Source organism: Sorex araneus, chromosome X, assembly GCF_027595985.1.
Source record: "Sorex araneus isolate mSorAra2 chromosome X, mSorAra2.pri, whole genome shotgun sequence".
Taxonomy (NCBI): domain Eukaryota; kingdom Metazoa; phylum Chordata; class Mammalia; order Eulipotyphla; family Soricidae; genus Sorex; species Sorex araneus.
This window is the reverse complement of record NC_073313.1, coordinates 45,591,663-45,717,263: the sequence shown is the minus strand read 5'-3', so window position 1 is coordinate 45,717,263 and position 125,601 is coordinate 45,591,663. Positions and strand designations below refer to the sequence as shown.

Below are 125,601 nucleotides of genomic sequence, written 5' to 3'. Positions count from 1 at the left end.
CTCTAATACTAGCATTTTGTCAGGTCCATGTAAGGGCTCCAAATCTTTAACTCTCATGCTTGCTAGTTGACTCAGCTACAATAGACCACAGTACATATTCTTGGTAAGGCAATCTACCCTGCTCATTTTCTTAATTAAAAAAATATCCCTGCTAGATATAGTGTCTCCAGCCTGGGGAGCATAATAAACTAGCTTAGATGTTGATATTCTCAGGGAAAAGTTGCTGTGGTTATTGCTGCTGAGTCTCATAAACTGAGCCAAACTCTTAGACAGCATTCAAGATGCCAGCCACTATCAGCCAAATATATTCTTGGATGTCCCGAATAATATGCCTCAGGAGATTTTGAAGGTAGTCTCGGAATGATACTGTGTCTAAAAACAAAACAAAGCTTTAGTGTAATAATAATCACTCAATTATCACACAATTACACAATTACTCCAAAGGGTGTTGTGGATCTTTACTGAGCCAAACACCTTCTTGCCATAGTCCTTAAAAGAATATTTTTTTTAATTCTCTCTGCCTCCTTTGGCTGGCACAGTTTTGAAATTACTCCCTTTCCAGTGATACAGCATAGATTTAAGCTGACTTTTTGAACCTTCCTCTTTCTTCTCCCCATCTCTTCTCCAATTTTTGGATTGTTTCTACCTTATCTAATCAATTTCACCTCTCTCAGTCCCCACCAATGTTCTTTCTCCTCCATTACCCAAATGGATACAACAGAAGTTGAGAAAACAAGCAGCTCTAATCTAAAAACTTCCTGGAAGATTAAGTTTTTAATACTTTTTAATTTATCTTACGACTGAAAAGCAAGAACTGGCAAATATGTTGGAAGGAATTCTGGGTGGAGGTGGTACCTCTTAGCTTCCCTCCTGATGAAACATTTTTGTTTGGTTTTAATTCTTTGCCATTTCCTTTAGAAGGAAATGGCAGTATTTGGCCAGAAGATGGCACTCTTTTAAAACAAATCTAGGTGTCCCTTAATACAGAGAATTGGAATAGAGTTCTAGTTGATAAAGATCTAGAAACCGACAGAAAAGACTGATGGAGCGAACTGATGGGGTCAATGGATTTAAAACTCAGCACTTATTTATTGATGCTTGTGATTTCTTTGCTATTTATCTATGCTATCTGCTATGGTCTCAATGTTTTTGTTCCCATAACCTCAACTGAAATAGGAGATGTGGTCTTTAGGAAGTGATGAAACTATAGGGCATAGCCCTCATAAAAAGGATTATGGCTTTTATAAAAGAGACCTCGGGAATCTCTCTCACCCATTCCAACAGTGACAACTCAGGAAGACGATGGCTGTTTCTGAATGCGGAAGCAGGCCCTCACCATACATAGAATCTGCTAACACCTTGATTTTGGACTTCCCAGTGTCCAAAACTATGATCAGTTTGTTTGTAAGCCACTTGGTCTATGGTAGTTCGTTACAGCAGCCCCAAAAGACACTCAACTTTTTAACTTGCATCCTCTTCTCTATGCAGTACACTTACTGACATGCAAAAGATAAAACTTAGAGAAGCTTGAGGACAAACACTATTTCCTCTCTTAAATCTAATGTTCTCCTGGAAACTTCCCCTACATTCACCAGAGTCACAACAAATGTGCTGTTGCTTGGTATCTACAGTAAACAATCTACTCCATGGACTGGGCTCTATCTTGTCACTGTTGAATGGCAGCACATGTGCACGTTCAATACATATGTGTTGGAAGATTCCAAAAATTCAAGGTGATGGGACCAGAGCGATAGTAGAAGGTAGGATTGCTTGCCTTGCACATGGCCAACCCGGATTCAATTCCTGGCACCCCATATGGTTCCCTAAGCACTGCCATGAGTGATCCCTGAGCCTAGAGCCAGGAGTAAACCCTGAGCGCAGTCAGGCGTGGCCCAATCCCACAACCCCAAATTATTAACAGTAACTGCTCATTAATACTTTTTAAAGGCCTCCTTTTGGGGGTCAGAATGATAATGCAGCCAGTAAGGTGCTTGCCTTGCACATGAAGGACCCAGATTTGATCCCTGGAACCCCAGGAATGACCCCTGAGTGCAGACAGCATCACCAAGACCCCCAAACCAAAAACAACAAAAGAACAATGTGCCTCCTTTTATTCTGAATATTTGAGTAGTTGTTATTCTATGCACTCACTTGTGTCTCTTTTCCCAAGAACCCTATAGGCAAGTGTTCTGTTACAAAGTGATTGTCTAAAGACTGTCAATGACACAAAATTCTGGGGTGCACTGCCATTTTGGTAGTATCAACCAAACAAGATTCTCAGTCTTGCTCTTTATATACATTTCCTTCCCGTTCCTTTTCTTGCTCCTTTCCCGCCTCTAGCATTCACTCACACCACTATACTCCACTACAGTTCAATTTTATCCATTAATCTCAGTAGTTCCTAAAATATATCTGAGGCTAATTAGGTTCCCGGTGAGGTGTGACTGTAAAGGAATGTAAATGAATAACAGTCTTGTATGGGTCATATAAGCATTAAAGAGAACCTAGACTGAGTGGCCCATGATCTACCTTAAGGAAACTAGTTTTTCATCAAATCAATTTTTTCATGAGGTCAGAACACTGTTTAGAAATGTGGCCACAAGCTCAAACAACTAGTTCTCATTGTCATTTCAAAACCTACCTATGAACTCTGAAGAGAATAGTGTAAGCCAAGATATGAAACCAAACTTTGAGTTCTGATTGAGGAAAATGAATTGGTATTGTCATTTTTCTTTGTTGCTATCCTATTCCCTATTTCAGCCAGCCCACCAATTTACACTGTATAGTTCTGTTTATGCAACATGTTTACCAAGTACTGTAAAATTTTATAGTATTGATAACTTGGTTATTACTGTACGTTATCACCACCCAAATGCCCAAGATGGTGTCATTTCTAAAATTTAAACCATTCAGGCTAGGGAGCTAGCTCAAGTAGTAGAGTACATGCGTAGTATGTGCAAAAGCCCCAAGTTCAGACCTTAGCACCGTCCAATGTAGCCTGGTGAGTCCTGAGCAGAACACATGGGGCCCACATTCTTGGAGTGGCTACATTGGCTGTGGCCTTATAAATATTAATCCATTCAATGATATTATTTTCCCTGAAATTATACTGCAGTCAGCAGATTAAATGCTAGGCAGAAGAGCTGATTTCTTACTGTAAGAATGCTTTTTCCCCAATAAATTTTGGTAGTACTCTCATCAATCATGTCACTGACAAGGTAGGAGATAAGCACTCCCTTGGGATGGGATGGGAGAAATAATTATTTCTTAAGGGAGACATTTGTACAAGAGGGATTTCTGGGATCACTATCATCCTGGTTTTTTACTTTCCTAGAGGCCTTTTTCAACTGTTCCAGATAGTTTTACAAAAATGATTGCAGGGGCTGGAGTGATAGCATAGCAGGGAGGGCGTTTGCCTTGCACGCAGCTGACCCGGGTTCGATTCCCGGCATCCCATATGGTCCCCTGAGCACCGCCAGGGGTAATTCCTGAGTGCAGAGCCAGGAGTAACCCCTGTGCATCGCCGGGTGTGACCCAAAAAGCAAAAAAAAAAAAAAATGATTGCAGGTCTTGGTACTTTTTTTTCTCAGAAAAGCGAAGGTCTCCAAAAGTAATTTGTCATCTATATGATGTAAAGCTTAATCTTGCAGATACCAATATGTATATGCAATTTGTACTTCACATGCTTAGATTAGCAAGCTTTTATTGCAGGGGGCGCGATATGGGCACACCTGCCTGTGATCAGGGTTTACTCCTGTCTCAGCGTTCAGGGTTCCAGGGATCGTTTGTGATACCAAGAGGAGAACTAGTGACGGTCACATGGAAGGCAAACAAGAGCCTTACCCAAGCACTAGCTCTCTGGCTGTAGATTAATAATCTTTTAAAGCAGTTAGGATACAGATACTCTTAAAGGATTATCGGACACATTCTCCACTACTCTATGATCCCTTATACCTGCTGTTTATTTTTGGTTGTCTGATTCCTAAAAACACTGAACTTTGGACTCCTGATTGTAAATACGCATTTTTCCTTTCTAATTTTTCTCTTAGTAAACTGTAGAGGGTTTCAATGAAACAGATTGGTACATTTCCAGAATTCCTTCCAATTCTTTTCTTCCATATACTGGTTCAGAAATGTACTATTCACTATAGCCAAGGCATGGGAAACAACAACTATGTGTGCTCATAAACTGATGAATGTATATGTGTATGTACATACAGGGAAAAACTACACAGCTATACAAAAGATAAGATCTTGTTACCTGACACAACATGGATGAATCTTGAGGTGCTAAAGAAATAGAACAAGGACAAAAATTGTTAGATTTTACTCATGTGCAGAATATAAAGAAACTAAATGAACAAAAAAAAATTCTTACTCTTAGAACAAAATGGTCACTACCAGAGGAAAAGAATATAAAAATGAAAGATGAATAGAGGAAGCCAATTAGTGATAAATGACAACTAAACCTTTGATGGTTGGTATTATAAACTAAGGATGCCTAATTTTTTTAGAACAATATAGAAATATAATCCTCTAAATGCATTCCCCTTACCTAACAGAGATAGGTTCACAAAAAATAGCTCCACCCTACTTGTAAAACCAGTCTTAGTCCACATATTTTCCATGACAAAGGACTATTCCATGTTTTTGCAGATGGGAGTAATAAGGTGTATACTTTGGGTACCCTTCCATGAATTCCCAAAATGTTGATCTCATTGTTTACCTCTCAATAAGGTTCCTCACTAGGCACTGTACTTGAATCTATTTTATTCAAGGGATCATCCGAGTTTTCCTCCCAGAGATAACTGATGAAGAAAGAGGCCTGACGCCCCCCAACCCACTGCCTCAATGATGAACTCTGAAGGGCCTTCCCTAGTCCACCAGATAATTTTCTGAAGGCCCCTCAGTTGCTACCTCTTTGTAGATTAACTCTTTTTTTTTTTGCTTTTTGGGTCACACCTGGCAATGCACAGGTGTTACTCCTGGCTCTGTGCTGAAGAATTACTCCTGGCGGTGCTCGGGGTACCATATGGGAAGCTGGAAATCAAACCCAGGTCGGCCATGTGCAAGGCAAATGCCCTACCCGCTGTGCTATTGCTCCAGCCCCTGTAGATTAACTCCTAACCACTCCAGCTTTTACTTCATTTCACTTCCTAAGAGACATCCCAATAGATCTTTTTTGTTTGTTTCTGGACCACACCCAGCAGTGCTCACTATTGAACCGCTCAGATAAGGGATGCTGGGGATCAAACCCGAGTCAGTTGCTGCAAGGCAAGTGCCTTACCTTGCTGTACTATCTCTCTGCCCCCTCTAGCCTTGTTTCTTAGAGTCTGTTTCCAGTGAACTCAACCTAAGACAAAGAATGAACCAAGTATAGAAAGGCTGAGTAACTTTCTCACCATACTGACAGGCAAACAATGTACTGGCTTTAAATGCACAGATAATGCAATGCTTCCATGAAATGAATTCTTAGAATCTAGAATCCATCAAGTGCAACCAACCTACCCTTTTCCAGTTGAGTCTGAAGCAGAGAACCAAAGTAATTTTCTCAGGGTATAACAAAGTGAATCAGGCTAAAAAAAATTATCAGACTCCACATTTTCTGTGGCCCAGTCAGCCAGATAACAACATTCTAGTGTTTAATCAGTTCTCTTGAAATTTCAAATAAACAGTTAAATTTTAAAAAAAGATTTGAGAAACTGGAGGAAAAAATGAAGCGATCTTTTAAGCCCATCCCCCATACACAACACTGCACAGTGACCTTCAGCTTAAGAAGCCACTGAACTTTCAGATGATTAAACAAAGGACTCAGATCTGAATCATAAACAGTAGTGTACTTTATTAAACAAAACAGTACCATACAGGCAAAACCGTATTTCAGTGGCAAAACACACATGTATGCGTACTCCCACATGTAGTACTGGTGCACATTTCAGACAGGAACATTAGATTCCAAGTTCACGATCAAACTAAACAGAACTCACAATACAATACACAATCTAAATTTTCTTTAATGTTGTGTAAGACTTAACAGTTGTGACAATATAACTTTTAAAATCTAATTCTCAATCCTTACTATGGAGTGAAGCCAAATAGCCTTCTAATCTGTGAAGTGGATGCCTTAATGGGGTCATTTATCAGTTGCTGAAACTGATGTTATTTGGTCTGGGTTGGACCAAAGACCTTGGTACCACCTAATATATGGTGGGAATTCTGAACTCAAATTTCATTTCTAGGTGCACCTGGATTGGTATGCATTTTGAACATCTGTAGCTTAACAGGGCTAATTAAATTGATATCACTCATTATTTGGAGGATAGGCCAAATGTTAGAATACTTTAAATCTTCACACCAGTACCCAATGACTTAATTTTGAATTTATGATAAGGTTAATTTTGTAATAGCATTCCTTTGGTAATCTTTAACTCCCATTCAATAAAAAAATAGACAGGAGATTATGTTAAAAGGCATTGAGGAAATGAAGATAACAAGAATAAGATTAAAATTTTAAGAATAGAAAAAGATAGGAAAAGCAGTATACTAGCTATAAAATAATTGTGCAACATTTACTATAGGGGCAACACAATGATTTCTCTCTCATAAAAGTAGAAAATAACTGATGCACAATGTCATGCAATAAAAAGATGAATTTGAATCTAGCTTATATATGTGCTGCACTATGTTCATCAAAATATCTTTTTAAAAAATTTGGCACACAAGAGTAAGGTTCAGCTATCCAGAAACTTGAGTTGAAATGTCTCGTTTATTATGTGGTTTATCAGTTAATACTGCATACCTTCACTGCATGCACAAGCCCCTTGAATCTTCTCAACTGCTTTTTTTGCTCACATTTGTGATTTTCCATATGTTTATATTTTAAAAAGCATTTTATGGTTGAGATCTTTGGAAGGAGTTTTTAAAAATCTGTTTTGAAAATGGTAAGGCCAAAAGTGGGCAATGTTCTCAGCCCAATTATTTCTAAAAGAGAGAACTTAGTCTTCATATATAAAATCATTCAATTTGATGTCTTCTATAAAATTTGGTAACTAAAACAAGTATTCTTATACTATAATGCTCTCATTTCCTTTAATATTTGGCCATCTTAACAAATAGCTATCAGAAATAAACTGGTTTTTTTAAGTACATATTTGAGAGAAACTGGCATGTTGCTATTTGCCCAGAGGTTGCCCTGTTGAAGATATATTTATGCTAACAAAATTTACCTAATTCTACTATAGTTATAGGGAAAAGAATAAAAAACATAAGTGCCACAATGGGGATTTCAAACAGCTAGAGGGTCTAAAAAAAGGGAAAAAAGGCAAAAATGCCCTGAAGTTGGCAGAAATGCCATCATTGATGCAAAATGATGTCTTGTCACCTTCCAAGAAAACAAGAAGGTGCCCACTGCAATTGGTCTCATTGTGGAGCTAGTCAGGCATTCAGGGAGACAGTCTTGCCACTACTTTACTTTGCTCACCTGGGGAACTACACAAGTCAATTTTTAAAAGAACATGAGCATTATCCTCTTCAGGAAGAGAAAAACACGGCACAAATTTTAGGATTGTGTAGAAACATTATATGAATTAGAAATGGTGAAAAAATATTTGAGGCAGGAGCCTGAAAGATGCACCCCTGCTCATCTACTACTTCTCATTCTCTTATTCAGTGCACACCAGCTTACTCCAGGAAGCTGACTCTCTAAAGCTCTGGACCATGACCTCACCATTTCACCACTTGTGGTTAAAGTAAGGAAAAAATATGAGATATTTCTGAAGAATACTTCAAATGTAACACCTTGAAATTAAGCGATTGAGAACATGGTTGGTTTCATTCTACCATGTAATGCTAGCTAGCCACACAGACTGCACAATGAAAATTGATACCACTGAAGCTGACAAAGTGATTCTTTGTGTTGTTTTTACGATCAGCACTACCAAACTAAACTGAAGGGTTACACTCTGTGACTTCGAAATTAGCCAATGTGACAATCATCAACATTTTGATTTTGATATAAAGAAAGAACAAGTAGAGAGCTGGACACTGTGAGCTCAGGATCGTGTTAGCAGCTTGGATTTGCTTAACACAATAAACAGGACCGTTACTGATGCAGAAAAGCCCATGATCTTCAAAAGGCCTGGAACTGATGGTAGATTTCTTTCCCAGAAGGTTCGAGTGATTTCAACAGATGGAACATCCTAGAGGAATGAACACAGACCATTAGCAGAAAACTTCAGCACTGACAAAAGACAATTAAAACTTCTCTGGACAATCAATGCATAAATAGACCCCAGAGAGTGCATCTTCACACGGACACATCAAAGGGTAGATGGAATGACACAAAGAAGAAGTTATACTTTCAGTTACTGGTCAATGGGGATGATTTTCCAACTTTACCTTTGATTCAGGTTCTTTGGCCCATATGTCTTTCATTGCCACCTTTCCAAAAGCATGTAAGACCTGAAAGAAGTGGTTATAGTATTATATTAGCAAGGAAGCTTTGTAATTGTGAGATTCAAGCCCATCTCTACAGCAAAGATGAACCGCATGAGAAGATTAAGGGGATAAGTAAATGTACAGATTAGTTAGTATGAAGATCTGGTTCCAGAATTGCTGTCAAGACTAAGTGAGAACGTAGAACTTCCTCCCTTACTTCTCGAGCTGCCCGTTCTCCAGCCTGTACCGCTCCTTCCATATAACCACTCCAGTGAGTTGCAGTCTCAGTGCCAGCAAAATAAATCTTGCCGACAGGTTGGCGAATCACCCTTCAAGGAAACATGAAGAACACATACAGTTACCTAGGAAGGTATTGATGGTAAATGAACTGGTAATTGCCTTTATTTGGTCAACAAAAGGGAAACTTAAGTGGCTTCAAAAATATCTAGTCAAGGGGCCTCAAAGATAGTACAGGAGTTAAGGTGCTTGCCTTGCCCAGATCAACTTGGGTTCAATCCCTAGCTCTGTATATCGTCCCGAGTACCATCAAGGGGGATCTCTGAGCACGAGCCAAGAAAAAGCCCCAATGGCCCCAGGTGCTTGTCTTGCATGGGTTGGACCTGGGTTCTATCCTGGGCATCCCACATGGTCCCCTGAGCACTACCGAGGGTAAATTCTTGTAGATCCAGGTATAAGGCCTGTGTACCACTGGGTGAAGCCCAAAAACTAAAAAGGAAAGAAAAAGCCCTGAACACAGACAGGAAGTGTGGTCGAAACCTCATCCTCCCAAATACCCAGTCAATGGAGAAAATCCCCTCATTTTCCCCCCAGGTCTACACTCAAGAATCTGAACTTTCAAGATGAAGACAATTAAACGTCAGATCCTCACTAATGGTGAAGCTGACCTTTTCCAAGACAGCCAAAATTAGAATGCAAGAACATGCTTAAATCTATACTCAGGTTTATTTACTCATATATTTTGTTTTTTTTGGGTCACATCTGGTGATGCTCAGGGGTTACTCCTGGCTCTGCACTCAGGGTGGTGCTTGGGGGACCATATGGGATGCTGGGGATTGAACCAAGGTTGCCTGCATACAAAGCAAATGCCCTACCCACTGTACTATCGCTCCACCCCCATACTCAGATTTACCATGTATTTTCTATTCGTGGTTCACTCTGCTCCCTACACTGTCTTTCCCAATGAGAGCATTCTTAATGAGACTGCATATGACTGCAGACTCTAGACTTGCAAGCACTGTGAAAAATATCAAGAGAAATCATAGTGGTGAGTGGCAAGACAGAGAGATCTATTGATTTCTGGTATGGGAAAAGGCTGAGGATTTTATGTCTGTCTCCTTAAAAATAACTTCTATAGGAGCCAAAGAGATAATCCAGCAGGCAGGGGGCTTGCCTTGTACACCCAAGAATGATCCCTGAGCTTAGAGCCAGGAGTAAGCCCTGAATACCACTGGGTGTGTGCTCCCCATCCCAATAACCTCTATATAATGAACTTCTGTGTATTGACCAGGAGAGTGTCTGAGGGCACGTGACATGGTCCTCCCCTTACAAAGAGGTTTTAAAAAGAAACCTGCATGGCTTGGGCTATAGATGCCTGTCCTATCTGTCCTACCATGTTGGCTTTGACTTTTACCTAGACTTTCATGGCATCTCCTGAGCATCCATTCCAAAGGCTTTTTACCTCAACCCACATCACTTTTTTTACCCATTCAGGAATCTCTGACTTCATCTACTCCTGTTCCCATCACTATCCTTTGGGCTTCCACTTTTACTCCAGAATTACTCAAGCTAATCAATCCTGATATCACAGAGTGTATTTGATTCAATTAAAGAAAATCAAACAGGGGTGGAGGGATAATACAGTGGGTCAGAGTTCTGGAGAACCAGAGTTATGGAGTGAACCTTATATTCTGGTCAGTTCACTTCCTAAGAGATATCCCCAATAAATCTCCTACCCTAGCCTTGTGTCTTTTCTTTATTGAAACAACCCTGGTTATTGACCAGGGTTTAACCCCCTGTCACCCTACATGGTCCCGAGTCTACCAGATCTGATCCCTAAGTGCAGAGCCAGGTGTAGCTCAAATACAAAAAGAGAATCAAACGGATGAACATGAAGCTTATGTAAAGAAAGGGTTAACAAACTTTTATTTCTTCTCTATGACAACCATGACCTTTAATTTTCTCTTCTCTAGAAATCTGATGAAGGTACAATGTCACTGTTGCCATAAAGCAATGCTTATGCTAAAAATGCCTCTTATTATCCCACATTGGTAAACCGGGTAGGACTATTCATGAATTATAGTTACCTGGCCAGAGGCTGTAACTTTGGACTTTCTTAAGTATGGTGCTGGCCCATACTTTCCATACAGACTGGTGCCTAGGAGTTCAAAGTTGTCCTGTGAGACTAAATGTCTAGCTGAATTCAAAAAGGTCCCCTTGTGGAATTCTTACATGTATCTTGACACCTGAACATCAGTGTTTGCTACTGTTCAGCAGGATGGCAGCTATTGTTCTATATACTGATATATACGCACCTATATAATAGAGAACCAGAAATACACAATCTAGAACATTAGAAATAAGAATATTAACTACTGGTTCTAAAATTCTAATCTCTTTTTAAAGTCTGACACTCATGTGCTTTAATAGCTGGTATTGTTGGTGTTGTATCTGAATAGTACCTTCCATATTGAGTCATAATGCCAGGTGGAAAGTAGGCAGTGTAGCAGCCTCCAGAGTACTGCTCCTCACACCAATTCATTTCTTCATAGTGTATTGGCTGCAGTTCAGTGCGGAGAAAATTACAAAGGAAATACAAAGCTTAAATGTTACCAGTCAACAATGAAGACTTATGTTTTACTTTAACAATAAAATGTAAATTAAAAAATGGTGACCTGATTTTTCTAACGCATTGCAAGAGAAAAATGACAACTGCAAGTTACGGATCACCTTATATGAAGTACCAAATGACAAAATATGATGACTACTGTTAGTAAGCAGAAACATAATGCATCCCAGTATCTGGAAGAGAGGATATCTCTACCTAGATCATGAAATCTTTATATCTAAGCCTACCAAATAAACCCATCAATAATCTGGTTCTGGAAAGGTCTACTTAAGTCTCTGGATTCTCTTAATCAGTGGTCTTCAACCACCAGTTCATCAGTTGATGTTGGTCTCCAGGCATAGAAAGTCTGAAAAATGCATGCAGCCAACCCAAGCCTGACCCCTGTTACCTCATATGTTTTCCCCAGGCTGCCAGGAGTAATCCCTAAGCATAGAGCCAGGAGTAAGCTCTGAGCACTGCTGGGAGTAGCCCCAAAGCAAAAACAAGCAAAAAGAAAAACGAAAAAAAGAAAGCCTAAAAATCACAGGCTTGGTAATAATTTCCAGTCTGCATATGCTGGGTTATGTGGGACAGGTACCAGTCAGCAGGTGTAAAAAAGGCTTCTAAAGAACACTGCTCTAAATAACAGATGTTCTTCCCTATCTATGGAAGCATTACCAGGGAGAAAAGAAAGTAGAAGACAAACAAGGTGTATGAAAAAGTTCTTTTCCCCCACAGAACAATTTCTCCTAGCTCAAGAATTAAATGACAGAAATCCTGCTAAAAGGGGAACAATTAAGATGAAAATTTTCTTAGGCCCGAGTAATAGTACAATGGGAAGGGTGCTTGCCTCACACATGGCCAACCCTGGATCGATCCTGGGCCCCCATAGAGTCCCCAGAGCTCCCCCAAGAATGACCCCTGAGCGCAGAGTCATGAGTAAGTCCTGAATACCTCTGGGTGTTACTCCAAAATAAAAAGATGAAAATGTATTCCCAAAGGATATGACAGAGGCTTCACTGATTTGCCCTAAAGTTATGCAACCTTATTATTTGAATAGTCCAGAGATAAGTCCCCAGCTGGGATATTTTTCAAAAAGAACTTTCATTCTCATAATCACTTTCAATGACTAAGAGCACTGAAATTCCTGAACAGCTGTACTTACCCTACAGATGGAATAATAAATCTGTATGGCTTTGGCCTTAGCAGAGAGACTAGATTGATTCTATTTTATTATGTAGGTGCGTTCATCAATAAATAATAACATATTTAGGAGGTCAGAACTTCTGTTCGAGAAACTGAGCTCAACCATCCAGAATTAATGACAGCAGTTCCAGGCTCTAATTACAACTGGTTACCAGTTATTTAGTGAACACTTATAACAAGGAACACAGATTAGAAATTGCAATGACCTGATAGCAGCTTTTAATGGCTTTTTGTGACTGCAAAAGTTAATCCTTCAATAAGCATATCCCTTTATACTCTCTCATAAGACTATTAGGAAACTATAATCTGCTTTGCTTTATACTTAGAGCAAATGACAGAACTTGTTAGGGATTAAGAGCTGGGTGTTTCTTACGTGTAAAGCTTCCTCGGATCCCAGTACTTTGGCGTAGAGTTCACAGATTTTCCTCTTTCTATAAGGAAGTAATAACTAGTTAGTGCAGAATAAATCCAATGAGTTTCAGAGCTCTTGCCGATTAACAAGATTAAAGAAAAATTTAAATCAATGGCCAATGGCCTTCTGTAAATACACAAAACAGTTCCATAAATCTTTATACTACAATTCTCTATGCCATGATACAATAAACTGATTTGATGATTCCACAGAATTTTTCTTCATTTTTTATATTTTATTTTTATGATTGCACCTAATATTTGAGAGCAAAATCAGAAAAAAAGAAATTAAATTCAGTTTTAAGAACTGATTCTATCTAGGCAGTCACTTAACCAGAATATAAAAAATTCCAGGAAAATCCCTTTGATAATTCTACAGTACATATGATGGTATCTTTTAACTATTTGATATTTGTTTTTTAAATCTACAAACATAGGAAGTTTATTTAATCTTTTAAGCACAACATAAAATATACTGTATCGGGGAGGCTTATGGTCATCCTGTCACTTGACAGAATAATTTAGGAATACAATTTTCAAAGAGTATCTGGGCATGATATGCAATTTGATATTACCTAAAGCACAACCTTTAATTACCATCTTAATCTGATATGTAAATAAGTGGTTTTCAACCTTTCTCACCTGTGAGCCTGCAACAGTCTGGATCAGTGGCTGAAAACTACTAACATATACTACTAGTCCAGAACATGGAACACATTATATCTTAACAATAAATAGCTTGGAGTCGGGGAGATAGCATGCACTCAAACATGTGAAATTACATTCAAGCTGGTATTTAGTCTACTATTAATAAGTAGGGAAAGCAGAAAATTCAAGAGAATTTCAATCTTAGTGAGGCATAGTAAAAATGCATGTTACTCTTGGAATTTTCATAATTTTTTCCTGTAAGTTGTGGGACATTGGACTAATCATTCCTCAACAGCTGCACACCCAAAGTTGTCTTTACAGATTGCAAAGTCATCTTTACAAACTAAGTGGGTAGATATTAAAAGAATTCCCTTTCATAAATCAAGCTGCACAGTGATTCAAATACACAATTCTGTGTGCAAACATATGTCATTCTGTAGCTTTTCCCTGAAATCCAGTCATCAGTGCAACTCTCAAGTAAGGGTTTCTAGTGGATTTACTGCTTTATTTTAAAATTAAATTTGGAGAGAAATATTTGTGTGAATAATGGTCCTCTTTGAAAGCTAATAAAGAAAAGGAAACCTAGAACTTCTTAGCTCTGGAACAGACAGGTGATTATTTCTGGTATGATTTTACCAAACAAAAGATTCTAAGGTAAAACCAAACAAATACAACTAAGCAGAAAGATAAAAAGGAAGATAAAATAAGACTGTCCTAAAATAACTCATTTTATAATCGCAAGCCACTGGAAAAGGAGTATCAACTATAGAGGGAATACTTTTATGTATGTAAGATTTCCATACTTGTCAGAAAACCTTGTAAAAATGCTACCAACATTGTAAGGTGACCAGAACTCATTCTCTAAGTCTTTTTCTGATGATTTTTCATCATCTATCTTGTGTGGAAACTATTTTTTAACCATTGTAAAATGTACACAAACGTACCAAATTAAATTAGTATGCTACTGGCAACAACTGTGTCAAAGGATTGCAGCAAAAAGTTAAAGGTTAATTCACTAGGATTTAGGGTTTTCCTAAAGCTGCTAATGCTACCACAATATAAAGTTAACCTTTAATATGTTTTATATGTAAATCCCTACCTTATTTCCTTATGAAGTTTACCAAGCTGTCAGCATTGCGATACAGCACAACACAAAGTTAACCTTTTATATGTTTTAGATGTAAATTCCTACCTTATTTCCTTATGAAGTTTAGCAAGCTTATCAGCTTTGCGAGAAAGGATGAAGCTGGAAAAAGAGGATACATATGAACAATTAACTTCAGGGGTTAAGAACTGTTTCTTTTTGAAGTGTTCTTGGCTCTGCCTAGAGCATTTAAGGAGCTTTCCCACATCCTCTCATCATTTTCCACTACCAGAGCAAACCCCATGCTCTTTTTAATCTGCCTCTGCGTCCCATACCCCTACAACGCTGTTAACTCTTAAATAATACATTATCTCCTGTTCAGTATTTTACCCCACAAATTTAGCACAGTTTCTTGGCATATAGTAGGAAATCAATTACTAGATGAATTGATGTTGTATTAAGTTATTATACTGCTAATCATGGTTGCCTTGTACCAATACTTGATAAAAGCTGGAATAACAAATATAAATAAGTGCCTGTAGTGACTATCATAGTGAGTTATCGAGATCCTCCTTCAAGACTAAGCTGTGCCCTCTGTTCACAGCTAAGAACTTTCTTAGAAATTGCACATTACAGCAGAGAACTGCATGGTTCAAGTCTTCCCTACCTTCAGAATGACTGGTTCTGGGGTGCAGTGGAAATCTAGGAGAGTCCCCTCAGTTCAGTGTGGGATACTTCTGAAGCGTAGCTAGATCCAGACCTTCCTATGGAGTGACTAAGGCCAACATGGGACAACCTCTCTCTATGCCCGATCTTGATTTCTTTCCCTTCCCACAGGTAGTTATCTCCAGAGAACATCTGAAAAATCTCCTGTGCCCAAATTTCCATCTCTGAGGTGTCTTCATGGGAAACTGGTCTTATGGAATCCCAATATTTAGTAGCACTGTAGTCCCATTGTTCATCAATTTGCTCCAGTAACATCTCCATTGTGAGATTTGTTGCTACTGTTGTTGGCATATTGAATAAGCCAAGGGTAGCTTGCCAGGCTCTGCCGTGAGGGCAGGATACTCTCGGTAGCTTGGCCGGGCTCTCCGGGTCGGCTGCATGCAAGGCAAACACCCAACCCACTGTACAATCGCTCCAGCCCAGTATTCAGTAACTCAGTGAAACTTTACTGTAATCAAGCTGCTTCCTATTAATCAAGTGGATCCTATTTAGTGTGCCAATTACTAATCACATATATTTTAAAGAACAAAGTTGTGAAAAAATAAGATAGAAAGGAAGAAAAGTGTGATAAGGAGTCCTTAATCACACTATTTGAAAGACTTTTTAAAATCCAAATTAGTTAAATAACAATGGAAGTAATTTCTCTACTAAAAAGCATATTTTAAAAATCACTTCTTGGCTTCCATACCAGACAGACAGGTAGATCAGGACTGAAACTCGAGGGTTGAAATCAGACTTCATCCTCTCCCTCGTGCCCAAATTAAACTGTTTTATAGGCAATTCCTTTAGGGTTCTTATTGAAGATCATCTGGAGAAGCAACACTTTAGTGTTTATCCAGAGAATAGCAGCACTTCAAAAGAAGTTGTAGACTGCTAAAAGCAAGTAAAACTACTAAACTTTATGGATATGTTCATAATTTTGTTTGGTTTAATAATGAAGTTTTTGGTTTATGTTAAGAATTATTTGGAGCGGAGTGATAGCACAGTGGGTAGGGCATTTGCCTTGCATGCAGCGGACCTGGGTTCGATTCCCAGCATCCTATATGGTCCCCTGAGCACTGCCAGGGGTAATTAAAGCAGGAGTAACCCCTGTGCATCGCCAGGTGTGACCCAAAAACCAAAAAAAAGAACAAATTATTTTAAATATATGTCAGTGAAAATTATAAATTATAAAAAATATTTTAAACGAAAAGTAAAATAATTTAATTGGCAATCATTTTAGATTTGGGGGTACTTCCCACAATTCCACAACATTAATTTCAAAGGGATATTAGTGTTGGCTATTTCTATCCAATCTCAAGTTGTGAATGAAATAACCTCTTTGATCTAATTATCATTACAGGCAAATTATTCTTTAACTTTGCTTTCTTGAGGAAAAAACAAGCAAGCAAGCTTTGGGTCAATGACTTTACACTGCTCTATCTAAAGTACAATTCCTTTTGGTTCCAAAGGGCACTAGTTATGGCAGAGTGCTGAGATTACTACTCCTATCTTCAAGGATGCCCTTGCCCAGAACAAAGAGCAGGGTGGAGACAATCTATCTTGAAGGCAAGAACAGGGTGGGAACAATTATCCATATAAAACAGATCAAAATATCCATTTTAAGGAACTTTCTAAGTAACCCATTAACTTCTGGAAGGCACTTGCCATGTATGTTATAATAAATCTGCATAAAGTTCTGAAGAATGAGTAAATGCCACAGTACCTAACCCACGACATGGAGAACCAACTCTAGTCACCTGCCAAGTTATTTCTTCCATTCTCTCTTCAACATGTAAGTTTTATGGGAAAAATAAATAAATAATAATAAATTCAAATGATATCAATTTTGGGAAATAATTTCCCAGTAATTTTGTAGCACATACAAAACATTATAGAATCATTTTAATACAGGGAAACATGATTCATTTCCGTAATGTTATTTGTTACTGCGTGAACTCTGTTCTAAAACTACATGCTCAGGCAGCATCCACACAATTTAGTAAAAGCAGGGCTTACCCCATGATGGCAGGTATCGATCCATCTGGCTTTGTGTCATCAAGAGTTATTGCAATTGGAGCTTCTTCATCCTCAATAATCATGCACCCACAGAAATCTTAATAAGAATATCAATATAATAATAGACATTAGAAATTTAGGGAATGGGGAGAATTTGATGTATAATATTAAGAAGAAATCAAATCTTAAACTATCAGTCTTTGTGCCTCAACCTTAGAGGAATTAATTCATTTTAAATACAAACTGACTATTCAGGGATATCTGTTCACCCAGAGATACAAAAAAGGACCCATAATTGATGACCTTCATATAAAGGTCACATATGGCTAAAAGGGTAAAAAGGTCCTGGGGGTGAATGGGGGGCATTTTGGAGGCAGTTACTCCAATGGACACATGGAAGAAGTGACAGGAAAAAATTATTTGAGTGGAGAAGGCTGACCATCAGAAGTTACCATATTCATTTAGACCCTGACTAATTTAATCTGGATCAAACACTGATAATAGATCTTATATAAACATTTTACAGGGAGAAATTAATGTTGGCTAGTAAGCCTTATCTACTGAACAAGCCCAGAGACATGTGACTTCAAAGCAAGGTTCTTTTTATGGTGATAATGGTGGCCCCGCAACTAGTATAATTCTCTTCTTTCTCTCCCACTACCAGCACATGCTTTTGGTTAATTTTGTGTTCTTCAGGGGCTATTAAGGATAGAAAGATTGTGATTTTGATCCAGAACTCTTTTCAGTGCCTAGTATAAAGCTATAAAACAGTACAGCTTTTTCATTTTATGTAATTTAAACTGGAGTAACAGTACTCTACCTTTTCTTCTCCAAAAGGCATCCTTGTAGTACATCATGCACTTGATGATAGACCCCATTGGAAGACGCTGAATTAGCTGGTTTCTCTCTGGTGGAAGTGAGGGTTTGAAATGGATCTTGGCAGTCAAAGCTGGAGGGACTGCACTGATTACGTACTTGCACTAAAACACAAACATAAAAATAACAATTTAATTGTGAACTATAATCTTAAAGATGTGAAATATCTTTATTATTTTCAGTGATAGGAAAGTATAAGGTACAAAATGAGGCCTATATGAGGCAACACAATAGAACAAGGCAGATCAACCAAAGTGATAAGTTCAAAGGCTGGATAGGGAATAAATTCCAGTATTAACTATGCAATTGCTGGAGTAGATGATACAAAGCCAAATATTTACTATGTGCTTCATTTTGGGAGGGGAGAGCCTCTCAACTGGTGCTCAGTATCACTCTCTCTGATACTCAACTAAGCAGTCTACCAGTTAAAGAGAGGACCTGAAGATGCAGTGCTACTCAGGCCCTGTAGAAGCTGGGGTGTGTGAACCATGTGGCTCTGGGGATCAACCAGGTTTCGCCATATGCAAGTCATGTACCTTAACCCCCGCACTCTCTCTAGCACATGTGTGCTTCTTCTAACTGAATTGAATTACCTGGTACTGTTCATGATTCAGTGTCTCTACAACGATGATGTCACCCGACTGGTCAACATATGTGACAGGACTGTTCAATTTCACACTGTCCCCAAGCAGGGCCATTATTCGTTCACTCACTTGACCAGATCCTCCTACAAACTTCCGTTCCTATGAAAAAAACAGAAAGAAAAAGTCACTAAAGCCCAAGGAAGGAAAATCATATTGCTATTGACTAGAAAGACTCTCAGAATGTCTTGGGCCATAGCTCTGCTCTCTGTATACTTAATTGTTGGAGGAACTCATTAGGACAGAGACATAGTATACACCAAGGTACCTCAAACATCATGCTCTGCACAGCAGTGAAAAAGCAATTTTAGTCTACAAAAGCACAGATTCAGAAGAAATGAGTTCAAATTTGACAGTAATACAAATATATGCAAGTCTTTCAGCTAAAAATGCTCATAAGTACAATGCTTAGAGGGAGTTCTGGGAAAGGGAGGATCCTGTACTTCTCTTAACAGGTGCAGTTTCTCTTAATCAGTGAATTCATTCCCTTGAGCAGTCCCCAAAAGACCATGTTCATTCTGTTCCAAGGAAGTCTGCTACTCTCATCATAGAAACCTAAGAAAGTAAGTTTTCAATACAATGCATTTTGTAATTCTCAGGGAAACAGTTTTAGCCTATTGTAGAAAATTCTTTTAATTATTAGAAAGGAAAACATGTAAGGAAACTGAAGCACAGTCCAATATGGGACAATTAGGTATGTGAATCATGCTCTTCCAAGAAACCTTAAATAAAAACAGTGTCAGTGATTTTTGTGATTTAAAAAAAAAAACTGGACATGGGGGCTGGAGCCATAGCACAACAGGTAGGGCATTTGCCTTGCATGCGGCCAACCTGGGTTCGATTCCCAGCATCCCATATGGTCCCCAGAGCACTGCCAGGGGTGATTCCTGAGTGCAGAGCCATGAGTAACCCTGTGCACCAATGGGTGTGACCCAAAAAGCAAAAAAAAAACCAACAAAACTGGACATTATTCTAAGAAGACACCTAAATTCTTTGTAAAAGTATTCCCACAGTATGGGGCTCAAGAGATAGTAGAGTGGGTAGGGTGCTTGCCTTGCATGTGGCCAACCTGAACTTAATCCCTGGCACTCCATATGGTCCTCTGAGCCCTGCCAAGAGTGACCCCCAAGAGCATAGCCAGGAGTAAGCCCTGAGTGCCACCAGTTGTGACCCCCAAAAGAAGCCCCAAAAAAGTAATCACATGGTAGTTTAGACCTAAATTCATGAATCTGACTTTCCTTAAGAAACAGAACCCTTTTGGTTTATGAATGTGTTTCTCAAAGGTTTCTTAGACTCCTAGCATAGAGGAAAGACCACAAACATATTTCCATTAGGTGTCTAGTGTTTAGCCCTCAGTGTTTAGTACAGTTGAAATTTTTTTGGGGGGCACTTCTAGGTCAAAACCAGTTATGCTCATGATGTACACCTAGCTCAGTGCTTAGAGGCCATGTGGCACCAGAGATCAAACCTGTGGCTCCTGCTTGCAAAGCATGATCTTCACCACACTGAGTTATTTCCCTGGCTTAGTATTTGTTTCTTCATCATCATCATCATCATCATCATCATCATCATCATCATCATCATCATCATCATCCCGTTGATCATCAAATTTCTCAAGCGGTCTCAGTAGTGTCTCCATTCGTCCTAGCCCTGAGATTTTAGAAGCCTCTCTCTACTCGTTCTTCTCAACGATGCCGCACTGGAGGCTCTTTCAGAGTCAGGGGAATGAGTCCCAGCATTGTTACTGGTTTTGGCATATGAATACACCATGGGGAGTTTGCGAGGCTCTCCCATGTGGGCAGTATTTTATTATTATTATTATTATTATTATTATTATTATTATTATTATTATTATTTTATTTATTTATTTTTAATTTTGGGTCACACCCAGTGATGCACAGGGGTTACTCTTGGCTCTGCACTCAGGAATTACCCCTGGAGGTGTTCAGAAGACCATATGGGATGCTGGAAATCGAACCCAGGTCGGCCATGTGCAAGGCAAACACTCTCCCCACTGCGCTATCCACTTCACATATGGACCCTGTAAAAAGGGACTGGAAAATTAGGGAATTAGGATCTGTCTTTTCATTGGTTTTTGTGAGTTCAATCAATCAGAGTTTACTCACTATTAACCAAGCAATGCAAAATTTATTACTGAAAGAATAAAGAATAGTCACTACACTTTGTAATAATTAGCATAAAGAATACCAGAGACAGAATAAGCCCATAAATGCCTTATGGAGGCTTAGTATAGGGGGATATCATGGGGTTAGGATGCGTGTGCCCAACCCTGGTTCTATTCCTGGCACATCCAACACATCACTGGGTACAGCCCTAAAGGAAACCAAGTACTGCAGGATGTGGGCCTTGAGGCCCTGGAGCACTGCCAAGGTGATTCTGATAGTTCCAACTACCAAAGAGCCCAAGCACAACTGCTTCCTCGGGCCCTTAAATTGAATTACTGGCCCAGTTATCTTCATACAGCCAAGAAAGGTCCTCAGATACCCTGCGCACTACTTGGCAGAACCAGACATAAGTTTAAGTAAGGCTATTTTACAAGCACTAGAACTTTTATTATTATTATTTTTTAATTTTAAAGAACTGTGATTGACAAAGTTATTGACAGTTGAGTTACAGGCATATAATATTTTAAGACCAATCTCACCACCACTATCAACAATGACAGGCACATTACAAAGTTCAGTGTTTGCAGCTTAGATCTCATGTTTTCAGTGTTGCTGAACCTCAAGCACTAGAACTTCCTGAATAATAACTTATTTTAGAAACTCGGTTCCTCTATATAAATAGCCTAAAATTTTACCTTTCTCCAAAAGGGAAAAAATAGAATTCCCAAAAGCTAGTTAATTCAAAACAAAGCATTCTTTAGCTGTGAACTTATTTTTAGGCTGAAAGGGAAACAAGAATTTTTATCTTCAGAAATGTTTGTTGAGATCATTTCAAGCTGCTAATTATTCATGTTTCAGAATACAAAACAATTACTAAGACTTTGCTCTGAATAAGGGAGAAACACAAATACACTATGGTGTGAGCATGGGCCCTCCATACCTGGCCTCCGTTGGTAACTGAGAATATCCGAGTGGTGCCTCCGCACTGTTTCACATACCACAAGAACCACAAGGCAGAGACTTCGTGGGGCTCAGAAGTCACATTGATATTCACGAAGAGTGATGCAAACTGTCTAGCAGTCCTGGTCACAGAACAAGAGCAGAAGTCAGACTTAAATGCATCAGACATCAGGTTTTTAAAACACAATTTATTATGGTTAAAAGCATTCTTATTGGTTTTGAAAAAACACTGGTGGACTCAACAGCTTAAGAAAAGTGTTTAACTATTGGGTTGGGGGGAATAAGGGTTTCTCCTGCTTCTAAGGAACTGTGGGGTAACTCTAAATAATTTGGGGATAACTTCAATTATTATTATCCTGTCCCAACCACCAAATCACTGTGGATCATTCTTGGAAAATACCATATTACCATTTTAAAACTTATCCTGTCCAATCCTTCACTCACTGTGGCTTACTCCTAAATACTTCTAACCCACAGTACTCACTTTTTCTGTCTCCCGTAGTTTAGTCCTGGCACATAAATTATTTCACACTACGCATCCCTTCTTTATCTTCCATATTCACTACAGCTCATTTCTGGAAGATACCATCTGCCTATCCAGTCTACTTTAATATACTGTGGTCAATTCTTAGAACACAACATCGTATCCCCCCCCCCCCAGCTTTCCTGTCACTCAATCCACCATCTATGTGGTTCCTTCCTGGAAGACACTATTACTCCAGCCCCCCTACTTCTGCACATATACCATAGCTCCTGTGTATAATTCCTGGAAGATACTACCATTTCACCCACTGTATTGTCTCCTTCCTCCCAGTTCCCGTTATCCATCACCTAACTCCACCCTCAGTACCTAACTTCAGGAAAGTATAACCCTAAACACTATATACCTTTACTGTTTCCCACCCACCTCCCAACTACTGTAGAGAATTCCTGCAAGGTCCCATTCTCTATACCAATTTACCATTTTCTCTCATATTAGCCATGGTTATTTCCTGAAAGATAGCACACCTTTCTACTAGTCTCTCCCAATACACACATTGTGGCTTGTTCCTGGAAGATAAAACACTTCCTGTTTCCCACTATCATTTGCTGCATATAATACCCCCGCCACACATACACACACGCACACACACAAACACATGCAAATACACACATGTATACCACATACCAATTTTGTTTCTCACCACTTCTACTCACTGTGGTTTATTACTGGAAGATACACTATCTCTTACCTCCATAAAACCATTCTATTTTTTTCTCATTTATCTGTCACTTATTCCTAAAAGACAGTATCTCCTCACATAGCCATCCATCCTGACTACCCAGTTCACTGTGGCTCATTCCTGAACACAGCGACTCCACAAAAATCAACCCCTATTTTCTACCCACTTCTCCATTGAACTGGCTACTTTTTGGAAGAAAATACTGCCCCTACACCATCACAGACTCCTGTCTACCTCACCCTACCCACTGTGGTTCATTCTAGAACATTCCATCAACAATAATTCCTTTTTCCCTATCATCTGTTGCTCATTTCCAGACGGTACCATCCTGCAACACTTCCTATCTTACTTTTCTGTACACAATTTCTGGAAGATACCAACCTCCGCCTTCCAACTTTGAATTTTCCCATGCCCCAAACTCCCAACAATCCTGCCTTCTATCTGTTCCCCATCCACTGTAACTCCTTCCTGGGAGAAATCAAACCTCCCCTAAAGTATCTAAAATAACCTCAAAGTTGATAGGACAGAAAGTGTCAGAGGGAGAATAAAATGAAATTTCATATAGTTAAGTATACTTTGTCCAGCAGATTTTATCAATGAGATCCTTCATGGTCATCTTGTCCCATTCTTCTGCATTGGGGGCATCCCAAGGCGCATCAGCTGGAATCTGTAGTGAAAGAGTTGACATTCAGGTGTACTGATTACTGTTAACTGTCCTACCAAGAGGCTCTCAGGAGAAACTCTATAAACGAGTCTACATCCTCCTTTAGAATGTGTGTTTAGCACAGGATTTTATGTTTAAATATTGGTGGGAGTACGATGTTTAGTTCCTTAGATCCCATGCCTTAAGCTGTTGTAAAAACAATTTTAATAATAACATATAAATGTATGAATTAATATCCAATTGAAATGATGATAATTCAAAGCTAACACCCATTTTAAGTTCCTAGTTTTAAGTTTTATAATACTGATGTTATGGAGCCTCAGAACAAGTGAAAAAAGGAAAAAGTCAGAAGAGGCAAGCTCTCCTTTACTATCTAACGTAACAAATTATAAGACGAGGGCAACTCTAAATAAGGCATGTGAAAAAAATGTCCTATAAATGCTCAATGGCATGAAACTGTGAGCACACAGGCATTAACATCAGAGATATGTGTCTGAATCCTGATTCTTATGCTATGTGGTCTTGGGGAAAATTATCTAACTTTAAGGTAGTCATTTTCCTCATTTCTAAGTAGGAAGCACTACCAAATCAGCAGAGTTGTTGGCTACATTTGAAATTATAGACATCAATATCCAGAATTATGCTTCCTGTGTTGTGGAAGGATATCAAACAGTTGCTACCATTATTTCCATAATAGTTCATGTGCAAGATGAACACACTTTACCTTCTTCCCCATGTCATCCATTGTTCTCCACAGATTGTTATAATCCAGATACGCAAGAGGATTCCATACTGGAGGAAAGGCACCCCGAAATGGATAACTTTTTCCCTATAACATAAAAGTAAAGCATGATACCTTAAGTTAGGATGGTATTCTTAAAACCCCAAACAAGTCAACCTGAGAGCCATCTTCAAAGTATCTTCTACAATGTCAAAAGCATCTTCTATAATGTAGACAAATATATCTTATCTACAGAAATGCCAAATTATCAACAACATTAGCAAAATTTCCCTGGTATATTAGCACTTTAATGTATAATAAATAATAACTTTAAATTTATTTCTGCTTACACAGAAAAATAAATGAATAAAGGTATCTCATCCTAGTACCTATAGCTGATGCTACCATGAACTATGGTAGAGAGTTATTAGGTGAGGTAAGATATAGCAATGAACATTTCAAGATATACTCCCCAAACATTACAGTTTGTAAACCAATGCTATATCATGATAAGATTTTTATATTAGTCAAATTGTAAATAATAATGGTCAGGCTACATTATTCTTAGCTTCTAATTTTTACAGAATCTGTTTCAAAGGGTGTTCCCACTCAGATGTGAGTACTATGACAAAGAGTGTTCTTGAATTACATAAAGAACTGGAATAACAAAGCAAATATCCCAGTGTGTTTTAAGGTTCACATGTGCTAAATTAAGACAGGCTAGACTATAGACTATGCCCCAAGTCATAAAAACTTTTTTATTAATAGGGAATAATGGCTGTTTCCATTTTTGGTGACCTCAATCCTTTTCTGTTTTCTTAGTAATAGTAATACCCTACTTTCTTCCTGAGAAAATACCTTTTCTCCTTTGGGGATAGTTCCATACAGATAACTATCTTGTGTACCATTTTTTGTTTCAGAAGTCTATGTGTTTCTCTTCCCCAAGCACTACTTTCCCCCTAGCTCCTAGTGGAGTCGGCCATTAGCCTTCAGTCTTAACATACTATCAGACAACTGTGGGTCTGGAGTGGGTCACTCAAAGAGAGAAGAAAGTTAACTGGTTTCTCCATCCCTGTAGCAGCATGCTAAGCAGATGTTTCCTACTACAAAGATTTATGAGTGTGGCTACAAAGACTATAGCTGTCCGTCCTAGTCCTAACTTACCAGAACTTTCCCAATCTGTCCATTTTCTAGCTTCCAAATTTGTGGAATTTGGAAAAATTAGTGTTTTTTCACTAATACCTGCCTTTCAGTAAACCCTTTTCTCTTTAGCCTGGTTTAGTAACCACTCCTTGATATCAAGACTTCTATCATGAAAATGACTAATTTATGAGCCATTTTTTTGTACAATTCCATGACAGATTTTGTGCTGTGCAAATGCAGGGGAGGTGCTAGCTAAGGCGAAGACGTGAATTATGATAAAAAGAAAGCAAGTCCAGGTAGTCTAAAGTCAAACATACTTCCTTTTTTTCTTTAAAGAATAAAATATCTTACTTTCCATGCTAGAGACCCAAGTTTGATTCCTAGCATCTTCTACAGTCCCCGAGAATCCACTGAGCAAGGCCAGATGTATCTCTCAAACAAAATTTTGTTTGGGGAGGTCAAAAGATTATCAGCTAGTACACATTTTGCACTAGAGTATGATTCACTATTTTATGGCTCTTGCGCCACATTCTGGGGTTACTCCTGACTCACATTTCAGGGATCACTAATGGAAGTTCTCAAGGGGCAGTATGTGGTGCTGGGCATTGATCCAGGATGGGTCACATACAAAGCAAATGCCTTAACCCCTAAACTATTTCTCTGACCCAGAATCTGACCTTTTCAATCAAATAAAAATATATTTAATATTTACAGAAAGGTCATTGTGTGCAATGCACAGTATTAATAGGTATGTTTGCTTTTTGTATAGGATTAACAATCAACAATGTAGGGACACATAACAGATAAACATCTACATTCATGTGTGCACATGGAATGCATGCATACACACTTCAACTGAGTGAGAATATATGGTAGCCATTAAGAGAAAAAAGAGTAACATTTCCTTCATAGCAGTAGAAAATTTAACTATCTTTGGCCTATTATGTAATCAGCCTTCTTACTTGAAAAAGCTATGTTGTAATTCTGCAATATAACTTTCAAGACTCTTAATGCTTTATCACTACCACTTTCATGACATTTTTTTGATATTTCATGAATGAAAAAAATATGAAGGCTAGATATATTAGCAAGGAAACAGTAGACTGAAATTTCCTGCTCTCAAAGATTTGCTCACAAACATTGAGCTTCCTCACCTCCTACCTGGCAGATGGAATGTAAATAGGTTTGTTTCAAAGATATCTTAAACGCATCTAAATGAACATTAACTTTAAAATACATAAAATACAAATCTTGGGTCAGAGTGATAATACTGAGGTTAGGGGGCCTTGTCATGTACCCAGTTTGATTCCTAGCATCCCTTAGAGTCCCCGAGCACTGTCAGGACTGATTCCAAAGTGCAGAGTCAGGAATAACCACTGAGGTTGGAGGAGATGTGAGAGTTCAGGGGAGAGAAAAATCTAGTCTGGAAATCTTTTAAGAAAAGAGTTACGGATTATTATAAAAGATTATAAAGGTCCACCATGATGTTAGTTTTTATCCTTCTGCAGAGATGCCAAATTGATAAAGGAATTTCATTAATTTCATTTTCAGCAGTTTCTAGTCTTCAGTGCTTTCATTCCACCGACAAACAACATCTGGTAAGGAAATACATATATGTGGAATGGGAATCTCTTTCTCTCAAACCCCTGAAAGGTCTGCTTCTTAACAGGACAACTTAAGAAAACTTTTTGCAGATATGAAACACTACAGTAATAAAGTGAAAGGATCTGGAAATGATCTGGCAGAGAGAACTTCGTGTGAACCAGAACTTTTCTGTCTTAGACGTAATACTACGGTTTTCTCACAAAAGTCTGAGCAGTTTCTAAACCCTAAACTACTTCTTAACAAGAATGCCTTTATGACCCAAGAGTGAGACAGGAACTCAGAAAATCTTAAGTAAAGGACAAGTGCATTTTTTGTGCCTATAGCCTGAAACTTACTGCCCTTTCCGAATGGTCTTTAATCTCTAAAACAGTGTCTTTGACAGAATAGAAATTGTTTATATTCTACTTAGAACACAAGGTCCCTGGAATTGTGCCCAAAATATTTTAAGTTTCTCTGAGTAACTTTATCTATTTGACTGACCAATGTTCATAATAATGTTAGGAAAACAGTTTGTGATTCTCACATCATTTTTTTGTTATTGGTCCTATAAGATAAGCCAAGTTGATAGTGAGTAACTAGCATTTACTGCTGGCACACTGTAATGTTTCGTCCCTATGTACTTTAATAGTTTAGTTAAAAAGGAAGTTAGTGTTATTGAAGAGTATCATAGGTCACTGAGAAAGGCTGCCAAATACTTTTCTTTAATCATTTAAAAAATAAACAGACATCTTTTGTTCTGATTTTGGAACATGTCTGTCCAACTCTTATGAGTTCTTTGGTACATTTTTAATTCCACTAGAAGTCTGTAAGGAAACTATTTTGGTGATTTCTTTTCAAATAACTCAGTTCATAATAATGCATTAAATGGGCCAGGAAAATAGTTTAGAGGGCTGGTGAGCATGGTTTTCATGTGAGAACCCCAATTTCAATGCTAGTACTACATGATCCCCTAAGCATTGCTGGGAGCAACCTCTAAGCACTGAACAAAGTGTAGAACCTGAGCACCACCTAGTATGGCCCTCCTCACAGAATAATGCATTAAATTATAAATAATCTAGAGACGCCCATGAAATTAGATGACGGTATTGTGTTATATTAGTAGTTTAAAAATCACACCCCTTTACAAGGACACATATTCAAAGTCTCTTAAAATATATATATATGTATATATATGTATATATATATATATATATATTTCTACTTGACCTAAATAAAGCCTTCATAGTTGATGTGGGAACATCTTTCACATCCTATTATGTTTCCCTCAATTCTCAATCCAGTTTTCCTTTTTTTGCAAGTCCTCTCTCTCTCTCTCTCTCTCTCTCTCTCTCTCTCTCTCTCTCTCTCTCTCTCTCTCTCTCTCTCTCTCACACACACACACACACACACATATCTATCTTCTAGTTCCCTTGGGATTCAATCTTTCTCAGTTTCCTCTCCCCACTTTCTTCCTGGCAAACTCACCAGCATGCCGAGTTACTATTTATTTGCACAATGTTATGTTTGCATGTTTCATGTCTCTTTTCACTCTATTTTTGAGTACCAAATTATTATTTACAACCTCTCATAGAACTTCAGGGGCTGGCAGTACATTCCTAGGTGCTTGTTCATAACAATGTTTTGAACAGAGTTCTGAGAAATAGACAGTGAGGTGCCCTACAATGGTTATGGGTTCAGCCAAACAAATATTTGAGGTCCAGCAGGACCCTATTTTTTTCTAAGTCATATACCAGGATCATTAAGAATATGCTTTCAGTGAATACTGTTACTAGTTTTACAGTCTTGTCAAGCCATTTTACCAACTGAATGTCAGGTCTCCCCTCTGAAAAGGGGTGGGGTGCGTGGGTACGCTAAGCATGCCTGCCTACCAGAGTGTAAGGATGTAATGAGTGTATGCCTAAAAAGCACTTTATTTGTTCATTATGAGCCACTTCAAGAGAAATGAAAATTTCACAGCACTGAAATGTTAGGGATGAACAATTTTAAGCATGTATTTTCAGATTCAAAAATAGTCAACACATTTCTTTCATATCCCATTGGACTAGAGTGAATTTATAGGACTGCTTCATTAGTAGTTGAGTCCAAAGTATTTGGTCTCTCACCCTGCATTAAATGTGTTAACATACATAAAAATACTCCATAGGCTGGCCTCACGTTCCGGGGAAAGGTCAACTCAGAGAAGCGATCACCAACTACATTGTAGTCGAAGGCCATGTGGGGGAAGGGAGTTGCGGGCTGAATGAGGGCTAGAGACTGAGCACAGCGGCCACTCAACACCTTTATTGCAAACCACAACAGCTAATTAGAGAGAGAAAACAGAAGGGAATGCCTTGCCACAGTGGCAGGGTGGGGTGGGGGGGAGATGGGATTGGGGAGGGTGGGAGGGACACTGGGTTTACGGGTGGTGGAGAATGGGCACTGGTGAAGGGATGGGTTCCAAACTTTGTATGAGGGAAGTATAAGCACAAAAGTGTATAAATCTGTAACTGTACCCTCACGGTGATTCTCTAATTAAAAATAAATAAATTAAAAAAAAAAATAAAAAAAAAAAAAATAAAAATACTCCATAAATGCTAGCTGTTATTATTCTTACCATTATCATCACTACTTGTCCAGGAAAACACTGCATGCAGAAAAAAGGAAGTGAGGAAATCAAAGATTTTCCTTGTTAGCAGATAGTATGTGGTCTGCTGAAGCCAGAATTAATTACTCAACATTCTATAAATTTTACACATTTTCTACAATTCCTCCCTGGACCTCTGAACCTACAGTTACTAGATATTCTAAAGATTACGTTTTTTAAAATCATGTATTATCTCAAGACTTTCCCAAGTATTCCAAACCCCCTGGCTATCAACTTTCTCAATATTCCCTGATCTCCTTTATTGGGCTGTAGATACATTCCAAGTAGCTCTTAACTCCCAGCTCCAAAACGTCCCAAAGATGCCACAACCACATGACTGCCTGGGGTGTGTAGATGTGTTAAAAAATAAAGTGGTTACCGGTATGGAAATTCTGATATTAGAATGAATGAATGATGCCTTCCTTTGATTTTTCTTTCTTTCTTTTTGCTTTTTTGGGTTACACCGGCGATGCACAGGGGTTACTCCTGGCTCTGCACTCAGGAATTGCCCCTGGTGGTGCTCGGGGAGACCATATGGGATGCTGAGATTTGAACCCGGGTCAGCCACGTGTAAGGCAAACACCCTACCCACTGTGCTATCACTCCAGCCCCTCCTTTGATTTTTCAAGGCTCATTTCCAATTCCAGCCGCTCCAAGTTTGGCTTTAGTAAAAAAATAACACATGCAACAGCTGCTATTTGAGTGGATATTAGTGTTTAGAGTTTAAACATTATCTTATTTAAACAGTAGGAAACAGCACAACTAAGCTAGCCTTCCCAAGAATAAAGGCTAGAATCAGAGGTAAATACCAAAGCATGCAAAAATGTCTAGCTGTGAATTAAGATGAATTCCCCAATCAAAGTCTTAAGAAGGGGCCTAAAGTTTTCATATATGTGCCTTCATATATGGAGTTGCTAGCGCTGTTTGTATGTGTATGTTTGGTGCAGTCACCCTATCCATATTTCAGTAAATGCACCAGAGGGAAAAAGGGGAAGAGGGAAGGAAGTTGAGTCTCCCACCCCTACTCTGGCTGAAGTAGGAGTGGGGATGCAGTCTCAGTGGAGGATATGGAGGAGGGCAAATTTGTGACCCTGCCATGATTCCAGGAGGCCATATGGATTATTAAAAAGAGAGAGAGAAGAAAAAAGGAGAATCCTACTTCTTTGAGGCTGAGAGACTTACAATGGTTGCTTTAAGAAGAAGTGAATAAAAAATGTTTTCCCCAATGCAGTGTCCCTCCCACATTGGTTACTGAGAAAAACATCAGTCTTACCTTGACATACTGAATCAGTCGTTCATTCACATTCACTTTGTAAGTCTCCAAACCCAGCTCCTTAGATAACCGTAAAATCCTGTTCTGAGTAGGTCCCACATAAGCTCCACCAACATCAACATAATCAACATGTTCATTCTGTGGGAAAAGTAGTAAGATGATTTTAGCTAAAATTTGGAAAAAAAATTGTACTCATAAAAGAATAACCCTATTTATTTTTCTAAAACAGAAAATGCATTATGTATTTCTTATTAAGTGCAACTGAAAATAACAATCTTTTCTCATCCTCTCAAGAACTGGGTAATCCCTATATCTAACTTTTCATTAGGCAACATCATTTGTAGTCATCGGTGACTGATTTAGTAAGAACGTGTACAGAACAATGAGTAGTGTAGTACACGCTGCTGCTCTAGACATGCTGCCTTCTCAAGCCATTGAGATTAGTACTTCGGTTCTGGGGGATGGGGAGTTGAAGTTACCAGAAACACTCTGCGAATTATTAGGCCTAAATCTAGTTTCTATCAGATGACCTCTTGAATCCATCACACAGATTGGCTTTTGATTCTATTATAAAACACTTACACTGAGGTCAGAGATATGCATAGGGGTAAAGGTGCTTTTCTTGCATGTGGTCAATCCTAATTTAATCCCTTGCATCCTGGCACCTCAGGGCCCAAGAGGCAATGCATCCTTAGGCCCTTAGCATTAAACTGCAGGCCTAGCTGGCTGAGTATCATCAGGAGTCTACTCCAGACGCCCTGAATACAATTTAGGTTTTATTATATGAAGATATTATTTTTCTTTTTCTTGAACAATCTTATCAAACATTTGACCATTTTTAATCAGTCTCTTCAAATAAAAGTTAATCTTTCTTTTACTGGTTCTCTGTCGAGAACTTAGGCTTCATGCTTCTAGTTTTGCTTTTCAGATTTTATGCTTACTCAAAAAATATCTTATATTTAAAATACCTTACATATACATAAATATATAAGCTATCAGATACTTTCAGGGGACCTCTCTCTGTTACATCAGTGAGCAAAACAAAGATAAATATTTTCATGGAATATACTTTCAGCTTGGAGACAGAGGGGGAAATACAGGTATGTAAGCCTCCTTGTAACAGTCTGTATTAATAGGAAGACTTAAGGATATGAGAAAATTATTCAAAATAGATGTCAGATAAGAGTATTCCTGGCAGAGGAAGAGTCAGTGAATAGCAGAAACCATATCTGATATGGTTAAGAGACAGGAAGCCATTGTGGCTAGAACAGTGTGAGGGGGGAAAAAGAAGTAAAAGGTTGCTAGGTGGGAGAGTGGAGAAGGAAAATCATGTAAAACCTTATAAGGATATTATAAGGACACTGGCTTTATTCTGAGTGAGAAGGTGTACTTCTGGAGGACTGTGAGCAGAGAAATGACAAGATCTGATTTTGACTTGAAAAGTTCATTCTGGCTACTACTCTAAGATTAGATTATAAGGGGCAAGGGTGGAAGGAGGCTACTGCAGTAAGAGTTACTATCATTACATGGAAGTGGTGGGAAGTGAATTCTGGATATCTTATTGAAGATAAAGTCAAAAGTATTTCCTGACAGAGTATGTTCTGAAGGTATTGAGCACGATTCCAAAATTTTTTGTAGTAGCTGATATGGGGGAGGTTGCAGGAGTCTTGTGCCTTGTTGAAAATTAGAAGTTCAATTTGAGGAGCCAGAAATAAGGCAGGAAGTTAAGGTGCTTGTCTTGCACTCCAACCAACTCTAGTTCAGTCCCTGGCACCGCATATGGAACACCGAACACTACCAGGAATGATGCCCGCGATCACTCCTGATCAGAGCCAGGAATAATCCCTGAGCACTTTCCGATACAGCCCCCAAATCCAAAATAAATAAATATAAATAGAAGTTCGATTAAATATTTTTAGTTTGAGATATCTCTTCAAGTTTATCTGAAAAATTCTAACTTCCATGTCAGGGCAAGACAGTACATTTTAATTGTTTTACTTTTTCAGTTGGGAGAGTTAATCAAAGTTTCATTGTTATAATGCTATTAATGAAATTTTCTTCTTTTAAATCTGCCCCTCATGTAATCCATATATTATCTTTTTTGATGTTTGGATCATACCCAATAGTGCTCAATGCTTACTCTTGGCTATGTGGTCAGGAGTCACTTCTGGTGGGGCTCAGGGGACCATATGGGGTGCAATGCAAGTGCTTTACATGCTGTACGATCTCTTCAGTCCTCTTTATCTTATACTAACTACTGGTGCAATTTTCCAAACCTCGAGTTTCTAACATAACATCCCTTATCACACAATTAAAAAAAATTGGAGTACCCCAATAGACTTGTTGGCTCTAAGACAGAAAGGACTCCTTGAAACAAGATATCTTAGAACAGTGACACTATCTTTAAAATCAATTATCCTGAAGGAAGTAGTAAAAAGTGTGAGGAACTTTACAGAATGCTTCTTTATAAAGTCTAAAGGAGGTGCCTCCAGTTGAGCAAAGATGCTAGAAGCTAATACTCCATTCAACTAGTTGCTTTACAGTGACTTGATTTATGATGTCATCTCTTTTCTTTTTTAGGGGTGACTTCTGTCCAAGTGTACAAACAAACACACCGTTTCTGTAGTAGCCATTCAACTTTATGAATTTGATCCTGAAAAATTTAGGGAGAGAATCATACAAAGAAAAAGGGGAAAACCTGTAATAACAGAAAACCTATCTGAACATCTATCTGCTAAATGACAATGCCAAATTGACATTTCATTTCAGGGCTTAAAAATCTAGAGTACAGCAGGTAGGGCATCTGCCTTGCACACAGCTGACCCAGGCTCAATCCCTGGCATCGCATATGGTACCCCCAAACACCGTCAGGAGGAATTCCTGAGTGCTGAGCCAAAAGTAACCCGTAAGCATAGCCAGGCGTGATCCAAAAAGCCAAAAAACAAATCTAGAGTCATTTTTGTGACATCTCCCAAAATTATTCTGATTATGCTATTAGAAGAAATTCTAATAATATTCAATTCAAGTTCATATTAACATCTTCCTGTCCCTACTTTTTAAAATCAGTGTTTCTTTTTCAATTGACAATCTTACAGACATCAGTCTTTATTTCAAAGCATTTCAGTTCCTCTCTCACATAACTATGCTCAATACACAATAGGCCCTGTACAGTGCTGACATATATAAATGATACATCAGGAGAAAGCAACCTGAGGTAATAACATAGATAGGAACAAGCATGTTGGAATTCTCATTTCCCTTATACAATGAAACACATTCTTAACTGAAGATCTGCAACATGACTGATGCTCGTATTTAATAATCAAAAGGTTTTAGAGATAAGAAAAGTAGGAATAAGGGACAACTTCATAACCATCTTCAAAATGAAGGATTATTTTGCAGAAACTGACAGAATAGTATCTAGTAAGATTATTCAAGCAGAATATGTAACCCTGTTTTTTCACACTACAACACACTATCTTCAATTAGAATTTAAAGTCAGAAGGGAGTTTCAAGTACATTTAGATGTTTATCTCACTATCTAGGTGGGAAAACTGAGATGCGGAATATTAACAGGACTTACCTAAGGTAAGACAATCAGACCAGAAGAGGGGCTAGAATCCTAGTCACCTCACTTTCCCATCAATAGCTTCCTAGAGGACTAAATCAAGTATCTGGAAATTCTTGAACACAATTAAGCTGAACTTACCTTAATTTAAAGCAAGAAAGAAAACAGACAGCATAGAGCAGCATCTCTGTGGTAAACCCTAGAGATCTTTCAAAATGCAGATTTGGATTCAGCAGGTCTGGCACAGGGCCTGAGTATTAATAATTTTATCAAAATTTTAAGGAAATCCCAATGCTGCTGGTCTACAAATCACATTCTGTTTAGCAAAACTATAGAAAACTTGGAGCTGAACAAAGTGAAAATAGGCTGATAAGTCATGCATATCTCAAAAGATAAGAAGTGAATGACCAAAGGTCATGGCCTAGTGACTTAGAAAAGCTGGTACAATATCACTAGGTTCAGATGTTGGTGGTTAGCTATTCCATGCACTCTGAAAATGTTAAATATTTGCTTTCCCAGGCTTCCAAGTGCCACTATGTGTCCTAATTCTGGGTGACAAGACTAAAGCAAGTATCTGATGGAGTCTTCTTGTAAGGGAAAAGTTTTATTACTGATAAAACTTGAATGATTCTAGCCGTCACGTTCTTTGCTGTTTGAATAGGATCTGATGTTTGAAGTTATAGTAGATTTGTGGCTACCATATAAGCAATAAAACAATGTACAAAAAAGCACCAAGCTAAGGGGGCAGACTGGGATGAAGGTCACACTGGTAATAGGATTGGTGCCGAAACATTGTATACTTGAAACAACTGTATTAGGAAAGGCTTTGTAAATCATGGTGCTTTAATATAAAAAAATCACCAAGCAATACAGGAAGAACCTAGACTTGATAGCAAAGCTGAACTCCTACACCAGCCTGAAAAACTACCTTCCTTCTTAGTATTGTATATTTATGTCATGAATATTGTTATTAAATGAAAATAAAATTATTATTTTATATAAGAAGTTTTATTAATTTACATAGACTAAGACCTACTATTTAATACAACACTTCTTATTATTAAATAATTGCATGTCTGTTAAGGTATAAACCATTGTGGTAAGTCTAATACATCTAATTAGATACTTCTGGGCTTTTCAGTCCTTTCAAAAGTTTCGTTGTGTCTTTGCTGCCAATCAATATGCTATTTGTGTGCTCTAGCAAAGGGTCTTGTTAATGACCTCCTAAATGACAAACTCAAAAGTCTCTTTTCAGCCCTCGCCGTATGTCAAAGCCAAAAGCATTTGACTCTGTTGACCCCTTACTCCTTACTGACTTGCATGGCATATTGTCTGGTTCTCCTCCTCTGCTTCAACTTTTTTCTGATTCCTCTTCCTCTACTTTCCCTTTTACATATGCATGTTCCCCAAACTTCTACCTTCGACCCTATTTCCTTTCTACCTGTATAAGTTCATAAGGTCCCACAGATTCAACCAAACGTAGCTTTTTCTTTATGTAGCAGTAAACATGTGCATGGGAAACCATCATATACGGTATTGTAAATTACAGAACCTCAATCAAAAGATAGGAAAATTAAGAAAGAAAAGTAAACAATAGTGTGGATTTTCCCACAATGGTGACATAAACCTAAGTAGGAAAAGGCAGTGCTATAGTGCTCTAGTCCTTCTCATATCTGTCAACCCTACCTGGACAAAGAGTGATTCTAGCTGCAGTATATATATCAGGGAACATGCCCAAGGGACAAATTACACAAAAATATGCTGCATAGGCTATGTCTGCTTCTGTTTACTTTAGTCATTGTATTTCCTGTTAGTTGTGTATGCTTGGATTAAAAAAGGACCCTAAACTGTGTTTGTGTGTTTTGTAGGTATATAGTCCAGCTGAAGTGGAATATCACCTGGGACACTAGAGATTCTATTTAGACCTCTTATATGGAATTTGTGAAACTGTATTAATTTGTTCACATGAAGTTATTTGCCTTCAGTAGATCTGAGTGACTATACTCTTCTGAGACATTTATTTGATAGACTATCTTAAAGACTTTGGAAGACTAATTAAACGAAATTTACCTAAATCTTTAAATTGAAACAAATAATTTAATTTCATGAATTTAAAAGATCTCCTTTAGTCTTGTGACTTTACATGGCTCCACTTACAGTTTGTGTGAGGTATTTGTATTATAACCACTTACCCGTACAGTGAATGTTCTTCCTCCAACTCTGTCCCGGGCTTCTAAAACCACAACTTTAAAACCATATTCTGATAAGAGTTTTGCAGCAGCCAATCCTAAAGAAAAAAAACATGAATACATATAACCATTTAAAAGATCCAGGATTTAAATAGGCCTGCACATAAAATAATGTAGAACATCATATTCAACAGATTGATTTTTGTGATCTCTCCAGTAAATTCTAACCACACTGTGATTAACTGAACGACCACCTTTATCACGATTTTATTTTCTGCTGTAAAACTACTGATTGACAGAAACAATACATCAATTTCTTATACTTTTTCAGAGATCAGATCAGATCAAATGTAAGACACTTTGTTGACTGAACCCATTAATCAATTTCTAGTTTCTTTTATTTCAAAAACCCAAATTATATAAACAAAAAGAATATTTTCCTAGTTACTTGCCTTCATTATACCAAGCTACAGTATAAGTGCTTTTTCAATTTTAAAATGCTCTTTAATCTTCACCTATGATTTATATCTAGGTTATATACTTACTAGATCTTATTTCTCCATTAGATCCTAAATTACTTGAGTAAGTACCTATGTTCAAAACTAGGATATCTATCACTGGCATCCAATAATGTCTATACCTACTTTTTATTCTTCTGTACACTTTTTTCTTTAATAAAAATGTCAATTTCCTTTGTTACTTTTTCCAATGAACTTAACTATTTGATTTAAAAATACTTCAAAATCAGATACAAACGACACATGTTCTATGTAGAGTCAAAGTATAATTTATTCACCATTGATTATATATATATATATCTTTAGCATAATTTAGGTGATAAGGTTACAACAGTGTTTGAGTTCCTGTTACTGATGCACAAAGATACTGCCCATCCCTGTCAAGGAAGTGTCCATGACCTTCTCCCATGACAATCTATCACAGTTTAATGTTTCTTCCCTCCCACCTTTGTCCTTTGCCCTATTTCTTAATTGACAGTATTGCTTTTGATGCATAATATTACCTCCCTTAGCACTACCCATGTGCTTGAGATATTCCACTTAAATGTTTCTGTCTTCAAATTCACTAAGCTCTTATACTACTAACATCCATTAAAAATATTTAGGTATATGAGCAATCTTTGGAGTCTGCTCACAAAGAAAGACTGTGAGTTTAAATAAATTCATGCAATGTGTTGCAATATGTTTCCTTGGACAGAGCTGCAGGATTCTTACACTGATCATTATTTTTTAAAAAGTGAGGAGGTATGTAAGGGCCAAGAATTGCCTCAGTAATACAGCAGTTGCCTTCCACATGTAAGGCCTTGGGTCTGATTCCTAGCACCACAAAAAAGTGGGAGGGGGATGAAGATGTGTTATAAACATGTTTAGGCATAGGTGTTTTTTAAAATTTGTTTTAAATGAATTACCGTGAGGTACAGTTATTACTTACAAACTTTCGTGCTTATGTTTCAGTTGTACTATGATCGAGTACCCATCCCTCCACCAGTGCCAATTCTCCACCACCAATGATCCCAGTATCCCTCCCACCACCCCCACACCATCCTCCCACCCCACCCTGCCTCTGTGGCAGGGCATTCCTTTTTGCTCTCTCTCTCCTTTTGGGTGTTGTGGTTTGCAATATAGAAATTGAGTAATTGAGTGGCCATCATGTTCGGTTTATAGTTTACTTTCAGCTCACATCTCCCACCCTGAGCAGGCCCTCTAAGAACCCTTTACTTGGTGGTCCCTTCTCTATCTGAGCTGCCTTTGGAGTACCAGAAGGAGAGGGAGGCAACCCCAATGAAAGAGGCATAAGGTCTTGTTCTTACCTCTATTTCTTTTGGCTTATGTCCTAGAGTGGAGATTACTGAGTCAAAAGATAGGAACATTCCTTAGGCTCAAAGTACCACTGCATTAGGCTCAAAATACCACTTTACTTAATGAAAATGAGGCCATTAGAATTAGAATTAGAATTGCAGAGGGTAAATGACCACCCTGAATAGATATCCTGGACCAGGGTCTCTCAACTTTTTCTACTTGCAGACCCATTTCACCTGAAAAATGCAATATGGGAGTGCTGCTGGAAACACCTCAATCTAATTACGTGGTTGATTTTGAATTGATTTTTGGTCCCTACGCATTCAGAAACCTTTAAGAAAATTGTCAAAACTTCCAAACTCTCCCCCAAATTTAAGAAGTTAGGTTTTAGAAATTCAGGTGTCCTTATGTCCAAAAGTCTGTAATTCCCCAACTAGTGTGTTTGAAAAAAGAGGTCTAAGTAGGTTTTGGCAAAATCTACCACTACTCTGCACATGTACCAAGAGGTCTTCCTCTCCTGGATCATGAAAAACAGAGGTAATTAGAAGAAAGAAGGCCCAGAATTCCCTCCCAAATGTCTTGTGGTTTTTATGAGAACAGAGATCCAGAGACATTATATTCAGGAAGAATTTGTCAAGGCTTTACTGTGTAAATAAGAATCTGATCACTTTCACAATGCAAAAACTGAAAACAGAAATCTCAGCAAGGCTGTTAATCACTTCACAATTTGAATAGGGATTATTATATTAAAAAAGGAAATCCCATTTTCTCATTTCTCTTTTCAATTATTTGGGCTTTGTAGACATTTTTAAAACAAGTTAATGGATTTGAGAGATTAGGGGAAGGAAAAACTCTCGTCTCAAAACAAAACACCTCACTGTTAGTTCTAGTTATTAGGTCAGCCCAACCAAGGGAGAATGATGAATGCAGCCAGCTCCAGCTTCTTAAAGACACTGCCCCTAGAAACTACCCAGAGTTTCTGCAGTACTTCCAATGTCCTGAGATGGCAATCTTTCTCATAGAAATAGTAAGGAAATGATTTAACCCACAAAACACAGGTGCAGCGCTTAATATTTGTCATAAAGCTTTCAAGGAAGTGGTTGGCATATGAATCTCAGGTCATCTTGTCACTGGGAACCTAGCTTATCTCTACTTTCTCTTCCTTACCATGAGCCCTTCCTTTTACATTTCTTCTTCAAGCACCATTGCATTGCTCTATTTTATGGAAAAAAACATCCAATTTACTCATGCAACTTATCCAGTTCAATTTCTTATTTTCCTTTTGCAACAAATGATCTGGTGTCGCCCCCCCTCTCTCAGTAGAACAGATCTTGAAATGTAGCATGAAAAATATCCAGTGACCCCACTGCCAGTACAAATAATCAAGTTACTTGTCACATGCTGTCCCTCTTACGCTACTGAATATTTAAAAAAATTATTTCACATAAGTAATTTTGTTTTAGAAAATGACAAATCCTTTATCCTTTGGAGAAGCTAAAAAGACAGCACTCTCTCTGTCTCTCAAATGATAAATAGCTGAATACTAACAATTAACTTCAATTTGTCCTGAATTGGAGAGACTGGCTGTCTAGACAGTCCTAATTTATTTGATTATTGTTCAGCATTCATTTTCACTTTAGATAAGTGGATTTCATCTAAGTTAAGGAATGCAATTATCCCTTAATTCATTATTCACCCCGTTCTTTTATTGAAACTTAAAATACAACAAAGGCACTTCACACTGCTGTCCACAATACTAGAATGTGCTGTGGTTTAAAGAGGAAGTTTCCAAAATATTTTTACGAAACACTAGTTCTTAAAACGCTCCAGGGAAAATTATCAATATTCATAGAACTTGGGAGATCTCATACTATTTTCCTTCTAGAAAATGCATGGCATGCAACAGTGAATTAAAGATCTGAATAAGCCCCATAGTGAAGAAATCTATTTAATTCAATATTTTTCTACTCTTTGCCTGAAAAGAGACAAAAAATTACACTCAACCTTTTGGGAAAGCTGATTTTATCTTTTAAATTACTCAAATAATGCTTTTATTTCTATTTGGGGGGAGGGGTCATACACAAAAGTGCTCAGGGCTTACTCCTGGCTCTTTGCTCAGGGGCTACTCCTGGAGGGCCTCAGAGGACATATTCAGTGTCAGGGACAAACCAGGGTCAGGTCTCTGCATGGCAAGCACCCTATTCTCTCTGGCTCATAGAATACTGAAATAATGGAGTTGAAAAGATACATTACCAGGCGAGTGCACATTTTGCATGTGAGAGGCCAAGGTTTGGTCCTCAGTATGGTCCCCAAGCATGCCAGGAGCATCCCCTGAGTACTGATCTGGGAGTGGCCTCCACGTACCACGAGGTGTGGGCCAAAACATACAAAAGATATGTTGTCCAAATATTTATAGTCATAAACTCCTAGGAGAACAATGCCAAAAGCACAAATAAGAGCATGGAAGCAAAGCTTTAAAATAACTTATGCTTTGCTGGCTCTCCTGGTCCTTTATCCCAAATTATATTGTTTCAATTTTTGTGTTCACTAATACTTAGAAATATGAATAGTGTAGCATCAAATAATAAAATTTTAAATTAATTTTCTATTGTTCAGTGGTTCTGATCAATGGAATTCTTGCATAAACTACATGTTAAGATTCTTGAACTGAATATTCAGAGAACAACAAAAAAGTATAATCAATTAGGAGTTGGCTATGGGTCAGTGCAAAGCCTTGCAGAGAGCACATGCCTATTAGGTGAGAGGCCCAGAGCTCAATTTACAGCACAGCCTCACACTGCATGCATCCCTGGATACACACCTGGAAGCCTCACTAGAGCTGGCCTTGGTAACCCCAGTAATAATATTAACAAAATAAATACCCCATTATTCAGGAGTTGGAGAGATAGTATAGTGGGAAGGCACATAGCCTTGCACATGGCAGGCCTGGGTTGGATCCGTGGCATCCCATCTGGTCCCTCCAGCCCGCCAATAGCGATGCCTGAGTGTACAGCCAGCAGTAAGCCCTGAGCGACACTGGATGTGACCCAAGACCAAACAAAAGGGCATAATCAAACACATCAATACAGCAGAATTCATACTGAAGTTTTAGATGCAATGTACCTGAAGAAGAAAACAGCAAAAATTGCCTCGAGGCACACAGTGAGTACTCAATCAGCAAATTTTTTTGTTGAAATCAAGAATATATACATGCAAAAGGTGTCTTTAACCTAAGTCATAGTTGCACTGAATCTGGAAAGTCACCTTAAAGGTCATCGATCTTGGCATTTTCAGAAAGGAAAAAAAAATTCTTCATATCTAAGATATTTGGCCCACTAGAATACCCCATACTTTAAATATTTTTTGTTGTTTGTTTTGGGTCACATCCAGTGGTGCTCAGGACTTATTACTGGCTCTGCTCTCAGGGATCACTCCTGATCGAGATGATATGTAGTGCTGAGAATCGAACTGAACTGGCCCCCTTTAAATATTTTTAAATTTAAATGCTTACAAAGCAGTAACACTCCATGTTGACTACTTCATGTAGAATATTCTAATACCAAGCCACTATGAAACTGCAGTCACTAAATTTTAGACTATCAAATTTTAAAATAAAACAATAATGTACTTTAATGCAGATTAGATTTATGAAAGAGCTAATAAAGTGACCCCGTGATAAGACATATATGAGTGCTGTCCTAAGTGTTTAAAGTCACGTTATGCACTAAGAATGGCTGGTAATAAAATACAGTGGGTAGGGTCCTTGCCTTGCATGCAGCAGACCTTGGTTTGAGCCCCAGCTTCCCATACGGCCCTGAGCTCCACAAGGAGAGATACCTGAGCTCAAAGTCAGGAGTAAGGGATGGTTGTGGCCCCCCAAAAAAAGAATGTCTCGTCATTCAGCCGATGCCTTCAGAGTTTCTGTTTTACGCCCTTTGAGTTCTTTCTGGCTGCAATTCTGACACTTGAATGTGGTTAATAAGTAATTATCTAAACTCTTAAAGCTTAAAATTTGGATAGTATGTTCTTACTGGCACTCTTATCTAATGAATCAATTAAATATTGCTAGGAAGTGGGGCTTTATTTATTTTGTCTACCAACTACCACGAAAGGGCCTTTAGACTAAGGATCAGAGGAATTGTGAGAAGAATTAAATTAGCACATGTAAGGAAAACCTAGACCTGTGGTGTGATAACAAATATTCTGAAGAGGTGAGAAATTGTACCTCTAAAATATACAGTCTGTGAGCCAGAGAGATTGTGTAGTAGGTAGGGCACTTGCCTTGCACATTGCCAACCTGGGTTTGATCCCTGGCACTCTAGACAGTCCCCTGAGCTCACCAGAAATGATCCCTGAGCACAAAGTCAGAAGTAAGCCCTGAGCACAGCCAGGTGTGGCCCCAAACACAAAAATAAATAAATAAGAATAAAAACGAAAAATATAGCCTGGTATAGCAATATCATTTCAATTAAAAATATTGATTCAACAAAATTAAAACATAATAATAAAAAAATAAAAATAAATATTGAGAAGACACATATAAAATGTTACTTCTCTTTTAAGGAACAATTTATATTTTTAGTCTAGTGAACTATATAACATAGGACATGTTTGAAATATATTTGAGAAGCTGAAATTTAAACAAGGAAAAATAAGACAGTACAGATACTAAAGCACTGGTCTCGCATATTGCTGACCCAGGTTTGTTCCCCAGCACTGCATATGGTCCTCCAAGCACTGGCCGGAGTGATGCCTAAGCACATAGCCAGTCGTTAGCTCTAAGCATACCAAAACCAAAATAAAGGAGAGATTGAGTTGGATCATGTTAGTGAAGGATTTATGTCAAAATAAGTAATGAAACAAATCACCTCCAGAATACAACATCCAAACAGAAATAGTGTTGAGGAGGGAGTCCAAAAGAGAAAATCAAAGAGAAATATCTTTATCAAGCCAGTTAACTGCAAAAAGAAAGATACTGGAATATCATATTTAACTTGGCTCAGCCTCCAATCTTACAAATTACAAAACCATGGTTCAAAGATTTTAAATTACTCTAATTCATAATACCAGACCACAACACAATAGGGAATAGATTGTCCAAAGGAAAATACAAATTGTTAATAAAACTATAAAATGTTTTTCACAATAAAAGCCCTAACTTGTCTCAATATCTTAAAATTGCAAGTTAGGAGCCTGAGAGATAGTACAGGGATTAAGGGCCATGACTTGCATTGGTCTGATTTAATCTTGGCCATTCCAGGGGCCTCAGAGCATGGCCAGGTGCAACCTGGGAGCACCCTAAGCAGAGCTAAGCAGGCCTGGGTAATGCCCAGCACTGCAGGAGCGAGCAGCACTGCACCCGCATGCCTTTGTATTGAACTGCTGGACAAAATTCTCCAGGAGGCTCTTGACCTACAAGGAGCACCCCCACCAAATAAACAAACCCAGAAAAATGTAAATCCAATTACTTTGTTTTCCATTTCTAATCAAACTAAAACAGTCACTATGGTAATCATCTCATACAAGCAAGCATATTCTTCAAACAAGTGTCCACTGTGTATCTATACTTTCTATGTAATTGGATTAGACATTCTTGTAAACCACTGTATTTAAAAACCTATAACACAACCTCAGTCTTTCTAGGTATACCTGAATTCAAATGCTGGCATAAACCAACATATGCCAATAATAATAAACATATTTCTATTCTTCAACAGAGGCCACTGTGATCCAATTTTACTACATTTAAGCAATACTAACATAGTATACTACACATAGATCTATAACCTATTTATCACATTACCTGAGGATTGCAGATTTGAACTGATAAATACTGATTAAATACAACTATACACTAAATGTCAGACAAAGCAGAAAGCTCATTCAACCATGATGGCAACAAAAATTCAAAACCTAAATAAATTTAACATTTATATTCTTTGTTTAACTTAAGAAAGCTTATAAATACTTAAAAAATATAAATACTTTTATATTACAAATAAAAGTATCAGTTTGGAAAAAAATAAGGGAAAAGAAGCACCCTAAAATGCAGAAAATAATGCTTAGATATGTAAACGTGAGTATCTAAGCAAAAAAGACATCAAAATAAACATTGTTCAAAATGTAAGATTTTCATAATCATTACAAAACCACATAGTATGTGCTCGCTCCCAAGTTCTGGGTTAAAACAATCTTAGTAGAAAAGATTTTTTTCAGGGTGATGTATTTCAGCAAAAAGGGGAAGTTGTGGTATGTTGTGGACTGAGCTATCGGAATTCTGAACACTAGTTAATCTTGCAAAACAATTTTTGTTTCAGTTATTGAGAAAGATTCAATCCCTGCTGATTTTATATAGCATATTAATATGCTTAATTCTTTTAGTGGAGATCAGTTCAAAGACAAAGTTATAGGGAAGTTCTATGACTTAGACACTACTTGGAAATATCTCTTTCTATGTGACTTTTGGAAATCAATTTTAAAATATGGAAAAACTCTAATCACAGATGACCAAAACCATGGGAAGATATGGCATACTTGAGTGATCTTAATAGTTACCAGGATCATAGCGGGCAACTATTTTTCTCTCCTCGAATGCTTGCATGGGCTTAAGCCAAACACCAGTCATGCATCATTTATAGACTCATGACACCTTTTCTGTATGTCTACAGTCTCTCATTTTTGCTACTTTGGGTATTTTGTGTGTTTCTCGAAAAAAATTATGATTGTTTCTGTAACATTGTTGTAATAAGGTTAAAGTTTATGGCTTTGATGTACAAAGTTAGTGCACTCCATCACCACCAAAGTGGTGTCCTTAAGTCATCGCTATTTTAATCTTTACCCCCCACTATCTATCCGTTTTGCAATCCAAGATCAAGGGGTTATCACTGTTGGATACTGTCCATTCCCTTTAGCAATACCCAGCAGTGTTCAGGGCAGCATATGTGGTGCAGGGGATCAAACTTGGGTCACCAGTGCAAGGCAAGCAATCTACACACTGTACTATCTCTCCAGTCCCTATTTTGGTTTTTTTTCTATCATCTTATTTTATATATAAAGGTGCTCATTTCACCATGTAAGCTTTTCTCTCATATTAATGTCAATTATTTTCCCACTTGATTAATTCTTACAATTAAAGGGGGACCTTACTTGCAGGGACACTATTTACTAATTTGTTGTTAGTAGGAACCACATCCTTCAATCCTTGGCCCAGTTGTGCAGGCCTGATGGTTGTCTGGGAGCCCAGCCTTGACGGGCAGCACCAGGGATATTCCCAGCAGTGCTCAGGGGACCTACTGTGCTGGGGAATCAAACTCAGGACCTCTCATGTGCTACGCATATGCTCTACCACTTGAGCTATCTTCCCTGCTCTGATCTCATTTTTATGTACTTCCTTCCTCATGATCTAGCCAGTGATAGTTAAATAATCACTGGGGATAGTTAAAATCGTAAGTATTTGGACTAGACTCTTTTTAAAATATATACTTTTATTTTTAAGAAATTTTTGTATTAAAGTAACACAGCACTACAACATTAAAAAGTTGCAGGTGTGCTTCATAATTCAACTAGAAAGTCCAGTTCTATCCTTCACCATTGAAGACCCCTTTTACCTGATTTGCCCACCTCATTCCCCCATCCTTCTAGCAACCACTAATTTGAGCTGATAATCTAAAAGTTTGTTATGGTTTTACTCTGTTTGGCTTCTATATTTCTAAAATATACTAATATATATATTGAAATATATATTACAATTTCCATTTACAACAATACAAATACAAAAAGAGGGTATCAAGCTTAGTGAAACAAGTTAGAGATAGCCTGTCTTTTCACTCTAAGAGACTGAAATTTAATTACGCCCTGGAGATGGGCATTTCTCTTCTTTCTTTCTCTCCCTCCCCCTCCCCCTCCCCCTCCCCCTCCCCCTCCCCCTCCCCCGCCCTCTCTCTCTCTCTCTCTCTCTCTCTCTCTCTCTCTCTCTCTCTCTCTCTCTCTCTCTCTCTCTCTCTTTTGGTTTCCAATTCAGAAATTCTCTGTTAAGGGCAGATTTTTAAGTCTACTGCTACTTAGCTTCTGTCACTGTCCCATCTACATTAGCTCATAAATGAGAGGACTTGCATGTAGAGTCAGCAACTAAACTGCTATATTTAAAATGGCATCACAAAATAGAGACAAAAATAAATATGAACTTCCAGATAAATACTTCCCAAGAGATGAAAAACTAAGGGGAACCAAGAATGAAATAAAAATGAATAGGATATAAATGGCCAGAAATAAAGCACTTGTATGTAAAAAAAAACAAGAACAAGGAAGGAATGAAGGAACAAAATAAACATGGTATTCCACTGAGGATAAAAAACCAGTATGAATAAAACTCAAATCCATGACAGAGATAGCAGGAAATGCTACTTGTCCCATGGTGAAGTCAGGTAACTTGAAAGGCTGGTGAAAAACCATTAAATATCCAAGGAAAAGCAAAGGATTGAAAGAAATGTTTAAAAGATCAAGTCTCAGAGAACACTACAGGGTGAACACAAACAAGGAGCCCAAAGCAAAGGGGACCACTGGGAAGATGAGTCATAAACAGTTGAGTTGAAAGAACCAAAGGTCTATCCCAGGTCAAGGAGAATGGAAAAGAGGAGTAGCAACAAAGATAAGAAATGTCTGTTGACAAGATATAGCAGGGCTTCTTAACCTTTTTCCACTAGCAACTCCTTTTCACCAAAAAAATGCAAGAGAGGCAAGAGCACTACACCTCATATTTATCACGTAGTTAATTTTGAATTAACTTTTGTTAGTTATGTATTCAGAAACCTTTTACTGTTGTCAAACTTTCAGGACCCCCACATTCAGCTATGTAAGCCCATAGGGTGTCAGAAGTCACAGTTTAAGAAGCTAAGGTAAAGCTTTTAAAAGAAGGGATAATGGTGACAGAGTCAAAGGAGTGAGGAAAAATTGCGAGGTTTGGAGAATATAGTTATTGGGACATGTGGACTATGAAGCAGGAACAAGACATTCAAGTGTGAAAAAAAATTACCCTGGAGTAGACAAGCAATGGGACAATAGGTAGTTCAGACAAAGAAAATAATCCAAATTAGAGACTTAAGAACTTTATACAAGTAAGGGAAAGAAGTCGTAAAATGAGAGGATAGATCCAGGGCCCCTAACTGATGAACAGCAGATTCTCAGGGGCATTTTGCAGCTGGAAGTTTGCAAAAGTACAGGCACAATTAAAGGAACGGAAAAGGAGAGGTCAAGGTAGGATTAAAATCCAGGATCCAGCAGTGGCACAAAAAACATGAGAGGAGTTTCATAAAGGAATGGCTGAACAGTAATGGATGAATAAAGGTGAAAGCACTTTAAAGAAGGTATTCTACTGAAATAAGCAGGGTTTATCCCCCTCTCAACTACTCACTATGCAAAATAATTTAAGTGGCAAGTGGACAGAAAAAAGGGATTTTTGTGACTTAAAGATGGTTTATAAGGCGCCAGAACAAGAGGGGAGGCTACCTAGCTGTTTATACATTTTACTTTGACAAAAAAGAGATATTAAAATGCTGCAATTATTTATGCAGTTGAAGATAATTATTAAAATGAAAGCTAATTTCCTTGACATAGATTGATTTTGACAGTGCCATTTATAATTTGTAATTTTAATTAGAAAGAAAATCAGAAGGGTACTGCAGTTTAAAGGCCCTAATGTATAAGCACCAACATGGTAAAAATACCTCTGCTCATAACCAAGAACTGGGAATAAAGTGTGGAAAAGGAAAAGAGTACAGAGAGAGAGAGAAAGAGAGAGAGAGAGAGAGAGAGAGAAGGGGGGGGAGAGGGAGGGAGGGAGGGAGCAAAAGACCAAAATGTTCTTTTAGGTATAGTGGAGCACCAAACAATACAATCCCAGAAAAAAAAAACCTTAATTGTTAAATGTATGTGTTATAGAGATGAGACAGAACTCCAAAATCAATTTACACAACTAAGTATCATTATATTCATTTTTGCACTTAACGAAAATATCAATTGCTTCTAGGAGGCTTGACTAGGACCAGATTCTCAGACCCACTATCCCACTTCATTGCAAGCACTCAGTAAGTGTTCAAAGGACGAATAAAGGCAAAAAAGGGAAATATTTCTTTTTCTTACTCTTCACCCGTATCTGCTTTCTTCCAATGCTCCAGGATACAAAAATGTTTTTGCTGAAACTGGCTATAGTTGTCAAAGCAACAACTCAAACCAGTGTCCTCTCTGGTGATTAAGACTAACTTCAACAGGTTACATCAAAAGCTAATTACCCAGAAGCAATTAGCATGCTGTCAGTTTCCTCAAAAAAGGTTATACATAGAAAAGGCTACAGGGAGTAAAAATCCTTATATACTCCCTCCCACTTTCCCCCCCTCTTTCTAAAACAGGTCCCATAAATGTATTTCAGAAATACATTTCTGGGAGTGGACAGATAAGTGTAGGTTTCTAGATCTGGCTAAAACAAGTATTTTTTTAAAAAACAAGTATTTTTTTTTTACCCAGTCAAGAATGACACACTTAATGTGTGTCCTTCTGAGTTTCTGTATGTACAGCAAAAGGCATAACACACGCAACTGAGGATATAAAGCATATCGTATTAAAACAGAATTTAGAAATTTCAAACATTTTCCCAAGTTATGACACCATACGCTGACAATGCAATGTGTTCACTACAATAAGGTTTCCTAAAAAGTCTCACGCACCACACAACTGGTCAGCTACAACAAACCCAAGCCAGGACCACGAAAACGTTGACTGCCAGGCGGTTTCCTAAAGACAAGATTCAGGCAGTGGAATTATTTTTACCATAGGACCAAGGGAATTCCCTGCCCGATCCCTCAGCCGACAACACAAAGGAATTCCCTTTGGTCAGTAAATGCCTTAAGCCTTCCTGCATGCAAGTTCTAAAAACGACAGGACTAAATTACAACTAGGTGTTCAGCCTCTCAATCTTTTCCTAAAAGATCCATTCCACCTTCACTCAGCGAATTTTCAAGGATACGGTGACTAGAAGAGAGCAAGACTGAAAGACGACAGGACAGATTTGGTTTCGAGCAAAGGCACAGAAAATCAACAAGGTAAAGCAGCCACCATCTCAGAAATCACGAGGGTCTTAAACAGGAACAACAAAAAAAATCACTGTCACTTCTCGGTTAGGCAATATGACCTCGAACGATCGATCCCTCCAACCTTAGCCCCAGCCTCGTTTTCTGGTTTTGTTTTTAAATATTGTTTGAACGGGAGCGAATGGAGTAGTCACACCACAGGAGTAAGGGGCTGAATACCAAGCTCCACGGAAAGGGCAAACGCATCACGGCCCACGATGAGCTAATCCCATGTCAGCGTTTCACGGGAGTAGTAATAGTAAAATGATTGTCCCCACCGCCTTCCCAGTTCACCCCAGCAACGCTGGCCCAGGCCCCACTCGCGCCAGGATCCGGGCCTGGACACTGACCACAGTCCTGCACCCGCAAGCCCCCAAGTGCCCCCCGTCCTCCGTCCCCATCCAACGCCAGGGAGGCTGGACTGCAAATTTCCCGACCCTGGGGTTCCGAGCCCCGCACCCCGGCTCCGCGGCCAGCCAGAAGCTCGTTAAGGTCCATACTCACCTGAGATGCCTCCTCCTAGCACCACGACATCGGACTTGTGGATCTTGCTCTTCTCCGGACTCGCCATGGCCGGCCTCAGAGAGCCCCGCTGCTTGTAAAAGGGAGTGGACAGGTCCAGGGCTGCGGCGGACTCTTGTAGTCTGTGGGTGTGGGGGCGCGACTGCACTGACGATTCATCACTCCCGAACTGGGAGGAGCTCGGCTGGCTGGGCGGCGCGAAGCCGCGGCAGGGCGGCACCGCGGCTCGCGAGTAGTTCAGGGACGAGGACGCGTCTTGGCTCGAGACGAGGGGACTGAGTCCCGTGATCGAGCTGAAGTCGATGGCCGAGCCCAGGGAGTTCATGGGACTGTGAGATTGGAGCATCATCTCCCGGACGGTGCTGGGCAAGGAAGACGCGCTGGAGCCAAACTCCGTGGAGTAGCGGGAGGATTCCGAGAAGGAAGGGTCCAGGATCGAGAGCCGGGACGACACGGGCAACGAAGAGGGCGCGGACCCTTGGATGGACTCCCGGGAGGAGTCTGAGAACGGGACTTTTGCATCTGGGTCCGGGAGGCCGCACACTAACGGGGGCTCGTTGGCTGAGGCGCGACAGGCACGGGAGGGCTCATAGCCTTCTAGCATATCCCACGGGAAGCCTAGGGTGGACGGCAGGCAGAAGCCATGTGCCTGGGGCCTGTAACCGGGGCAAGGGACTCCGGGCTCACACTCTCTCACTAAACTCGGGAGCATGGGGGACTCGCTCTCGATTGACGACACTCGCGGGGAGATATTAGATGACGGAGTCATCACGCTGGAAAGCCCTGGGTAGGTGGAGATAGTGGGCGTGGTGGAGTCGGCGATGGACACCGCCGAGGTGACAACAGGGAAACGAGGACCTGCAACTTCTGCACGTGCGTTGTCAATGTCTGAAGCGGCGGAGACGGCGGCGGGGCTGGTCCCGGAGGCGGCGGCTGGGACATCTGCGGACACGGCGGTTGAGTCGTCGGCGGGTACGGCGGTTGGGACCTCATCCGAGACGGCGCTGGGGACCTCAGCCGAGACGGCGCTGGGGACGGCGGCGGGGACGGCCGCAGCGACGGCTGGGACGTCCCCCTCGGGGGTACTTGGGCGAGTGGTCGACATCTGGCCCGAGTCTTGAGTCTCTGGCGTCCTTATCAGTCCTCCGCGATCTGCATCTGGTCACCGAGAGTAGAGAGCGGCGTGGCGCCGAGAATGGCTGCGAGCACGTTGAGCGCTTCGCGCCAGCCGCCGCGCGACCACTTCCGCTGTGGGCGGGGCGGAGCTGTGGGACCCCGGAGTGGTCCAGAGCGGGGAGGGGCGGGGCCAAGGCTAACGGTCTTCCTTCGCCACGCCCCCACGAGCTCGCGACTCCGGGCCCGAGAGTTCGTAATCCCGCCCTCTCCCAAAATCCCGCCCAGAGGGGCCGTCCGGCCCGGGCCACGAGCCCCTGCGGCGCCGCTGTCTGGCTCCGCCCCCTTAGCGGGCGGTTGAGCGCGCGCAGCTCTAAAACCCGATCTGCCACGAGGATTGGGCGGTGCCGCGGAAAGTGGGCGGGGCAAACGGCGATGTGTGCGTTGGTGGGCAGAGCCTAAGAACCGCAACTGGCGTGTCTCAGCCCCGTGCCTTTTGACCCCTCTTGAGAAAAGACGTTGGGACCCGGTGGACTTAGGGGAGCGGATAACTGAAACTAACGAACTTAACGGCCTCTCCAAACGGCCGCCCCACTTGGGCTGGTTCCTTTGTGACGTCAAAAGGGGCGGGGTAAGGTCTGGGCAGCCTCGCGCTCCCCCTCGAGAGGGCTGGGGCCGGGCTGGGGGTGTGGGCATCCTCTTGCTGGGAAAACTTTCCAATAAGTGATTCTCCGGGGTATTTCAGGCCCAGGTTTTTAACCAAGCCTAGATGAGTAGGGTAGAAAACTCATCAATTTTTAAGTGGTAGCTGAAGTTCGAAAGCCAAGGTCACACGCTATCTAAAGTTTGAGAGAAACAAAGTTTATCCCATGGAAAAGTGGAATTTTTTTTTTACGGTGCAGCAAGCTTCTTGTCCATTTGATCCCTTCTTTCTATGAAACACTAAATCACTGTACCTTAATAAACAATAAAATAAAATGAATAAAAGTTTGAAAAACTGTCAAGGAGCCAGCGAGATAGTACAGTGGCTGGGGCGATTGCCTTGCATGCATTTGACCCGATTCCAAACCTGGCACCCATATGGACCCCGGAGCCCCGCCAGAAGTGATCCCTGACTGCAGAGCCAGGGGTAAGCTCAGAGCACCACTGGCTGTGACCCCCTCCAAGAAATAAACTGTCAAGGTTGAAAAACCAGAGGCCAAAAAAAGTCTATTTCATATCTGGGTTTTCTTTATCAATAGAACCCTCGAAAATGGATGTGATTATCTAAGTCCAATTAAGTGAGGAGTCTAGGAGGTAAACATGTCTGTTAACACCTGTAAGATTTGTTTTACACGTCCTTTTCCCCCCTTCACCCTCCATTGTATCAATGGCTTGTTAAATAAACTTAGGAAATTGAATTTAGAATATGCTTAAGACCCTACTGTGGACACATTTGTAAGTCACAGTGCCTAAATTAAAATTTTTTAAAAAAAGAATTTCGTGGGCTGGAGCAATAGTACAATGGATCGGGACCTAATTGCCTTGTGTGTGGTTGACCTCAGTTCCATGCCTGCCAACCCATATGGTCCTAGGAGCCCGATAGGAGTATCCGTAAGCACTGCTAGGTTTGCTTCTCCCCCAAATATTTTCTTTTTTCAAGTTAGAATGGCTTTTGCTTCCTAGAATAGGAGTTCAGATTTAAGATGAAGTTGGAGCCAGTTTTTCTTGTGAGACATTCAAAGAGAGGAAATAATAGACTTAAAGAACACTTTATTTTTTTTTGCTTTTTTTTTGGGTCACACCCAGCGGTGCACAGGGGTTACTCCTGGCTCTGCACTCAGGAATTAGCCCTGGCCATGCTCAGGGGACCATATGGGATGCTGGGACTCGAACCCGGGTCGGCCACGTGCAAGGCAAACGCCCTACCCGCTGAAGAACACTTTAATAGTAAATATATTATATCACTTGTAGTCCCGTTGATCTTCGATTTGCTCGAGCGGGTGCCAGTAACATCTCCATTTGTCCCTGTCGCGTGCTAGTGCAGCCCAATGATATCTGCTTGCTCCAGGAACAGAAATAGCCTTAAATCGTTCATTCAGGGATTTGACGAAGAAATCTGACCATCTAGTTGGTGGGTGGCCACGAGGTCTTCTGACGTCCCGTGGAATCCAAAATATAATGTATAATCAATATAAATAATTCTTTTTCTAATATGATTCTGTCTAGCTTTCTGCTTTTTTCCATATTGTTTCAAAGATTTGATTTCATAACTGTGTACAAGTATAGGGTAAGATACCAGGTCGTATATATATGCAATACAACCACATAGTTGCAGAGCTTCTTGGAACAGACTCTTCTAGAAGCTCTAATACAGGAGATAACCTGCTATACAAACGTTGATAAATGTTGTCAGAGAGATAATGATAAAGCATTAAGCGGTTTTAATTATTCTGGATGGTACCTTTGAATACTGTAGACAAATCCCCAGAAGAGAATACAATGGGTTGAATGGCTTATAGTAAAATAACTGTGGCTGATTGGAAAGCCAGCGAGAGGACAATAGGAAGGAAAGTGCAGGAGACCAAGCCATTGAGGCCAGCTGGGCCAATTCTGTATTTTAAGGCAGTGTAGGTCACTGCAAGATTTTAAACTAGATTTTAAACTAGAGGCCATGCAATTAAATTCCATTTTGAAAAATCTCCTTGCCTGCTATGTGAATAATGGGTTGAAAGGCACAAGAATTGATAGATACAGGGAGATCAAAGTTTAGAATTCTTAGAGGAAAGAGGTGATTTTGTCCTGTCCAGAGGTTGGTGTGGCAGTGTACCTGGGAAGTTGTGGATATATTAGAGACATAAACATGTAAAAGTGATATGATTTGAAGATCATGAGCATAGTTTTATTTTTTATTTTTATTTTTATTTTTTTTTTGCTTTCTGGGTCACACCCGGCGATGCACAGGGGTCACTCCTGGATCTGCACTCAGGAATTACCCCTGGCGGTGCTCAGGGGACCATATGGGATGCTGGGAATCGAACCCGGGTTGGCCACGTGCAAGGCAAACGCCCTACCCGCTATGCTATCACTCCAGCCCCATGAGCATAGTTTTAGATATGTTGAATTTCACATGCCTTTAGGACATCCAGATGAAAGTTATAGTGGAGCAAACAAAACCCCTGAGTGTCACAGCAGGAATTTGACTGGAGATAAAAATGTGGTTGTTTATTATATAAATAATAAATGGAATAAAGAGGTGTAAATATGTGTTTTTACTTGAGGGCTGGAGCGATAGCACAGAGGGTAGGGCATTTGCCTTGCACGTGGCCAACCCAGGTTCGATTCCTCCGCCCCTCTCGGAGAGCCCGGCAAGCTACCGAGAGTATCGCGCCCGCACGGCAGAGCCTGGCAGCTACCTGTGGCATATTGGATATGCCAAAAACAGTAAAAACAAGTCTCATAATGAGAGATGTTACTGATGCCCACTCGAACAAATTTATGAGCAATGGGATGACAGTGACAGTGACTCTTTGACTTGTTTCTCTTGTACATTTTTATATCTTTAGTAATAAAGACAAATTTTATTTTAGTCTAGGTCTGGGATTATGGTGATAATAATATATACATGTATTATTTCCTCCCCTATGCGACCTTGAGCAAATTAATTGCTCTGTTCTTGTCTCCCTGTAGAATTTCATAAGTTATTGAATCAGGGTCCCAACAGGAAAAAAGCAAACTTTAATTAGATCATTTGGAGAGCATGTCTTAAAGAAACTATTTTAAAAGGTATTGTCAAGGGGGCTGGTGCAATAGTACAGCAGGTAGGGTAGGGTGTTTGCCTTGCACGTAGCCGACCCGGGTTTGATTCCCAGCATCCCATATGGTTCCCCCGACTCCGCCAGGAGTAATTCCTGAGTGCATGAGCCAGGAGTAACCCCTGTGCATTGCTGGGTGTGGCCCAAAAAGCCCCCCCCCCCAAAAGGTATAGTCAAGACAGAAGGAAACTCCAAACAATTGTATGCAGAACCCCTAGGGTGGTTTCAGCAGGAAGACATCCCTGAAGGAGAAATGGGGGAATGGAAGAAGAAATCAGAAGAGAGCTGTTTGGAAAGTACTCCCTGACCTAAGTTGTGTTCTGTAGTTCAGGGAGTCATCTGGCCCATAAAGAAGTAGAAAACTGGAGCTGGAGACAAATAATCTGGGGGCAGAGAGATGGTACAGCAGACAAGGCACTTTCTTTGCATGCAGAGGATCTGGGTTTCATCCCCAGCACCCAAAGTAGTCCTTGGAACTCCTCCAGAAGTGATTCCTGATTGCAGAATCAGGTGTAAGCCTTGAACACTGCAGGGTCTGGTTCAAAAATCATAATAAATTCTCAATTTTCTCTTCTCTCTCCCTCCAGTCTGCTGCTTGACTCTCTCAATTGACCTAAGCCAGGAAGAGAAGGGAGTGCATTGATACAGTCCACATAAGTCAACCTTCAGAGGACCAAATATCCCAGGAAAATGTGGCAGGGGCATATGGAAGGACCAAGGTAAGATATCCAGTACTTTGCAGTGAGGGTTCAGCCAGTGAGTGAATAATACTTAGATAACTGACATGCATTTATATTTTAATATTCAAGAGCTGCATGTGTTGTGAACTGTAATTTACTTAATCATTATCAGCAGTAAGCATTTACTCATTTTCACCGTGCTATTGCTCTGGCCCCTGTTTTCCAATTTTTAAGTACAGTACATTGTATGGAGATAAATGTTTTGCACGTAAAATATTATACATATTTCTTAGAATTTTCTTGAGATAGAATCCTTAAAATTAGATGTATGAGATAAGAGAGAAGTAGCAGTTTTTTGTTTTGTTTTGTTTTTTTTTTTTTGCTTTTTGGGTCACACCCAGCAATGCACAGGGGTCACTCCTGGCTCATGCACTCAGGAATCACCCCTGGCGGTGCTCAGGGGACCATATGGGATGCTGGGATTTGAACCCAGGTCGGCTGCGTGCAAGGCAAATGCCCTACCCGCTGTGCTATCACTCCAGCCCCGAGAAGTAGCAGTTTTAAAACTCTTTGATTGTAATTACCAAGTTACTTGCCCAGGAGAGCATATAAATTTATAGGTCATCTAACTATGGCTGTTCTCCTTTTTGGGTGTGTAAGTATCCCAGGGGATTCTCGGGAGGTCCTAGGATCCCTCTTGGCAGTTCTCAATCAATGAGCAGGTGGTTCAGTACAAGGACCTGTAGTTATGCTGATTCTTTTGTCCACATAATGTGCATTTCCCTTATCCACTCTGCTATACTTCTGTACACCTCCAGCGTGTCAGGCTTCTTACACCCCACACCCCGCTGCAGTATTAAGCAAGTAAAGGTTTTCACTTGAAAGGTGAAAAGTAAGCATTGTGTTACTATTGTAACTACCATTTCTTTGATTATTGATGAAGCTTACTTTTCATATATTCCTTAACCATTTCTATTCTCAGGAATTAACAGTCATGTCTTTCTGTAGTTGATTTCTAAGTACCTTAAAACATTAAAACTGGGGCTGGAGCGATAGCACAGCGGGTAGGGCGTTTGCCTTGCACGCGGCCGACCCAGGTTCAAATCCCAGCATCCCATATGGTCCCCTGAGCACCGCCAGGAGTAATTCCTGAGTGCAGAGCCAGGAGTGACCCCTGTGCATTGCCGGGTGTGACCCAAAAGGCAAACAAAAAAAAAACAAAACATTAAAACTGTTTGGTATTTTCACTGCAGAGATTTTATTTTATTTTATTTTTTTCTTATTCAGTGTCCTTACACCTGGTGTGGTTTATGACATTTTCAATTTGCAGAAAATTTAAATTTACATGCTTGTATCTTTTCTTAGCAATTTCTTTCATTGTTTTTGTTTAGAGACCCAACACATAAAGCTATTTTCTTTTGGTGGTTTATTATTTTTGATGATTTATTATTTTTTCTTTTTTTATTGAATCACCGTGAGATAGTTATAAGCTTTCATATGGGTTACAATCACACAATGATCAAACACCCATCCCTCTACCAGTGCACATTCCCCACCACCAATATCCCCAGTATATACCCTTTCCCACCCTACCCCTCCCTCCATGGCAGACATTATTCCCCATACTCTCTCTCTAGTTTTGGGCATAATGGCTTGCAACACAGACACAGAGAGGTCTGTGTTTGGTCCATTATCTACTTTCGGCACACATCTCCCATCCCGACTGATTCCTCCAGCCATCTTTATTTTTTTAATGTTTGTTTTTCTCCATAGGTCTTTTTAAAAATTTTTTATTAGTGAATCACCATGAGGTACAGTTACAAACTTATGAACTTTCATGTTTGCATTTCAGTCATACAGTGATCCTTTGTCCATCCCTCCACCAGTGCCCATTCTCCTCCACCAGTTTTCTCAGTATCCCTCCCACCACCCCCACCCTGCCTCTGTGGCTGGGCGTTCCCTTTTTGTTCTCTCTCCTTTTGGGTGTTGTAGCTTGCAATGTTTTTTTAATATGATCGCCTAATCCTAATTTTCTGGTATGTATTTTACTCGATACTACAGGGCAAGGCTCTAAATCGACCTTACACCCTCCCTGAATAGTTAACCAATGGTAACTGAATTGACTGCTGAAAATTCCTTCCATTTACACAGATTTGTTTTAGCTCATCTAACAAATACTGAGCTCTGGGTTAGGTCTGTTGTTTCTGTTATATTGACCTGCTTATTGCCACATTGCCATCAATGACACATCGATTTACTTGTTTATGTTGCTTGAATAAGTCGTTTTACTGGATGGAAGAATGAGTCCCTTTTTATACTCGTCTTTATAAATTATTTGTAATAGCCTTACATATTCTTTATTGTATATGTTAAGGAGATGTTAAGCTCATCTCATAAATGAAAAACTTTCCTTTCATTAATTTCATTGGGTTTATGTTATTTGCAATCTGAAAAATATTATATTTGGCAGTTCTATATAATATATTTTTAAAAGATATTTTTCTTTTAACAATAGTCCTAGGAAACAATGATTTTTCCTTTAAATTAAACAATTTTGTGAGAATATGTGTGTTTTATAAATTATTTTAACCTATGGTGTTTGAATTTTGGGTTTTTATTAATCCCCTTCTCAAATTAAAGGACATTTTTTTCTACTCTAACTTCAAATATTGCATCTGTTTTAAGTGATTTCTTCCTGAGAAATACCTATAATTGTGTTACTGGGTTATCTTGTTCAGTGTCCTCTATAATTGTTTTCATATATCTGGCCATTTTCTCTGAATTCTAAAAAAGTAATCAAATTTCGATTTCATATTACTGACTTGATTTTCTGTAGTTCTAGTTCTATTCTTTACTGCTGTACTTCAGATTTTGATTATGTCATTTCAGCTTAGTGCTTTTATTAATTTTTTAAAAAATTATTGAATTTATTTTAGGAACTTTGATTTACAGTACTGCTAGTGTTAAGGTTTTACACATAAAATATTCTAGCACCAGAGTATCTACTTCCCTCTACCATTATCCCAGTGTTGTTTCCCCCCTTCTCCATCCAATTCCCTCTTCCTCTGCCCTATCCTCCATCCTCCCTGCCATGGTAACCTTCTTACTGAAGAGCAGTTCTCAATTTATATTGCCTATGGACATTAGTTATTTCCTCACTATGTTTCTTTATGCCCCACATTTAGTGTTTTTGTTTTCGGGCTATACCCAGCAATACTCAGGGCTTATTTCTGGCTCTGCACTCAGGATTCACTACTGGCTGTGCTCAGGGGACCATCTAGGATGCCAGAGCAGCTTGCTAATGCAAATGCCTTACACACTATATTGTCTCTCTGGCCCATTTTGTGTTTTTGATGTTAAGTTATTTATTTCCTCTTTATTTGAACACCATGGTTTACAAAGTTGTCCATAACAGTTGAGATGGCTGGGCATTCAATGTTCCAACAATAATCCCACCACCAGAGGAATCTTCCCTCTCTATGTCATCAATATCCCAACCACCTTCCATACCTGCCCCCTTAGTAAGCACAAATAATTTGTTCTATATTGCTTGTTATAACCAAATGGCTAATGGAATTATCAAAAATACTACAAAAAAGAAAATTGTAGTATACTAAAAATAGTAACCCATATTATAGAACAATATATATAAATAGGCAATTTTAATATAGGAGTTTATAATATGTGCACTAGGAGGTATAATACCTATAGTGGAATCATGGGATAAACATTTATTCAGAGTGGATCCTGGTCAGGGACAGATTAAAAATTACCATGATCAGTGCAAAATAAAAATGCAAATTTCTGGGGCTGGAGCGATAGCACAGCGGGTAGGGCGTTTGCCTTGCACGCGGCCGACCCGGGTTCAAATCCCAGCATCCCATATGGTCCCCTGAGCACCGCCAGGGGTGATTCCTGAGTGCTTGAGCCAGGAGTGACCCCTGTGCATCGCCGGGTGTGACCCAAAAAGCAAAAAAAAAAAAAAAAAAAATGCAAATTCCTTTGCTCAAAAAAGAGCATCGCTAAATTTATATGCAAACAGAGCACCAGTTAGGCAGATTATTTAACAAATCTGCTCAGATGATTCCTGATTTACTAGTTTAAGATTCCATTTGTGGGATAACTGAAATTGTGAAGTTATAATTAACTCATCTGTTTAGTCATATGACACTTAACAGTGCAACCCCATTGTGGACCTGTTATATTTAATAAAATAAAAGATCACTCTTACTTTATGGAAAAGATAGTTATCACTTAGTATCTGTTTTCTCTTAGAAATGAAGCTAAAAACTCTTGCTGTTCAGAATAAGGACTGATTTCTCAGTCTTTTTATTGTTGTTTTGGGGCCACAACCAGCAGTACTCAAGGGTTGTTCCTGGCTCTGCACTCGGGAATCACTACTGGCAGTCCTGAAGGGACCATATGGGATGCCAGGGACAAAAACTGGGTGGGATGTGTGCAAGAGAAGCGCCCTACCTGCTGTACTATTGCTCTGGTCCCTAATTTCTCAGTCTTTCTTGCTCAGTGTGACTAAGTTCTCATAAATAGATATCATTGGAAATGTGTCAGAGTACCCAAGAGTTGTATTAGAAAGTTGGGTGTATCCTCGTTGAGCTATTCTACATACATTCTAAGAACTACACAGAAGGAATAAGTTCAGATGCTCATAACTGATAATTCTAAGCAGTAGTGGTTTAAGCAAAAAGAAGTGTGTGTGTGTGTGTGTGTGCGGGTCACATATAAGAACAGATCAATGAGGATATTCTTAACCATTGTTGTTCAATTCAGGGGGTTAACTTCTTTCATATTTCCCATCCCCACCTTTTAGTCAGGGGTGAATTGGGGAGAATTTAAAGATGTCTATTATTATTAAAACGTGCACATTGCATAGATTATGAGTTGATTAAGGATAATGAAAGGGTTTGCTCTTTTATTCAGATATCTAGTTGTTATGAGAGAAATTATTCCTCCCGTTCTTCCATTTGGTTTCAATTTTGCTATCCCTTTCCAGGTTGCCTTAGTTCTCATCTGTTTCTGGGAGAATCTAATCTCAGGAAAAAATTGGTATACATTTCTGATACTTTTTATTTGACACATTCTAGTTTTCTTTTAATTTTTTTTATGTACCTTTATGTTATCTTTAATGCAGACTGAAGAAGTAGAATGGACCTTTTTAGCACCAGTGAGAGTGAAGAGTGGCTGGGGAAAGCATAGAACACAATCAGAATAGTACTTTGAATTATAGTGTCTCTGTGGGAAAGAGCGACACTGATGGTCATGATGATAGCTGGTAATGCTATCACTGAGATATAACAGATGTGTACTAAATTGATTTCTCAAAAGTGTCCCAGATTCAAGAAGAAATATAAATATATGTCCTTAAATTTTGTAACAAATAACAGGTGACTTAAGTTCAATTAAGATATTGCATGTAGAGTAGTGATGTGGGATAGTCATGACATCTCAGCTGCTCAGTGGTTGAAATTGAAGTTTTTATAGTGATACTCGGGCCACTTTAAAGATTTCTTGTGTGCAGAGACAGAATTAGGGAAATGTAAGGCTTTCCAAGCACATCAGTGTCAGTTTTTTTCAGACTCCTGGTCAGTAATTATATTGAGTCAAGCCCTTTAGATAATTTTTAAGTTATGGCTCTGTCTGCAACAATAGCCCCTACAGGGGCCATGTCTGACATTTATAAACGTGTTTACTCCTCTCTTCACCTAAATAGACAAGAGTCAGAGAACCCTCTGAATCATGTGGCTCTAGGCAACTTAAAGTTCAGGCTCTTCTCTAAATCATCCCTTTAACTTTCAATGTTTCAAGACAGAATTTGAACAACAAGAATGATTAAAAAGGAAAAAAAACAGGCAGTACTCTCCTTTGACCGAATAAACAATTAACTTCGAATCAGTTTCACTTAGGAGTTGCCGCTCCAGGCATTCCCACTGGTTCAAAACAGGAAGGAAAAGTAAAATGGTAAGGTAAATAAACAATTATCTACACAATTTGATCAGTATGGACCGGGAACACCAGGCAAACAAAACCTTCCTTAAAAGAATCATCTTAAAAGGGACTTGAATTGTAAACCAGATAACTGCCTTCAATTTTCTCAGCTTGTTTTTGTATAAACAGTGCTTAAAAGGACTGAGGGCATGTGCTGGTTCTTCTCCATTTTTCCTTCCTCCACAGTGATTTTTCATCCTTCTCTATCCTGCTCTGACCCCTTGAAATGCAGAGCCTGAGCACTTTTGCCTCTTAGTTTCTGTTTTTTTGCGGCTATGGGAGTGAGGGTTGGTTGAGTGGGCCTGGGTGTTTATTCAGTCAACCTCAATATTGCCCCTGTCACCCCTTCTCAGATCAAGACATGGTCTTGGTTGCCTCCTTTAATGCTACCTTCTGTCCTTCCACCTTACATAACTCCAGTTTTCAGCTGTGATTCTTTAGTACTATTTCCTCCCATGTTTTGTCAGGCTAAGTAATGGCTTTCACCATTGCTCCTCCCTGGGTGCTTCAGCACACCATATTGGTTCTCTTAACCCTGCCCATACCTTTGCAGATATTTTCTTCTTAAGAAGTATATTTTTAAAAACCTTAGTCAATTTTTCAATATTTTTTTTTCGCTTTTTGGGTCACACCTGGAGATGCACAGGGGTTACTCCTGACTCTGCACTCAGGAATCACCCCTGGCGGTGCTCAGGGAACCAAATGGGATGCTGGGAATAGAACCCAGGTGTGCCGCGTGCAAGGCAAACGCCCTACCCGCTGTGCTATTGCTCCAGCCCCAATTTTTCAATTTCTTATCAGAACCCTAATTAATGGTCAATTCCTTCAGTATTACCTATGGATAAACAGGACTTTGAAACTATGTTTACTTCCAATGGAATGTGCCCCCTTAAAATATTTCAAAAATGAGATTGTAATGTATACACATGGTGAATATTCCATTTTAATTTGTGAGCAGAAAAAGAATATTTAGAAAGAGAAGGTAAAATCTAGCATTCATTATCAGTCACCACAATCTTTTGCATGAGGATAAACATTTTTTGAATAGTTTGTATTAGTGTGAGCCTAAGTCAACCTCATTAGTTTCGATTGCTTCATGTTCTGAATGAAAAATTCAAAGCCAATAGCTCTTGGTGCAAGTACAGAGCACCTGTGTTCTGTGGAAATTCCTCTAATTTACAACCATGTTAAAGATAGATTTTAGAAAGATTCCCTGGAGGGAAATAAAGTCTGAAGTTATGATTACTGTAATATATTTTTTAAAGTGAAAGTGATGTAGAGATTTCAGCAACTGGGGAAAGCAGAAATTTATGAATAAAAATTCATAATAGATATGCAAGTTCCAGGCCTGCCAGCCACTGACAGTCTCTTGACTGTTTTCTATGATTTGAAGAGGGAACCTGTCTGGAAAGACTTTGTTAATATCTCTGAGCATATACTTTGATATATAATGTTATTTTTCTCAGGATACAATAGGAGACTCAGTGTGTGAGGTATACAATAAAACTACTGATATTTTTTTAGACTGGGAGTTATCTTTGAAAATTTATTTTTATTTTTTATTGAATATCCATAAGATAGACCATTACAAAGTTGTTCATGATTGGGATTCAGTCATATAGTGATCCTTCCACCTGTGTACATTTCCCACCACCAATACCCCCTGTTTCCTTCCCACCATCCTCCAAGACCCCATCCTGCCTCTATGGCAGGCACTTTTCTTCTTTCTTTCCATTTGTGCATTATGGTTTGCAATACAGGTTTTAAGAGGTCATAGTGTTTGTTGAGGGTGATCAGTATTTTTATCAGGAAGGTAAGGCTAGAGTAACTTTTTTTAATGGGTGGCACTTTGGGATGTGGATGTGACTGCTTGGGCTTCTGGATGTACAGGTAGGTAAGGAAAGGCAGCCTATCCTGACCCCAAGAAAGCTTTGATATTTTAGTCACAAAACCCACAGAGGCAGGGGGAGGGTGGGAAAGGGGGGGTATACCTGGGATATTGGTGGTGGTGAATGTGCACTGGTAGAGGGATGGGTGTTTAATCATTGTGAGGTTGTAACCCAAACATGATAGCTTGTAACTATCTCATGGTGACTCAATAAAATTTAAAAATAAAAAAATTAAAAAAATTTAAAAAACCCCACATACCCAAATTTTCAGCAGGTTAGTATCTCATTGAGGTTCATCTCAATACAGTGGAGTCTAGCCAGGTACATGGTGGCAATTTTGGATTGTAGAAGCAAGCTGCTGCTGGGGGCTCTGCTTGGTGGGCACCAGGCTGACTTGCTCCCCTCCAATTTACCCTGGTCTGTTCAGCCTTGTGTGGGTCCAAGAATAACTGTGGCTTTTGCTCTCTTTCGAGATTTATTATGGGTTTCTGAATCAAGGCCAGTAGAAGAACTGCATGGTGGCACTGGAGTTGGTTTGTGGGGGTGACTGCTAGTGCTTTCAGGATTGTAGGGTAGTGTGGGAAGGTAGCCCATCCCAACTCTCAGAAATCCTGAAGTTTTCAGTCAAAATACTCGCATATCTGAATTTTCAACAGTTTAATATCCTGATGAGGTCAGTCCTGAAATGGTAAAGTCTGGCCAGGGTCATGGCAGTGATTTTCTATTATGGGAACAAGTGGCTGCCAGGGGCTCTGCTTGGGCAGGTATCAGGCTGACCTGCCACTCTCTGGTTTACCCTGGTGTGTTCAGCCTTGCACAGATCCGATATTAACTGTGACTTTTGATTTCTTTTGAGATTTATTTATGTGTCTCTGAAACAAGGCTGATAAATGAGCTTGTATAGTTGAGCCAGAGGTGGTTTGTGGGTGTGGCTCTTACATACCCAACTTTTGGCCATATAGCTTCTTGGGAAACTTGGTCCTGAGTTGTTGGGATCTGACCAAGCGCACAGCAGCAATTTGGGGGTATCAGGGAGCCTGAAGGCACTATCGGACTGCTGATGCACTTGCCCCACGGGCACAGGTTGACCTGCTTGCAGCACCACACCCCCTAGACTGTGAGTTCTTGACTAAGGTTCAACTAATAGAATTCAGGAGGACTTGTGATCTTAAAAAGAAAAAAAATACCTCTTAATTTTCAACAGTCTGTAACTAAAACTATAATTTATGTCCATTATAAATGTAAGTAACAAACCACATTACTCTTAGTAGTACCTATGACTGTCATCAACAAGAATCATAGACATTGTCATATCATATAGAAATTATTGAAAATATTACATACGTATCACAATATTTTAATATTAGTCATGTAGCCCACTTTTTAGATCTTCCTATTTAATGCACTAATAAAAGCCACACATTTATTTCTATAAGTGTAAATGCTTTATTAACTGTGTCTTGATGTAACTTGTTTCTAATCTAAAATATTTTGGTTTCTTAATATTTATTTATATGTGTTTTGGTGTTACACTAGCAGTGTTTAGGAAACCATGCCATGCCAGGGATCAAAACAGTCTCCCGCATGGAGAGCATGAGTTCACCCTGTTGTGCTATCTTTTTGGCCCCTACTTTATTCATTTAGAAAAATTGTTATATAGACTTTCAAATGACAAAATCTTTAAGGTAGTCTGCCTTAAACAACTAGCTCTAACTTGGAAATCAATGACATTTCTCAAGTCTCTATTGACTTTCAGTTGCAAATGATCACTTTTCCATTGCTCTTTGATAAAATAGATATTTGATTTAGGTGGAATAACTTTCAAGGAGAAGTTACTTAAGAACACTGTCACCTGGGTACAGAGAAACTCATTCTCCTTTACTTCTGTTCCCAGTGAAAGGTAGCAGAGTATGTCACATCAAAACATGTCACTTTGCACATAAGCTTATTATCAAATGATTTTCATTAGAAAATCAGCAGATGAAAATTATGCCTTCGTGGAGCTGGAGCTTTTCTTATCTTACTGAGAGCATAAACAGAGAAATTCAGACTTCCATCAATTCCTGGCAAATTTTATGGCAAGTAAAATCAACAATAACATCAATCTGCTCAGATAACCCTTATCTTCTATTAGTTCTTATCATATATTTACCTCCTCACAGTTTGTTGCCCTTGGAAATTTAAAACTTTTTCTCTTTGCCTCCCTTCATATTATCACAGCTCTGCAAATTTATTATTCATTGTAAAGGTACTCTATAAGCCCAAATTCTAACCACTTACTTAGTTACTGAACACTGAGTGCTCTCCTCTGTTTGCATAGTGCATATGTTAATAAATTTCTACTCCTCACCGTGCGTTTTAGTTTGGGTTTTAATTTTTAGTTCTTGGGCCACACCCAGTGGCAATCAGGGATTACTCTTGGCTCTGTGCTCAGAGATCATTCCTGATGATGCTTGGGGGACCATATGGGATACTGGGGATTGAACAAAGATCAGCAGAATGCAAGGCAAGCACCCTGTCTGCTGAACTATCTCTCCTGTCTCCTTAATCTGGTTTTTAATTAATTTATAAGGTGCTCAGCTTGAATTTCAGAAATGGATAGAGGAAAAAGAATCTTATTCTTCTCGACATCATTTTGGAAACCAAGTTTTCAAAATGTGAAGCAAAAGACAAAGAGCCAAGTTTTATAGATCAGAGTCATAATTTGCTTATTCCAAACTATGGTTGCTATCCCAGCAGAAAGAGCAAATGACTACATTAACATTTACACCTATTAAATAAGGTGTATTTAACCAATTTAATTTCAAAGATCTAATTTATTTTATGAAGATTCATGAGTCAGGCCTGAGAGAAAATACACTGGGTAAGGTCCTTCCCTTACATGTCGTTCACTGAGGTTCAACCTGGCACCACTTGGTCCGCCACACACCACTAGTAGAGATCCCTGAGCAGACAGTCACAAGTAAGCCCAGAGAATTGTTGAGTGTGGCCCAAAAATATGTATATGTGTACATATATATGCATATAAGTATATATGTATAAGTATGTGTCTGTGTTGGGTGGTAACCAATATAAAAAGTACAAAGTTTTCTGAAAAGCTGTAGAAATTAGAAGGCAGAAAGGGTGAGATAAAGGAACACATAGTTTTTTTCTGTTTAAGGAATTTCCCTGTGAGGAGGTGATAAAAGTCTTGTGGCAGGTTAACACCACTGTTTTACTTCATTGGTACTGACCAGAAAATGTCATACTGACCAGTTGAGATTACATTTCTTGGGGAGTTTGAAACCAAAGAAGTGTTGGAACTGAAGTTAGGTTAGACATTATGTCTTGTTGGGCGTAGCACAAGTGCTTTTATATTGGGTCCTTTTCTTTTTTCTATATTGTTTTGTTTTGGGGCCACACCTGGCAATGCTCGAGTGTTATTCCTGGCTCTACACTCAGAAATGATTTCTGTTGGTACTCCGGGGGACCATATCGGATGCCGTGGATCAAACCTGGGTTGGCCACAGGAATGGCAAGTGCCTTACCCACTGTACCATCACTCTGGCCCTGTTTTCATTTTAAGAGACTGAAAGATTTCTTCCTCTGTTACCTTTGGATCACATAGAGTCACCACTGCAGACCAGCAAGTAGTTGTTCTGGAAGGACTGTTTCCACCTTGAACTTTTATTAAAAACTTGGATCATGTTTTTTCCTTTATTTGCTTTCCTCAGCAACCTAAGTGGTTTGCACACTTCTATAAGACTAAGGCTGGCTGTGTCTCACACTAGAAAGTATACTTAAATAAGCTCGTGAATGTTGAATAGAACCACCAAAGTGATTTCTTTGTTTGTTGTTTGTTTGTTTGTTTGTGGGCCATAGTGGTTGTGTTCAGGACTTTTTCCTGGCTCTGTGCTCAGGGATGATCAATCCTGGCCTTGGAGAGGCTTGGGGGATCATACATGGTGCCAAGGATTGAACCTGGGTTCACTACAAGGCAAGTTCGCCATCTATTTATTGCTCCAACCCATCACTAAAGTTATTTCTGAATGAGTATACGTAAGCTTGAGTAATAAATTATACCTGATTTATATACACATTACTATTTTAACATGAATACTTCAACTTTAAAATAATTGTTACTTGGTAAAATATGAGAGTTATAGTTTAGTTATTTCATTATTTTGCCACTATCAGTTTCCTGATTTGATCTTCCACTGTCCTTTCCACCTACGTGTTCCCTACTACCTCATATGGTGCACCAGTAAGAGCAAGTCCATATTTTATCATTAGATGCTTTTACTTGTGCTGCATCCTGGGCTCTACTGTCCCTCTATATGAAATTATTCCTGGATGAGGTCCACCTGTTCTTTTTGACTAAATTAATCACTGGTACTTAGAAAGTTGTGTATTTTAACAAATTCTGTGGAATGGGATCTGAGTGGCTTCAAGGGTCTGTTTTTCTTGGCCATCCAGTTTCCTTTCTACCCCCAATCATATTTAAGGGCATTTCTTACATCCTTTAATTCCTTTTTGTATCCTTTGTCTTTTCTCCTTATCTTTCTCCTCATTTTCCTACTGTTTGACATTCGCATTGCTTCCAACACTTGCCATTGCCCTCATCGGAACTTTTAGACATTAACATTATTTCCTTTTACACAATGACCATTTTTTTAAAAGACCCAAAAGCTCAAAGCTTTGGATCCAGAGATGATTTAGAATGAAACAGCAGTTCAAAACAGCCTTAGAAGAAGCTGGATCGATAGCACAGCAGGTAGGGCATTTGCCTTGCACACGGATGACCCGGGTTCAATTTCCAGCATCCCGTATGGTCCCCCAAGAACCACCAGGCATAATTCATGAGTGCAAAGCCAGGAGTAGCCCCTGTGCATTGCCGGGTGTGACCCCCTCCCCCAAAAAATAACCTTAGAGAGACGATATATTAAATCGGATTAATTCCCTTGCTCGAGGTAAAAGGCAGATTCAATATTCCTAACTTGTTTAGGATATCAGCTTCTGTGGCTGGCAAAGCAAATCAAGGACTGCAGAACCCTAAGGCCTCTGCCCTTTCTTTGCTTTCATAGTCTCTCTTTCTATCTATTTGGCTGTACCTAAGGTAAATGTTAGTTTTTTTTCTATTAGGTTAAAGTTTTAATAATAATGGATGGTTGTGTATACTGGAGGAAATTGGCCAACAGGTGGAGTTTGATTAAGAGAAGAAATTCTGCAGGGTGATGTGTCCTCACATGCACTGTATAGCAGTCTTCCCCACAAACACACACATGATCATAATAGCAATAATTGGTAAGGTCCTTTGTGCATTTGAGGAGATTTTTAATTTTGGATGGAGGAACTTCAGATGATAGTTGACCTGAATAGGTCAATCAAAACCAAGAATTCTCACAGTATTTCATTTTGTCTCCCCAAATCTCTACCATGTTGATATTTCAATTGAGCATCTCTGTCTCAGTGGTGTTATTACCTAGCAGATTACCTAGTAAACCCCTTAGTGACTATTCATTTTATATGATTGTTCTAGCTTTATCCTGTGTCCTAAATAAAACTTCCCAAACAGGGGCTGGAGTGATAGCACAATAGGTAAGGCATTTGCCTTGCACTCAGCCAACCCGGGTTCAATTCCCAGCATCCTATATGGTCCCCTGAGCACGCCAGGGGTAGTTCCTGACTGCAGAGCCAGGAATGACCTCTGTGCACTGCCGGGTATGACCCTCCCTCCCTTCCTTCCTTCCTTCCTTCCTTCCTTCCTTCCTTCCTTCCTTCCTTCCTTCCTTCCTTCCTTCCTTCCTTCCTTCCTTCCTTCCTTCCTTCCTTCCTTCCTTCCTTCTTTTTTTTTTTTTGCTTTTTGGGTCACACCCAGCGATGCTCAGGGGTTACTCCTGGCTCTGCACTCAGGAATTACTCCTGGCGGTGCTTGGGGGACCATATGGGATGCCGGGGATCGAACCCGGGTCGGCTGCGTGCAAGGCAAACGCCCTACCCGCTGTGCTATCGCTCCGGCCCCTCCTTCCTTCCTTCTAAAGGTCACACCAGGTGATTCTTGATCAACTGTGGAGGTGAAGGATGCTGCAATGATGCTCAGAAGCATCCTTTGGTGCTCAGGGGCTTCCAGACTACACTCAATGATACTTGAGGGAGGGGACCATGCAATGTTGTGTATCAAATGGGAGCTGGATGAATGTAAGGCATTTACCTTAATCCTTGAACTTTCTGGTTACTGATATTTTTTCTTTAAATATTACTGAATGGAAATGAAGACACATACAATACAAGTATTTTATTTTTCTAGTGCTTCACTCTGGCATTTGTTCTGAACCATTTTTACAAGATAAAGTCATGAGCTGTATTTCTGGTTTAATACTGCTCATATTATGTGGCAATAACTAGTAAATGAAGAAGTACAGCCTTTTACCGTGAAGTCTTTGAGCCTTACTCATCCAGTGACCTTGAGGCAAAATTCCTGTGGTTGTTTACTAAGTAAAGTATTTTTACCGCTTTTGCTAGAGCAGATAGAGTTTAGGTGAGCACCTAGGACTTTAGATTGTCTAAAAGACCTAACATTCTTGGAAATCATTCCAAAGTGGGACAATTTTTTAATCTACTACTGTATTGTATTTCAGTAAAAGTTTCAATGAGCCATTCTAATTCCTTTATAAAAACATATGAAGAGTCATGTTCAAGATTATAACAGTTACCTTAAAATGAGCAAAACATATGGATAATGTCTTTTCGATATTTTATTGTTGAAAGAAAAATATTTTAGAAGGAAATAATCCGTCGAAAGTGTTGTCAGTTGGAAAAAAAATTTCTACTCAACAAGGGATAAATACAGAATGTGTGTATCTTTTTTCATTCACATAGCTTCAAGTTAAGAGCATTTCCCAAGTTTTTACAAACTTTTAAAATTACAAATGTCAACTTCTCTCCACTAATGTCCCTGGGCACCATCCCAGCTACTACCCCAGCCTGCCTCTTTGACAGGCATATTCTTAAGTTTGTTTATTATGCTTACTCATGCTTACAGTGCTCTTGACTATACATACATACATATACCTCACTTCTACACCACCAATGTTCCAGAGGGTCCTGACTCCTGCCCCATTACCTCCTGGTCAGGTCTTATCCTCCAATACTTTTCTTCCTTCCCTGTCCTTATTATTTCTATAAACTATAATAAACAAAAATGTGTCTGTCAAAGAGGCAGGCTTGTGTAGGAGCTGGGATGGAGCCCAGGGACATTGGTGGAGAGAAGTTGACATTTGTAGTCAGATTGGTATTGAAATATTATATGCCTGATATTCTCTTATGAATGACTCTGTAAATCACTATGCCTTAAGATATTTTTTTAAAAATCTGATTGCTTTTGAGTCATCTACTTATCCCATTAAGCACATAGTTAAAGTATCAATATTTTATTTGTTTATTTGAGTTATTTTAGGCATTCAAACTCAAAATTGGTTTTTTCTTGCAAAATTTACCACATATTAAAACTCAGTGTATCTGCCTTGGTCTGCAGTTCTAAAATAACCACATACTGATACATGCTTACAACTAAAAGTAAATCTAAGTTAACTCTTTTATAGCTCGATCTCATATTAAATGGTTTTCAAAGTTTCTCAATTTATTACTCCTAAAACAATATTCCAGGGAGTGGAGGAGGTAGAGGGGGAGGGGGGAGGGGTATTTAGGATCATTGTCAGGAAAATATGTAAGAAAAGTGAAATAAACAGGAACTACCAGATCTGAACTATGTTGCAATCACAGCAAAGGTTTTAACTAATCTCCAAGTGAGCTATGTAGATCAGATAACCCTTCACAATTATTTTATCTCCTTAATTTAGGAGACCAGGCTTTCGACTTCAACCTTAACTAATCTTTAGGTAAAGGCCATTCTCAGAGAGTGACCATGATCTTACAGCAGTTGGTTGGCTCATTTAATCTTTTGGCAACTCCTGAGCAAGGACTCAGCAGATATCTACCAGTCAACAACATTCCTGGAAACTGGGAGTGAAGTTCTCAGTTTTCTGGGTAAAAAGGCAAGACAGATTAATCTAAAGCATATAAAGTTACTGTAAGTAATCTTAAATATTATGAGAATCATTAAGATGCTATGATTTTCTGAGAAGTTGGAAACCATTGGAAGAGTTGCATAAAAGAATATAATAATATGTTCTAGTCGCTCTGCATAAATGGATGGAAAGAGATGAGTAGTTAATGTGACAGATTAGAAGGTGATAACGACAAAATAGCCAACTGTAACTGTCATAGTGGTCCCTTATCTATCTTAACTGCGTCCTCTCCCCACCACTTATAACAAGCTACCAGCTGTGGGCCAGTCTTCCTGGCTCTTGTTTCTACTGTTCTTGGGAATTAGTCTCATAATATGTTTTCTTATATCCCACAAATGAGTCAAATCATTCTGTGTTTGTCTCTCTCCTTCTGATGTATTTCACTCAGCATGCTATTTTACATGTCCATCCATTTATAAGTGAATTCCATGACTTCATTTTTTCCTGGTGGCTGTATAGTATTCCACTGTGTTGATGTACCAGAGTTTCTTTATCCAGTTGTCTATTCTCAGGCACTCATGCTGTTTCCAGATTCTGGCTATTGTGAATAATGCTGCAATGAACATAGAAGTGCAGAAGGGTTTTCTGCAGTGTGTTTTTGGGCTCCAAATTATGATTGTAAATGTGTATCTCATGGTGATTCAATTAAAAAAATACAGGACAGCCAGACAACCCCATATCACTAACCCTAAACAAGAATTTTAGTTTCTGATTTCTCAGAAGTGGAATCTTAAACCCATCAATCATGAATATCCAGATTGTCACTAGTTTGGTAATTGTCCTGATAATACCATGCTCCATCTCTAAGGAAAATAACCTTGTAATAACCAACCCAGTTTTGCATAATACAACTTCTGGGTTCTTGCTCACTTCTGCCTATATAACATGCGTTTCCTTGTATAATTTTTTTCGAGCTCCTGTACACCTGCCATATTGCATGTAACCTGATTCTAATTTATGTATTACTTAATAGAACTTGACAGGATATTTAAATTTGACTCAGTTGAATTTTAAACCTTTAACAGATGCTACTTTGGTAGTAAAGGTGAAAGTGCTAGTGTCTTGAATCAATATAGTGATTAAACTGATTAAATAAGTGAAGGCAGTGGAGATGAAAAAGCTCTGATATTCCAGATATCTTTTTTATTTTATTTTATTTTTGCTTTTTGGGTCACACCTGGCGATGCACAGGGGTTATTCCTGGCTCTGCACTCAGGAATTACTCCTGGTGGTGCTCAGGGGACCGTATGGGATGCTGGGAATCGAACCTGGGGTCGGTTGGGTTGGCTGTGTGCAAGGCAAACACCCTACTCGCTCTGCTATCACTCTAGCCCCCAGATATCTTTTTGAAAGAGAGTTGATAGGGAACCCCAGTGAAATGGATATAGGGTGTGTTTGTATCTGTTTGTGAGTATATGTGTAAAAGTGCGTTCCTTCTCCCCCTGTGAATAGTGTGTATGAACCACACAGTAACCCTGACAAGTACTACATCCATAATATGCTGTGGTACAACTAAATGAGTATAACCCTGAATGAGCACATGTGCAAATACCACAAATAAAGTGCGTGATCCCTGATGAGCATTTCTATTGAATATATGAGCACCAAAGTTAGATATGCAATACCTGGCAAGCAACACAACCAATTATATAAACACCAAAACCTAGTATGTGTGGCCCCCACTCATCCCAACAAAAGCAACAAAAGGAATAAAGGGAAAAAATAAAAAATAGCTTGTTTAAAAAAAGATAATAGCTGCCAGAAACAATAGTAAGTGGTTACTGTACTTATTTCTAAGGAAAAATATGGAATGATTGATCTCTCTCCTTGATGTCTTGAAGTCCTGTCAAAATCTGGTCCTGTCAATTCAGGTCTTCTTAAAATTGTGAAGATTATTTGAACCTGAGCACATTAGCATAGTTTTAAAGTAGTACTCATCATTGTTATACCCTGACAATTTTCAAGGTTCATAGGTAAGTTTAGGCAGTAATTTCTAGATACTAATGTGTCTCAAAAAGTGTAATTTAGAATTATATTAGCAGACACCATTGCACTGCCATCCCTCTTCAAAGCTAGCTGTCTATTTACAGATCCTATTTAATTTTCCACTATATAGATACATAGACCCCAAGTTCCATTACATTGAATTTGCAACAATATGGCTGAATTCCGGTGTGGAAATGGATGGAGGGCTGGTCTGTTTTCAAAATGGTATAACTTCTATGTCTCCAGTGACTGAAAGTATAGCATCACTGAATATTGGGAGTATAATTGAGAAGTAATCTTACTGTGTTAAGCCATTTATATTTTTTAGGTTTATTTACTAGTTTCCTGATCAACTTCCCCACCACTATTAATACCCTGTGACAGAACTAAAACATTCAGAAGTTAAGTTAAAGTACATTCTGGTTCCTAGGCAAATATTTCAGGAAAATCTGCTTTACTCCACAAGGTAGAATGTTTGTGGGTAAATCAGGAGTGTCCTAGGATCATGCTCTTCTTTTTTAATAGGTATCATTTGCTAATCTATAAACATAATTAAAAAGTTTGATCTTATTTCCTGCATATGTTCTCTCTAGAACATTTCTCTTAGAGTCTTGGTTCTTCCTGTTCCCTTTGTAGGAAACTTTCCACCACCGGAAATAATCACTGCGTTCTCCCAGGGATATGACTGAAAGTTTGTGTCAAGAGGTGGGGGATAGGGATAGTATACAACATCGGATGGGGATAGTGTATAACAGACTCCTATCCCTAAAGAGATAAAGCCCTTTTAGAAAAAGTATGACAGACAGTGGACATAGAAATTAGAATTCCAAATTCATTTGACTGTTCTTCCCAGTTTTCCAGAGACATAGGTTTTCCATTGGAAGAGGCCACTCTACCGGCTTTCTTTAACTGAGGTTTGGCCTCTGCTTCCCAAGAACCCTTCTTTCAAATCTCTTAGTCTGAATAACTCTCTTCCCAGAAAAAAAACATCCTCTTCCAGAGAGAAAATGTATCTGGTTCTATGCTCAATATAGAAATGTGTTACCCAGTTATGACCCAGCTATGAGGTGTGCAGTCAGCAGGCAGAGTCCTAAAGGACCTTCAGGACCTTCAGGAGCTGTCTCATCTGCAGAGAACAGCCTTGTTGAATGACATTCCCTTTAAGGATAACCTACATTTAATGTCCAAATCCCCTATTTTAGTCTAATGGGGAACACTCCAATGGATAAACCTTTCTTCAGAGTCCTCATTGATTGAATTGTATTAGACTACAGTGTAGCTCAATTTCTTCCTCTCTACCTCTTTCAATCATGTCTCTAATAAGCATCTAGCAACCCAAACTCTATCACAGTATCTGCTTCAAGAGAACCAAAGATTCAAGTTCTCTAGATACTCTTTGGATCCTGAAGTTATATTAAGTTTTCTACATTTTGCTAGATGCAGATGTTTGTCATTGAAATTAGCAGGCAGTGTACTGATTGGGAATGTATGTGGGTGGAGATCAAGAGAGCTTCCGGCTATGTAGCTCCATTACTCAGTGACCTTTTAAATACTGACATTTGTTTGTTTTTTTTAGAGATCATGTAATCAAAACATATTGAAAAAAATTGAAAAGTAATTTCCCCAATTAGTAAAGGATCATGTCTGCTTTTAGATATACTCTGAATTATTTCATGTTATTTGTAAATAAGACAAAATCCATTATGTTTCATAGTTATGCTATGATTCAATAATATAATTCTGTTATAGAAAATAAAATTAAATAGATGAATCTCTTTAAAAAGTGTTTAGCAGGACCAGAGAGATTCTAAAGCAACTTAGGTGCTAGCCTTGGATGTATCTGACCCGAGGTTTGGTCTCTGGCACCATATATAATCCCCCAATTCTGCCAGTAGTGATCCGTGAGTGCAGAGCTTGGAGTAAGCCCTGAGTTCAGCCAGGTATGAAACCCCTCCCCATGAAAACGAAAGTGATAAGTATAAATAGTAGGCTAGGGGCTCATAGTATATTGCTAAAGTTCATAGGTTGTGTTAAGTATAACCTTTTTACATGAGTAAGCATGTAACTTTTGGGACAGGTAAACACAGGTGAGGTTTTAAGTGCAGATACATAGTTTGAAAACTGTACTATATGTTAAAATAAATAGATTTTTTAATAGGATTAATATGATCATTCCTTAGTAGTTAAGAAAACTTGTATTGAAGAATAGAAATTATGCTTCAGAATTACAACCAAAGGGCGTTCCTGGGGCATGTTTCAACTGAGAGAGTTTTAAAGGATTAAATTAAACAAAGGCGTGTACTCACTAAACTTAAGTGTTTTGTTAGAAAATTTTGCATTGCTGAACAGGAATCTTCAACGCAGTTGTTGCAATGTGGTATCTTATAACAATCAGCAGAGATGACCTTCCTGTGTCCTTGTTAATCATTCGGAAGAGAGAACAGGGTGTGGATGTTCTTCTTCTGAGGTCATGGATAAGAAGAAATTAATGAGTGGATTTGTTTTTGTAATCCCATGAGGGAACTGAACTAAATTGCTGAATCAGTATTAATTTCTTTGGGTAGGAACTCCTAATATGTGCTCAGGAAGAAATCTGGGGGCCCCACCAACAATTCTTGGCCAACTTGGGCAGTGGTTCATGTAACCTGAGGATATAATGCCACTTGTATTGCTGAGGTCACCGCAATGATGTTGAGGGCATCCAATGCCTCTTCCAGTAGTTCTTAGGAGATAGCCTGCTAACCTTTTTTTGTAGGCTTACTGTTGGCTCTGTATTCAGAGGTCACCGATAGTGATGCTGTGACCATATTCATTACTGGGATCAAATTGAACAAAATTGTTGATTTTTAAAGGGAATGCCCTGTCACAGGGACAGGGTAGGGCGGGGGAGGGACAGGATAGGGGGGTGGGAGGGATCCTGGGGCCATCGGTGGAGGAGAATGGACACTGGTGGAGGGATGGGTACTCGACTATTGTATGACTGTAACACAAGCATGAAACTCTGTAACTGTAGCCTCACGATGACTCATTAATAAATAAATAAAATAAAAGATATGCTACCTTCATGGTATTAAAAATGCTTGTTTAATCATTCAGATTTGAAGGAACAATACAGAGCCTCTTAGAAAGGCAGTAGTTTAGGGAATTTATAGCCTAGAAACCAATTTTGCCAAAAAAAGTTAAAAGAACTTCTCTAAAAGACCTGACAATGTTCCCAACATGTGGCATTGAGTATGGCAATCACTAATGGTTTCGTCCAGTAGGTTAAGAAAGGTGTATTTACTTCTAGCTTGCTAAAGGATTTTACACATTTTAATATGAAAATGTCTTATTTATAATGATTAAAATCACTTCACAATCATCACAGATTGACTTTTATTGAGTGATTTTCAGACATTACTAATTGACATTCCCTTATGTAATGTTAGAACAAGTAATAAGAAATAGATATATGCTTGTCAAGGGGGTAGGCTGGGGATAGAAGGGAACCTGTGCACAGTGGTGGAGGGAGCTGGATACTGGTGGTGGGCTTGGTGTTAAACGATGAATGGTATCTCAGAGGTTGTCAATTCCTTATCAGAGGCAACGACCTCATATGGATATAATGCTTCATTTTGCTCCTTAAATTTGTATTTAACCTGTAATTGTGTACAATATATTAAAACACAAACTTTACCTTTTTTACCCTGGAAAAATATGTTTAATTAATTTAATATTAGACATATGTTTCAGAGACCTTCAAAGATTCTATGCTTGGAGAAACTGAGCCGCAGTCCTGTAGCAACTTCTCATCACAACACAATTGAGTATAGGTATTCCCCACTCTTCGAAAGTGCATGAAGAGTAACAAAACACTAAGGTGTCCACAAAAAAGCTCCTAGAAACAATAAACTAATATAGCAGTGTGGCTGGCTACAAAGTCAATACACAAAAATATGTACCATTCTTATGTACAAAGAAAAAATCAGAGGAGAATGACATCAAGTGGACTATCCCATTTAAAATTGTATCTGAAAATACTAAGTATCTTGGAATCAACTTAACAAAAGATGTGGGAGATCTATACTAAAATAGCTTCAAATAGAAGAAGACCTTAGAAAATGGGAAAATGGGAAAAATATTCCATGCTCATGGATGAAAGAATAAATATTGTCAAAATGACTGTTTTACCAAAACTATTATATAGATTCAGTGCAATCTCAATGCAAATTCAGACAACATTCTTCAAGGTCCTAGAAAAGTCAAATAAATTTGTATGGAATAGGAATAAATGGTTTTTTTTTCCCTTGGAGCTAAGCATGACCCTGTGGGCCCTGTAAACTCTCTTAAGGTATGGCCTTCTCCCATTGTTTGGAATAGGGAATCATGGTAGTATACTCAGGCTAACCCGTATTTGTTTTGGGGCATCTCTCTGCCTCTCTTTTATTTATTGCTCTCCAGCCTTTTCACTGGCTGGATCTCTTGAGTCTCCTGTCATGGTGAGAATCCCTTAGCAATTGACAGATATATTAGTGAGTCAACTGGGCTCAGCACTTGTGGTACCCAATGAGTAGGCCAGCACTCCTGACCCAGACCTGGGCAATCCAGCCATGATTTCTTATGGGACACGTAAGAGATTTCCATGAAAGTTGGAGCAGATGAGATAGAACAGTTAAATATTAGAGACTAGAAGGAAACATTGAATTACAAAGTTTTATGTTGCATAGTCTGGAAGAGCATGAGAGATCATAGGAGATTCTCCAACTCATAGTAAAGGAGGGAGTGGGTCGATACAAACGGAGGGATTTATGCATTAGTTAATACAGAACAACGAGTTTAATATTCAAAAGAATTCAGATTCTTGTAGCAAGTTTTCTTCTTGTGGAAACCTGGCACAATTTCTGCTAGTCTCCAAGGTCTTTTTAGCAGCTGTGAATACTAAGTGAGGGTTATCTATAATGGGACAGTCAGTCACAGAATGTTCTGTTTCTAATGTTTCTGTAAGAGACCATGAGAATCTAACAAAGTCTCTTTTGAAATATTTTATGAATTTGGCCCTGCTCTTGTCAAAATAAAAGTGATAGAGAGTTTGCACAAGAGTGGAGTAAGGCAAGTAATGGCTAAAAGAATATGGAGTCAGAGTATAATATAGTATGGAGGAGTTTATTTAGTGGCACTCTTTACTGTGGTAACTGTAATTATCTTGTCAAGATAGGAAAAGGTGAGAAAAAGTGATAAATTTCTCAGGTGTGTGAAAAAGAGATTTGGTGCTATGACAGGAGTGAGCTTGTCATGGATAATGAGAGGAGGATAGTGGATTTTAAAGCGGGACCCATGATCTGGAGGAGGGAAGATAAATGGCTCAATAATTAATAAGAAAAATATTCTTACCTGCTTGTCAAGAATTACTCTAGGTTCAGCCTCTGTGACATTGTCAGAGGAGCTTTTAACTTACAAAATGATAATCAGAGGAGAATGTTACAATTTCAAGTTTAGTGTTCCACCTAAAAGTCAGTCCTGTGCACAATCAAGTGGATATTGAGTTCAGGCTATAGAAAAATGGTGTTTAGGTGGTATGCACTGTTTTTTTTTTTTTTTGAGGAGGAGGAGGAGGAGGAAAAAAGCAGGAAATCAGTTTGGACTCAGTTCAGACACAAAGGCCCAGAACCCCTGAAAAGCATAAATATATACTTAGCCATAAATGATAAATCCTGGAAGAATAAACCCTAAGGCAGGTAAAACTTGGAATGATGAGGCTTAAGAGTGCCTGCCGTAGTGGATTTCAGAAGGGCTAATTTGAGGCAGAACTTTCAGGTTATTCTGGCTCTGAGTAAAGCTCTGGGTAGTAGGGAGATCTATGCTTGTTAAGTGTCACACATTAGTTTTGTCAGGTGCCTTTAATTTCTTGGCAAACTCTTTTTATGTTACCTAGGAACTGGAGTACCAGGAAGTATATAGATGATCCTGGATTTGTGGCATTTTACTACTGTTTGTGTGATGTTGGAGAAAAAGACTAGTCCACTACCTGATTGCTAGGATTGTGGCAGAACATATCTAGGAATTTAGTAATTTGTAAGGGCTACGACTACTTCGAGTATTTTTTTCTTTTCTTTTCTTTTCTTTTCTTTTCTTTTCTTTTCTTTTCTTTTCTTTTCTTTTCTTTTCTTTTCTTTTCTTTTTTTTTCTTTTCTTTTCTTTCTGTACTTATTTTAATTAAGAAACCATCATTTACAATGTTGTTCAACATTCCCACCATTGGTGTTTTCCATAAAAACACCAATCCCACTGTCATTGTCAACTTCCCTCTACCAATATCCCTAGGTTCTGTCCCACCCCTACACCAACAATCTGTCTCCTTGACAGACATATTTGTAAAAAAATTTTTTTTGTTGAGCGATAGCATAGTGGGTAGGGCGTTTGCCTTATACGTGGCCAACCCAGGTTTGATTCCTTCGTCCCTCTCAGAGAGCCCGGCAAGCTACCCAGAGTATCCTGCCTGCACGGCAGAGCCTGGCAAGCTACCCGTTGGCATATTCAATATGCCAAAAACAGTAACAAGTCTCACAATGGAGACATTACTGGTGCCCGTTTGAGGAAATCAATGAATAATGGGATGATAGTGCTACAGTGCTTTGTTAAATCACCATGATTTTCAAAGACATTCATAGATGAGTTTTATATTTAGTGTATTGCAGCGTCGATCTCACTACCAGTGTCAGCTTCCCTCCACCAATTTTCCCAGGTTTCCTGCCAGATTACTCTACCCCTGCAGTCTGCACTCTTGACAGACACCTTTCTAAATTTGGTTGTTAAAGTTTGGATTTCTTGATTCCAGTGTTGTTGACTCTGTGATTTTGATATTTGGCTATATCATTCCTTAACACCACCACCTTTGTACGTTTATCCCCTGATCTGATCCCAGTTGCTTCTCATCTGTCTCTTCACTTCCTCCCTGCCACTCTTTCTTTGCTTTATTATTGTAGCTTAGGTCTCCAGCTTACAGTGCTGTTGGATCACTCTCTCTCTATCTCTCTGTCTCTCTGTCTCTGTCTCTTTCTGTCCCTGTCTCTCTCTCTCTCTCTGTGTGTGTGTGTGTGTGTGTAACATGGCAATGAGCACTGGAGCAGATAGACCCAACCTTGCAAAGTGACCCAGAAGCAAAACGTCATAAGAGGGAGTATCGGGGCAAAGTTGGCAAGAACAGGGTGTCAGCACGGGATGTTCGGCCTTGAGCCTCACTCAGCCTCCTAGTCACATCGCCAAAGACACAGAAACTTTTATGTATGCTTAGTAGGTCATCCTAACTGCAGCATCTAGCCTTGATTGGGATTGGACTGGGGCAAAGCAGAGAGAAAAGATGATAGGTCAGTAATGCTGAAATTATGTGATTGGGCCTTCTTGTAAGCTAAGACCCTCTATAAAACATGTGTGTTATTCACAATAAAGTGAACAGCCATCGCCTGATCCTGGAGCATGTTTCTCCGCGTGCCCATCATCCTTTGCCCCACATCTGCCCAGACCCGATGCACGTGTCTGGGTACTTTGGGGAATAATTATTCCCTAACATATGTGCATGTTGAGGACATACACACACATATATGTGGTCAGGATTGGGTAGTGGAGTGTCTTGTGGGTCAGGTCATGACTTTGGTGCAAGCATGTGTAGTGACTAAATTGGGGTTGGAAACTGGAAGCATGGTTGCAGGATTAATTCTGTATCATGATTTTACTATCAGATCAGAGGTTTGGGCTTTGACGGTATTATCAGATCCAGTAATTGGATATTTTGTTTGGACATTTGGGTTTTGGAAGGTAATACTGTATCCACATTCAGACAATTTTTGGAGGACCCTGATTGCAATTAGGTTTAAGTTCTGTTTGGTGGGACAGCAAAAGAGAAGGTGATCTACATATGAAACAAGAGGATTATCTGGAGGGAAATTGTGTGGAGGACAAATCCTGAGCCAATACCTGACCAAATAGGTGGAGACGTTCCTGGAACCATTGGGACAAGTTTTCCCAAGTCAGTTGGGTACTGGAGGTGGTTGGTTCTTGTCATTCAAAAGGGAAACCATCAATCAATGTTTATAATAATGTATAGTATCTCAATCAATAAAAAATATAAAAAACCCAAACAAAAGCTAAAAGAAATGGAGAATCAGGGCATAAGAACATACAGATAAAAGCGTCCTTTAGATCCAGTACTGTGAACACTTGCTTTGTAATGCATGTGACTAGAGAGGGTGTATGGGTTGGGATTATAGGGTGAATGGGAGTAACCTTGGTGATGGCTCTTAAATCTTGTACCACCTTGGTTGAATTTTATGGCCAAAATGAGAGCATTGCATGATACGTTGCAGGGTTTAAAGAAACCATTTTGGAGGAATTTTTATATGAGGGGGAGTAAACCCTATACAGCCGCAGATTTTTAAAGGCTAGTAACGGTTATTTTTTTAGGAAATGTGGATTTATTTTGGGTGTACCTGTACTGTGATGACAAAAAGGTCACAGCCTGGGATTGAGGCATTCCAGATTTTAAGTGGAACTGCAGTGAGAATAGTTGGGATGTCAGGTCATTTGTAATGATTTTTGTGGCAGTACATATTTTGGAGATAAAGACCATTAGAGTAGTTTGTAATTTGGTTGCGATGATGCATCCCACAGGGAAATCAAAGAGGAAAGGAGAACTATAAATTAGTTGATAAAAATGAGTCCATCTAGTAAGCAGGCTAATGGTGCTATGAAGCAACCAGGCTTAGGTTGGCCACAACACCATAAGAATAACGGGTCAAGTATAAATTGGCCAAGTGAACTGGAGTATGGCAGAATACATGGCTTCAGTATGTTTCAAAAAATGTCATTTTTTTGCCTTCCACATCTAGGTTCACCTTAGATTTGCCCGTAGTGATGGAGAATGTAGGGGCATGGATGGGCTCTGGGTTCCATAAAAAAGGAGATTCCCTATGGCTCCTTGTGGCTTATTGTCAGGATCATGAGCTCTTGTTCCAGGATCTGGAAGTGGAGAAGAATCCTTCCTGTTTGGGTAGTAGGAAAATTTCACTTTTTTTGTTCGGTTTCGTTAAGATTGTCAGGTGGTGGGCATTGGTGATTGAACTGACAAGTTCTAGTAACAGAAGAAGCAGACACATAATCCTGTTGTTGAAACTCCTGGACACCCATTTGACATTAGTGCTAGAGGCCTCAGGGGGACGTCAGGGTCAGCGAGGCACTGGCTGTATGTGGCTGTAGCCATGAAATGAACCAGCATCTCATCTCTGTCTAGCTCTCTCCAGCTCTTTTTCGCTTAACTAATTTCCTCCTTATTGTTCAAGTCACAACAACTCTTATGTTTAAGAGAATGGGTAGAGAGGTTTGTGGACACTAATTCAGTTTTTGTAAATTTCACCTGACTTCAGAAGGATACTCGCCAATAAAATATCTTGTCAATATACTGTGGCCCTCAGCGTTCAGAATTTAGGGTGATATGTTTCTAAGCTTCGCCTAACCACTCTAGATAGGAAAAGAGTTTGTTTTTATTGAGACCCTGAGTGATCACTTTTAATTTACCATACTACCCATGATATGATATTTTAAAAATTATCATGGATGCTTGCTTCATACCTGCAATGAGGGTGGTGATTACGTGATCTCAGTGGTGGAGGTCTGGACAACTGATATGCACATTCCAATTGTATTCATGGGCAGAGGCAGTCTCTTTTGCCACCTTGTAGTTATTTCGTTGGTGGCTGCCAGTTCCTCAGCATGGTAACAGCTTGTTCTGTAATGCAATTTTTCTCCTCTAAGGATCAGTAAGTAATGAAGACAATGTGTATGCACTGCCAAAGAGATCAGAGGCCATGGCAAGATTCTAGAGCTCTTTGACAAATCCAGAGGAATCCTCTGAGAAGAGCTCATATTTTGATTTGATTGTGCAAGTTAGACTTAGAGAAAGGGACAGGAACAAAGATAGCTCTGCTGCCCGCATGAGAAACCTCATATAGAGTGGATACTGCTTCTAATGTTAAGAGGTAGTTTAGTCTTTTTGTGTGGGGAGGAAAACATTCATGTTGAAACTTAATACCAAAACTATTGGATTGAAGTTTGACCATTATTTTGTCCCAGGTCTCAGTAGGCACAAGAGAAATGATTTCCGCCTCTGAGTGCCATTTTAATGACACACTAACAGCCTTGATACAGAGACTTAGCAGTGAATCTCGGAAAAACAGCAGCTTGCCGGAGATTTCTCTGGACCCTGTGCCAAGCCAGTTTCACCAGAGCAGCTCAGACTTAGCAGGTGTTTTCTCTCCACCTACTCCAAATGAACCTCCAGTGGCCATAAACTTCCAGAAGGGAAACCCAGATGCACCGGACCAGGGACTGAAGACTCCAGGCCACATGATGTAGGGACAGGCCAGTCCTTCCTGTCTTCCCTCCCCTTCAGGATCCTGACTGTCATGCCCACAAACTGCCTCTGGGTGTCATTTAAGCACATTAACCAGCCTTGATACAGAGTCTCACAAATGAAACTCAGAATGGATTAACTCACTGCGGAGATGTCTTTGGACCCAAATCATTTACCCCAGTCAATTTTAGAATTCCAGGAACGCATGGCCACAAAAGCGGCCATGTGAAATCTCATGATATTCATAATAAGCAATAGAAAATGAACTATGTAGCATCTGCCTGTGGCAGGCAGGCTTGAGTGGTCGTGGGAAGATGTAATGGTGATGGGATTGATGTTGAAATACTGAATGTTATCAATTAATGTGAATAACCTTATAAAAATCTGTCACTGTCACTGTCATCCCGTTGCTCATCGATTTGCTCGAGCGGGAACCAGTAACATCTCCATCGTGAGACTTGTTGTTACTGTTTTTGGCATATCGAATACGCCACAGGTAGCTTGCCAGGCTCTGCCATGTGAGCTAGATACTCTCAGTAGCTTGCCGGGCTCTCTGGGAGGGATGGAGGAATAGAACCTGGGTCGGCCACGTGCAAGGCAAGCACACTACCCACTGTGCTATTGCTCCAGCCCCAACCTTATACAAATAAATTTTAAAAATTAAATAAAAAGAGATATGGTTCCTGTTAGCAAGGGATCTTTCCACATGGCTCCAGGATGCTGAGTGACAACCCAGTTCTCAGTTTTCTCCATGAGGAGTTTGCTAGCACACAGCTGGCCCTATTAGAGTAGTCACACAAAGCATTGAGTGTGGCAGGAGCCTGTTTTGGGGGGTGATGATATTTCCCTTTTCTAAAAACATAAGACATTAAAACTCTTGTTAAGAACATAGTTAACAAAAAAAAAGAATGTAGTTAACATTCTTTATTCTGATGGTAGCATCCTCCTGTGTTTTAGGTTTAATACCCAGTTTTGGTATTCCCCCTTTTCTCACTTCCTCTCTTATTCTCTGTTTTTTTAAACCTATTTTACTTTATGAATATGTTCATGACATTTGTAATAAATGTCTTGGGTAGTATGAAAAGAAACCTCATGGTTGGAAATGGACTGGGGGAAGGAAGTTTATACAAAGAGACACTTTTGAAGTATGGGGAAGCATATGGAGTCCGGTCATAAGATGGTGGAGAGGGACCTGGAGAGGCATCCTTGGATTGGGAAAGAGACCCTGTTGGGTCTGCAGATGGAAGAGGGCAGTTTTGCAGGACACAGGAGACTAATAGACTATCAAGAAAATCTTCAGGGCAACCAGGACATTTTCCCCAGGCACAAGTTACAAGATTTACAGAGGTCTGGTTTCTGGCTAAAAGCCATAAAAGCTTTAATGCACAGGACCTCAGACCACTTTTACATATGCCAGTAATAAAAATCAAATTTGAGAATGGAGTTAGTGGCCAGAGTGTCATTAATTGGCCATGTGATCTGATCTTATCACCACGTTTATACTGGGGCCATACAACACTGCAGTGACAGATTAGATACTTTTGTGAAGTGTTTGGGGCGTACATCGTCTCATTGTTAAAGAAGAAAACCCAAAAAAGAATCTTAGGGAATTGGAAACAGAGTTAGTTGGTTTGTGTCTTGGTGTTTAAAACAGCAGAATGGGAATAACTATATGTGACACCACCTAATGGTCAGGATCAGGATCAGCCCACATGGTCAGCCTTGTCCATGTCATCCCTAGAGTACCAGAGTCATCCCTACCAAAAGGATGTTTAGGGAAGTTGTTAGGCTGGAGTCCTTGGGGTTAAAATCTATTTTGGAAAAAGATTTGTGGAGTAGAGTCTCATGGTCTCTTGCAGAAACCCTGGAAACAGCACATCTTGTGAAACTCATGACAGATAACTCTTGTTCAGTGTTCATAATGTTCCTTGCAGACCAGCAGAAATTCTGCCGAGAGGGGCAGACAGAATGATCTCACTCATACATGCAATATAAAGAAACATACTAGAGAGATAACTAATGCTAAAAGGCAATAGAAATGAAGAGAAGAAGAATTTGTAGGAAGTTTGCCACTGGGGAAGGGTAGAGAGTAAGTCAAGGGTGGTGTCCCTAAGACAATGATAGAGTGAAGTGATCATTCTGGATGAGGACTAGGTACTGAAAGCAGGTAAAGTGATATGTATAATACCTTATCAGTAAAATTATTGTAAACCACAATGCCAAAAAGGGTTGGGAAAAAGAAGAAGAAAAAAGTGCCTGCTGCAGAGGAGAGGCAGGCTGCTGGGGTGGTAGGGAAATCGGGGACATTGGTGGAGGAAAGTGGACACTGCTGATGGGATTGGTGTTGGAACATTGTACTCCTGAAACCCAATAATGAATTACATTGTAGCTTTGTAATTCATAATGATTCAATAAATGCCTTAAAGAAATTCTGTCCAGAAATATCTTGCTACAAGAATCTGTGTTTCTCTTTAACATTCCTAAGATTGTCTTTGTTCAATGTGAGCTACTGTGTCAATCATTGTTTATATAAACGTACTGCCCTCTTTCCTACGATCCAGAGAATCTTCTGTGATCTCTCATGCCTTTCATGACTATGTGACATAAAACTATTTTATAGCTTTCTACGTTATGTTATTCCTTAATATTTACCCATTCAATCTCATACATTATGACTGTATATCAGTCTTATCAGTCATAGTCATCTCTTATTAGTTGCTCATCATCTGGTTTTTGTTTCGTTTTTCCTTTTTATTTTGAAGTTATTATTAAGGCACCATGATTTACAAAGTTGGTCATAATAGGATTTTAGGCATGCAATATTCTAAAACCAATCCCCCAACCAGTGTCGACTTCTCCCCACCAAAGTCCTCAGGTTCTTACCTACCTGCCTCTTTAACAGGTGTTTTATCTTTTTTTAATATCAATATTTCACTGTATAATCATTTCATATTTTCTTAGTTTTTTAAAACAAGTAGGATGTAAACCATTATGTTAATGATGTGAATCTTTTAAATTAAACATTATTTTTACAGTTGCATCAATATTAGTTTTTTGTACTCACTGGAGCAATAGTACAGCGAATAGTGTGTTTGCCTTGCACGCGGCCGACCTGGGTGCGACTGACCCAGGTTCGATTCCTCCGTCCCTCTTGGAGAGCCCGGCAAGCTACCAAGAGTATCCCGCCCGCATGGCAGAGCCTGGCACGCTACCTGTGGCATATTCAATATGCCAAAAACAGTAACAACAAGTTTCACAGTGGAGACACTATTGGTGCCCACTTGGGCAAATTGATGAACAAAGGGACGACAGTGCTACAGTGCTACACATTACTACTACACCATGCCCACCACCAGAGTGTTAGATCCTTCCACCATTAGCACAACATTGCTTCCCTCAACCCAGCATCCTCAGATCTGGTTCTATTGACTGTATCTCAGGGATCTTTCCACTGGAGACTGTCTAATCCCTTGCTTTCTTTCTTTATACTTCACATATGAGATCATTTAGTGTTTTTTTTTCATTTTTTTTCCTGACTTCACTTCGCATGACTTCAATTCCATACAAGTTGTGGCAAACCAGAAGGTTGCATCTTTTCTCATAGCTGACTTGTGTATACCACATTTTCTTTTGGGGGGGTATGATTTTACAGCAGAGGACATTTAGAGCAACAGTTGAAAGAAAAATCTTCTTTTTTCTTTTTTCTCTTCTAAGATAAAGTTAACTTTATCTGCATTACTCTGAAAAATCTATTCTTGTTGATTAGAAATGCATGTCTTGCACAGATCTTGAAGGATAGCCACTTTATGACAGTGGAATTAAAATATCATCTCACACCACAAAGACTGGCACACATTCAAAAGAACAAAAGCAACCAGTGCTGGTGTAGATATGGGGAAATAGGGGTGCTCTTTCACTGTTGGTGGGAATGCCGACTGGTCCAGCCTTTCTGGAAAATAATATGGACAGTACTTCAACAACTAGAAATTGAGCTTTTATATGACCCCGCAATACCACTTCTGGGAATATATCCCAAGGATGCAAAAAAGCACAGTCTAAATTACATCTGTACCTATATGTTCATTGCAGCATTGTTCACAATAGCCAAAATCTGGAAACAACCCAGTGCCCTAGAACAGATGACTGGTTAAAGAAACTTTGGTACATCTACACAATGGGACACTATGAAGCTGTTAGGAGAGATGAAGTCATGAAATTTGCTTATAAATGGATAGACATGGAGAGTATCATGCTAAGTGAAATGAATCAGAAAGAGAGGGACAGACATAGAAGGACTGCACTCATTTGTGGAGTATAGAATAACATCTCATGAGGCTGACACCCAAGGACAGTAGACACAAGGGCCAGGGGGATTGCCCCATAGCTAGAAGACTGTTTCATGAGTGGAGGGGAGAAGGCAGATGGAACAGAGAAGGGATCACTAAGAAAATGATGGCTGGAGGAATCAGTTGGGGTGGGAGATATGTGCCGAAAAATGGACCAAACATGATGACCTCTCACTGTCTGTGTTGCAAGCCATAATGCCCAAAATTAGAGAGTATGGGGAATATTGTCTTCCATGGAGTCAGGAAGAGGGTGGGAAAGGGGGAATATACCCGGGATATTGGTGGTGGGGAATATGCACTGGTGGAGGGATGGGTGTTTGATCATTGTGTGGTTGTAATCCAAACATGAAAGCTTGTAACTATCTCACAGTGATTCTATAAAAAAAATTTTAAAAAGAAAAAATGTTAATGTCAGGCGAAAGTAAGTGTAACAAAATGGCAAATTTTTCCCTAAAAGGGCATGAATGAGGGTTTTAATGTTCTGTACAATTCTGGAATTCTGTAGGTATTCAATAATAAACAGGTAATTTTCATTTGAGGCATAAAATAGAAATTAAGGTCCAGGACTGTGACTCAGCACATGATTTGCATGTGTGTCCCTTGGATTCTCTTCCTAGTACCATACACAGAAAGAGAATGAAAGACAGAATTTAGCATTGACCTACTACTTGATTTATTTTCACTTGAAAGTTTATTTGTGAATTTTCTACTTACAAAATCCAGTGAACGCAATCAATTATTTTCTAAGTAAATTGTTTTTACAAGTTTAGACTTCAAGAAATATTATAGTAATTGAACAGAATGTTCCCATACAAACACTTCGCCCAACTTATAGCTATAATGTTACATTGTTATCATTAGCTAACATTAATGCATAATCATTAACTATAGAACATACTTTATTTCATTTTAATACCATTTTATTGAGGTACCTGGATTTACAGTAGTGTTAGTTACATTTTCCATGGATACATAATTCCAACACTACACCAATTACCAGAGAGCCCACTTCCCTCCACCAGTGTCCCAATGACTCCTCTCCCTCCCAAATACCTAAGCTCAGTTCTGTCACTGTCACTGTCACTGTCATCCCGTTGATTATCGATTTGTTCGAGTGGGCACCAGTAATGTCTCTCATTGAGAGACTGATTGTTACTGTTTTTGGCATATCGAATACGCCATGGGTAGCTTGCCAGGCTCTGCCTTGCGGGCGCAGTACTCTCGGTAGCTTGCCGGGCTCTCCGAGAGGGATGAAGGAATCGAACACAGGTTGGCTACGTGAAAGGTGAATGCTCTACTGCTGTGCTATCGCTCCAGCCCAGTTCTGTAGACAAAATATTCAGTTCTTATGACTTTGGCTGTTTGTTCATTTATTATGTCTCTTCTTTGACTTATATTTTGAACAACTTTCCCTTTTATATTTTTAATTGTTGAGGTGGTGACACATATAAAGGTGAATAGTGTTGATCTGGAATTCCACAAAATTGTAAATTAATGGTAGCACTGTAGCACTGTTGTCCCATTGTTCATCGATTTGCTCGAGCAGGCACCAGTAATGTCTCCATTGTGAGACTTGTTGTTACTGTTTTTGGCATATCGAATATGCCACTGGTAGCTTGCCAGGCTCTGCCGTGTGGGCGGGATATTCTCAGTAGCTTGCCAGGCTCTCCAAGTGGGTTGGAGAAATCGAATTTGGGTTTGCTGTGTGCATGGCAAACAACCTACCTGTTGTGCTATCGCTCCAGTCTAAATCAGTGGTAAATCAATAAATTATCTTCAAGAGTTCTATCTGTTTACAGATATCTTACATTTAAATTTTAATATTATGAAGAGTTCTGTGCTAATACATATGTATTCAAAAAATAAATTACAAAAGGCCTCAGTGGCGTTCTCCCTCTCATGACCTGCATTTGGTGGTCTCGTCTGCTTCCCCCACCCTGGGGCAGATGGCAATGGGCTGTCAAAAGAAGGAACGAGTGCCAGGCTAGTTGGTCTTGATTGCAGTTTACTCCAATCTCATCCCCATTCTCCTCTGATTCTCCTCTGTATCTTCCCCTTGCCCAACCCCCTTTATCCACCTCTTGGGTCCTGTACCTTCATACTTCTTCCTCCTTCTGCCTCCCCTGGCCCACTCTTAACAGCCTTAGTTAAATCCCAAATTATGAGGGGTTTGGGAAATAATTACAGTAGGTGTGGTCATATAATCAACAGAGGTAAAGTCCTTCCCTCAGGGGAAGCTTCTTCTAGGACAAATTCTCATTCAGTAAGACGACTCACCCAAGAATGAATTCCACTGGGGTTGAGGGTGATCTTGGCATCCACTTTTAAATGCAGTGCTTTTCCTCATCCAGTATTCTATATACCACAAATAAGTGAAACCATCCTGTGTTTGTTTTTATTCTTCTGGCTTACTTCACTCAACATGATATCTTTTGGTTCTAACCACATTGCAGCAAATTGCATGATTGCATTGTTGTGGCCACATAGTATTTCAATATATATATATATATATGTAGGTTGATTCCATATTTTATATCTTAGCTATTGTACTAGTGCAACAATGGATGATGATGTGTGCATATGTGCTTTTGAGAGATTTTTGAGAGATTTTATTCCCTGGGACATAGATGCTCCCAAGTGGTATTGCTGGGTCACATGGCAGTTCAATTCTAAGATTCCTGAGAACTCTCCATACTTTTTTTTACAGGGTTTGAAAACATTTGTACCAGGAGTGGATGAGACTTTTCCACTGCATCCCTGCCAACACAGATTGTTCCTGTTATTTTTGATATGTACTATTCTTACTGGTCACATGTCAATTTTCTTCTGAAAACAATTATCTTTTACTATTGGAGCTGAGTTTAAAGTTTAATCAAGAAAATCTCAGGAAAGCATTTTAGTGAGTACTGAAAGTGATTTATTAGCGCATGCAGATTATTCCTGCCACAATAGGATTTACTTTGAAATTTGTGCTATGTGACTTTCATATTTATTTCAAGAGAATTAGGATCATGGCCTGTCAGCAGTACTAGCTTTATACTGTGCAGTGTTTTACAGCTCACAAAACTTTTCCATTTTTGTTCTATTTTCACATTTAGGCATCTCAGTGAAATATTTACTTCCTGACCAAACAACTGAAACTTTTTGGCTGTGTAGTTGCTCATGGACACTGAGTAAGTAACTGAACTGGGATAAGACTCTAGGTCTTAATTCTAACCAAGCATAAGGTACTGCAGTATCATAACTCTTCATTGTTATCTAAAGGTTTTTGGACACTGTGAATTTAGTTGCAACTGCTGCTAAGTGAAACTTGTTGTAGAACCCAGGGAAGGGGTCTTTGGGGTTCTCAGTCAACCAGGACCAGACAATGCTAGCAGGAAATAATGCAGGGATAACAGATAAGGAAGATAACTACATAATCAAGTTTAGGCAAGGAGTCCAGGTTATTTTGGGGAGGATGGGGGGCAGGGGTGTCCCACAACCAGTGATACTCAGGGATTACTTTTGGCTCTGCACACAGGGATCACTTTTGATGGGCCTCTTGGGACCATATGTGGTGTTGGAGATTGAACACACACTGCTGGGTATTGCCACAAAACAAAATGAAACAAAGCTGATTTCAGTTCTCGAAGCCAAGGGCCACATGTCAGTTGTTTGAATGGAGACACCAAGACGGTTTGCTCTGAAGACACCTCTGCACGGATTTTATAGCCTGCATAGTCCAACATAGGGCAGGTCCAACAGTGGAGGTGAACCAAAAGAGGCAATGAGAACTGTTAGGGTTTGTAAACTCCCCCACTTCATTTTCCCATCCTGAGCAGGAGGTCGGGGAGACAATGCCCAGAAATTTAAGAGACTGTTCTCTTGCAGAGGCAGTAAAAATGAAACTCCAGGTTGAAAGGGGCTCTTGGCACAGACAGACCCTCAACATACAAGGACTAACACAATACATTAGCAAATATAACATTTTATTTATGTATTATTAGTATAACAAACTGATAACACTAACATAATAGCACACTTCTACTTACAAAAATATCACCCAATTTCTAAAGATCAAAAATGCTTCTTATAATATGAAACAATTTTTTATGGGCCACACCTGGCAGTATTCAGGATTTACTCCTGGCTCTCCACTCAGAGATCTCTTCTGGCAGGCTCGGGGGACCATATGGGATATCAGGGATTGAACCCAGGGTCAGCAGTTTCCAAGTCAAGCACCCTGTCTGCTAAACTAGCTCTCCAGCCCCCTAAGCAATTTGTATTCATTCATACAATCATTCATTTGTTTTCAAACGCATTTGTTCTAGTTGAGTTTCATGGGCCTAGATCAGCTGCTCAGGGCAGAAGGTAGGAAGCAGCCCTAGAGAGGACACTCCTCATTCACAGGGCTCACACACATCTATATTCATACCCTCTCAACCAGGGGCCATTCATTTAGACACAAATAAACCTAACCCTAGCATGAACATCTTTGGGCTGTGTGAGGGAAGCAGTATACCTGTAGAAAACCAAAACAGACATGGGGAGCAGGCATGGGGATGTCTGCAGACATGGTAATCACATGCAAACCCCACATATACAACAAGCCCATTTGGCATTTATTCCCCCCTCATTAACATAATGACAAAACACTGAACCAAAGAACCTTATTTGAGGGTGAGCTGTATTGCTCATTCCTAGTAGTAGAAATTTAGGTCTCAAAATTCAGTTCTGTTCAAATTGTCAGTGACTTTCAAATGTAATTTGTCCTTTGCTCTGAAATCAGTTAGCCAAAATTAATCTAATAACGTGGGGTTTTCTTTATTTAATCAAATCATAAGAGAGGCCATAATAAAGGACTTTCTCAGATTGTCAGCTGGGGATAAAACAACTTCAGCTGTGGAAGTTTATGCTGCTGTATTTCTGTTCTAATCTGACTAACCCTGCATTTTCTAGACTCTTCCGTGATTAATTGCCTTGATAATTTTTCCCTCTTTTGATTTTTGCTCATGTATGAGTTTGTCTTTCTAATATGGTTAGGACTCAGGAAAAAGCTTTTTATCTTGGGTTTCTTCATTTGTAAAGCATTAAAGACCTGTTTTTTCCCCCTGCTCTTAGTAATATTAGAACTTTTTAGATCTAATCTAAGTTGGATAGAGATTTAATTTCATAAAATCACTTGGCAGACAAATCATGGACAGTGAAAAGCTTCTGTTTGGATGTGATACAGTAAAAATTAGCTTAGAATGAGAAAGTAATCTATTTTGTCACTTATTAAGTTAGGATAACAGATACAGAAAAGACCAGCGGAAGATTATCAAGAAATATTTCTCTCCAAGTCGTTGCAACTGCAAATTATAATATGAACCATTTAAATATTTTATATTTAAGTAAAACTGGCTTTTAATTTTAATCTACAAACATGCAATTGTTTTCTCACTGTGAGGGATTGAATCCGAGCCTCACAAATGAAACTATATCTTTGACCCCAGGATCTTTCTTTTTAAAAAAAAATGGTTTCTTTTAAATTTAGCATTGTAGTTCCAGAGAATTCACAGTCTTTTGTGGGGCATTGGTTTGCAAATCATGCTAGGCTTCCCTCCAGGCCCTTTGCTATTGTTGCAATGATGGTGGTCACACACAAGCTTTGTTTGGTACTTAGTATTTGGACACTGGGGATCCAAGTCCTGGTCCTGCCATCTTCAAATATGCCACTTGCACATCCGTAGCTACAGTGAAAAATATAAAGGCCACACTCAGAGTTGTTGTGGATGCCCAGGGCTAGTCCCTGTGATGTTCAGCCTGGGAGCTGGACCTGACGACTTGTTCCTCGAGCTCAGAAGTGCATGGGGGTCAATTAGGACACCCTTGTATTGCTCAGGGGCCGCCAGGACCTTTTCAGGTGGTGCTCAGGGCTTCATCTGTGCTAATCTTGTGCTCTCCTATTTGATGTATCTCCCTGGCCCCAGAATTTAAAAAAAAACAAAAACTAAAATTTCTCCAGTTTATTTTATGATGTTAACATTAGTGTGATAATATATAGAAAGAGTTTTAAAGCATGGAAGAGGAATGATATAGAGCACTTATGAAAAGCAGCCTGATGCTGCTTTACTAACATTTTAAAATAAAGGAAAGGAAAAGAAAAGCCATCTGACTTTATTATTTTATAAAATAAACATCAAGACAGTTTATTGATTATCAAAACTGGGAAGCAGGGAAAGTAGAAGAGAAACAGAAATATTTGTTTGCGATGATGGTGGTAAATTAAAACGAATGTATCATATGTACACTCTTAGTCATTTCCCACCATATTATGTATGTGTTTGTGTGTGTGTGTGCACATGCACACATATCCTCTCCCCCTCTCTATACCAAGAAAGGGCAGATGTTTTTGCACAATTCTTTCTGACAGCATTTTTGTGAATGTCTTCCTGATAAAAGTCTAATCTGATTACTTTATACCAGTCCCATTCACTTAGGAAAGAAAGGAAGAACTTTTTTTTTGTTTGGGGTGTGGCCCCAAAACAAAACAAAAAGCTCTACTGGGGGGCCTAAGCGATAATACAGTAGATAGAGTGCTTGCCTTGCACATAGCCAACCCAGATTCAGTCCCCAGCATCCCATTTGGTCCGGCCAACCTGCCAGGAGTGTGTCACTCCTGAGTGCAGAGCAGAAGGAAGCCCTGTGCACTTCTGGGTGTGACTCAGAAAGGAAAAAAAACAATGAAGAAAGAAAAGAGAAAAGAATGAAAAGAAAAAGCTAGGGGCAGGGAGATATTACAGTATTTGGGGTGCATGTCTAGAATACACTCCACCCAGATTCTATCTCTTGCACCACATGGTCTGCTGAGTACTGCTGGGTGCAGCCCTGATGACCCTCAAGCACCACTGGTGTGGCTGGTTGAATTTGCACTTGCTGATATGCCTGAGAAGTTCAATATTCTCAGACCCTTGCTTTGAACCACCAGCCTGGTTGGTTTAAAATTGCTTGGGAACCTCCCACCTAGCCCCTGACCCTCACCAAAAACATAATGTTCACTGCTGAGAATTCCTTTGGCTTTCTTCCTATATCATACATTATTTCTCTTCATAAAAAGGTCCAGCGATGTTTAAAGATTAGAAGACTGTAATATCTACAAGTTCTTAACTACTGTTTTCAGCCTGGAAACAAGGAAACAAACTGAAAAATTAAGACTCTTCCCTTTCATGACTTTAATTCAGTCTCAGTCTTCACTTTTAACCCATAAGTAATTTCTACCTCTAAACTTGTGCTTGCTATTCTATATATATTTTAAATTTCATGGATTAAAATTGAGTGTAAATTTATTTTGTTAAGTCATACCCTTTCTGGTGATGGAGACTTAATGTGTCACATTGGCCACTCAATGTGACTCAATGATAACATTTTGATATTTTATGATATAAATGATAGATATCATTTAACATTTTATATTTGACATGATAAAATGTCTTAAATAAATGGAAATAAATATTTTATGTACACAATATGTATATATGTGTAACTGTGACAGATGAATATTGTATATATACATAAACAAATTGTTAAATCACTGTCACTGTCATCCTGTTCATCAATGACTGTGACAGTGACTTAACAATTTGTTTATATATACATACAATATAAACAAATTGTTAAATATTATGCTATACTGTATAGGAAGAGTATGAATAACATTTTAAATATAATAACTCAATTAGGATAGTAAAACTACAAAAGAAGTAACTACTATATTGGCATTTTGTTCCCATACTATACTATATTATTTTGTACATTGTGTTTGTTTTTTGCACATAATTATTTATAAATTTTAATGTTACCTTGTTATCCTTTTTACTTTTCTTAACTTACTATGTTGAAGATTGTTTTCATTATACTAGCCCTCATTTTCACTATAGTTTTTTTTAAACTAAAAAGGTTTTTTTTTTTTAATTTGTTTATTGAATCACTGTGAGAACACTTACAAAACTTTCATATTTGAGTCTCGGTCATACAATGATCAAACACCCATCCCTTCACCAGTGCACATTTCCCACCACACTTGATCTTAACCAAAAGGCCGAGAAGCGATACATTTCCCACCGCAAACAACCTTGGTACACTCCCTTCCCACCCCTGCCCTGCCTGTGTGGCAAATAATTTCTGCATTACTCTCTCTCTCTCTACTTAGATTACATTCAATATTTTGACACCAGTCCCAACATTATTTGGAGTTTTCCTCCAACACTTAAACCTGCCAACAAGGCAACTTTAGATAATTTGTTTTCTATTGCTGGTCCACTGTATCACTGTATCACTGTCATCTCATTGTTCATCAATTTACTCGAGCGGACGCCAGTAACGGCTCCATTCATCTTAGCCCTGAGATTTTAGGAGCCTCTCCTGACTCGTCTTTCCCAATGATTGGAGGATCTTTCAGGATCAGGGGAATGAGACCTGTTATTGTTACTGTTTTTGGCATATTGAATATGCCACAGGGATCTTGCCAGGCTCTGCCGTGCAGGTGGGATATTCTTGTTAGCTTGCTGGGCCCTCCGAGAGGCATATCTATGATTTTATGGAACATGGGCAGGGAGTGTCTTATGATGTGTTGCGCAGCTCGCGTGGTCCAGGAATATGCTCACTCATGTGTGAGGCTCGGCCCGAGCATGTGGAAAGAGGCCTGGAGCATGGTGGCATTTGGGTAGTGGAGGTCGGCTGCCAGAACTGGGTCCCTTGGGGTGGGGAGGGCTCTCACCCGCCCCTCTCTGGGGTGCCCAGAATGGAAACAGCCTCTGGCGCAGAGTCTAGTGGCACGGTTATGGGAACCTCAATTTATGCTCCCTTCCAGGAGAAGCAGCTGTGAGTTCTGGTGGGTGGTTGATGAGGAGATTATTTGGCGCTGGTAGGAGGTGGCTTATGGATGTGACCCCTGGGTGGCCGGAGACTGGGGGAGGAAGCATTGCTGGTTATGAATAGCATATGATGTTGCATGGCCGCTTGCATCTGTGTGATCTTGGAATTTTAAAGTTTTAATCATTATGTTTGGAGAGATTTCTACCAAGAGCTGCTTGGTTCTGAGATTTGTTTTTGTATCTCTGGGATCGTGGCTGTTAGGGAGCATAATAGGTAGCCAGGAGGGCCATTCGTAGGTGGTGACTCAGGGTCCTCTTGAGGTAGGGGAGGAGAGGGACCAGCTCCTTACCTATCCCATGAGGCCCAGAGTGTGTCATCACTTCTGGCCCATACCTGGCTTTTCTAATGACTTTTGGAAGATGGCAGCTACCAGGCTTCCTGGAGAACAAGCAGAGGGACAATACCCATTCCCCTCTGGGCTGGCCTAGTCACGCTGGACTAATGCAAAGTCCGGAAGCATGTCTGCCAAGAACTGCTCGGATCCGAGGTTCGGTTGTGTGTCTCTAGGATCATGACTGTTAAGGAGCTTAATTAATAGCCAGGAGGCCCATTTGTAGGCGGCGTCTCAAGGTACTGTCAGGGTACGGAAGGAGAGGGACGGGCGACTCCCCTATCCCATGAGGCCCAGGGTGTGTCCTCACTTCTGGCCCATACCTGGCATTTCTAATGAGTTCTGGAATATGGTGGCCGCAGGCTTCCTGGAGAACAGGCGGAGGGGCAGCACCCATTCACAACTGGAGTGGCCTGGCAAAGGTGGCCTAATTAATGCAAAGTCCGAAAGCATGTCAGCCAAGAGCCGCTCAGTTCCGAGATGTTTGTGTGTCTGTCCTAGATCATTTATTTTCCGTTATTCACTTTGTATATCATGAAAGGATGCATGGCCGCATGAGCAGCCATGCAATTCTGAGAATCTAAATTATAAATAGTTCAGTTCCAGAAACATCTTTGTAGGGGGCTATTCCAGTGTGGTTTGGAGAATGTCCTGACACCTACATACCAGAGCCTTGCTTGTAGAAGCTCATGGTCGCCGGGATTCCATCTGGAGAAGGCAGGGAGACTGCACCTGCCTCATCTGGGTGTCCAGGTGAAGTTGGCTCGATATGGGGCCTGGAGAATTCTCTGGTGTTGAGGTGCCCACTGGGACTACTCGCTGCTCTGAGCGGCAAGATGGTGCCGGGGGCGGGTTCTTACTATAATTTTATTTTAAGTCAGATTTAAGATGACTGGAGCGATAGCACAGGGCTGGAGCGATAGCGCAGCGGTAGGGTGTTTGCCTTTCATGCGGCCGACCCATGTTCGATTCCTCCACCCCTCTCGGAGAGCCCAGCAAGCTACTGAGAGTATTGAGCCTGCATGGCAGAGCCTGACAAGCTACCCACGGTGTATTGGATATGCCAAACAAAGTAACAATAAGTCTCACCATGAGAGACGTTACTGGTGCCTGCTCGAACAAATCGATGAGCAACAGGATGACAGAGACAGAGACAGTTTTTCTTTTTTCTTTTTTTTTCTTTTTGCTTTTTGGGTCACTCCCGGCGATGCACAGAGGTTACTCCTGGCTCTGCACTCAGGAATTACCCCTGGCAGTGCTCGGGGACCATATGGGATGCTGGGATTCGAACCTGGGTTGGCCGCGTGCAAGGCAAACGCCCTACCCTCTGTGCTATCGCTCCAGCCCCGAGACAGTTTTTCTTAAATTGCTTAGTTTGTATCTTAAGTGGATATTGTTTTTATTGAAGACTCTTTCTGCATATAATCATGTGAATAAATAATTGGGCTATGATGAGTTATGCGGATACATATTTCACATTGCTATGATAAGCCTCATTTTTTTCTTGATTTATACAGAGATGGGGTTGATGTATAAGTTCAAAAAACAACATCAATTTTATTTTCTAAAAAAGTCATATTTAAGCAGTGCATAGCTTGTCTTACAGTGACTCTGATTCTGCCTCTCACTTGGGCATTTCTCCTTTATTATCAGTTTCCCAGTCTAATTTCATTTTGTGTCCAGATGCTCTGCTGGATCCTAGAATTTTGTTGTTGTTGTCATTGGGCCTCCCAAGCAGTACTCAGGAGGTGTGGGTCTTGGCATTTCTCAACTAGCTGGATCGAGAAATTGGTTAAATATATGGTCCTGAGGATGTGGTACTGCCCAGGCCCTGTGGCACTGGTGATACCTGGGCCACTCTGGAGGTGCTAGAGGCCTCCAGGGCTATAACTTGCAATAAGGGGACCATGTGGTGCCAGGGATCATATCTGAGCCTGATACATGCATGTACCATTACTGTTATACCAACTCCTGGCCTCTGGATCCTGGAATTTAATTTAATTTTTTTAATTTTTTATTGAATCACCATGAGCTACAGTTACAAAACTATAATATCATGGAATCTTGAAGAATTTTGTATTTAGTTTATTTTTTATTGAATCACCATGAGCTACAGTTACAAAACTATAATATCATGGAATTTTAAAGAATTTTGTATTTAGTTTCTTATTTTTTATTGAATCACCATGAGATATACAGCTACAAAGTTGTTCTTGATTGAGTTTCAGTCGTACTATGAATATTCTAACACCATCCCTTCATGAGTGTACATTTTTTACCATAAATGTTCCCAGTTTCCCTTCCTCCCTCCACCCCTGTGACCCCCTTCCCCACAGCCTGCCTTTATGGCTGACACTTTTCCTCTCCCACACTCTTTTAATTTTCCTTCTAGGCACTGTGGTTTTACAATACTGTTACTGAGAGGGTATCATACATTTCACTTTACCTCCTTTCAGAACTCAGTTTTTGTCCAGAGTAGTTTCCAAGTATCATTGTCATAGTGGTCCTTTCTCTATCCTAACTGCACAGTCCCTCTCCATTTGTGGCAGGCTTCCTACTATGGACCAGTTCTACTGGCCTGTGACAGTCCCCACTCAGGCTGTGACAACCCCTCTCCGTGGAACTGTGTAAACTCCTTTGCTCAGAGATTAAACGTTAGCAGATGTTGATGGGCTCTCTGGGTGGCTCTCTCTCACTGCCCACGTTTGGTGCTCTCAAAACCACTTCTCCACCCAGGATGGCTGTTGCTTTGGATGGAAAAAGGAAGAACTAGGGCCAAGCTGGTTGCCAGTTAGTTGCTGTTTATTCAATCTCTCGTCTCTCACAGCTCTCTCTAACCCTCTCTCTAACTCATTCTACAATGCTCTCCATGACTCCTCTCCAATCTCCTCAGTCACTCTTACTCTCAGCTCTGTCTTCTCTTTAACTTGCAACCCTCTCCTCTAACTCTCTGTCTCTTCCCCAATCTTTCTCAAACTCTCTGTCTCACTCAATCTATTCCTTCTTCTGTCTCTCTCTGTGTCTCTCTGCCGTCTAACTCCTCCAATCTTTTTGTCCGTCATCGTCTCTTTGCTGCTTCTCCTTTTCTTCTCTCTCACCATGCCTCCCCAGCCATGCCTCCCCATGGGAAGTGCAATCAAAATGTTTTTTCAGTTTTTTTGTCTTTTTAACTGTCTTCCTGTATCCATACAAAAAGCAATTGCTCTGAAATAACTAACCATGCAAAGGACAGTAAAGAGATGAGAAAGGCAGTATTTACAAATCAGAGTCTGATTAGGAAACAAAGGTAATTGACAGGTTGAGGGACAATCAACAAACACAAGCTCCCAGCAGCCAGGGAGGAAGGGCAAACTAATATTATCCTACACTGGTCCTTGTTTCTACTGTTCTGTGGTATATTCACATACTATATTTTCTTTTTATATCCCGCAAATGAGTGCAATAATTCTATGTCCATTCCTCTCTCTCTCTGACTCATTTTATTCAGCATGATACTCTCTATTTCCACCCATGTATAAGGAAATTACATGACTTCGTTTTTCCTAACAGCTGCATAGCTTTCCATTGTGTAGATGTGATATAGATCTTTATCCACTCATCTGTTCTTGGGCATTCGGGTTGTTTCCAGATTCTGGCTATTGTGAATAGTACTACAATGAACATGGGAGTTTAGATGGTTTTTCTGCATTGTGTTTTTGGGCCTCTAGGTTATATTCCCTACAGCGGTATTTCTGGTCATATGGAAGCTCTATTCCCACTTTTTTGAGAAATGACCATATTATTTTCATAAAGGCTGGACCAATCAGCATTCCCACCAGCAGTGAATCAGAGTCCCTTTCTCTCCACAGATACACCAACACTACAATGGTTATGTATTTACTTATGTTTGATATGTAACATCCTCTGTGGCATGAAATAATATCTCATTTTTTAAAATTTGCATCTCTCTGAGAGTGATATAGAGCACTTTTTCATGTGTCTTTTGGCTATTTCTATTTCTTATTTGCAGAAATTTCTGTTCATCTCTTCTCCCAATTTTTGGATGTGGTTGTATGTTTTTTTTCCTGTAAAGTTCTACCCAGTGCTTTATATATTGCAGATATTACCCCCGAATCAGATGGTGTTGGGTAAATAATTTTTCCCATTCCATGGGCTATCTTTGTATTCTGGCCATTGATTCCTTTGACATGCAGAAGCTTCTTAGTTTAGTGTAGTCCCATTTGTTTGCTTGGCCAATGGTGTTTCATCCTTGAAGATGCCTTTAGCTTCAATGTTATGGAGACTTTTGCCTATGTTTTCCTCTCTGTACTTTATGGATTCTGGTCTGATATCAAGGTCTTCAATCTATTTTGATTTGGTTTTTGTGTATGGTGTTTAAAAGAAGTCTCAGTATAAGTTTTGCATGTAGCTGGCCAGTTTTCCCAGAACCACTTGTTGAAAAGGCTTTTCTTGCTCCACTTCATGTTTTTTTTGCTCCTTTATTGAAGTCATGTTTTGTAATTTTCTTTGTATAGGTCTTTCACCTCTTTAGTTAAGCTGATTCCAAGGTACTTGATTTTCTGCGTCACAGGTATGAATGGGATTGCCTCATAATGTCTTTTATCTGTTTCATTGTTTGTATATAAGAAAGTCATGGACTTTTGTGTTTTAATTTTGTAGCGACCACTGCACTATTTAAATTCACTGAGTTATTTCACCACATCCCACCACTGTCTTTGGGCCCAGAAGGTTTCAGACACTCCTTTGAATAAAATTTCTTTCTTTGATTTTTCTGCTTTCAGTATTCTATCTCTATGTTTTTCATCATTCTTTTAGTATGTATCTGAGTATTTTTATTTGTACTTCTTTTAGTTGGTGCCCTTTGGATCTCCTGGGTCTGTGCGCATGCACGCTTCAGCTCTGGGAGTATCTCAGCAGGGATGGCTTTGACTGTTACTTTTTTCTCAGTGATGTTTTCCTGACCTTCTAGGACCCCGTTGGTTCTTACATTTTTCTTTAATTCATCTAACATTCTCTTGTCATCTGTTGGTTTATTTTGAGGCTTTCCCCCATCTTCTGCTTTTGTCTGGAGGTTTTCTGCATCTTTGTGCTTAGGGCTTACTCCTGGCTCTGCACTCAGGAATCACTCCTGCAGGGTCCTAGGGACTGTATGGTGTGCCAGGGATCTAAGACAAATGCCCTACTAGCTATACTATTGCTCTGCCCCCAAATGATTTCCTTTTAAAAATAGTCTTTTTCTAAAACTTACAAAGCACCCGGACTTTGGGCGCTTTATAAGCACAGTGAGTAAGGCATTTGCCTTGCACGCAACCTACCCGGGTTTGATTCCTCCGTCCCTCTTGAAGAACCCGGAAAGCTACTGGAAATATCCTCCACACACGGCAGAGCCTGGAAAGCTACCCGTGGTGTATTCATATGCCAAAAACAGTAACAACAAGTCTCACAATAGAGATGTTATTGGTGCCCGCTCGAGCAAATCAATGAACAACGGGGCGACAGTGCAGTGCTACAGTGCTATAAAGCGTCCAGCAGACCTCTGCCAAAAGTCTGGGAGGATATGAGGGTGGTACAAGAACTCATCTAACTTTTAGTTTTTAAGATTTTTATTGATACTTATTTCCATACCTATTTGCTAGGTGTCCATCTAACAAGCAGGTGTGAGGAAATTCAGCTGAAGGACTACTTGGTCTTTCAGATGACTAGTTTTTGGATTTTCTGTTGAATAGAAAATAGTTTTTCTATGTCATAACTGTTAGTATTAAAGGTTAAAATTCATCTAGTAGGTACCAGAGAGATAATACAAGAGGTAAGGAATTTGCCTTGCATGAGACCAATCCAGATTCCATCCCTGGCACCCCAATATGGCCCCCAAGCACCACCAAAAGTAATTGCTGTGTGTGGAGCCCGGAGTAACCCCTGAGAATTCCCGGTTGTAGCTCAATCACTTCCCCCCAAAATCAACTAGAGAGAGGCTTTGTGAACTAGATTCCCAAGGTCTCTTTTAGAAACTTTTGTGAACAAACTATTCTGTGAGCCTCCATTACAGATAACACAAAGGTCAATGCTCATTGTTTCAATGACATTTGCAGGCTCAACAACATTTTTACCCTGCTTTATGCTAGCCGCTAGAAAAGACTTTGCTAGGATAAACTGAATTTCTTTTTAATGTTTCTCTTAATAATTCTCTTTGTTTTATATGAACAAATCTGTAAAGAGAGCTGTGTATATTAATTACCGTGCTTCCTCCTTTCCTAGGGGCCAGAGCATCATTTTGGTTGTTTGGTTTGTGGCCACACTCAGCGATGCTCAGGGGTTTCTCCAGGCTCTGCACTCAGGAATTATTCCTGTAAGTACTTGGGTGACCATATGGGATGCTGAGGATTGAATCAGGGTCAGCCAAGTAAGGGCAGATTGTACCTATGTAGAAGTAAAATTTATTTTATAACTCACTGTCTCCATGCTATTCTGAAATATTTACCTGTTCTTGCTCATTGCTGATCTTATCAGTCATAGTGAGCACGTATCCATTTCATCAGTTGGTGCTGAACCCAGGAGATATGAGATAACTTCACTTGAGAGTCTAGGCACACCACTTTCATCTCCTTGGAAATCCCCAAACATAGCCAGAAAACTGAACAAAAGTCTGTTCCACCTTAATGGACTCCTGCTCTCACTAAAAGCCTGGGTCTGCAAATAGAATTTAAACCAAAAATGAAGTCAAATTTGAAGACATATGGGTAGAAATGGAAAGAGAATTCTTGTAGCTGTGGATCTCAGCAAAAGCCGGCAGAGTTCCCTAAAGTGAGAAGTACACCTAAGAAAGAATCTAAAATCTTTGGTTATCATAGCTGGCAGGGAAGCACGATGTGGTTGCTAAAGGATCCATGGTTCTGAAAAAAAGCTGATGAAGTGGAATAGAATGCAGACAGTAAACCACATTTTGTTCATGTGATTTTGGGATAAGTCATCTTGGCAATGTTCCTTATTCAAATCAATATTTATTGAGTGAAAATTTCTTTTCCTGGAATAGGGTCCAGCGAGTCTACCCCAAACCTCCCACAATGGATGAAAATTAGCAGAAGGGATTGAAATAACCTGTAGGAGACTGATACTCATAAGACAAATATTGTCAATAAAAAATGAAAACTTTGAATTTTTTTACCTGAAACAAGTAAATGTTTTTTTAAAAATAAAAGCCATTTTTTTTAAAAAAAACATTACATAAAACAGATATATACACCCACAGAAAATATATTGACACAAAAAGGTATTTAAGAAGTTCTTTCAATTCAGGTTTTAAATGTAAAAGGAAAGAACCTTATGCGATTTCAAAAAAGAATTTGGAAGAGGGTAGATGCTACTAACATCACAGCAAGAAATAGGAATGAAATGTAAACAGAATACAATTATGTGCCAGCTCTCTCTGGGCTCTTTTTCACCTATTTTTTTTAAATGATTTTTTCCATTTATTTGCTCTGGGCTATGACTTAAGTTTTTAATGCTTTCAAACCAGTAACTAATATACAGTTTTATGTTTTCTTTTTCTTATTACTGGCGATCTTTTACCTGTCAGCTTAAGGTTTTATTTTATTTTTGGTCTCAGGACTCATCACTGAAATCTATTAACATTACTAAGATTATCTCTTTGCCTCTAGGTCCAGTTTAGTTATTTTTAATTTAAAAGCTTTCCATAAATAAGAAATCTTCCATTCTTCAATGTTCACTACTTTTTTTTTTCTTTTTGGGTCACATCCAGCGATGCACAGAGGTTACTCCTGGCTCATGCACTCAGGAAATACTTCTGGAGGTGCTCAGGGAACCATATGGGATACTGGGAGTTGAACCCGAGTCGGCCGCATGCAAAGCAAACGCCCTACCCACTGTGCTATCACTCCATTCCCCCTGTTCACTACTTAAGGAGTGATTGCTGTGTATAAAATTCTTTATTTGCTTTGTTTGCTTAGATACTTTTCTTGCCTAATTTGTACAAATAATTTTTGCTTTTTGGGTCACACCCAGCGATGCTCAGGGGTTACTCCTGGCTTTGCACTCAGGAATTACTCCTGGCGGTGCTTGGGGAACCATATGGGATGCCGGGGATCGAACCCGGGTCGGCCGTGTGCAAGGCAAACGCCCTACCCGCTGTGCTATCGCTCCGGCCCCAAATGTCTACCTTTTTTTTAGCTTTTTGGCCACACTTTGCTGTTCTCAGGCTTACTCCTGTATCTGTGCTCAGGGATCATACCTGACTGGTCTCAGGAGACCATGTGTAACGCTGGGAGTTGAACTCGGATTGGATGTGGGCAAGGCAAGCATCTTACCCACTACCCTATCTCTCAAGCCAAAACTACAAATACATTCAATGATCATTTTATATCTTATGGAATGAACCCTTTTCATAGAAAAAACATGCAATTATTGAAGTTTCAATCTCATGCTTACAGTGTTGTTAACTGTAGTTTAGATATTTACATATACCAAACCTCTGATATGCCTGAGATCCCCGAGCCCTGCCTTCTTACCTCTTATCCACCTCTTTCTATTATCCCACACTTGAATTCTTTCCTTCCCAGTTTTTCTCATTCCTATCAGATTACTAAAAGAAATTTATGGTAAAATAACTCATTACAATATAACTAAGTATGTGAATGGCTAAAGTTATTTGAGCCTTCATATTTTGTTTTATAGCTAATAAGAGTGGAACAAAAGGGATGATGGACATCACTGTCTTATCTATATTTGTAGGGTTTATTTGGGTTTACTGTGCCAATTTCTTCACCTTTTATAGCCAACATTATTTGATGTAATGAATTTATGTGTATTTAACTTACACTGCAAAACTAATAAGAAAATCAGTAAAAATAAGATTTTTGTTGGGGCTGGAGACATAGTACAGGGGTTAAGGTATTTGTTTTGGATGTGGCCAACCCTAGTTTGATCCCCTGTACCACATATAGTTCCCTGAGGATCACTGAGTGCTCTCTGAGAACAGTATCAGGAGTGGGTCTTGAACATCGTTGACTATGGTTCAACCCTCCCCACCCTCAAAAAAGTGAAATTATTGGAGGAAAGTGAGAATAGGAAAGAACAGTAAATATGCTAATTTCTGAAGTAAAATATTAACTCATTTGTAATTCAGAATGCAAATTATTTCTATGAAAGCTGTTAATGACACAGAGTAACAATTTACAAAACCTAAGAGGAAAAGGTTGTAAGATTAATGTTTAAGCATGTTAGATTGGAAGTGTTTGCCTTTGAGGATTAATACTTGTTTCTCATTTCAATTTGGCTTCTCTAATTTTAAAGCACTTACAAGCACCGGAAAAAATCAACACATCTTTGGAAGCTAAGAAACATGTTTTCAGGTTTTCTGTCTCCTTTTAATAGCAAATGCTATTAGAGAAGATTTCACTAAATATTCTGATTCAGGCTGCTGACAAGGAATCCTCAGCACAAAATACTGCAACTCAGAAGGTAAGCTGAGAAATAGTGCTGAAAACTACAGAAATTATTTTTAAAGTACACAGTGACTATGTAAGCCCCAAGCGTAGGTCCTTTTATGAATCCAGGAAACCATCACTCTCAGAACTGCACTGGAAACTAGAGGGATATTCTAAGTATATAGTGTACTAAAGAAGCGTTTAGTCCTAGGACATCAAGCACAGAAGGCATTAAGAAGGAGTGGCATTTTGAGAAGAATGATGAAGTAAAGGTAATGGATCAGGAGATTCCAGTTCCCTTTTCATGCTTACTCCCAGCAATGCTGACCATTGAACTTGACTCTTCTACCCTACACTGGTGACTGGGGTTGTTTAATTTTTCGAAAGACAAATTTTCTAGAGAAGTCAGATGGGTATGGCACTTGTTGGAATTCTAGCAGGTTTGCAGGATTTTATCAGATCTATCCAGCAGAACTGTTGGACAGAAATGGGGATGGGCGGGGGGAGAGCTCCAGGCAGAGAACCGATGAGATTTTGACTATACAGAAAATAGTATTTTTAATTCTATTGTAGAGACTAAAAAATTAGTTATAGTGATATGAGAAACTAACCAAATAAATAAACAAGACAAAAAACTTTTGTGGTTGAGTCTCATAAGCTGTCAAATTCTGTGGCTGAGGTTGCTATATGGTTTTAAAATTTGTATTTTAGGCACTGTGTAGTTTGTAGTTCTGTTAATGGTAGGGTTTCTTTCACAAAATCATCCCAGCACCACACTCTCCACCAGAGTGCCTGTTTCCCTCCACCTTTGTCCCAAAATCCTTCTCCCTGTGCTTTTCTTCCCCCTTCCCCCTCTCCAGCTTCCTACTGAAGACCATTTCTCAGTTTCTTTTGCCTTGGGTATTTGTCATTCCCCTACTATGTTTATTTTTATCCTTCATAGGAGAGACATCATTCTGTTTCTGTCCCTCTTCCCTTGACCAACTTCATTGTCACTGTCACTGTCATCCCGTTGCTCATCGATTTGCTCGAGAGGGTACCAGTAACATCTCCATTCTGAGACTTGTTGTTAGTGTTTTTGGCATATTGAATACACCACGGGGAACTTTCCAGGCTCTACTGTGCGGGCGGGATACTCTTGGTAGCTTGCTGGGCTCTCCAAGAGGGTCAGAGGAATTGAACCTGGGTTGGCTGCGTTCAAGGCAAATGCCCTATTCTCTGTGCTGTCGCTCCAGCCAAACTTCATTTAGCATAATACTCTCCAAATTCCTCCATGTAGCAGCATATTGTGTGGTTTCATCTTTTCTTTGAGCTGAGTAGTATTTTAAAAACTCTTTTTGGAAAAGGGTAGCTAGGTACTTAAAGCTTCTAAAAAGTGGTTTCCACCCAGCCCTCCAGTTAACTCGCATTTTGGAGCCTGTAGGCAACATCGCCCTCTGCTGGACAACTGTATGCCCTGAGTGATGCTGCAGCAGCTTCCATTTTGACAACCTCAACCAGATTAGAGCCTTTCTCAGAGGTGCGGTTCCTTCTTGATGCCTATCATTTCAGCACCTTCCTGGAATTTACCTCTTTTTTTCTGGAGGGTTTTAACACTTCTACTGTAGAAGAAAAGATTTCAAGGGATTGTATCCAGTATGATATTGGAAACTCATAATTTTCCATGTAAAGTGATATACAAATTTTGATTACTTTAATCACTTTTCTAGTAGGAAATATATAGAAAAAAACCCACAGAATTTTATTCCTGTGATGCTTATGGTTGTGACTTCCAGAAAACAGGTAAATATGACAAATATATATGCATGTAATCTCAGTATGTCAAATATCCTGAAATTAATTGTACTTTTAGTAAAAAAAATCTCTTCTGCTGGAATGTATTTTTTTTTTTGGTGGGCACATCCAATGACTCTTAAGGCTTACTCATTGCTCTGTGCTCAGGAATTACTGCTCATGGTATTCAGAGGACCATATAAGATGCCAGGATTGAACCCAGACAGGTCAGCTGTGTGCATGGCATGTTCTCTATACAGTGTACTATCTCTCCAACTCCCTATTGGAATATTATGTATTTTCTCCTTGGGGAAAATGAAGTTAAAAGACTACAAAATAAAATGGAAGAAGGAAAGAAAATTCCAACACCTCAAGTCAGTCTTGAACAGTAACAAAAGGAGAAAGTTGTCTTGGCACCCTAGTGTGGTATGAAAAAGGACTCTGGCCCTACATGTGCAAATGAAAATTGTTTAAAAAAAGATTTAAAGTGAGCAAATGATTATGCTGTAAATACAGCAATGAGTCTGTAAGCCATTTGGTAGAGTGTTTCAAAGCTAGAAACTCTTACTTGAGGCAGATGCTCAAATAGATATACCAAATACCATCAGATTCCCTTGATATTTGTCACTTTGACTCTATCCTGTTAACAATGGTAATACGTAAAATACATGGATACATAGGGAACAATACCAACCCTCTACTCAAGAGCAGTGATGGTCATCTTTCCATTTGAAGAGGCAGAAAAAACTAACCACTTCATTAAGGTGCTCAGGATTCTTACTAACTATAAGGTGAGTGTAAGGAATTTCCCAGAACTCAAAAAAACAAATGGCAAAAAATATATGAAGAAAAGTTAACAAGCCATTTTTCACATTTTCTGCTGTTCTCCCTTCTCTTTCTTATTGTTAATAAAGTGTACACTATCAATATGCTGAAGATGTATATAGTTTTGGACATTCAGTATAAGAAAAGTACTACTTTGCTGTTTGCATCATAGTTAACCATCAAAGAGTATTTACTGTTTAGGACTTAAAAATTCTGTGAAAAACAGAATGTGTAGGCATCTGTTTCAACACATAAAGCTGAAGTATATAACATTAAAGAAGGGGAAACAAGGCAAATAAATTCAAGAAGTGGGATTAGAATATTATCCAAAAGGAATTATAGTCATATTGACTATTTAGGAGGAAATAATGGTAAGCAGAGTAAGGAAACTATTACATATTTGTTTAGTCAGAAATTGAAATAATATTAGAAAGGCGAAAGGCTGATATTATATAAGAGTACTAAATGCCTCATTTTTCATAGTAACTCCACTTATAAAATATTGAGGTTTAGAAATAAGGACAATGTTTATTTTCATTGTAAGTCCTATAGCTTATATTAAATTTTGATTATGTGATATATAAAACAATTTTAGAACTCAAAATACCATGATACCATTATGTATTTCTCCCAGCTTTTAAAATGAAAATGAAAACTATATATGCAGAAAGATACCAGAAGGTATGTAATATACACATTATCTTCAAGAAGAGGGATTGTCGGTAATTTTAATTTTCTTTTTGTTCTTTTAAAAAATGTTTATAAAATATTTACCCTTACATTTCAAGGTAAACTATTTTGTTTGCTCCTAACATGAGAAGGGCTAGTTCAAGTGTACTTTCCAGTTTACTAATCCTGTTTATATAAGATTAATCTGATCCAAATAATTTTCCTGGTTTTTCTCCATGTTTTGTCAGATTCTGACAGATGTTTAGAATTTTTTTTGTGTTTCCTCTAAAGTCTTAACTGGCTTATTAATTGATCTCCAGTGGACAAAAGTCAGATTCTTCCTTTGCTCTGTGTCATTCTTAAAGTCAGGACATAACAAGTGCTGAATTTCCTTAGTGGATTTTTTTCCTCTTCAATTTGATTCTTTTCATTAGATTTTTCCTTTTCCCCAAACAAGCAGCTATCTTACCTAGGCTCACATTCATTAGTTATAAATTTATTATATCATTCCACAGGCCAAAGCTCTGAGTTTCATGACATTATTTTTATGAGTCATAAGTCCATTATGCCTAATTTGTTACCTTAGGTATAGTCTCAGTACCTTTTTACCTTAGGAAGTCAGATCACAAACTGACAGTATAAAATCCCTAGCCGAAAATCTCTAGGCAATCCTGCACAGGTTGTTTGATGTTTTGAGAATGGGATGTTTTTCTTTCCAAAAATGTCTTTGTGTGAACTCGAAACTTTCCATTTTCATTTGTAAGACTTGGTTAGGTGTTACCTGTGTCTTTCCAACTTCTTTATAAAGATATGAAATATCAGTGCTCATTTGACTGTGGAGAGTGGTAAATCTAAACCTGTATTTTAAAAGTAATTTTTATTGAGGTACTAAGACTTACAGTACTACTAGTTATTCTTTTTATGGTTGCATCATTACAACACCATACCCTTTGCCACTTGCACCCACTTCCCTTCACCTGTTCCCCAAGGGCCCTCCAAGCCACCCTTCCTACCATGAAAACTCAATTATATGTACAAAATCTCCAGTTCTAATGACTTTGGCTATTTGTTGTTCCCTTAATATGTTTCTTTATATCCACACATGAGAGAGCTTTTTTTTTCTTATTGTGGAGGTGGTGACACTTATACACATATAGATGTATAAAGCTAAACTCCTGAAACTCCACAAAATTATAAATCAATGATAAGTTGCTAAAATTCTTTTGAATTCTTTACCTTTTTTTAAACAGGTACTACATTTTTAAGATGAATAGCGGGGCTGGAGTGATAGCATAGTGGCTAAGGCATTTGCCTTGCACGCGGCCAACCCGGGTTTGATTCCCAGCATCCCATATGGTCCCCCGAGCACCACCAGGAGTAATTCCTAAGTGCAAAGCCAGGAGTAACCCCTGTGCATTGCTGGGTGTGACCCAAAAACCAAATATAAATAAATAAATAGATAAATAAATAAAAAAATAAAAATGAATAGCCTGAGTCGTTCTATACAGATACATTTTATAATGTAAATGAAATTGATAACTCCTACAAATGTACACTTAGTAAGAGAAGAGGAGAATTAAGAGAATTTAAAAAATTTTTTTTATTGAGTCACCATGTGGAAAGTTACAAAGTTTTCAGGTTTATGTCTCAGTTATACAATGCTCGAACACCCATCCCTTCACCAGTGCACATATTCCACAACCAAGAATCACAGTATAGCTCCACCCCATCCCCCCACACCCCTAGCCCCCCCACACCCCTAGCCCTCCCCACCACCCCTAGCCCCCCCTTGCCTGTGTAACTGATAAATTTCACTTTACTTTCACTTTGATTGCATTCAATATTTCAACAAAACTGGTTAAGGAAACTCTGGTACATATACACAGTGGAATACTATGTAGCTGTCAGAAAACACGAAGTTATGAAATTTGCATATAAATGGGTCAACATGGAAAGTATCATGTTGAATGAAATGAGTCAGAAAGAAAGAGACAGGCATAGAAAGAGAATTTTAAGGGAAAATATAAGTAGGTCTATAAAAAGCTAAGTAGGTCTACTATTTTATACTGAATTTTATAAACTACTACTAAAATAAAGCATTTTATCCTAAAAAGGGAATATTAGCTTTATGTTGGAAAATATTATATTTAAAATAATGCTTAAATGTCTGTATTGTAGCACTGTAGCACTGTCGTCCCATTGTTCATAGATTTGCTCAAGCGGGCACGAGTAGCGTCTCCATTGTGAGACTTATTGTTACTGTTTTTGGCATACTGAATATGCCACGGGTAGATTTCTAGGCTCTGCTGTGCTGGTGGGATACTCTCAGTAGCTTGCTGGGCTCTCTGAGGGGATGGAGGAATCGTACCTGGGTCGGCTGCGTGCAAGGAAAACGCCCTTCCCGCTGTGCTCTCGCTCCAGTCCAATGTCTGTATTGTCACTGTCACTGTCATCCCGTTGTTCATTGATTTGCTCGAGCAGGCACCAGTAACGCCTCCATTGTGAGACTTGTTACTGTTTTTGGCATATCAAATTCGCCCAGGGGAGCTTGCCAGGCTCTGCTATGCTGGCGGGATACTTTCGGTAGCTTGCTGGGCTCTCTGAGGGGATGGAGGAATGGAACCCGGGTCGGCTGCATGCAAGGCAAATGCCCTACCCGCTGTGCTATTGTTCCAGTCCAATGTCTTTATTACTAAGTGAAATTTATAATAAAAATATATATCTATAAAAATCACCTGAATAGACAGATCATTCAATATAAACGAAATGTTAATTCATTACTAAAAAAGTATAAAAGCCCTTAGCGAGCTGGGACTAAACAGACCTTTTTATTTTGTTTATTTATTTATTTTTGCTTTTGGGGTCACATCCGGTGATGCACAGGGATTACTCCTGGCTCATACACTTAGGAATCACCCCTGGCAGTGCTCGGGGGACCATATGAGATGCTGGGAATTGAACCCTGCTCGGCTGCGTGCAAGGCAAACGCCCTACCTGCTGTGCTATTGCTCCAGCCCCTAAACAGATCTTTTTAAATCTAGTAGAGGACAACCATAAGTGCCATGAGTGAATGCCATACTCAGTGGCAAAGTGCTGAGAAGTTTGTCTTGTCTCTTGAAGAAGCTACTTTGATGCCTGCAAAACTCTTTTAATATTATGGATTCCTAATCTGTTGCCTGTCCATTGAAACTCTATAGTTTTTTCAAATTTGAATGATAATATTAACTGTCTCATCATCTCATTTCCATACCCTCCTACTATGAAAGAAAAATGTTCCACTTTCAGCAGTGCATACCTAGGGACTATCAAAACTGAGTGTTGGGTGTCATTACGACTAACTATAATCCACCAAAGATGGGAAAAGAACACACTTTTTGAGTGCCCTAGGCAAGCCAGACTCTAGCTGGAACTACCTGATGATACTTTTCTGACTATTAATTAATAGGACTCAAATAAACTAATCATGTCAGATCTAAGGATTAATTTTTATATATCCAGAATTTTAGTTTTAATTTTCAGTGAAGAAAACACTTTGAAACTCTTTTTCTCACATATTTTCACCTCCACCCTGCACTCCCCCAGTGAACAAGCAAGTATTTATTTTCACAAGTACTCTTTTGCTTATGAACTTAATAGATTTAACTTTGTAAATTTTTAGCTTGTGACAGTTTTTATTTAATTCTTTGACATCTCTAATGTTTACGCAGTTCTCCTGTATTTTAATCACATAATTATTTATGAAATCTGTTCAAAATGTCATTAGTAATAATTATTAATAATTAGTAATAGTAATTAGTACTAATCAGAGTCTCCTTTCTTGCCTCAATTGTGGAACTTCTGCCTAAACTGGTTTTCCATGTTGTGAACTGTCTGCCTAAACCACTCCAACTTCTTATGTTGGATGGAAACTATATTCAAAATTTTAGAACACTGATAAGCACTCTTCAAAAGCTGCTTTTTTGACTTATACACTCTCTGACAGTGAATATCAGATCAAGAAAGACTTGTTTGTCATACTAACAAACCTTTCTGCTTCAACTGAACTGCCATATCTTACAAATTACTTATTTTCTGGTGGTACTGAATTACTCATGATCCTCCATGAAAATATGTCAACATCTCCCATGTAAATCACATCATTTTTAAAAAACTTTCTATACCTGAACTCAGTCTTACAGGTTGAAAATGATTTCACCTATTGTTGTATCAGACAGAGTCCTAAGAGGAAACAGATGGCAAACAAATGAGGGTGATTTAATGAGGGTTTATTTATAAAGGGTTTAATTATAATATAGGTGAGTCAAGAGATCTGCAAAAGATAGTACAGGAATGCAAGACCAGAAACTGCAGGTACTACCACAAGATCCGGAAACTTGAGAGGAGGTTGCTGTTACTGGAAACTAGAATGAAAGAGAATCCTTACAGGATTCACTTGAGAGGAACTCACCTTCTGCAACAAGGTGAGCCCAAGCTTCCCGTGTAGGGAGTGTAATGGGAATAAAACCCGATAGTTGCCTTTTCCCATCAGATATCCCCCTCTGCATTTGCTAACTCCTGTGGCCTGTCTTCCGTACTATACAGATCAGTTTCTTGATGTAGAGATCAGTAAGGAAAAGGATATACAAAGGATAGAAATGAATCTGGAGGAGGATAGAGAGAGAGTACAGGGGTTAAAGTAATTGCTTTGCATGAGACAGATCTCCATTTCTTCTATCCCCAGCATCGCATATGGTCCACTAAGCACTCCCAGGAGTAAGCCCGGAGCACAGCCAGGTGACACCCCCCACACTGCCAAAACCTAAATAAAAGTAAAACTGATCTGGAGGGCAATGAAAAACTACCCAGCACAGGTATTATTCCAAACATCATGGGCACAGGACTGTCTTGTGGACTGTCTTCTCTTTTTCCTCATGCAGGCTTATCTGATTGACATCCCCAGTAAGCAGAATATCTCAAGGGAAGTGATTGCTTTTTCCAGCTTTGGAACAACCTCGCCTAGAACCTAGGAGGTTTGCAGTGAATTTAGCTAAGCTGATACACCTTTGTTACGATTCTTCCCCTCACTTTGTGAGTGCCCTTCTTTTTTTTAATTTTTTCTAGTTTGTTTTATTTTTTATTTTTATTTTTTAAAAATTTTTTTATTGAGTCACCATGTGGAAAGTTACAAAGTTTTCAGGTTTAAATCTCAGTTATACAATGCTCGAATACCCATCCCTTCACCAGTGCTCATATTCCACCACCAAGAATCCCAGTATAGCTCCACCCCGCACCCCACACCCCTAACCCCCCCACGCCCCTAGCCCCCCACCCTTAGCCCCCCCCCGCCTGTGTAACTAATAAATTCCACTTTACTTTCAGTGAGTGCCCTTCTTGAATGAACAAATCTTGATGACTGTGTACCTGGTGCCACTCTCTTGGCTCAGACATAACTTCACTATTCATCGTCAGAACACTAAGGTTTGGAAATGAGGTGGGAACTTGCTGTCAAAGCCCACCCTAGGGGCTTTCCTCTGCTTCACTTTGGCATCTGTCAGAACTTTCCCACTAGGTGGACTTTTGCTGCCATCTTCTGGTTTCCTGTCACAGCAACAGACTCATCAAAAAAATTGAACCAGGTTGCATTTCTCCAGAGGAGTGGAAGCCCAGGAGGAGTGGAAGCAGTAGACTTTATTTTTTAAATTTTAATTTAAAAAATTTGGACCACTCCTGGTAATGCACAGGGCTAACTCATGGTTCTGTGTTCAGGGATCACTCCTGGTGGGCCGTGGGGACCATACAGGGTGCCTGGAATCAAACTTGGGTCAGTTACGTGCAAGGCCATCATTGCCCGATCCACTGTACTCTGTCCTCAGTAGACTTTATTTATTATTATTTTCTTTCACTTTTTGGTTTTAAGGCCACACACAGCAATGCTCAGGGGTTACTCCTGGCTCTGCACTCAGAAATTGTCCTGGTGGTGCTCAGGGGACCAAATGGTATGTCTGGGATCGAACCCAGGTCAGCCAGATACTTGGCAAGTGCCTTATCTGCTGTACTATTGTTCCAGCCCCTAGGCTTTATTTGTAAAAGAAGAAAAAAAAGCAAACTTCACTGACCCTAGTTCCTTGTTAGTCTGAGGGCAAGAAAATCCAGTATTTCAAGAAGCAGTAAAATAAAACTGTCTACTCTTAAATTACCAAAGACTAAATCTGGATTTCATTCTATTATAGTATTTCTTTCATTTCTTTTTATTAACGATATTTAATTGATAGTTATGAATGGTTGTGTTTTAGGCATATAATATTTCAACACCACCTGTGTCAGCTTCCCTCCACCAGTGTTTCTATATTCCCTCCCCACCCCAACACCCACCTCATCCCTGCCTGTCAACTTGACAGGCACATTACAAAGTTTCAGCTTAGATCTCATGTTTTCAGTGTGTGGAGTCCATGTTTTGGCTGTATAGCTGCAACCATCTCCCCATCTCTCCACTGATTTATGTACTGTGACTGCAAGCATATCCTTGCATGCATAAACAAAGATACAACATATTTCCCTGTCACATTCTCTATTTTTTTTATTGAATCACTGTGAGATAGTCCTTTACAAAGCTGCTCATGATTAGGTTTCAGTCATATCGTGTTCTAACACCCTTCCTCCCGCCACTTCACCAGTGTACATTACCCAGCACCAATGTCTCCAGTCTCCCCTTCATCACCCCACACCCGCCCCCAGCTCGCCTCTATCACAGGCACTTTTCTTCTCTCTCTCTCTCTATCTATCTCTATCTCTCTCTCCTTCTCTTTCTCTTTCTCTTTCTCTTTCTCTTTCTCTTTCTCTTTCTCTTTCTCTTTCTCTTTCTCTTTCTCTCTCTCTCTCTCGGCATTGTGGTTTGCAATACAGACACTGAAAGATCATACATATCTATTTACCTACTTTCAACACTCAGTTCTTGTCCATTGTGATCATTTCCAGCTATTGTCATACTGGTCCCTTCTCTATTCTAACTACCCTCTGCTCTCCACCACACACACTTGTGGAATATTCCAAACATTGACCAGTCCTCCTGGCACCCGTTTTCTCTGGCCTTGGATATATGTATCTTATTATATTTTTTATATCCTGAAAATTGACGCCATTGGGCTACACTAGCACTCAGCAGGGACAAATGAAGACGTTACTGGCACCCGCTCGAGCAAATCGATGAACAATGGGATGACAAGTGAAAAGTGATACAAGTGATCCTGCAAATGAATGCAGTCATTCTCTATCTGTCCCTCTTCTTCTGTCTCATTTCACTCATAATGATATTCTCCATGTCCATCCATTTTTATTCCTGCCACACTCTTTTTTTTATTAGTGACTCACCATGAGTTACAGTTACAAACTTGTGAACTTTCATGTTTGCATTTTGTTTATATCCCTCCACCAGTGCCCAGTCCCCTCCACCAATGTTCCCAGTATCCCTCTCACCCTCCCACCCCATCCTCCCCACCCCACCCCACCTCTGTGGCAGGGCATTCCCCCTTGTTCTCTCTCTCTCCTTTTGAGTATTGTGGTTTGCAACAGAGGCACTATGTGGCCATCGCCTGCCACACTCTTGAGTTGTTGCCTACAGGGCAGGAACTGGTTTATGTATTTTAGTTTGCCTTTGGGTTTTGTTTTGTGACCACACCCATGGTGTTCAGGGTCTATTCCTGGTTCTGTGCTTGGGTGTTATTTCTGGCTATGCTCAGGGGACCAAGCAGTTCTGGATATTGAAATGGAACCTCCTACTTCCAAAGTCAGTGCTCAATCCATGGAACTATCTATTTCCTGGATTATGGTTTTTTTTTTTTAAAAACTGTTTATTTTTATTGTGGTAAAACACACACCATATAAAATTTACTGATTTAGCCCATTTTAAGTATATTGTTTAATGGCATTAAGTGTACTCACACAACCATCACCAACTACTATTTATCTAAAAAAACTTTCTCATCATCTCAAGTAGAAGCCCTGTAACCACTGGGCAGCAGTCTCCAGGCTCTCCCCCAAAACTCTTCCCTTCACAAACATCATTCTACCTTCTATTTCTATGATTTTGACAAGGAAATTCAAATAAGTGAAATCATATAATATTTGCACTTCTCTGAATTTTTTTATGAAACATGATATTCTCAAAGTTTATTTGTATCGTGTCAAAAGTTCTCTTTTTTTATTAGTTTATTTTTAATTAGAGAGTCATCGTGAGGGTACAGTTACAGATCCATACATCTTTGTGCTCATGTTTCCCCCATACAAAGTTCGATAACCCATCCCTTCACCAGTGCCCATTCTCCACCACCTGTAAACCCAACATCCCTCCCCCCCTCCCCAGTCCTGTCTCCCCCCACCCCACCCTGCCACTATGGCAGGAAATTCCCTTTTGTTCTCTCTCTCTGATTAGGTGTTGTGGTTTGCAATAAAGGTGTTGAGTGGCCATTGTGTTCAGTCTCTAGTCTGTATTCCGCCCGCATCACCCTTCCCCCACATGACCTCCAACCACATTTTACTTGGTGGTCCCTTCCCTGAGTTACCCAGAATGAGAGACCAGCCTCCAAGCCATGGAAACAATCTCCTGGTACTTATTTCTACTATTCTTGGGCGTTAGTCTTATAGTCTATTATTCTATATTCTTTTTTTTGTATTTAAAAATGTAGCACTGTAGCAATGTCGTCCAGTTGCTCATCGATTTGCTCGAGCAGGCACCAGTAACATCTTCATTGTGAGACTTCTTGTTACTGTTTTTGGCATATCGCATACGCCACGGGTAGCTTGCCAGGCTCTGCTGTGCGGGCGGGATACTCTCGGTAGCTTGCCAGGCTCTCTGAGAGGGACAGAGGAATTGAACCCGGGTCGGCCATGTGCAAGGCAAACGCCCTACACGCTGTGCTATTGCTTCAATTGGTTAACGCTTGGTACTTATACGGCAGTATTTAAAAATATTCAGAAAAAAATGAGGCCAAGTATGTAGCTCAGTGATAGAATTCCTGTCTTCCATGTATGAGGCCTTGATCCCTGGCACTTCAAAATTAAAAGAAAGAAAAAAGAAAAGACAAATAGGGATAGCTATAATAAAAATAAAATGACAGAGTAACTGGGAACTTTTTTGAATCGAAGCATTATAGATACAAAGTCTCTTTATGCTTTTTATCTTTTATCCCCCAGTTCCCTTCACCCGAGGCAACCCATGTGCTGAAACTGGTAGGTATTCTTCCTACCAGAATTAGTAGTATGCTTTAATTGTGATTTAATGTTTATACCAATAGTATATTGTATATGTCATTCTGAAGATTCTTTCCCCCTATTGTTTTAAAGACTCATCTATGCCATTAATGTGCCACTCTAGTTAATTCATTTTTTCTTTTAGATGACAAGTTATTGCTCAACACTTGAAGATTTAGAATGTTTCTTTTTTCTGCACATCCTTGTAACACATTTCCTTGGGTCTAAAATGTATAGTCCAAATAGAATTACTGAGCTGCAGATCATTCATATTTTCACTTTCTCTAGCTAGTACTAAATTGCTGTTGGTACAGCAAAATAGTACTTTAGAGTTACATAGCAGCATTTTAAAGTTCCCATTTTTCCACTTTCTTGCCACCAACTGGTTATAGCTATAGACTTTTTAATATTTGACAATGTTATGACTATACCATAGTGTCTGTTTTCATTTCCTTAATCAAGAAAGGATGAGTATATTTTCATGTGTTTATTGGCTATCTGTAATTTCTTTTCTATGAACGCTTCAGACTTTTATATTTTAAAACTTGAGTGAGTTCTAAAACATCACAGATCTCTGAGAGTTTGTGATAGGTGTTGGTCTATTCACTTCCACAAATATTAATAGAACTTCAATTCCATGTTATATAGCTTTTTGCCACAAGATGCCAGCACTGTAACACAGTCTTGGAAGTTTCAGTTTGCTGGGAACTAGTTTTCCATAAGGTTCAAAATGGTGGGCTTTTTCCTTCCATATAAAACAAATATGGATTTCTGGACATTTATGTAAACAGATTGAAAAAAATTAAAACACATGTAAGGAAATACTATAAATGAAATTTCAAAGCACATTAAGACTGTAAATACATAAGTAAATATCATTCCTGATTTTGCTAATCTTAAAAAATTTTTATATAAAATGTTTAATGCAATCATCTTTTGAGTGATTATGTGTCAGTAACTGTGTGCTAAGCACTTTTCACATGTTGCCATGTAATTCTCACCACAGTTGCGTGATGCAGCTATCTTTATACATCAAATAAGAATTCCAGACTCAGGAACTAACTGCTCTCTAGCAAACAACTAGTTAACTGTCACAGCCATGGTCTTTCATCACAGGCAGATTGGTTCCAACGTTTGTATTCCCCACTATGCTTCTGTGGCTTTCAACATATGCAGTTCTGCAATCAACCCATGTCCCAAACCCCTAGGCAGTGTGTGCTTAGGGATAAGAATAAACTCTGGCTAACAAGGGGGAATCCTTTCTAAAACTGTCTCCTGGTGGTGGAGACACATCTGCTTATTTCAGAGGTCAGCTGTCTTCTAAGTAACGAGCTTTAAAAAAGTCTTCCTTTAAAAATCAGTTTCTAAAATAACCCGAGTTTTCTTTGTTGTGTCTCTTTGCACACTTTCTCCCTGTTTTTCACCATTCAGGAATAAAATATTTGTTTCCTGATGCTGCATGCTTCAGTGTAATTCCCAGCAACTCTATCCCTCTACCTCACAATGGACTCAAAGTCTTTATATCTGTTTTTTCACTGGAGCTGGTGCTTACTATATAATCTTTTTTTTAACGCTAATTTTCACTAGTGATTAGGCTTCCTTTACAAATGTTATATGGTTGTTCAGGAAAGGAGAAAAGAATTCTTCCTCCAAGTCTCTGAGTTTTTGGCTGAATCTCCTGAAACAAAAGATCAACAAGAGAAAAACAAAGAGAAGTTTATTGACATGTATACACGGGAGATACCCAAGGAAAAATTGAATAACTCTTCAAAGTAGCCTCGTTCAGGCATAAATACCATCTACAAGTAAAGACAGGGGGTAAAGTACTATGGTGGTGATGGTGGTGGCAGCAGGGAGGTTATGTATAGGTGACTAAGAAAACCAAAGTAAACAAGAATAATATTTGTTAAGCAGATTTAGTCTGATTTAGTACCTTTTTCAATGATAAGACTTTCCTATCTTTTAGGTATCCTGGGTTTGGTACAGAGAGGGAATTTTATATAGTTTATATAATTTATTTAATTTTATATAGTTTATATAATTTTATACAGAGAGTCTCTTGCCCACACGCCTGGCTGTCTTCACCGGGGCCCCTTGGAGGGGATGGGCTCCAGCTCCCCTCCCCGCCCGAGCAGAGCTCCCAGTGGTTGAAGACCACTGGTACAGCCATATATATATATGTATATATATATATGATTTTTTTTCCTCCGCCCCTCTCGGAGAGTCTGGCAAGCTACCGAGAGTATCTCACCCACATGGCAGAGCCTGGCAAGCTACCCGTGGCATATTCGATATATCAAAAACAGTAACAGCAAATCTCACGATGGAGACGTTACTGGTGCCCGCTCGAGCAAATCGATGAGCAATGGGATGACAGTGACAGTGGTATGACAGTGATATATATATATATGTGTGTGTGTGTGTGTGTGTGTGTGTGTGTGTGTGTGTGTGTATGTAGTAAGTGCAAGAATGCAAGCTTCCTACCAAAACAGATATTTTCTACTATTCTCGGATCACCTCTGTCTGCTCTTTCTCCAAACAGTCCTTATACCAAAGAGGCATAATTTAGGGTGACATATTCTGCTACCCTTTACCTGTATCAGTTGCTTCTCATAGTGGAATTGGAATTTGTCATGCAAAAGAAATCTTTTCTTTTGGGGAAGAATTGCAAGAATATAACTTTATTTATTTTTCTTTTTTTGGGGGGGTCACACCCGGCGATGCACAGGAGTTACTCCTGGCTCTGCACTCAGGAATTACCCCTGGCGGTGCTCAGGGGACCATATGGGATGCTGCGAATTGAACCCGGGTCGGCCGCGTGCAAGGCAAACGCCTTACCCGCTGTACTATTGCTCCAGCCCCAAGAATATAACTTTAAATATTCTTTCCTCTACCTATTTTTGTTTATTCTTTGTTCTTGTTTATGGCAGGGAATGGGCACATCCAATGATGCACTGGGGATAGTCCTGGCTCAGTGCTCAGGGGTCACTCCCAGCAGTGCTCAGGAGACCATGCAGTGCTGGGATGGTGCCTGGGTCTCCTGCTTGCAGAGAAGACACATAAACTACTTTGGCCCATTGTTCTGCCTCTTACTCGTCCCTTATGACCAGTCCTGACCAGGCTTCTATCACTTTGCACAATTGCTGCCAGACAGCCCCTGGTCCTGACCCTACAATGAGTCCATGCTTCTAGTCCTAGAAAAGATTCTAGGATCTTTTCTGATGAGGCTTCATATTCTTCAAGGGGATGCCAGTAAGCTGTCCCTTGCTCAGATGGACATACACTAATGAGCCAGTGCATTCTGCTTTTCTTCCTTAGACAATTGTCAGACATATTTCACAAGATTCTTGGTCATTGGTCACTTGCAGTGTGGCCGATTTATTTAATTAATTTTTTGTGGATGCATGCTTTATAATTGTATTGTTTGTACTTTAGTTGTATAAACTTGCTGCACTGCCACTTCCAAACTGCCAGAATCCCTAGGATTTCCCTCTGATTTTAGGTCCTTTCTGGTCCACCTCATCCCTTGCTCCACCTTTCCTCCACTTCCCCATCCCTCCTTGGTAGCCTCAGTTTTGTTGTGAAATAAAAGGGTATGTTTTCACTGGATATTGTCCATTCCTTTCCTTTTATTCTATATATTTTACATGAGAGAAATCATCTGTCAATTTGTCTTCCCTTTCACTTGCTTAACATAACCCTCTTGCTCCATGCACATTGCAGCAAAAGGCAATAGTTCATCTTTTCTAATAACTGAGCACTGTTTTATTGTGTATATAGACCACAATAGTAGAAAACAATTCAATAAGACATCCTTATATGAAATTTTTTCTGTTCATAATCCTACTTCTGGTTCCCTACTCTTGACCCCAGATAGCGGTTTTTTTTTTTTTTTTTGCTTTTTGGGTCACACCCGGCGATGCACAGGGGTTATTCCTGGCTCTGCACTCAGGAATCACTCCTGGCGGTGCTCAGGGGACCATATGGGATGCTGGGATTCGAACCCGGGTCGGCCGCGTGCAAGGCAAACACCCTACCCGCTGTGCTATCACTCCAGCCCCCCCCAGATAGCGTTTTCAAGTAAATTATTGTTAGAACACATGAAAAAAAAATGCCACTAGGATACATCTTTTGCAAATAATTATAATAACAATGATAATGTTAAATATGTCTGTCTTGCATATTGCAGCAAGAGAGAAGACGCTCTGGGAACTTCTCAGGAACAGGGAAACAGAGAAGAGCTTCCTACTGGATCAGAGTACTGTATGCCAGATAATCCTACAGAGTATCTAATGAAGTTGGTATCACTTCTGACTTAGATGTCACAAGGAAGCAGGAGTAAATGAGTTATTAATTATTTTTCCTAATTTTTATTTAGGATATAGGAGAACTAAAGTAGAGCTAGACTTACATAGGGGCTGGAAGGAAATTCCCTTCTACCTTCTGGGTTTTTACTGGGCTGCCTGATCAAGCAAGCAAATGAAGATTCAATTATTAGTAGAGAAAAACAAATTTCAGTACATACTAAGTACATATAGAGACACTCTATGAATATGAAGTCTAAGTAAATGAGATAAAATGAGGGTTACTATTACTGATCAAAGGAATAGGGTAGTGTTTGGGGCCAAAGGATGGCAAAAGGACCAGATGCTCTGTAAAATCCGAGGAATACCTGCAATTTAAAGTTTTGTAGGTAGCGAAGGGAGTAGCATATGTTTCTCTTGAACCTATAGGACCTTGATTTACCACAGCTCAACATAATCCACACAACAATGTGGCACATCTTTGGAATGCTTGCTCTGGACATCTTAGACAGGCCTTTTCTTCAGTTGTTACTGATAAACTGCATCCATTATTCATGTTTCTCAGGAAAGGGATAATTTGTCATGTTGTGTTCTCCTGTGGTTATAGAGTGGCCTTGTCCCTGTTGTGTTCCAAATGTGGTCACAGAGTACTTGTTTGGATGTTGCTTGTACTCTATGTACATTGTTTCTCTTCATTTAGGTACAGCATGGCCTAGACATTAGCAGGTGTTTTTTTTTTCATTTTCTCATTACCTACACACAAAACTTTATCAGCCACGTGCCTTCAAAGCAGAGCCTGAGGTCAAGACAAAACAGAACAAAACAAAAAAGACATTCACTAAGAATGTCTACTTTTCTGACCAACCAATCTCACCTTCCCTTTCATACCTTATCTACCTTTGCACATTTAAGTTTCTTCTGAATATGGCCTTATTTTGTACCTGGTAAAAGGCTATCTATTCTCTAATGTTTAGGGGGCTGGAGATAACTCAGTACTTGTCTTGCAAGTGTGAAGTTATGAATTTGATCCCTGGTGCGATCCTATTATTCCAGTGGCATCCTGGCAGCTCTGTGTTTTGAACCTAACCGTTCTGTTTCTTGTGCTTCCTGACACTGCACACTTACAGTGGAATGACCACACCACAGTCGTGTGTGCAAACACCACAACTTAAGTGTGTGATTGTCACTTAGCACTGCAACTTAAATGATGCTAGAGCATTATAGCCAGGGGTGCCATTCTCCAGTGCGATTATGTTTAAGCCCTGCAGTGATCTCTGGTGAGCACTACAACCAGAATGGTCCCAGGCACCACAACTAAAGGAATGTGGCCCTGGCATGCACCACAACTAAAGGAGAGTAATCCCTGATGAGCACTCAGAAGGAATGTTCAGGAACTACAACCAAATTTGTGGCCCTTGACAAGCACTCGAACTAAATGTGTGAGTGCCACAATCAG

General features: G+C 39.5%; 1 protein-coding gene across 1 annotated transcript; it reads right to left on the bottom strand.

Annotated features, from left to right (window-relative positions):
* Positions 1–5,818: 5,818 nt before the first annotated feature.
* MAOA (monoamine oxidase A) lies at positions 5,819–51,013 on the bottom strand. The gene is made up of 15 exons (XM_004612942.2): positions 50,408–51,013; positions 36,970–37,064; positions 31,210–31,347; positions 24,569–24,673; positions 23,756–23,847; positions 21,938–22,079; positions 18,824–18,973; positions 18,175–18,334; positions 17,355–17,451; positions 14,739–14,792; positions 12,861–12,918; positions 11,136–11,233; positions 8,654–8,765; positions 8,398–8,460; positions 5,819–8,198 (listed from the first exon to the last, which is right to left on the bottom strand). Exons 1-15 carry the CDS (start codon positions 50,772–50,774, stop codon positions 8,052–8,054), a joined length of 1,878 nt encoding a protein of 625 aa, XP_004612999.2. The 5' UTR covers positions 50,775–51,013; the 3' UTR covers positions 5,819–8,051.
* Positions 51,014–125,601: the final 74,588 nt, after the last annotated feature.

Coding starts and splice junctions, on each gene's coding strand:
- MAOA (XM_004612942.2), bottom strand. CDS start 50,774: ATGATGCTCCAATCTCACAGTCCCATGAACTCCCTGGGCTCGGCCATC. Junction 23,848..24,568: donor TGGATGACATGGGGAAGAAG/GTAAAGTGTGTT, acceptor CTTTCACTACAG/ATTCCAGCTGATGCGCCTTG. Junction 8,461..8,653: donor GAGAACGGGCAGCTCGAGAA/GTAAGGGAGGAA, acceptor CACTTCTTTCAG/GTCTTACATGCTTTTGGAAA.